This window comes from Thamnophis sirtalis, unplaced genomic scaffold, assembly GCF_051295495.1.
Source record: "Thamnophis sirtalis isolate CommonGarterSnake01/CBP01778 unplaced genomic scaffold, rThaSir2_p1.2 scaffold_9, whole genome shotgun sequence".
NCBI classification, from domain to species: Eukaryota; Metazoa; Chordata; class Lepidosauria; order Squamata; family Natricidae; genus Thamnophis; species Thamnophis sirtalis.
In genome coordinates this window covers 16,550,261-16,662,760 of record NW_028261389.1, presented here as the reverse complement: position 1 = coordinate 16,662,760, position 112,500 = coordinate 16,550,261, and the positions used below count along the sequence as shown (strand labels likewise).

At 42.1% G+C, this 112,500-nt stretch overlaps 2 protein-coding genes across 2 annotated transcripts in view; one reads left to right on the top strand and one right to left on the bottom strand.

Annotated features, from left to right (window-relative positions):
- The window catches only part of B4GALNT3 (beta-1,4-N-acetyl-galactosaminyltransferase 3), an 89,988-nt gene extending 87,148 nt beyond the window's left edge, over nt 1–2,840 (top strand). The window contains exons 20-21 of the mRNA XM_087722537.1: nt 343–469; nt 1,569–2,840. Of these exons, the coding sequence (XP_087578663.1) occupies nt 343–469; nt 1,569–1,674 (233 nt within the window). The 3' untranslated portion in view covers nt 1,675–2,840. The remainder of the gene's footprint in view (nt 1–342; nt 470–1,568) is intronic.
- Nucleotides 2,841–19,386: 16,546 nt separating this feature from the next.
- NINJ2 (ninjurin 2) lies at nt 19,387–104,841 on the bottom strand. Its single transcript, XM_087722466.1, has 4 exons — nt 104,659–104,841; nt 25,703–25,934; nt 22,843–23,020; nt 19,387–20,346 (listed from the first exon to the last, which is right to left on the bottom strand). Exons 1-3 carry the CDS (start codon nt 104,689–104,691, stop codon nt 22,854–22,856), a joined length of 432 nt encoding a protein of 143 aa, XP_087578592.1. The 5' UTR covers nt 104,692–104,841; the 3' UTR covers nt 19,387–20,346; nt 22,843–22,853.
- Nucleotides 104,842–112,500: the final 7,659 nt, after the last annotated feature.

The window sequence follows — 112,500 nt, the reverse complement described above, 5'->3', positions numbered from 1 at the left end:
CAAAGACCAGCTGGCTGGCGTGTGCATGCCTGGTTTTTTGGCCATTTTTGGTGGTTTTGGGGGCTGTTTTCTGGGCCGTTTTCAGGCCGAAACCAGCCCATAAACCAGTCTGAAAATGGCTCCAAAATGGCCTGTTTTTTGGGTGGTTTGGGGGCGGTTTTCTGGTGCCCCTGTGCCTGTGAAGACCAGTTGGCTGCTGCGCATGTGCGCGCCGGAAACCAGAAGGACAACTGGCGATGGGGTGTGTGCCCACATGTGTGCCATAGGTTTGCCATCACAGGTTTGGGGACTTTATTTTTCAAAAAAAATATGGCTAACAATTAGGGGTTTTTTCTTTTATAGGCTACTGGGAAGTTAATGGTTTTGGTCTCCTGGGCATATATAAATCTGATTTGGTTCGTATCGGCGGAATGAACACGGAAGAGTTCCGTGACAAATGGGGAGGAGAAGACTGGGAGCTCTTGGACAGGTCAGTAAGAATTTGGTAGCTATCTTTGAAAATAGTTCAGCCAATGGCCATTCCCAAGAGAGGAATTGTATATATGTAGCTAGTCCTCGACCTATGGCCAGAATTGAGATGAGTATTTCTGATGTTATACCAGGCACTTGTTAAGTGAGTCACACCAAATTTTATGAACTTTGTGCCGTGGTTGTAAAGCAGATACCATATTTTTCGGAGTATAAGACATATCGGAGTATAAGACGCACCAAGATTTTGAAGAGGTAAACTTTTTTAAAAAGTTTTTGCACTTTGCAGACCTCCCAAACCCTCTGCACACCTCATTTTTTGTGCAAATCGGGGCATGCAGAAAGCTTGAGGGGTCTGCAAAGAGCACCTGGGGGCGGGAGGGGGAACAAGCAAAAACAGCCTGTTGTTTTCTCAATTTTGCCCTCCCCAGCCCCCAGGAACACTTTGCAGACCTCCCAAACCCTTTGCATGTCCATTTTTTTTTTGAACATTTTGTTTCATCCTAGATATTTTCTTTGTGTTCCATTGGACAACAATGGCATGCGGCTCTGGCCCATCTCTGCCTCCAATGCAGAGCCCTCATCAGAGCCTTCCCCAGGACTGGCCCATGTTCCTCCCCAACCCCCTCACTGTCCGAATCTGCTGCCAGCTCTGCTGGCCACTAGCAGGCCACAACACATCCCCATGGTCATGTGATCAGAATTGAGGCACTTGCCAAGAGGCATGTATTTATAAATAATATCATAAATAATTTATAAGTATCCCTGGGTCATGTAATCACCATTTATGACCCTTTGACAAGTAAAATTAATGGGAGAAGCTGGATTGACTTAACGACTACATGTTTCCCTCAACCACAATGGCAAAAAAATGTTGACCAATCAAACACAGTTCATTTAACAACCACCTTGCTTAGAAATTCAAATTCTGGTCTCAACTGTGGTCCTAAGTTGAGGACTAACTGTAAACAGTAGATCAGAAATGATGCCGATTATATTCTTTACGTTATTGCACATCACCCAAAATCACTTGTCGTGAGATGGGATGCTTTAAAAATTTGATAAATTAATATTGAAATCTCCTCCACTTTCCCTTACAGGATATTTCAGGCAGGCCTGGAGGTAGAGCGTCTTTATGTCAGGAATTTCTTCCATCACTACCATTCCAGGAGGGGAATGTGGAATCGACGTGTGCTACAGATCTGATACATTTTTCCCACTTCTGAATCCCATTTTGGGTTTTCTCTGGAGACATCACTAAGAAGATGCTCATTCTCTTTTCCACAGTGATCACAGCATGAATTTTGAGGCTTAAATGAAAAAGACAAAAAGACCAAATGGAGAGTTTTCATTTAACCACTGGAAAAAAAACTGACAAGAGAATGGCCACATGAACACACGACAATTGTGTTTTCCACAGTTGTCTGTCCAAATAGTTGATTTTCGGAGTGTGAAAAACTTTTTCACCAGCATATCACAATCTTCACTCACAGAAGAGTCTTTTTATGGTGCCTTGTTCGTATGGATTTTTTTAAAAAAACAAAACAAAACAAAACAAAAACAAAGAGTGCTTTCAATTCATTCATAGCAGAACTTTTAAAAAGCAGTGGATTATTAAATGGATTAATACAGACTTCCATGATGTCTAAAATCCTGAAGGATCTCCAATATTTGAAGGACAAATTGTCTATCACCAAAAAAAATATTTTTTTTGTGAATGACTGCAAACAGAAAGATGCTGGAACTGAAACGAAATGCCTTAAATACTGTGTTACAAGAGGATTATACACCCCCCCTCTTTTTAAAGACCCTCTTTTCTTTGAGGTAATTTAAGAACCCAAAAAACTTAAAATCCATGCCTTTGGACTAAAGTCAATCAATTGTTTGATCTTTGCATGACACTGTTCAACCTATGCAAGATATATTAAGGAATTTCTCTTCCTACTTTCTTTTTTTGTATTCTTATATTCTACTCAGGTAATGGGAAAGAAACATCTGCTTAAGAAAAATGGATATATTTTTTCTTCTCTGACCACCCACTGCTTCTTTGTCTCAATCAACAGGATATTTGGTGGAGTGATAGTCAAACTGCATCTGAAATCTTGCTGGGATCTGAATTATAATTGGCAGAAGACACTTGAGTCAATTTGATAATCATAGGAGTGATACTTCCAATAGGAATATGACTGGTCTTCCTCGGTTGACACTGGGGAAATTGATCGACACTTCAGTCCCAGACATCAGTACTCAGAGCAAGATCCATAGACTTCAACAGCTTTAATATACTTTTTTTTTAATTTATTGTGCGTTCTTACTATTTTTAGTTGGTTTCACTTTTTTATTTTAATGTATTATAAAGCATTCTAAGAGAATTCTTTTTTTGAAGGGCAAGATATGATTGTTTATAAAATTATTTAATAAGTTATACTTTTGGACTGAGCTCTCTGATAGAAAAGTGATTTGCATCCATGTCAGAAAAGGAAGCCAGTTAGTCAATTTCCTGATGGCAAATTTTATAGGAGGCCCGATGTGGAGCCCCTATTTGGAAAGTTTATGATTCCCTTAGATCCGTGTTTTTCAACCTTAGCAACTTTAAGGGTTCCACCACAAATCCGCGGTAGACTAAAGCGTGCTCGACGAAAGCGCGTACGTGACGTCATCACAGCGCGACGAAAACGGCACGCTGTGAGCGGTAAATTTAAAATTAACACGAAAACCTTACCCTAACCCCCCAAACCTAACCCTAAACCTAACCCTAAGACTAACCCTTAACCTAACCCTAAACCTAACCCTAAACCTAACCCTTAACCTAACGCTAAACCTAACGCTAACCCTTAACCTAACCCTAACGCTTAACGTAACCCTAAACCTAACCCTAACCCTTAACCTAACCCTAAACCTAAACCTAAACCTAACCCTTACCTTTATGTGAATCGGCTTGCTTTAATTTTATTTTAATTTTAATTTAATTTATTTTTAATTTTATTTGTCGCACTGCTGATGACGTCACGTACGCGCTTTGATCGGGCGCGCTTTAGTGGACCACGGTTTTGACGGGTCACGACTTTAAGAGGTGTGGACTTCAATTCCCAGAATTCACCAACCAGCATAATGGATGGGGAATTTGGGGAGTTGAAGTCCACACATCTTAAGGTTTTCAAGAGTGAGAAACAGTGCCTTGGATTAAGTGCACAAAGTCTTAACTGAGAAGTATATACATGCATGTTTATATGTATATTAATGTGTATATGCCCGCCAGGGGTAGGTTGCTGCCGGTTTTACCTGCATGCACAGAACAATTTACAGTGAACTGTGCACGCGCAGTCACTAAAATCCAAAATGGCGGAGGCCCACAATGGAGAAGGAACCAGTTCGGGGGCATGGCAGGGCTGGATTGCTCCCAGTTCTGTGACCCAGACCTGACTTCCACTACTGGTTCGGTCGAATCGGGCTAAACCGGCAGTAACCCACCTCTGATTGCACACACATAAATCAAGCAATGAGACTAATTTCATAACTTCCCACAAATGGCCTTCTTAACCTGGCAGCAATGATCACAGTAACAGAGAGAAGCCACCTAATTCAACAGAACCTTTTACAAAGGAAACAAGAGTCTATCCTGTTTAAAGCAAGTGTGAATGTGAATAGAATCTACGTCACTGTTTTTCAACCTCGGCAGCTTGAGGATATGTGGACTTTAACTCCCAGAATTCCTCAGCCAGCAAAGCAAAGCTGGCTGGGGGAATTCTGGGAGTTGAAGTCCACGCATCGTCAGGTTGCTACGGTTGAGAAACATTGATGTGTGAACCTAAAGCAAAAAAAAAAAAAAAAGCTGCCTTTTTAAGAAACCGAGCTCTTAACAGTCTTCAAGCTAAAGTCAACCCACATAGTCAATTACATCAATCATCAGGAAATTGTAGATTCTGCTTCTTTCCACCTCAGTGGGTAAGCCTTTGCAAACCTTATGTCCTCCGTCTTGTCTAAGAAGATGGCCATGTGCTGCTCCCTGTTAGCCTGCGGTAAGAGCCCTTGCTTCAAAAAGTAGAGAATTAAAGGAGAAAATGAATCAGCTAGTATTATTTTTCCAGGAGAAATTCCACGTCTCCTTCCCCAAAATCTTTCTTATGGAGGATTTTGTTCCGGCATCTTCTGAGTCCTTTTGTGTGGCCGTAGTAGGCAGGGATTCTCTTTATTGCAAAATATTGATAGTCTCAATTTTTCTACCCAGCGATGCTTATTAAGTTGTTCGCGTCAGTTTTTGTTGTTACCGTGTGCTGGGTTTTTTTTCCCCATTCGGGCATGAAGTTGAGAGGTTGTCTTCACTGTCAGTTTGTTTTGGAAAGGAGGAAAGGCAACTGCTACCTTGAAGAAACAAATAATCACCGGATAATTTGTTCATGTATTGAATTGAATTGAATTTATTGCACTTATATGCCGCCCTTTTCCCTGGAGGGGACTCAGGGCGGCTCACAATCCAAGTCAGGGAAGGGGATACAGATAAGGGATAAAAAGACAAACAAAACAATACACAATTTAAAAGCACACAACAACCATACCATTCGAGGGAGGGGGCAAAAGCTCTTTAGCCCCAGGCCTGTCGGAACAGCCAGGTTTTAAGGGCTTTGCGGAAGGCCTGGAGGGTGGTGAGGGTTCGAATCTCCACGGGGAGCTCGTTCCAGAGGGTCGGAGCAGCCACAGAGAAGGCTCTCCTCCGGGTAGTCGCCAGCTGGCATTGGCCGGCGGATGGAATTCGGAGGAGGCCTAATCTGTGGGATCTAATTGGTCTATTGGAGGTAATTGGCAGCAGGCGGTCTCTCAAGTACCCAGGTCCAATACCATGAAGGGCTTTATAAGTGACGACTAGCGCCTTGAAGCGTATCCGAAGACCAATAGGCAGCCAGTGCAGCTCGTGGAGGATAGGTGTTACGTGGGTGAACCGAGGTGCACCTACGATCGCTCGCGCGGCTGCATTCTGGACAAGCTGAAGTCTCCGAATGCTCTTCAAGGGCTGCCCCATGTAGAGCACGTTGCAGTAGTCCAGTCTAGAAGTCACAAGGGCAATGTACAAACAGATATGTTGTCCGATGATGTAGTGATGTCATCCTGGGAAAAAAAATTCCTCCAGAATTCTTGATTGAATGATGTGAATGAACATCTGGTTATAAAATATGAAATGCTTGAGTCCAGTTTAGCTTCTGGTGACTTCAGAGATACGGTAAGTCCACCTAGGAACGTATGGGCAAAGAAATGAAAATTATTTTCCCTTGCCTTCCTCCGTGGTACTTTTCCCCCCCAATTTCCTAGTCCAGGGCCCTGATACTTCCTGGAGGTAACTCATCCAAGTACCCCAGATCGTCTGGAGGGCAGCAAATAATGTCAGAATGGCCGTGCAACAGGGCAGTTGAAGATCTGCCTTTTGTAAATGTCATACGATGTATTCAATGCATGCTAATAAGGGTAGACTTTATCAAACTTGCATCATCACAGCGTCATCACGTGATGTATCGGGACTTTTTTCCCTTTTCGCTAAACCGGGTGAGGGCGTGGCCAGCTTGTGACACATCCAGCCTATGGGCCGTGGGTTTGACAGCCCTGAGCTCGACGCAGTCAACAAGGGTCTCCTAGCAATTATTAAACATCTTAAGGTGCCGAGGTGGCACAGTGGTTAAATGCAGCACTACAGGCTACTTCAGCTGACTGCAGTTCTGCAGTTCGGCTGTTCAAATCTCACCGGCTCAGGGTTGACTCAGCCTTCCATCCTTCCGAGGTGGGTAAAATGAGGACCCGGATTGTTGTTGGGGGCAATATGCTGACTCTGTAAACTGCTTAGAGAGGGCTGAAAGCCCTATGAAGCGGTATATAAGTCTAACTGCTATTAAGGTGGTGGTTGTTGTTGTTTTTTAAAAAAACTGTGTTTTGAACCAAGATCCAAACTTTTTTCAATCACTGGAATTGATAAGTAGAAAACAACCATCCCAACTGAAAGACAGATTCATACAGATTTGCTGCTTCATCTATACCTGGGGGGAAAAAGTCCCAGCTGCTGTTCTGGGACTAGCAAATGTACTGCTTAAATCAAACCTGACTACATGTCTCCATGGAATGCAAAAGTGCTTGTTCTCAGGAAATGCCCCATAAGTACAAGGAAAGAGTTATTTGGGAATCTGTATCCTGGCTGTACGAGGCGGGAAAAGATGTATGATTATTGTTTAGCTGTACTGCACTCTGGAAAAGATTTATGTCCTGATTAAGGAAATCAAAGACAGATTAACTTTTGCTGCAAGGAAATAAGCTCCATACTTCCAAGAGATATAAAATAACTTCATTTTTGCTTTTAGCTTTTTATCAAGGAGTCTTGATAGTTATTTATAAAGAACAAGACATTTTTGATACCAGTGAATTATGTAGCATTCTTTCCTAATTGACTCAAAGAAGTATTGTGCAGAGGAATGAAAAAGCATTGACTCTCAAGAAGTTTGCCAGTTACGTCCCTTGGTTTTTAGAACTTTACGAGTATCTCCTAGGAAGGACCACAATTAGGATATTTAATTTTTCTGGGCATTAAGGCAAGTAGCAAATACTGTATCACAACAGCAGCATTTAGGAATTAGATGTTTAAACACACCAAGATATAATCTGGATTTTTTTTCCAAAAAAAATAATGCAATCGAAAAGAATTCAGTCATTCTGTCTAACGAAGTATACTGCAGAAGAATCCCACAGTGGCTTGTTCTGCTGTGAGTAAGCTGCTGTGAATAATTTGATTGTGGTGGGATAGAAATGATTGATAAATAAATGTAATAACCATATCACTATTTCAAGCCTGAGCATTATTGCTGGGTAAAAATAGTGTGTGAAAGAAAGATCATAAAGGCATAAAGTTAACGCTTCCTCATGTTGCTTGGATAGATACAGGATTTAAGCCATTGAGGTTTTCCTCCCAGAGAAGAGAGACTTAGTTTATGGCAATATGTGTAGCAAAATAACTATGTAAAAACCTAACAAATTCAAGGGCAGGGGAGTCAAACTCGCAGCATCATGTTGTCGTCACTTGACATATCGTGACTTTTCCCCCCTTTGTTAAAACGGGGGTGGGCCTGGCCAGCGTGTGACGCATCCGGTCCATGGCCACAAGTTTGACACCCTTGCTCGAGGGTGCCCACTAGGGTTGGGTTCTGGCAGCTTTGCTGTTAGGCATGCTGTACGCACATGCACAGAACAATAAAAATTGTTCTGTGCATGTGCAGAAGCAAAAAACAAGATGGCAGCACCTACCGCGGCATCCAGAGAACCAGTTCTGGGGTGTGGCAGGCCTGGGTCGCTGCCAGTTCCAGCAACCCAGGTCGCCAACCACTATCGGTTTGGCCAAAGCGGTCTGAACCGGTAGGAACCCACCACTAGTGTCCACCAAGTATGACCCATAATTCAACTTGAACTTTAAATAAAGGAATTATTGTTTAACAATATATCAACAAAGATTTCTCCAATAAAGGCTTCCTCTGTCTGCTGCCCACCAGCTCTATTAGATGCCCTTTGTGATAATCCCGAACAGCACAGCAGAGGAAGGAATGAAGATTGAATTTTGCTATCAAATCAGTAAAGAGAGACAAGAATGTGGCTCTTTTAATCTATATCTGAATCGACTTATTGTTCTGCTGGGATTTCTTTTCCGAGTCTACCTTATCCTTTTTCATGAATATCTGAGGTGTGGTTTGGGTTTTTAAATTCTGCATCTCTGAAACGTGTGCCTTAAATGTGACCTAATTTTTTTTTCTTTCAAGAAAAGAATGAATCCTGATTAATTTATAATTACAGGTTCCTCCATGAAAGTTTTTAGGTTGTCTGTGTTTGTTCAGTTTGTCCTTTTGAAACAAAGAATTCTGTTCGGTTTATAAATACAGATTTCTCAATGAAAAATATATGGTTGTGTTTAATTGTCCTTAGTTTGTCCTTCTGAAATAACTCGCCTTGTTCATCGTTCAGTGATAACACATATAATGAAGTTATACTTTAATATATACTTTATTAAATAAACGTAAAATGAATAATTATGGAATGTAAAACAATATCTCAGGTCTACGTCCTATAACAGTGATGGCTAACCTTTTTGTCCTTGCGTGTCAACAACCATAATGCAATGCGTGTGCACCCCCCCATGCACCACACCCCCCGTGCATGCACACATGACCCCTCATGCTCCCCCACTCCCCACTCATGCACGCACAACCCTACAACCTGTTTTGGGGCTAGCAGTCCTCCACCCTGTCCCCACATATGTGCCCCCGCCCCCGTCATGTATGCATGTCTCCCACATGCGTGTCAAGAGGCCCAAACATCAGCTGGCTGGCAGGAGGCATGTGCATGTGCACGGTGGAGCTGAGCTGGGTGATGGCTCAGGTACCCGCAGAGAGGGTTCCCATGTGTTACTTCTGGCACATGCGCCATAGGTTTGCTTTCACAGTTCTACAACAGCTTTATCTTTTTAAAATGAGTGGGATATCAATATTGTCAAGTGCAGAAAATACATTCATAGAAATTTGAAGAGACATCGTTCTGGGTTCAACTTCAGGTGCTGAAGGGATGGACAACTCTAAACCATCTCCTGTTGTTATTGAGTGCAACTTCCAGATATTGAATCATCTCAACTGGTGGTGGCAGGAATAATTTCAATGGTGACTTTAATACAATAGCAGAGTTGGAAGGGACCTTGGAGGTCTTCTAGTCCAACCCCCTGCCTAGGCAGGAAACCTTATACTGTTTCAGACAAATGGCTATCCAACATCTTCTTAAAGACTTCCAGTGTTAGGGCATTTACAACTTCCGGAAGCAAGCTGTTCCACTGATTAATTGTTCTAACTGTCATGTACTTCTGTATGTTGTGACTATGTTCACACAATAGGCTGTGCTATGGTTTGTTTAATTGTGTATTATTAACTTGACAATTGGCTAGATTCAGAAAGCACAGAGCAAAGTTATAAAATCTGGCTGATAAGCCATATCGGCCTCACAAAACATTGCTCAAGAAATGTTTCATGCACCATCTAATTGGGGTACCCAATGAGGCCATCCTTTCTTGATTTTTCCTGAGTTGAAAGCACCTTCGTTCATTTGGAAAATGGAGTCTAACCATCCAAACAGCGGTGGGCTGCTACGGGTTTGCCGGGTTCCGGAGAACCCGTAGGTAACATATGGCTGGTTCAGAGAACCTCCAAATCCCGCCCCTCATTGGCCCCTCCCACCTCACACCATCCCTCCCCTCCCAGGAGTCTCCACGTGACCCATTTTGGATGTGAGGTAAGTGCATGGCCTGCATGGAGGTTCAGGGTAGGGGGAAAATGGGCCTCCCGGAAGTTCCGGAAGGCTGGAAACAGGCCCATTTCTGGCTTCCGGAGCCCGGGGGAGGAGGTTTTCACCCTCCCAGAGGCTCGAAGAAAGCCTCTGGAGCCTGGGGAAGGCGAAAATGCCCCCCACCGTGGTGTAGGAGGTGGACTAGGCCACGCCCACCATTGTCACGCCCACCCAGCAACCGGGCAGAGAACCCCTTGCTGAAATTTTTGAAGCCCATCCCTGCATCCAGCTACTGTCTTTCTTGAGGAAAAGGCCAAATATATGGAAATTAGGGCTGCCCAGAGACTCCTTTTATTTTTTTTAAATAGTTTTTATTGAACATTTTAATCTTTAAAAACAGAAAGAAAAACACAACAAGAAAAAACAAAACACAAAATGTACATAATAATGCAATAATGTAGTAATAATGTAAAGTGATTATACAGCCCTCTAAATATTTCATATTTAGCCTTTTTAGTTCTCCATTCTGCATTGCCTTCCTATTGCTTTTATAACAACAGTAGTAGTAACATAATAATATTAATTATTTATATTACCATTATATTTACATTCTCTATTTTCTGTTTTGGCTTCTGTTTTCTAGCCAGTTATAAATTCTATTCCGTATTTTATAGAAATCCGATTCTTCTTTTTCTTTTAGTTCTATTGTCATTTTGTCCATCTCTGCACATTCGAGTAGATGTAGCCACAAGTCTGGAACATTCTACCCTATGTGGTGGACGTGCCCCATCACCAGGAAATACTGGTGCAAAATTCAGAAATGGTTGGAAGAAATTACGGAGCAAAAAATAGAACTGAAACCAGAAGCATTCTTATTAGGACTATTAGATTAAAAAAAACGGATAAACAACTTCAATACATAATAATACACATACTCACTGCAGCTAGGATCGCTTTCGCACAAAACTGGGGGGAAAAATCAATACACACGCAGACGAAACAATAATGAGAAAAGTACTCGAATGTGCAGAGACTCCTTTTAAGCAACAGGATCCAACTTTCCAACTTTAATTTTTTACAATACCCAGTGCAATCCTACATCAGAGACACTGTGTGAAGCTAAATGGAAACAAGCGGTGGGGAGCAGTTTATAGTGTCAAGAGCCCTTGATAAAGGAACCAGCTGAAGCAGCAGAATAAATACAGAACGCCAATACAATCGTAGATTTCAAGAGGTTGTTTTCCCTTAAATGTATCTGATGATGCTACTTGGAGCACTTCTGCAGGCATGTGGCTCCTTCTTTAAATCCCCTGCAGGGCCGTAGTAAATACGTTAGCATATAAATGTATTTTCACAAGGGGCTCCCACATTGAACTAAGCAATAAAGAGCTTGTTTGTTTAGCCTGCTGCATGAATAGTGGCTTAAGTAAGTGTTGCAAATGTGATATGCCAACAAGGAGACATATGGACTCCTGGCATTTTTCTGGTTTGTTTTTGGACTTTAAACAGGCATTTAAGTGCAATAAGTGCAAAAGAAAACAAGACAAGCTAGAAATTGGTCAAACAAGTCACAGTTTAAATATAGCTTAGCGTAATATGTACATGCAGCCTGCATACAGGCTCTCATGCAAGGGAACATCTTCAGATTCTTACAAAAGGGATTTGTTTAATTCGTCATATGTTGGCTTTTTTAAAAAAGTCAGTCACATAGACTGTGGTTACTGTTCTATTGTTGGAGATAGCCCAGTAGTGGGATTCAGCCAGTTCGCACTTATTTGGGATAACTGGTTGTTAACTTTCTAAGTAGTTCAGAGAACCGGTTGTTGGAAGGAATCTCATTTTGTTTTTTTCCCCACTTTACAGGGCTAATCCTATAAGGAAGGCAGGAAGGAAACATTCTGGTGTTGTTTCTAGCCTAATCTTTATTGCCTTGCTTACAGAAACTGCCTCTCCGGTTAACCCTTATGACATTGTAACAGCTAAGGCGAAGCGCCCATTGACCTGAGTGACATTGAGTTGGCCATGCCCACACGGTCACATGACCACTGAGCCCCGCCGACCCAGCTGGATATTAGGGCAGAGAACCGGTTGTTAAATTACTTGAATTCCACCACTGAGATAGCCATAAGCATTTTTAGCAGATGCTTCATTGGCTGCAGAGAAATAGAAAATTGATGGTTTGGTGAACAGAAAGGGAAGGAGAAAGAGGCAATGGGAAGGCTGCTGTCAGGGATCCTGAAATAGAAATAGCAACAGCAATAGCTCTTAGACTTATATACCGCTTTACAGTGCTTTACAGGCCTTTCTAAGCAGTTTTGCAGAGTCAGACTCTTGCCCCCAACAATCTGGGTCCTCATTTTACCCACCTCAGAAGGATGGAAGGCTGAGTCAACCTTGAGCTGGTCAGGATCAAACTCCTGGAGTGAGCGGTGAGTTAATCTGCTACACTCCTTATAACCTACGTAATCAGGAAACCATCAAGAAAGAAGCATTACCATAATCAATGCTGGTAGGTCAAACTACAATACAATCAACCAGCAAACTTCATTTCCATGCCCTGATAATGTTACCTATCCTGGTAATAAAAAAAGCTACAGAGAAATAAGCTCAGCAAATACAAAAAAAGCCAAATAATTTCTCCCCTTATAAGTTAACTTGTGTGCCACTCTAAACCAGAGATTTTTCATTAAAGGATCGGTCAAGCAAAACTTCTGGGAAATTTGCAAAAATTGGAAATTTTGAATCTTTATGAGACACCATTGGTTCTGAACCATGCAAGTAAGTATGGTTTTAAATGAATCTGCTGGTTTATGAAATTTGGTAGTCTTTTTTTTTTTGTAGTCTTTGATAGTCTTTTTGATCTGATCTGGTTAATTTGTTTTCAGATGCCAGTGGGTAGAATTGCACCCTTCCTTCCTGAACTATACTATGTGAAATTTTGGGAGTTCTAGTCCTCACACATCTGGATGACACCAGGTGGGCGACAACTGATTTAAACTGTTTCCTGCGCGAATCAGGTTAAAATAAATCTTAATCAAAATAAATATGACACTAAATCAGAGGTCATATTCATCAGGTCTTGACCAGTTCTGGAGAAACAGTAGTGGAAATTTTGAGTCATTCAGAGAGCCGATAAATACCATCTCTAACTGGCCTTGACCCCATACACTCTCTGCCTCCCAAGTTCCAGCTGATCAGGATGGAATGGGGATTTTGCAGTAACCTTCCCCTGGAGTGGGAAGGGAATAGAGATTTTACAGTATCCTGCCATGCCCACCAAGCTATGCCATGCCCACCAAGCCACGCCCATAGAACTGGTAGTAAAAAAATGAATCCAACCACTGCACTAAATCATGGTTGCTCAGCATGGAATGTGAAACTATTCAAATTGATTTCACATTCAGCTAAAAGGTCCTCTAGGTGTGGATGAAATGTTTAACCAAAAGAAGGTTAAAATTGTGACTAAAGAGCCATGAATCATAAGGTTACAACGAAGACACAATCATTTCTTTTAACCATCTATGAATCGTCCAATCTCTATAATTATAGGTAAATCCCAGGGTAAATGAAGCAAATAAATTTATGAGAATTTAGGCCATTAAGGATGAATTAGTTTCCCATTAAAGGCAATTACTAGTTTTATACACTGCTCTAAATCATAACGAGTTGCCTCAGTTTGGCTTAATGTATCTGTAATCAGTCAATTTATTTGGTTAATCAGCTGTGGTTAAATCAGTTATAACTCAATCAGTGATGGGTTTCAAAATTTTTTAGAACCTCTTCTGTAGGTGTGGCCTGCTTTGTGGGAGTGGCTTGCCGGCCATGTGACTGGGTGGGAGTGGCTTGTCAGCCATGTGACTGGGTGGGAGTGGCTTGCCAGCCATGTGACCGAGTGGGAGTGGCTTGGCAGTCATGTGACTGGGTGAGTGTGGCCAACTTGTAAAATGTGGTGAAACTCACTTAATAACGCTCTTGCTTAGCAACCAAAATGTTGGCTCAGAAACTCTGGCATTTGAAGCACACAAGTCTTAAAGCTGTCAAGTTACAAGACCCTTGCACCACTAACCCTTTAGAAAAAAACCCCAGGGGTGTTCAAACTTGACAGCTTTAAGACTTGTGGACTTCAACTCCCAGAATTCCTCCTCTTGCGCTTCATCTTGATGATGTGCGGACGGGCAGGGGGAGGGAGCTGGAACCGGTTCTAAAAGGCATTGTAGATTTGTGGAACCTCTTCTATAGAAGAGGTTAGAACTGGCAGGAACCTACCCCTGAGCTTAATGCTAAAAAATATAGCTAATCACTAACTCCTCATTCCCAATCATTCCTGTATCCCATTTTGGAAAATTTCTGGTGACAAATTAATGCTAGTGTTTAGAGATCTGAAATGTGTTTGACTCGTCCATTTTGTTAGCATTCAGACTTGGACCTGAGGCAGAAACAACATTGGTCATTCTGTGGATGATAATTGTTGGAACCTTGATGGAGGGGCATGTGTCTTCCTAATCCTACCATCCTCGTGGTTGTGTTCAATACCATTGGTCTTAATATTCTCCTGGATTGCCTGTATGCTTTCCTGGGGGAGACAGTGTTTTGCACTTGTTCAGCTTCTGTGTGACTATTCCTAGTTGGAAGTTAAGAGAACAATAGGTGGTCCTGTGGTGGCCAAAATTGGCTACTCCCAAATTGGCTACTGCAGCATTTAATATTCTCTCTCTGGTTATTCAATACCAATAGCACTTAGATTTATGTACCGCTTCATAATGCTTTACAGCCCTCTCTAAATAGTTTACAGAGTCAGCATATTGCACCCCCCCCCCGACAATCTGGATCCTCATTTTACTGACCTTGGAAGGATGGAAGGGTGAATCAACCTTGAGCTGGTGAGGATCGAACTCCTGGCAATAGAATTCAGAGTTTGCCTGCAATACTGCATTCTAACCATTGCGCCACCATGGCTCTTATTCAAGCGGTGCAATTGGACACTTGCGAGGACTCACAAATGATTTTAGAGTTAATCCCCCGGGCCTTGGCATTGTAACTGCTGTGGAACCTAATCCCAAGAGGAGCAAATTTCCAACAGAACTACTCCAGCTTCACCCCTCTTGTTGCTCAGTGAGATCCCAGGGAGAACTGCCAAGTTCTAGTGCCAGGTCATGACTAGCTACAATATTGCCCCATAGAGATCTGGCATTTATAGATGTACTTCAGTGGTGGGATCCTCCCGGTTTAACAACCGGTTTGGTGATCGTGCAATTTGCGCGCACGCAATTTGATGAAATCTTCACTTCCGGGTTTCTTCGGAGGAGTAACACAGCTGATTCGCGTGGCAATCTGCTTTGCCACGCAAATCAGCTAAGAAGATAAAGGTAAGAAAATAGCGCAGGCAGGAGGTTGGGCCCATCTGATCATCGGGGAGAACCGGTTCACTCCCAGCTGATCGTTGGAGCTACCGGTTTGCCCGAACTGGTCCGAACCGGTTGTACCCAACCCTGATGTATTTTATATATTGAGCAGTGTGAAAACCTGAGCTTGGAGCAGAACCTTTAAAATTAGCAGCTTCTTTGCTTTCTGTCTTGTATTTCAGCACAAGTTCAAATTCTTCGCAATTGTTTGAAAATTTGTGGAGTCTGAAGGGTACTAAAGCAAAATTAGCAACATCAACAATAAATATAATTATGGCACCTTAGAGACTGACAAACTATTTACTGCATGAACTCTTGTAAATCCATTTCTCGCTTATTTAGTATCAGATTGAAAGGGAAAGCATATCTTTTATATTTTGACATCCATGGTTTTCTTCTTGTTTTAGATTATGAGATTGATTCAAGGGCAAAAAAAAAATTATATGCATTCTCTTGAGATAAAATAGGTTCCAGGCTAACCAGATAGTTAATTTTTATTGTTCAAGATATCAATTCACATATATGGTGAATAACAAGGAGTACATGATTGAATATATATATATATATATATATATATATATATATATATATATATATATATATATATATATATATATATATATATATATATATATATATATATATATATAAGCTATACATTACCTTTTTAAATCTCTTATTGCCCTATTAGGCAAATTATTAAACAAATTTATACAGCTGCCCAAGTACATATAAGTGACTCACTCTTTAAAAATGGCAATAGTGTAATGGAATGAATTTATCATATAATGGTTTTTGTCCAGTGGTGGGGTTCAGCCAGTCCACAACTGTTTGGGAGAACCAGTTGTTAACTTTCTAAGCAGTTCGGGAGAACCAGTTGTTGGAAGAAATCTCCTTTTGTTTTTTTCCACTTTACAGGGCTAATCCTGTAAGGAAAGCAGGAAGGAAACATTCTGGTGTTGTTTCTAGCCTAATCTTTATTGACCTGCTTACAGAAACTGCCTCTCTGGTTAACCCTAATGACATTGTAACAGCTAAGGCGAAGCGCCCATCGACCACAGTGATGTTGAGTTTGCAATGGCCACACAGTCACATGACCATCGAGCCCTGCCTATGCAGCTGGTCATTAGGGCAGAGAACCAGTTGTTAAATTATTTGAATCCCACCACTGCTTTTGTCATACAACACTTAAAGAACAGGTAAGAAATTACATAAATATTAATTTTAAAATTAAAAAATCTTCTAATAAAAAAAATTACATAAATATTAAAGAGACTTATAGACAAAACAGAGGGGAATAAATTCAGTGCCTGGGAATTCTAGTAATTTTATTCTCAATATATGAGACTATCAGGTTCATAAAAAATAGATAGGAAGTATAACTTCAATAAATATTTCCTTGGAAACATGCAAGAATTTCTTAAGCGAGTCAATTCAGCCAATATTTTATTCAGAACATTACACAACCTCTCACTTTCTTGGGTGAATCAAGTAGCAATCTGATTGAATAAGTTCAAATAAAGTAGAAAATAGAATACAGCATGAGCTATTGGGTATAAAAAGCACGCTATAAGGAAGACAAAGAACTGGAAATATAAATGCTAATTTGCCTGCTCTTTCTTGAATCCAATAAGAAGCACTAGAGGGAGTTATGTACAGTACAATCCTTCTCAGAAACATTTCTAACACAAAACGTAACACATATATCATATTAAAAGACTGCTTCTTGCCTCTCCTGATAACTCAAGTTTCTCTAAGACGGGACTAAATCAAACTTCTCTGGTGAGAAAAAAAAAATTACTTTCAAACAACTAAACTGCTGTGAGATTGGAATAATACCTTTTGACCTCATAGTTTGTGAAGATTCTCAGTCATCCAGGTCATGGTTGTCCCAAAGGTGCTTTTTCTGGAGGCAACTGGACTTTCTTGTTTTTTCTTCAAAGACGTTTCTCTTCTCATCCAAGAAGCTTCTTCAGCTCTGGTAGGATAGTGGGGGATTGAAGCAGGGGTGGATTTCAACCGGTTTGCGGTGGTCCCTGCGAACCGGTTGGTCGCCGAACCCGGAAGTAAGTAACTTCCGGGAACGGCAAAGGGCCCACCCGCGCCCGCGCGCACCCGCCCGCTCCTTACCCGGTTTTGACGAATTCTGCGCTTCCATGCATGCGCAGGATGCATACAGCGCCTGCGCGATCCTCCAGGAGCAGCTGGAGCATCGCACAGACGCTAGTATGCATGCGGGCGCCGCACGCGTGCACACGCGCGCCACACGCATGCGTGAGGATGCCACACACGTGCACGAGGACGACGCCGGCCTCGTTCCAACCGAACCGGTTGGAACGGGGCGAGAAACCCACCCCTGGATTGAAGGATTTATATTCCTTGCAGACAGCTGGTCATGTGCATCCTTTTAGAGAGTGTAGGAGTAGGAATGGGTTTCCAGAGAAAAAACATGCAGTCTACAGGAACCAGGAGCACCACTCAGGTGACCCTGAGGACACAGATGCTTCCAAGACTTTCCAAGTGCTTCAAAATCCCTCAAAAAGGATGCAAATGACCAGCTGTCTGCAAGGAATATAAATCCTTCCATTCCCCACTATCCTATCAGAACTGAAGAAGCTTCTTGGATGAGAAGAGAAACATCTTCAAAGAAAAAACAAGAAAGTCCAGTTGCCTCCTGAAAAAGCATCTTTGAGACTTTTGACCTCATGCACATGGAGTTCCACCACAGTTCAGGAATATCCAATAGCCTCAGTATAGGAAGGAGTAGAAAATACAAACTCTGTCTTCACTTCCAAATTAAATTAATTTTCCCCATCCTGGCTGGGGAGAATTCTGGGAAGTCCACATACGTTAAAGCGGCTAAGGTTGAGAAATATTGGTTTATACTATCCCACACTCACTGAAATCTAAACTCACACACAGCTCTAAAAGCTCTTCATTTTTTTATCAGCTATAGTGCACAGAAACCAAAGAACACCCTTGAATAAGGTATATTTTAATATATAAAGAGAAAACAAATAATATTTGGACTATCAAAGAATGTCCCAGGTGCAAGTGTGACAACCCAACTGCCTTTTCAAATAATGTAAAAGTAGAATACAAACAAGTTTTGCACTCTTTGCAAAAGAAGATTAATCTATAGAGCCTTAAAATAACATGCATGACTATATACCTTATTACCGGTATTAAAGTTAGCTGAAGTTTATACTGTGGCTTATTTCCTAGATACTGAAAGGCGTGTACAGTATCACGCATAGAGGCAATGCCTGCACTGGTCTGTATTTTAACAAAATGATAATGTTACTAAAAATACAAGTTTAAAATTAAGATTTATACGCTTTGTAAAGCAAGGCTGCCTTTCCCCCCTGTTGCAAATGACATGGGATTTTGACATCCCAATTGGAATGGAGTCATGTTTGCTTGGAGGCCTCTATGACGCTAAAACAAGGGTGGGTAGCTATGGCAACTTTATAGCCTGTGGATTTCAACTCCCAGAATTCCAGAGACAGCTTGCTTGGTTCAGAAAAATCTAGGAGTTGAAGTCCACTGATAAGTTTCCATAGTCACCCAGCCCTAGGATAATGTCTCATTTCCCAAAGTTCTGATTGATATAGTAAGTTTTCCTGAAAAAAAAACTAATTGTATGACACCCTAAAACTGTGATGGCGAACCTATGGCCCTTGTGCCACAGGTGGCACGCGGAGCCATTTGTCAGGACACGTGAGGCATTGCCTGTCATCTGGCCAATGCGCATGCGCGCACTGGCCAGCTGACTTCGGCCTTCTTTTGAAGCCATTTTTCGCCTCAAACAAACTTCCGCTTTGCTCAAAGGGTGGGTTTTCGCCCTCCGGAGCCTTCAAGGAAGCCTCCTGACGGCCCCTGAAAGCTCTGGAGGGCGAAAAACGGACCTATGGGGGCAAAAAACGGACCTACGGGGAACCCGGAAGTTTGGGAACTTCTGGTTTTTCCGTAGGTCCGTTTTTCACCCTCCAGAGCCTTCAGGGAAGTCTCCTGAAGGCCCTGGAGGTCAAAAATCAGCCCTGGGGCCTTCAGAGGGCACCCTGGGGGGTGGGGCGGGGAAGGCTGTTTTCTAGAAAGCCTCTGGAACCTGGGGAGGTTGAAAAAAAGCGGCAAAAGGATGTGTGTGTGTTGCTGCACATGCGCTCACGGGGGGGCAGGTCATGTGCATAGCATTATGGGTGTGGCACGCCGGTGCACAACTCCCCCTGTGCTCCCCCCTCGCTTTTGGCACGGCAGCCAAAAAAGGCTCGCCATCACTGCCCTAAAATATTCATTGTAGTTGCTGAAAATGTCCCTAAAATCTGTGATCCTGGAACTGCTGTATCTTTGCACTTGGAACAACTGGTGTAATAACAAGCACTTGTCCCAGAAGATGCAATAATTCAGGAATGGGGAACTCATTATCCTCCAGCTACTGTATAACTCCTATCATCAACTATTGTCCATGCTGCCCGAGACTGGATTCTAACAAGAATTAGAATTAGAATTAGAATAAGTTTATTTATAGGCCGCCCTTTTCCCTGAGGGGACTCAGGGCGGCTAACAACTTATATGGGAGGGGATACATACAATGACATATAACATAACATGTAATTAAAAAAATAAGCAACATTCATTCAGCATTCGGGTGGGGGCGCATTATAATCTTTACCCCCAGGCCTGACGGGATAGCCAGATCTTGAGGGCTGTGCGGAAGGTCTGGAGGGTGGTGAGGGTACGAATCTCCACGGGGAGATCGTTCCAAAGGGTCGGAGCTGCTACTGAAAAGGCTCTCCTCCGCGTAGTGGCCAGCCGGCACTGGCTGGCAGATGGCACTCGGAGGAGGCCTAATCTATGAGATCTAATGGGTCTCGAGGAGGTAATTGGCAGGAGGCGGTCTCTCAAGTACCCAGACAATTGTAAATGGCAATAGGTTTCCCATGTCTACATAGATAGTGGAGCCTTTGGGGATTTGGACTGTTTATGCTTAGGATTGTGCCTTTTCTGATCAGGCTGCTTTAGTTGTACGCAATCTTTTCCAAGAATGATGTGTAGAGCTGGTTACGGAAGGATAGATTAGAAAAAGGTTGAGAAAAAAGGGAGCTTATAAACGGAACAAAATCAAAAGGTGCCCTTCAGGATTGAGGTCTGAAGAAAGATCTCCCGGTCAACTGCTGTGGGCACCATCCTGCAAGAAAAACCAAAAGGTTAAGGACTCTCACGCACATTACCCATCCCAACACTGCTGATCATGAAAGGTAAAGGAGGTGAATTGAATGAACTCATGAAATATTCCTTTTTTTTAAAAAAAATGTTATAAAATATGTTTCTTCACCTCTTCGCCCAAAATGGGTCCCAGAGCTATTTGTATAAAAGTTGATTTAAAAAGAAGTGTTTGCACTGCATTTTTTTCCCCAGTACTAAATGAAATGATTGATACACATGCGAAACATCACGATATGATGTTTTAGAATTGGCAACTTTATCCAAGATTCTCCTCGGAAAAATCTATCTACTTCAGGGATGGGCAACTAATAACAACTTTATGATCTGTGGACTTCAACTCCCAGAATTCCTGAGCCATGGGATTCTTGGGAGTGGAAGTCAACAGGTTGTAAAGTTGCCATAGTTACACACCCTTGATCTACATCAGGGGTGTCAAACTGGTGACCCTTGGGCCGGATGCATCACACATAGGCCATGCCATCCCGGCTCCATAAAGGGGAAAATGTTACAATACGTCACGTGACAGCAACATGATGCGGCCAGTTTGACACCCATGATCTACATGGTTCCTAAGACTTGAGACTGACTTGTTAGCGTGTGATCAATCAATGAAAATCATGCAAAGTATTAGAAATACTGCACAAAGTATATTAGACATGAGGTAAGAAAAAAGAAAAGAAAACATGGCTAAATCTATTTTACACTAACATTGTTCACTGTATCTCTGTCAGTGGTGGGTTTCAAATTTTTTTAGAACCTATTCTGTAGGTGTGGCCTGTTTTGTGGGAGTGGCTCGATGGGTTATGTGACTGAGTGGGCATGGCTTGGTAGTTATGTGACCAGGTGGGCGTGGCCAAATTGGAAAATGTGGTGAAATTTACTTAACAATGTTCTTGCTTAGCAACCAAAATTTTGGGCTCAATTGTGATCATAAATTCTTTCTTTCTTTCTTTCTTTCTTTCTTTCTTTCTTTCTTTCTTTCTTTCTTTCTTTCTTTCTTTCTTTCTTGTGTCTCTCTCTCTCCCACTTTCTTTCTTTCCTCCCTTCCTTCATTTCTCTTTCTTTCTTTCTTCCTTTCTTCCTTCCTTCATTCTTCCTTCCCTTCTTTCTTTCTTGTGTCTCTTTCTCTCCCACTTTCTTTCTTTCTCTGTCCTTCTTTCTCTTTCTCTTTCTTTCTCTCTCCCCCTTCCCTCTCTCTCTCTCACACACATGTTCCTTCCAGTTGGTGAAAATTTCTGTTTTGCCAACTGGGAGGCTGGCAAATAAGCCTCACTATCCATTTAAAACTAACCCTATCACCCTACACACTGTGGGGTAGGGGTAATTTTCATGGTGGCAGAAGGGGGACTCGGCACTTGGCACCGAAGGCTTCACTCCCGAGATGCCCCCGTTTTCCTACCTATAGCCATAGGCATTGAAAGCCTTAAAACGCCACCTCCATGTCTTCATAAGGGCAAGCAGCTTCACAAATTGCATCAGGAATAGGGACAATGGGCAGTGATGACTGGAAAGGAGAGACCTTTCGTTTTTGGGGCTCCTGCTCCGCTCAGCTCCTGGGAGGGCTTAGGCGGTAGCGGCAGCGGTGGCTCCTGGGGAGTGAAGTCATTTTGGCCCCCTGAGCTGCCCGCCAAGTCTCTGAGGCACCTGTCGCGTGTAGGAGGAGGAGGAGGGGTGGCGTAAAGCAGTGCCACCTTAAACCAAAGCCTCTGAGTAACTGGGAAAGTAAGCCGCGCTTGGAACCTGCCGAAAACTACTGCTCGAAAAGCTTTTATATTCAGTCTCGATTCATAAAGTTATTTATTTTTGAGCCCTTATGTTCTTTTAGGATACACTTCGCTTTTATGTAACCCCCTGATCTTAAATACACAGCTCTTTTTTCTTTGGCTCCCTTCAAAAGACTATACTCTTTTCACTCAGAGCACTAGACACTACACTGTTCCCCTCACGACACTACACCCTTTCCCCTCTGAACACTACACCCTTTCCCTTCAGAACACTAAACACTACACTATTCCCCTTAGAACTCTACACACTTTCCTCTCAGAACACTACATACTTTCCCCTCAGACCACTAGACATTACACTGTTCCCCTCAGAACACTACACATTTTCCTCTCAGAACACTACACACTTTCCCCTCAGAACACTACATACTTTCGCCTCAGAACATTACATACTTTCCCCTCAGACCACTAGACATTACACTGTTCCCCTCAGAACACTACACACTTCCCCTTAGTACACTACACACTACACACCACCTTCTACTTTTCTATCCATCTTAAAATGTCTCTATCCATTCTCCCAATGGATGTTTGTAACCCTTTACCAAGTTAATTTTCCTCAAGTAGCTAACCAGACAGCTGAAAGCTGAAAGAATGGGAAGAAAAATGGGTCCACTAAGAAATGTCAACCTAGTCAAACGAAGAGCTAGGTAGGAATTCCATCCCCTTCTTACCCTTCCAAGAGTCAGTAGAACCTTCGTCCATAAGAGTTTGGATACAGCCCTGTCTTCTGCACCCCAAAGGCTGTAATGAAGATGTTGATAATGACTATGATGAAGACGAGGATCGTGGTAATATTGTTGAGCAAGTCCAGGCGCTGCTGTTTTGCCACATCATTCAGATTCAGTCGAGCTAAAAGCATTAAATCTAATATGGTCAAAATTTCAGACAGAGGTACTTTGTTTTCTTCCCCCCTCCCTCCCTCCCTTTAATTACAGGTGCTTTTGCCCGAGACTCAGAAAACACTAAAAAGAAATATACAAAACTGCATTGAATTATTTTATGATTTCTTGAGTATTAAGTAAAGGTAGAGGTTCCCCTCGCACATATGTGATAGTCATTCCCGAACTTAGAGGCGGTGCTCATCTCCGTTTTAAAGCCGAAGAGCCAGTGCTGTCTGAAGACATCTCTGTGGTCATGTGGCCGGCATGATTCAACACTGAAGGCACACAGAATGCTGTTACTTTTCTACCAAAGATGGTCCCTATTTTTTTACTTGCATTTTTACATGCTTTTTAACTGCTAGGTTGGCAGAAGCTAGGCCAAATAACGGGAGCTCACTCCATTACATGGTGCTAGGGATTCGAACCGCCAAACTGCCGACCTTTCTGATTGACAATTTCAGCGTCTTAGCCACTGAGCCACCGCATCCCTCTTGAGTATTAAGATGGTCTTATTTGATTTTTCTCCCAAAAAAGTCAGGGTAATAAACCATGATGTCCTTCCCAATCCTATATGTGATTATTCCCCCCCCACACACACACACAGTCTACACAGCAGTGAGAAGTAAAAGCTTAGAAACAGGGCTTCGATCCGTTACGGTTGCTTGTCTTTCCTTGCATATTTATAGCTAAATCAAATATTTCAGGAGCAAATTGCATCCTGGGTTCTCTCCCCTCCTTGAATTTCTCACTGCTTAGCAAAGAGGAGAATGCAAAAACAATACATTTCCTTGATGTAATATAAGTTTACACCACTCTTAAAATAAAACGTGCATATGGAGAACAGGTGACAGGAAACATGTGGCCCTTCCTGATTACTTTCCTCCCCCCCCCCCCCGCCAAGGAGCAGGATTTGCTGTCATGCAAATGACATGTGGAACCAATAGCAAAAGGCGCCTTGGTGCTTGGTGAGCTGCCCTCCCTAGCAATTTTCCACAAAGTTTGTTTAACCGAAAACCCAACGCAACTCTCCATCCAACAGGGCCTGATTGCTTTTGAAGAACGGATTCGATGACACTGAGCCATTGAAATAAGTGTGTGTGTGTGTGTGTGTGTGTGTGTGTGTGTGTGTCACAGTTTGGACCCCCTGTTGGTCAGACATTTTTAAGAAGCTGAAAGCCAAGGGTGCAGGATCCATGCATGTTGAGAATGCTAACAATCAGCCTCTATATATAGAAGAGAGTTTCTATTGATACAGGAGGACTGCAGCTGTATGGAGCTCAAGTTCATGACCCTGTCATTCCTTTCAATGCCAAACACATAAGGAGAGAAAGACAGGCTGCTTTTATCATGCAAGGGCATGAGGGGGGGACAGGGAGGAGGGGGGGAGCAAGGGGAAGGAGCACGGAGGACCAACCCAGACAGTTGCGGAGACGGTTTCCTCTATATATAACCACAAGAGATTCAGAGAAATATACTAGGGCTATTACAAAGGGAAGGAAAAATACCACCAGGGTGGTTGTATTTATTTAAGAAACGGGGTCAATGCAGGAAGGTGCGTGTAGGCCGCTTCTTCAGCCGCAGCGTGCAACAAACACATCCGTGTTTTCATGGCTGCGGACAGCAAGTATCAAAGTCTTCCCATCAAGAGCACTGTGATGGAAATTTGATTGCTCGCTGTGACCTGGTTAATTGGAGGCTTCCAAGCTCTCTGCTTCAATGGGAAAGCTTAGTATTGTTTAAGGCTTCGCTTCTCATCAACTCCAGCTAGTATAGACAAGGACGGAGAGTAACTGTAGTCAAACAGTCCTGGGGGGAGGCAGCGAATGCGCTATTGATAAATCCGCTGGATCTTAAATTGCGCGGGTTTTAAAGATGGGATAGGACAAAGTATTGGAGATCCCCGTTTCTTTTAAGCAGCAGGAAACTGTCTTAATGTCAGTGTCAAAAATGTCAGTAGTTCTTAGATTACAGCTTATTTAACCAACTGGCTCAGTGGCTAAGACGCTGAGTTTGTCGATCAGAAAGATTGGCAGTTCGGCAGTTCGAATCCCTAGCGCCGCGTAACGGAGTGAGCTCCCGTTACTTGTCCCAGCTTCTGCCAACCTAGCAGTTTGAAAGCATGTAAAAATGCAAGTAGAAAAATAGGAACCACCTTTGGTGGGAAGGTAACAGTGTTCCGTGCGCCTTCGGCGTTTAGTCACGACGGCACAGCGCTGACTCTTTGGCTTTGAAACGGAGATGAGCACCGCCCCCTAGAGTCCGGAACGACTAGCACATAGGTGCAAGGGGAACTTTTACCTTTACCTATTTGTATTAATATACTAACACTACACTAAGTTTCATTAAAACATATACAGTAGTTCTTGACTTACAACATTTAGTGACTGTTCAAAGTTGCAACGGCACAGAAAAACGTGACGTGACCATTTTTCACAGTTACGTCCTTTGCAGCGTCCCCATGATCACTTCCAGTATGTATGCCATATGTTTGCCATCACGGTTCTAGGGCACAGTTTAGGCATTTGGATTTTGGGACTGTTCACATACAGTAGCTTCTCTTGTAAATGACTCAAACAATTCAATTACAGTTTGAAGCAAAGAACAGGAAAGCTCTCCTTATAACCCCCCCCCCAAAAAATCCCCATCTTACTCATCACAATAAGGAGAATCCCAATGGTCATCTGGAAGAAGAGGGACACGCTGATGAGAACTATCAGAGCCACATAATAGTGGAATGAAGGTCCCTGTTCCAGGACTCCCTTCAGCTGTGCAGCATTAGCCATAAAGAGGGCCACATCCAACATGCTCTCTGCCACACTTTTCTTGGTAGCATAATGGTTTATGTTGATTACACTTTCCCCACGGAAACCAAGGTTAGATCCCTGAAAGAGAAAAAAAACAACATTAAGAACCAGGAAGGGAAATTACCTTGCCCTCCTGTTATAGATGGATGCAATAAATGTGTCACGCCTGCAAGCCATCTTTTCTTTTGGACCTCAGGCCTGCCACACTTTCTATTATTCTACTATGCAATTTTTTCTATTGTGGGAAAATGAGAGAAGGGATTATACGGAGTTGTGTGATATGTAGCCATAACAAAATTCCTTTCTAGAAAGCCAAGGTCATCCTTTGTCTCTGCACCTCTGCACCTGACCGGAACTGGATGGGTGGAACTGCCAGCATGGCAGTGGGGGATTGGACCATGTGATGGACTTGTGGGTGTGGGGGCAGGATCTTGAACTTTCAACTAGGTGTGGAAGCTTTCAGATTTGGGTTTTCCCAGATGTGCCCACATGGCTCTCTTAATAAATTGGAACTTTGCCTCGGACTCTGATTTACTTTTGGATGCTATTTGGAGCCCTGACAAAATGTTCTTTAGATGTTAGGCAGTTCCACCAAAATGGCAAATTTTGGCAAAATGGCAAACAAAAATAGATTGTAGTAACAATCAGAATTCTAAAAACAGATAACAATGCTATAGAAAGTTAGTACCCACCCATCTCCTCGAAGAATGGAATATTTTGGGAAATATTAAAAAAGCCAGAATATTATATTTCCCTGGATGATAAAAGAAGAAACATGTTTTAAAGACAGAAAGAAGGTCCCTGCCTACAGCAGATGTTTGGTGCCCATTAAGAAAGACAAAAGACCTCCAGCTTCGGGGTAATGGGATTAAGACATGACTAAGATTAACCCATCTAGCAGCAGAGCTCCCCACATGGCACAAACTCCAAAGGACATTGCATCACCCAGCAAACTTCAACCAAGCCTGGGAGCTCAGACAAACATGACCCCATAGAAATGTGACAACAGCCAATAGAATACATGTTCTTGCACAGGAACAGGAAGCTCAGGTGCAAAGCCCAAGAGAAGGTATAAAAACCCCTCTCTCTCAACTCCATGTGGTCAGCTGCACCAGAACCATGTGCTTGGTGATTCTGTTCACCATTAAACTCTCTTTCCAATCAGCCTCCTTTTTTCCAGTGTCTATCTCCCGGCTTGGAACCAAACCAGATAGCTATTTCTTCCAACAGTGCATATATTAAAATCAAGCTCTATTACCATTTTCCAGCCTGATACCCTCTAGGTATATTGGATTAAAAATGCAAAATGCATTTACATATATGCCAAATGCATTTGCAAATTAGAAATACAAAATACATTCATTGTTTTTTTCTCTTGTTATTTGTTTGCACCGGATAAATGAGAGTGAAAGATTCTTGTAACTGCTGAGGGTAACGTTGCTTATAGCAATCCATAATCTTTGCCCCAGTGTATCTCAGTTCATTGTATAATCTTTGCTGCAGGTGCTATCTGCCAAATTTTTGAGAGACCTGGATGGAGCAATAGCAATAGCACTTAAACTTAGATATCGCTTCATTGTGCTTTACAGCCCCCTCTGAGCGGTTTACAGAGTCAGCACATTGTCGCCAACAATCTGGGTCCTCATTTTATCCACCTCGGAAGGATGGAAGGCTGAGTGAACCACGAGCTGGTCAGGATCGAGCTCCTAGCAGTGAGCAGAGTTTGCCTGCAATACTCCATTCTATTTATTTTACACATCTATCTTCCCTTGGTATGCCATAATAATAATAACAGATTTATACATCGCTCCATAGCAATAGCGCTTAAAACTTATATACCACTTCATAGTGCTTTTACAGCTCCCTCTAAGTGGTTTACAGAGTCAGCGTCTTGCCCCCAACAATCTGGGTCCTCATTTTACCCACCTCGGAAGGATGGGAGGCTGAGTCAACCTTGAGCCTGGTGTGTCAACCTTGAGCCTGGTGAGATTTGAACTGCTGAACTGTAGCTAGCAGTCAGCTGAAGTAGCCTGCCGTACTACACTCCACTGCACCACCTCGGCTCTTATATATTTTTCTCCATTGTTTTTCTCCACTGAAATCAATGACCCAATAAACAAGGGCATGTATAGAAGCCCTTCAAAATGCTGAAATAACTTGTGTCTTTGTTTTACTGCCTCAAGAAACAACATTCATGCATTAGTAATTGTCAAATCTCCTTGGGACTTGTTGTTGTTGTTGTTGTTGTTTTGCTTGTCACAGATTTGCCACTGTCACCTTCCAGAATGATTTTTTTTTAGCTTCCCAATCTATCCTAAGCATACCTAAATATCCGATTATTCTACTGAGGAGGATTTCACAATGAAACAGAAGCTTCCATAAGAATGAAGTCTGGAGGAATAGAACCATTCAGAATAAGAAGGGTTAACTATGCACATTGACCTCCTATCTGTTTAACTTGCACAGGAAATATACATCACAAGCTGCAGTTTCAGAAGACATAGCAGCTGACATTAAAACTGGACACTAAAAGTTACAAATCTCAATACGGAGATGGCTATTCTTTGACAGATGAAAATGTATCAGGCTGAAAAGAGCTCATTAGAAAAGCCAAAAATGGAAAACGAAAAGAGTTAAATATTTTTAAAAGGCAAAGGTAATGGCCAAAGGTGATATTCAGCCAGTTCTGACCGGTTATGGTGAACCGGTAGCGGAAATTTTGAGTAGTTTGGAGAACCGGCAAATACCATCTCTGACTGGCCCTGCCCCCATCTATTTGCTGCCTCAGTCCCAGCTGATCAGAGTCCCAGCTGATTGGCTGGGTCATCTTCTGTTGCCCTGCAAAGGAGAACGGAGCTGGAAAGCAGGTTAGTGGAATGGGGTGGAAATGGGGATTTTACAGTATCCTTCCCCCAGGAATGGGGTGGAAATGGGGATTTTACAGTATCCTTCCCCCAGGAGTGGGGAGGGAATGGGGATTTTGCAGTATCCTTCCACTGCCATGTCCACAAGCCAAGCCACGCCCACCAAGCCACACACACACACACACACACACACACAACCGGTAGTAAAAAAAAATTGAATCCCACCACTGGTAATGCCAATCTGTGTACTTCATAAATACAAAACTGATGACTTTATTGAGCTCAAGAATGGATAAAAATGGACAGCATGCTAGATACCGCATTTTTCAGAGTATAAGACGCACTGGAGTATAAGACACACTAAGATTTTGAAGAGGCAAATTAAAAAAAGTTTTTGCACTCTGCAGACCTGCCAAAAACGGCCTGTTTTCGTGAAAACGGGCCAATTTTTTTGTCAAAAAAAAGGGCATGCATAGCCTTTAGGAGACTTATAGAATGCTTCTGGGGGCTGGAGGGGGGCACAAACAAGCAAAAAAAGTCTGTTTTTCACTCATTTTTGTCCTCCCCAGCCTTCAGCAGCACTCCGGAAGCCTCCTAAAGGCTATGCATGGCCATTTTTGCAAAGGGGTTCAGGTTTCGGGAGGCCAGAAATGCTGTATTCAACATTTTTGCACCCAGCTTTTCACCTTCTTTTTTGAGGGAAAAAAGATGCGTCTTATACTCCGAAAAATATGGCAAGTCACATCTTGAGGAGGCAGGAAACTTAGATAAGAATCTAAACCTTAGAGTCTCTTTTTGAGTGAGATGGAAATTTTAGTTATAAAGTATACAAAGAAAGAAGACTATCAAGGATCAGACTACCAACAAAGATAGGAATAGTTAAAGCAAGACTTTCTTAGTGGAAATGTACGGCTGTGAAAGCAAGACACGGAGCAAGAACAAAAGAAAGAAAATAAATAGTGGTGAATTATGGATTTGGAAATGGTTTCTAAGAATATCGTGAACTGCTGATCAGTCGTTGAACAAATAAAGACTGAGGCACTGATCAGCAAACATACATTCATTTTGGCATGTGGTGCAAACAGGTGATGAACTTAAAAAAAGGACTCTGCTTGTAACAGTGAAGGAAACACAATTAGATGAAGATAATAGACAAGGGGAGGTGGGGGTTGAATGAGACCAAGAATATCGCTAGAACATTCCTGGAAGAACTGTAAAATATAAGTACAGTCTTGTTGAATTGGAAAGCATTTGCCCATATAGGATAGTCACAGAATCAGAGCCACCTCTGAGAGGCTAAGCTTGCTCTCTGTGTGACCTGCCACCAATTGGAGGCAGCCAAGGTACCATGCAAGGGTGAAATGCTACCGGTTCACCCGAACCAGTAGTAAAAAAAATGCTACCGGTTCGGGCAAACTGGTAACTCTGACGATCAGCTCTGACAATTAGAAATCACGCGACACAGCTGATTGTCACACAGCTGATCGTCAGAACTACCAGTTCACCTGAACCGGTAGCGTTTTTTTACGTTCCAACGATCAGCTGTGCACAATCAGCTGTGCCGTGCGATTTATATTTGCTAGAAAGCAGGAAATCCTGCTTCCTAGTAAAGCTAAATTGTGCGGCACAGCTGTTCCCCCCCCCCCGTTCTACTTACCTTTGCAGACTCGGAAAAGGCTTCTTAATCCTCCTTTTACAGCACCTTTGGAACAACCATAACCTTGATGACTGAGAATCTCCATAGATTCTCCTTGATTAGTTTCCATCTATTGCTTCCAGTCCTGCCATTAGATGCTTTGAAGAATAAGTTGACTCCCTCTTCTTTATGGCAACCCCCTATGGCATCTCTAACCGTGTGTACATATTTGTTAGAGCCTATACTTGTGCTGATGGTGTATATGTGGGAATAAAATAGATGACTGGATTTGTTGCAGGGAGCCAAAGCAATTGTACTGCTTCTGGAGAAAAATTTAGCATTCTGGGTACAATCCAAAAGATTTCCTTCTGATGTATTTTAATCATGAATATGGATCCCCATCACTTTAGCAATAGCAATAGCAGTTAGACTTATATACCGCTTCATAGGGCTTTCAGCCCTCTCTAAGCGGTTTACAGAGTCAGCATATTGCCCCCAACAACAATCCGGGTCCTCATTTTACCCACCTCGGAAGGATGGAAGGCTGAGTCAACTCTGAGCCGGTGAGATTTGAACAGCCGAACTGCAGAACTGCAGTCAGCTGAAGTAGCCTGCAGTGCTGCATTTAACCACTGCGTCACCTCAAGGTTTTGAAGAGACAAATTTTTTAAAAAAAGTTTTTGCACTCTGCAAACTTCCCCAAAACAGCCCGTTTTTCATGAAAACGAGCCCCCTCTTTTTTTAAAGGGCATGAATAGCCTTTAGGAGACTTATAGAGTGCTCCTGAGGGAGTGGGGGGGGGGACAAAAGGAGGCAAAAAAGAGCATGGATAGCCTTTAGGAGAGCAAAACTGAGCAAAAAACAGCCTGTTTTCTGCCTTCCCCAGCCCCCAGGAGCACTCTGGAAGCCTCCTAAAAATTATGAATGGCCATTTTGGTGAAGGGAGCAGGGTTTGGGGAGGCAAAAAATGCTGTATTCAGTGTATAAGATGCACCCTGATTTTCAGCCTCTTTTTTTCAGGGAAAAAGGTGTCTTATACTTCAAAAAATATGGTAATACTTTCGGGTTTTTTAAAAAAACATACTTGTTGTTGCTCATTTCTGTCCATCAAAGCCCCTTTTATTCTCTACAGATTAGGGAAAAAAACACAATTGAAAACGCTAAAGGCAGGGCAGATTGAAAGTGATGGCGTCATGCCATTCTGCTCCTTTGAGCATCCTATTGTTTTTATATTTCATGACTGGTTGAGCCTCTGTGGTCACCTGGCCACCAACATCTCATTGGGGAGAAGGACTTTCCAGGGCCAAGAACAGATGTGTAGAAAGCTAGCACCCACCGCTCTCCTAGAAGAACGAAATACTTTGAGAAATATTTAAAAAGGCGGAATATTATATTTTCCCTAAAAGAGAAAAAGAAATCTTAAAGGAAACAGAGACTCAGAACCACAGTTCCCTGCCCCCCAAGCAGATTCTACCCTGTTTCCCTGAAAATAAGACCTCTCCAGATGATAAGCCTCATTAGAGCACATGCGCTAAAATAAGCCCTCCCCCGAAAATAAGCCCCCCCTTAAAATATTGCAACACAGCAACAGCCATGAGGTGACAATGCTCTCCACCTCCTGCACCTCAAAAATAATGAGACCTCCCCGAAAATAAGGCTAAGTGCTTTTTGGGAGGGTCAAAAGAAAATAAGACCCTGACTTATTTTCAGGGAAGCACAGTAAGCAAAGGCCAGCTTTTAGAAATCCATTCAAAACAGGATATTTTGAACAAAGACAGAATTAGGTAGAAGGGTAGGATCAGTCCTCACTCAAGATCCAAACCAGGAAAGCCAGTAAGACACAATAGGAATGGCCCAATACCATTTCAGGACACAAACTTCTTCATTACATTATCTCAATGAGTCCAGGCTTCAATCAATCTGAATTCAGACAACCTAAAAAGTTAGCTGTGATCCCTGCATAACCCTCCGGGAGTCGGACAACCAATAGAATACATGTTCTTGCACAGGAACAGGAAGCTCAAGGGCCAGGATACCCAAGAGTGGGTATAAAAAACCCTCACTCTCCACTCCATGTGTTCAGCTGCCCAGGACCTCAAACCCATTAGATCCTGTCCTCCAATAAGCCATCTTTCCAATCAGGCTCCATGTTTCCAGTGTCTTTCTCCCCACTTGGAACTGAACCAGATGGATATTTCTTCCAACAGATGGATTAAGATGCACTGCCTGAAACTGCCTTTAAGAACATAAGAAGGTAGGATGCATATATGCATATATAAATCTGTTTATACTAAAAACTACTTTGCAAATTGAAAATTCACTACGTATGACCAGCATCTTTAAGACCATCAAACAACACATATAAGGACAGAAACTTCCTTATATCAATAATCAAATAGGCTAGTTCTGCTTCTGGAAGCTGTTACCAGATGCCAGGAGAAACCACTCCTCTTATTATTATTATTTTTAGTTATTCCAAGATTTAAAACTGATATTACTTCATTTTTTGCAAGTGACTTAAAAGGAAGCAAGAAGGGGGAGAGGGAAGAACAGCAGGATAGGAGTGTGTGTGTGAGTGAGTGTGAGAGAGAGGGAGGGAGGAGAGAGAGAGAGAGAGAGAGAGAAAGGGAGAGAGAGAGGAATCATATGAATAATAAATAATCTTCTCCCCTTTGACAGTATTTGCTGGCAACTCTCAAGGCACTTGGTTAAGAGGCCGTTAATTCCAAGTGAGCCGCTGCGGAATGCCAAATCAAACAGAGAGAGACACCCTGGCAATTCACACAAAGGAAACAAAAGAGGCAGCATGTACAACCGGGCGTAGGAGTCGGGGATCTTTAAGGCTGCACAATCAGACAAGGATGTCTGAAAAAGATGATACAGACACTATTCAGGGCTGAGGCCTCTTCTTGAATGTGAGCCAGGAGCCAAGGAAGGGTCAGAGGAAAAATGTAAAAGGCCCCTGGTTGCAAAAAACTTGCTTTGACTTCCCAGAGAAACAGTTCGACACAAGAGCATACAGGTAATCTTCCCCTTCCCGCCATTTGTTTAGTGACTATTCGAATAGCAATAGCACTTAGACCAGTGTTTCTCAACCTTGGCAACTTGAAGATGTCCGGACTTCAACTCCCAGAATTCCCCAGCCAGCGAATGCTGGCTGGGGAATTCTGGGAGTTGAAGTCCGGACATCTTCAAGTTGCCAAGGTTGAGAAACACTGACTTAGACTTATATACGGCTTCATAGTGCTTTGCAGCCCTCTATAAGGGGTTTACAGAGTCAGCATATTGCCCCCAACAATCCGGATCCTCGTTTTACCCACCTTGGAAGGATGGAAGGCTGAGTCAACCTTGAGCCTGGTGAGATTCGATCGGCCAAACTGCTGGCTGCTGGTGATCAGCAGAAGTAGCCTGCAGTACTGCACTCTAACCACTGCGCCACCCCGGCTCTATAACAGCACTGGAGAGATGTGACTTATAACTGGTTTTTACACTTAGGCATCCCCATGATCACATGATCAAAATTTGGCCGCTTGTAACCTTCTCAGCTGGCTTCCAACAAACAAAGTCAAACACACACAGTATATATAGGAACAGTATATATATATGCTGGTCTTGTTGTATTCGGGTCTTTTCCCGTGTAAGATTGAGATTGTCTTGGCAACATTTTGTTTTCGGCTTAAAGCGTGGTCGGAGCTGCCGTCTTTCTATAAATCTTGGTGGGGGTGTGTGGAGTGCTGGCTTTCTTTCAGTAAGTGGAATGATTGGTTGTGTGGTTGTATCATGATTGGTAGATTGGTGCTGATTGGTGCTGGCTGTGTGTCCGTTGTTGTTTTGTGTTGTAACGGCCTGGGTGGCGGGTGGGGCTCGTTTGTTGACTAGGGCTGGTTTCCAGATGTCTGGTAGGTGGGAGGTATCGTCACATTTATTCATGTTGTGGGGGTGTTTCTCTATTTATATAAAGAGCATAATTATGGAAGCTATCGAAATAGAGAAAGACCCCCACAACAGGGGCCAACTGATTGCCAGAACTACTGGTTTGCACGAATCAGTCCGAACCGACTAAATCCCACTCCTGGTTGTAAGGTAGAATTCCCCACCATATCATGGTGGCAAAGTGGTTAGAATGCAGGATTGCAGGATAATTCTGCCAACTCCCAGCAGTTCGATCCTGACCGACTCAAGGTTGACTCAGCCTTCCATCCTTCCAAAGTCAGTAAACTGAAGACCCAGATTGTTGGGGACAATATGCTGACTCTGTAACCTGCTTAGAGAGGGCTGTAAAGCACTATGAAGCGATATGTCTAAGTGCTATTGCTATTGCTACCCAATGACCTGAGAAGGTTTGATGGACACTCCAACATTAGGACAGGGAAGCTGCAGTGTTTGGGATAATGCTTTCGGCTGTTTATTAGTTCTAGCTCAAAAGAGGCTCTCAAAAAGTAGAAACCTTCCATAGTTATACACTGTTTCCCCCAAAATAAGACCTCCCCAGATAATAAGCCCAATCAGGGTTTTGTGCACGTGTGCTAAAATAAGCCCTCCCCCCAAAATAAGTGCCACACAAACAACACAAGGTGAGGACGGATGGGGCAAAAGGGAGGGGGTAACATGCCCCATGCACCCCACACACCCTTGCCTAACAGTTGCTCCCGCAGTCATAGCCCTTCTGCACACCTTCTGTCACTCTAATGGCCACTGCAAAGAGTGGTAGGCCCAAAGGCGCCCAACACCTCCCCCAAAATAAGGCCAAGCACTTATTTTTTGGGGGGGGGGGGTCAGAAGAAAATTAGACCCTGTTTTATTTTCGGGAAAACACGGTAGTACTGAGAAACTTTCTGAGATAGAAAGAGGATTGGCATCTCTCCCTGCTCAAAGCTGTAGAAATTATAGCTGTTTACATTTAGACAACAACCAGGAAGAATTGCTTCAGACCTCGCATGAGTGCAAGAGACCCACCTGCTATTCATTAAAACAACCAAACTTCTTTGTTTTGCTATACAAGCCTGGAAAAAGGAGCTACTGCTTTAAGAGTTGCATTAAATTGAATGATTCCTTAAGAAGCAGCAACTTTTTTCCCCCAGTCTTGCAGAGAAGTTTATTGCAGGATCTAACATACGGCTTCGGGATCAGTTTCCTGCAGCCTAAGAAAAAGCAAACCTTGGAAATTTACCGTATTTTTCAGAGTATAAGATGCACCATTTTCCCCTCAAAAAAGAGGGTGAAAATCTGGGTGCATCTTATACCCAGAATGCAGCATTTTTGGCCTCCCAAAGCCCTGCCCGCGTTGCAAAAATGACCGTGCATAGCCTTTAGGAGGCTTGTAAAGTACTCCTGGGGGCTTGGAAGAGCAAAAATGAGGGGGAAATGGGCTGGTTTTTTGCTCATCCCCCCCCAGAGAACTCTATAATCCTCCTAAAGGCTATGCATGCCCTTTTTTGACAAAAAATGGGCCCTTTTTTGCAAAAAACGGGTCATTTTTGGGAGATCTGCAGAATGCAAAAACTTTTTTTTTTAATTTGCCTCTTCAAAATCTTGGTGTGTCTTATACTCCGGTGCGTCTTATACTCTGAAAAATATAGTAAGTCTTATTTTAGTTAAAAAGCTTTCTTATAGACACTCACTCCCCCCCGAAATGTTGACTTTGGTGAGATCGTTCCAGAGGAGAGAGAAAAGTTGCCAATGGTGATCAAGAGAGAGTCGAGGGGGGACTCCTAATGTCAGCTTAAGCAAACACTGCTTGATGAATTATAGTTCTCGTCATCTCATTGACACGTTCGGCAGAGCAACTGGAAATACATGACAAGAACAAGGCTTGGCTGCGATTTTAAAGCGTGCAACTTTTCAAGAACAGGTAAATCAAGGTGAAAGGATGTTGGCGGACAGTTTTATGACCTGTACTTGGCAGACAGCAAGAGCCGGCAGTTGTTCCCTAAGAATTAAGTGGAAATTAATTCTCGATCTTTACTTTCACCTCTCCATCAGTTTTCTAGGATGCTGGAACAGAATTGCGAGCAAGATACAAATGGTTTTTCAGGAAGAGTCTAGTTGTACTACATCCAGGCTTTTTTAGCCTTCAGGAAACCCTGAAAGACAGTTAATTCCTATGAAGGCAGAAATAGTCATAGCCAGTGGTGTATTAACCATTAAGCAGACTAAGCACATGCTTAGGGCACCAGGCCCAAGGGGGCACCACAAAGTTGAGAAAGAAAAAAAACAATGAAGATTTGTACAGTATGTACAAAGGAGGAGGGCACCAAGATTTGTCAGTGCTTAGGACACCAGTGAGCCTTAATCCGCCAAAGGCGATAGCAATAGCACTTAGACTTATATACTACTTCATAGTGCTTTTGCAGCCCTCTCTAAGCGGTTTACAGAGTCAGCTTATTGCCCCCAACAATCTGAGTCCTCATTTTACCCACCTTGGAAGGATGGAAGATTGAGTCAATGTTGAGCCGGTGAGGATTGAACTGCTGACAGCGGGCAGAATTAGCCTGCAATACTGCATTCTAACTACTGCACCACCACCATTCAGAACAATTTGATAAATCAATGAAAAGAGCTGAAAATGTCAGAATGACATTTCTCAAATTAAAAAGAAAAATTCTGGTGAAGAAATGGAAAGGTATAGGATGGGAAACATCTGACTAGCAACAGCACTTAGACTTATATGCCACTTTACAGTGCTTTACAGCCCTCTCTAAGTGGTTTGCAGAGTCAGCCTATTGCCCCCAACAATTTTGGGTCCTCATTTTACCCACCTCGGAAGGATGGAAGGCTGAGTCAACCTTGAGCCTGGTGAGATTTGAACTGCCAAATTGCAGGCAGACGGCAGTCAGCATAAATAGCCTGCAGTACTGCACTCTAACCACTGTGACATGGTTAATAGATTAATAGTATCACTAAAAAGTGGAGTAATGGATGAGCTGGCAGTGTGAAATAGTCGCAAAACAGGACAATTCAATTTCAGACTGCATTGATTTCTAAATCACAGGATGTAATGTTTTTACTTTATGCTGTGTTGCTTGGAATCCACCTCCCCTATTATCTCCAATTCAGGACATCTCATTCTAAGAAGCATTGTTCGAATTTGCAAAATGGCAAAGGTTTGGTCCAAGAAAAAAACAACTAAAGCATTTTTTAAAAGACTGGAAACCTTATATGGACTTTTTGCTGGAAGATGAAGAGAACGTCATGATGATTTATAGATTTGAAGATTAAGAAAGATATGGATTAAATGAGGGACTGAAGGAGTCTGTATAATATCTCACAGGGAAGCAAGTCAGTAAAATTGTAATTATGTGTTTTTAAAAAGGTTGGGGATCCAGTATGCATTCTTTTAACTTTAATTTCTTTCTTTTTCATTTTTTGTACTTCTTCTCTTCTTTCAATCTCTTTTATTCTCTGGGGGAAAAAATCTCAATAAATACAAATCCATTGATACAAATAGCCTGTTATTTTGTATGGTGGCTTGTGCAGAGAAGAAGGTAAAATCCCCGTGGAACACCTTGGTGGCCGGCATAACTAAACGCCGTATAAACAGTCTCTAACAAGACTGAGCAAAGATGTCAAAATACCCTGAATCAAGATGTTACACATATGAGAACAGAATTTCCAGTTGTATCCATAGGTAAAGGTAAAGGCTCCCCTCACACATATGTGCTAGTCATTCCCGACTCTAGGGGGTGGTGCTCATTTCAGTTTCAAAACCGAAGATCCAGCGCTGTCCGAAGACGTCTCTGTGGTCATGTGGCCGGTATAACTGAATGCTGAAGGTGCACGAAATGCTGTTACCTTCCCACCATAGGTGGTCCCTATTTTTCTACTTGCATTTTTATATGCTTTCAAACTGCTAGGTTGGCAGAAGCTGGGACAAGTAACAGGAGCTCCCTCCATTACACGGCGCTAGGGATTCAAACCGCCCAATTGCTGAGCCAAGGTGGCGCAGTGGTTAAATGCAGCACTGCAGGCTACTGCTAGATCAGCAGGTCAGCGGTTCAAATCTCACCGGCTCAGGGTTCACTCAGCCTTCCATCCTTCCGAGGTGGGTAAAATGAGGACCCAGATTGTTGGGGGCAATATGCTGACTCTCTGTAAACCGCTTAGAGAGGGCTGAAAGCCCTATGAAGCGGTATATAAGTCTACTGCTATTGCTATTGCTATTGCTATTGATCTTTCTGATGGACAAGCTCAGCTTCTTAGCCACTGAGCCACCGCATCCTTTAGCTGTATCCATACAATGGCAATAACATCCAGGTTTAACTCTCTAAGATCTTTTATATTGGGACCCTGTGTGCACGCGCACACACAGCACAGGTGTGTGTGTGTCTGTGTGTATGTCTGTGTGTGATAATTAAATGGAATATATCCAAGGCATTAACAGAATAACAGAATTGGAATGTACCTTGGAGATCTTCTAGTCCAACCTCTTACACAATATACCCTATACCAGTGTTTCTCAACCTTGACGACTTTAAGTCCTGTGGACTTCAACTCCCAGAATCCCACAGCCAGCTGGCTGGGGAATTCTGGGAGTTGAAGTCCATAGGACTTAAAGTCGCCAAGGTTGGGAAACACTGCCCTATACCATTTTAGACAAATTGTTTGTCCAATCTCTTCTTAAAAACCTCCAGTGTTGGAGCACTGACTACTGCTGGAGGCAAGTCATTCTACTCATTGATTGGTCTAATTTAAAGGACATTTCTCTTCAGTTCTAGGTTGCTTCTCTCTTTGATTAGTTTCCATCCATTGCTTCTTGTTTTCCCTTCGTGTGCTTTGGAGGATACAATGATACCACTTTTCTTTGTGTCAGCCCCTTAGATATTGGAAGACTGCTATTATGTCTCCCCTAGTCCTTATTTTCATTAAACTAGACATACCCAGTTCCTGCAACTGTTCTTCGTGTGTTTTAGCCTCCAGTCCCCTAATCCTCTTTATTGCTCTTCTCTGCACTCTTTCTAGAGTCTCCACATCTTTTTTATGTTGTGGTGACCAAAACTGGATGCAGTATTCCAAGTGTGGCCTTAACAAGGAATTATAAAATAGTTCCAATACTTCACATTATCTTGATTCTACCCCTCTGTTAATGCAGCCTAGAATTGTGTTGGCTTTTTGGCAGCAGCAGCAAACTTTTGGCTCATATTTAAATAATTGTCCACAAGGATTCTAAGATCCTTCTCGCAATTAGTACTGTTGACCTATTCTATATCTGCACATTTGTTTGTTTGTTTTTTCTTGCCGGAATGCAGAGTCTTACTTTTCTCACCATTGAATTTCATTTTGTTAGCTAGGGCCTAATTTTCGAGTCTGTCAAGATCCTTCTGTATCTTGAGCCTATTTCCTGGGGTGCTGGCCATTCCTGCCAGCTTGATGTCATCTGCAAATTTCCCCTTCTATCCCCTCATCTAAATCATTGATGGAAATATTGAAGAATAGAGGGCCTAAGACAGAACCTTGAATTACCCCACTGCATATTTCCTTCCATGCATGGATGTCTGCAAACCTGAAGTTGCTCTACTACAAATGCATTACTCAGTACAATAATCAACCCAGAAGATTCCGTCATTCTTAGATTGGCCACCATAAATAAAACTCTATGGAATTAATACAAATCCTTTCAAACAAGTCATGTAGGATGTGGACTGTTTCTAGAATTCTTCAAGCTCACATAACTATTCCTGGTGGTCTAAGGCCCTGACAAGCAAATTTTGGCAACTGGAAAGTTCACTAAACTTACAATACAGTAAAATAGCAGAGTTGGAAAGGACCTTGGAGATCTTCTAGTCCAACCCCCTGCCTAGGCAGGAAACCCTATACCATTTCAGACAAATGGCTATCCAACATCTTCTTAAAGACTTCCAGTGTTGGGGCATTCACAACTTCTGGAGGCAAGCTGTCCCACTGATTAATTGTTCTAACTGTCAGGAAAGTTCTCCTCAGTTCTAAGTTGCTTCTCTCCTTGATTAATTTCCACCCATTGCTTCTTGTTCTCCCTTAGGTGCTTTGGAGAATAGTTTGACTCCCTCTTCTTTGTGGCAGCCTCTGAGATATTGGAACACTGCTATCATGTCTCCCCTAGTCCTTCTTTTCATTAAACTAAACATAACCAGTTCCTGCAATTGTTCTTCATATGTTTTAGCCTCCAGCCTCCTAATCATCTTTGTTGCTCTTCTCTGCACTCTTTCTAGAGTCTCTACAACTTTTTAAATCGTGGCGAGCAAAACTGAATGCAGTATTCCAGGTGTGGCCTTACCAAGGCATTATAAAGTGGTATTAATATTTCATGTGATCTTGATTCTATCCCTCTGTTTATGCAGCCTAGAACTGTGTTGGCTTTTTTGGCAGCTGCTGCACACTGCTGGCTCATGTTTAAATGGTTGTCCACTAGGACTCCAAGATCCTGCTCACAGTTACTACTATTGAGCAAGGTACCACCTATACTGTACCTGTGCATTTCGTTTTTCTTGCCTAAATGTAGAACCTTACTTTTTTTCACCACTGAATGTCATTTTGTTAGATAGTGCCCTATGTTCAAGTTTGTCAAGATCCTTCTGTATCTTAAGACTGTCTTCTGGAGTGTTGGCTATTCCTTCTCTAAGTCTGCCTTCTTATCCCTTCCCAAATTAGGAGTAAGTCAAGGGAACAACTTAAAAACAAAACACCAAGTGAGAATATAAACCCGAGGAGGCTGGCTGACCTGAAAACGACCTAGGTCAGCCGTACTCATTCAAAACAGTCTTCTGCAAGAACCATAGAATTTGGGGTGTTAGGTTACAGCGTAATTAAGTTTGGGATGGGCATGTGCAAAAGTATGTGAAGATTAATGTCCTGGATACTGTTGCAAACAACCTTGGCTCAACATTCACACCCAATTCAATTCCTTTTAATTTGATATTTATGTGCCTGTGGATATACTATATCGTGCCTTGATCAAGCATCGCAACAGGTGCAATCTGCCCCAGATTAATCATGTGTGCATCCAACTGAGTTCAGAGGAGATTGAAGCATGGGCATAAGCTCTCCAAGCGAAATCGGTATGGAGCCCATGGAACAGCGCCCTAAAGTTAGAGATAGCCACGTGCTTTGTATGCAGAGGGCTCCAAGACCAGTTCTGGTATTTCACGTTACAACGATCCCAGGAAGGAAAACTGAGAAAGAATTCAGCTCCTGGGGTTTTGGAGCGCTACACCACCATCTGGGGTGGGTAAGGCCTGTTTCACAATCTTTATTTGGCAAGGCTTATGTTGCACATTCAGAATGTGTGTATTTATCTCTTGTTACACCTTGTCTTACTTTTCAAACCACATATCGAGTCCACAATTTCAGATAAACAGATACCAAGGAAGGTGTCCCACGCCATGTGGCTATCCACAGATGCCACTGTGGATTCATCCCGAGCAAAATGGTGAAGAAAGAAAAAACCTGCTGATGTAAACCCGCAAAGCAGTGGTGGGATTCAGCCAGTTCGCACCTATTCGGGAGAACCGGTTGTTAACTTTCTAAGCAGTTCAGAGAACTAGTTGTTGGAAGAAATCTCATTTTCTTTTCCCGCTCCCCCCCCTTTACAGGGCTAATCCTATAAGGAAGGCAGGAAGGAAACATCCTGGTGTTGTCTCTAGCCTAATCTTTATTCCCCTGCAGACAGAAACTGCCTCTCCGGTTAACCCTTATTGCATTGCAACAGCTAAGGCGAAGCACCCATCGACCACAGTGATGTTGAGTTGGCCACGCCCACAGTCACATGACACACACACCCCCCCCCGACATGACCACACCTACCCAGCTGGTCATTAGGGCAGAGAACCAGTTGTTAAATTATTTGAATCTCACCACTGCCCCAAAGCCTGTATAAATTTAATCATGATTTTAAGAAATGAGAAGGAAGCGTACCAGACTCTGTTTCAGTCTGAAACTACCCCTTGAAATTTTTGAGATGAGGAACCATCTCTCTTGCCATGCAATATAGTTATTTCCCATTTCTTGTTTCCCAGAGACATTCCTTAATAAAATGTATGTATTATTTTACTTTATTTACAATACAGACAGCCCTCAACTTACAAACACAATGGAGCCCCAAATCTATGTTGCTAAGTGAGACATTTATGAGTCAGTGAGTGAGTGAGTTTCGCTGCCATTTTATGATCTTTATTGCCACACTTGTTAAGTGAATCACTGCAGTGGTTAAGTTAGTAACAGCGTGGTTAAGTGAATTTTGTTTCCCCATTGACTTTGCTTGTTAGAAGTTCGCAAAAGGTGATCACATGACCCTGGGACATTGCAACCGTCATAAATATGAACCAGTTGCAAAGTGTTAATACCACTTTATAATGCCTTGGTAGGGTCACACTTGGAATACTGCATTCAGTTTTGGTTGCCACGATGTAAAAAAGATGTGGAGACTCTAGAAAGAGTGCAGAGAAGAGCAACAAAGATGATTAGGGGACTGGAGGCTAAAACATATGAAGAACAATTGCAGGAACTGGGTATGTCTAGTTTAATGAAAAGAAGGACCAGGGGTGACATGATAGCAGTGTTCCGATATCTTAGGGGCTGCCACAAAGAAGAGGGAGAACAAACTGTTCTCCAAAGCACCTGAGGGAGGACAAGAAGCAATGGGTGGAAAATAATCAAGGAGAGAAGCAACTTAGAACTGAGGAGAAATTTCCTGACAGTTAGAACAATGAATCAGTGGAACAACTTGCCTCCAGAAGTTGTGAATTCTCGAACCCTGGAAGTTTTAAAGAAGATGTTGGATAACCATTTGTCTGGAACGATATAGGGTTTCCTGCCTAGGCAGGGGGTTGGACTAGAAGACCTCCAAGGTCCCTTCCAACTCTGTTATTCTATTCTACTTTATTCATTCGAATTTTCATCACATGACCATGTGGATGCTGCAAAGGTTGTAACTAAAAATGGCCATAAGTCACCTTTTTTCAGTGCCATTGCAACTTTGAACTATCACTGAATGAATGTAAATCAAGAACTACCTGTACATATTTGGCTTAATATTTCACAGAAGAGCTTCAGGGCAATTCTACCCCACAGGTTGATTCAGTTCGGCAATAATTTAGTTTTGAGGGTTTCCTAAACATTACACCGTCCTTCTGTAATTTGAGGTTATTGAGATACATCAACATATCATTGGCACAATTCAGGAGTGGGCTGCTGGGGGTTCACAAGGGTTCAGGCAATCCTCTAGCTAGGATTCTGCCCAGTTCGGGGAACACCCAAATGTCACCCCTGGCTGGCCCCGCCCACCCTGCCCCTCCCAGGAGTCTCTACGCAGCCCATTCATCGTGCCAGGGAAGTGCAGGGCCCACACAGAGGCTTGGGGAGGGTGAAAAACAGGCCTACCAGAGGTTCCAGAAGTCCGTAAATGGGCCTGCTTCCGGTCTCCGGAGGACCTCCAGAGCCCAGGGGAAGCAGTTTTGTTATGGCCGGTTTGGAGAACCTCCAAATCCCACCCGTGGCTGGCCCTGCCCCGCCAGCAACCCTTCCCCTCCCCTCCCAGGAGTCTCCATGCAGCCCATTTTGCATGTGAGGTAAGTCCAGGGCCCATGCGGAGGCTCGGGGAGGGGAAAAAACAGGCCTCCTGGAAGTTCCAGAACCCAGGGGAGGCAGTTTTCGCCCTCCCAAAGGCTTGAGGAAAGCTTCCGGAGCCTGAGGAGGGTGAAAAATATACTACCACCTCCGCTGCCGCCGCCATGGTGCAGGAGGCAGACTGGGCCACGCCCACCATGGCCACGCCCACGCAGCAACAGGGCAGCGAACCCATTGGTGCAATTTTCGAAGCCCACCCCTGGCACAATTCCCATCCAATAAGACCAAAGACACGTCCCAGTTAATTTCTTTGGGGAAGAAGTTAAAACTCTCAGCGCATACAAAGACTGAAGATGCATGCATTTTACTGCTGATATTTGAGACTCACCCATCCCCCTGCTGATAGGAAGCAGCCCAGATATCCCTTGAGTAAGAAAGCAAACTTCACCTACAGAAGATGCAGGCCCTCTCCTTCCCTTCTTTCCTCCTTGCCCTTTGGCTGACATTGAAACTGGAGTCAATTTCTCAGCTGTCTGGACTGGATTCATGGAGCCATCAGAAAGTTTGCTTGTCAGATCAAGTGCATTTTCAGCACCAGCTTCTCTGGCTTGGCTCCCCCACCCCCATTTATTTAAGTTTATCTAGACATTGTTCAGAGCCTCCCCACCCCCACCCCCACCCCATGTTTTGCTTCCCTCCCTCTTCTCCCACTCAGGTCCTCTTTGCCAGTGGAATTGCTTTGCAGCCATTTTCCTTTATCCCAAAGAACTTCTAAGGAGTCGGCGGTTACATAACGGCTTAGCTCCCAAGAGTTTTTTTTATCAACACCATGTCTGATAAAGCTTAATTAATTCCAAATATATTAATTATTTTATGCGTTGCTAAGGGATTATTTCATGATAAAGCCGTTTGTGAAGTGTTGAAAATAAACCACACATCAGTTAAATGACCCAAGGAGCTGCTGATACAGTGCTACAGAGGAATGATTGAGTCTGTCATCTGCACCTCTATAACTGTCTGGTTTGGTTCTGCAACCCATCAAGGCAGACACAGACTTCAGAGGATAATTAGAACTACAGGGGGAAAATACAATTACTGCCAACCTGCCTTCCACTGAGGACCTGTACACTGCATGAGTCAAAAAGAGGGCTGTGAAATGACCCATCACCTCCTGGACATAAATTGTTTCAACTCCTACCCTCAAAAGGACACTATAAAGCACTGCAGACCAGAATAACTAGACACAAGGACAGTTTTTTCCCCCGAATGCCATCATTCTGCTAAACAAATAATTCCCTCACCACTGTCAAACTATTCACTAAGGCTGCATTACTATTACTATTGATCTTCTCATCGTTCCTATCACCCATCTCCTCCCACTTATGACTGCAGGACTGTAACTTTTTTGCTTGTGTCTTTACGATTGATATTGATATTGATTGTTTCCTGATTCCTTATTTGTACCCTACGACTATCATTAATTGCTGTACCTTATGATTCTTGATGAATGGATCTTTTCATGTCTTATTTGTACACTGAGAGCATCTGCACCAAAGACAAATTTCCTGTGTGTCCAATCACACTTGGGCAATAAAGAATTCTATTCTATTCTATTCTATTCTATTCTATTCTATTCTATTCTATTCTATTCTATCCTATCCTATCCTAATCTAATCTAATCTAATCTAATCTAATCTAATCTATTCTAATCTAATCTAATCTAATCTAATCTATTCTAATAGGCAAGTTGTCCTTTATTTATTTATTTTAACTGACAATTCCACCCCTTAAATATCAGGTAGCTTAGCTCATAGTCACAGACAGAGAAATCTATGCTCCTTCTCTGGCCAAGTTAGCTAAGGCTGTTGTGAGTAGCAATTGAGCAGCTTCCTAAAGGACACCGCTTTCCACTAAAGATATTATATTTGATGGCCTATTTTTACTTAGAAAGCTATGCTGCCCCCCCTTTCCAATCCAAAGATAAATGATGGAGATGGAGGAAGGGGAGGGAGACTGATGGTGATCATGATGGTGAGAGTCAGTGAATGTTGGCTAGGAAAAGACTGAACCAGGAACCCCTGGGAGGTGGTGTGTCCTAGAGCTCCACACTCTCACAGCTCCTATTTAACATCGCAGTCAATGACCTGGGATTGCTCTCAAAGAATGCTTGGAAGCTTCACCTGGTCCAGAATGCAGAGGAGTGGGCAATGAGAGGCATGCCTCAGTAGGCCTGTATAACACCTCTTCTTCCTGAGCTACACTGGCTGCCAGTTTGCATCTGCATGCAATTCAATATAAAAATGGCTGTGTGTGTCCGGGTATGTTCCAACATAACTCTGGAATGCCTCGAGCAATTTCAACCAAACTTGGTACACAGATTATTTACCCTCTAGAAACAAATACTGTGGGGGGTGAGACACCCCTAACATGCCTCAGGGTGTGTGTTCTGTTAAGAGCCTGTTGTGCCTTAAAACGGTTTCTACCATACTGCCTTAAAATGGCTTCTACTGTACAGTGCTGTGGAGTTGCCATGGTAATGGCTTCACAGTATTCCACCAAGGGAGGGGCTCCCTTCGGTATTGGGGAAAATCCAACATTAGTAATTGCAGCGATGTTCATGGAAGGAAGGTTGGGATAAATAAATACCCAGGCAGTGCCAGGTTATCAGCTACTGACTTATAAAACGCTACATGGAATAGGGCCTGGTTCAGTGGTGGGTTACGACCGGTACGCCCCGGTACAAGGGCATACCGGTGCCTGCTGGGAGCACCAGGTACCATTCCAGTACGGTGCTCCAGAGGTTCCACCCGCCCGCCCACGCTCCTTACCGGTATTTGAGGTTTTGGGGGCTTCCACGCACGTGCACGGAGAATACGGTGCCTGCACAAAGCTCCATCAAGCAGCTGAAGCATTGTGGAGGCATCGTAGGTGTTAAGTACTCATGCGCTCACTGCACATGTGCATGCGTATGCTTTGCGCATTCATGTGGTGGACACCTGGCCCCGTTGCACCGTACCGGTTGCAACAGGAATCAGAACCCACCACTGGCCTGGTTGCCTGTTTCCTGTGGTTTCTTCCTGCCAATTCAACCCTACAAGATTGGTGTGTTCCAAGCTCCTTCAATTAAGCATTGACAAATATCAGGACCGAGGACGCAGGCCTTCTCTTTTATGGTTCTCTGCACTCTAGAATGACTCTCCCCCCCCCCCGCTGAGATGTAGGCGGTTCCTACTCTGGTGGCATTCCAGAAGGCCTTAAAACTTTGGCTTGCCTCCCAGGTGTTGGATAGGGCGTTTCACACGTTTGCATTGTTAACTGGATTTGCAATCTTGTTACTGTTTATATGCTTTAGAAAATTGTACATAGTTGCTTTGTTATTTGTTGTGACCTGCCCAGAATCAACTAGACACATGGATCTAGCTTTCGTGCAGGAAGCACAGAAGATCCATTGAATTTTTATCGGACACTATCCTGCAATGCATTCTTTGCTATTATAATTCGCTTACATTTTAGATTTCATTATTTGACTGATATTGATAGCTTTAGATACTTTGTTGTAATTTTAGATGTTATCATGGGTAATATAATTTTAGTGCATATGCTATAATTTAATATAGGCTGTATCCTGGATCTCACTTATAGAGGCCAAGAAAGCTGTTTAATAAATTGTATTTTAACTTTATCCTGATTTCGTTGTGTTTGTTTATTGTACTGGTGTTTTACTAATGAGCAATGTGAATTTCAGGAACTGTAGTAACAATGATTAATTATTGAACTTCTTCATTAATTTACTTGAATTGCCATTGTGCGAGATAATGCATTGGGAACATACCATCATGTGTAAATAACGCAAAATATGGCAAAATAACTTGGCTGGTTCTAAATTCTTTGCTGGGAAAGGAGCACAATTCGTTTCTCTCCAATGGTCATCGCTCAACCCCACCCCCACCCCACCGCTTATCTCAAAGTTCCTATTTTCAAAGATATTTTGGCAGACAAGGCAGAAAAATCCCACAAATACCACCACTTCCTCAGACATAAAAATGCAACGGAAATGCAACAATGCAAAAAATTTAACTGCTAGAGCTTGGCACCATTTAGGGCAGGCCAGTCTTTATCATGACAAATGAAAGAAATGGACTCTTATGTTCTCAAGCCAAAATGATATTGGCACTGCCTTATGTCCTCAACTTATGACCACAATGGAATCCAACATTTCTGTTGCTAAGTGAGAAAGTTATTAAGTGAGGTTTTGCCCCATTTTATGACCTTTCTTGCCACAGAGGTTAAGTGAATCACTGCAGTTAGTAACACAGCTGTAGAGTGAATCTGGCTTTCCCGTTGACTTGGGGGAAGTTGCAAAAGGTGATCACACATTAGTGCTGAGTTCCGGATCCCGTTGCAACCAGTACGATGCAACCGGACTGGGCGCTCACCACATGAATGCGCGTGCGTGCGTCCTTACCGCCTGCAATGCCTCCGCAACACTCCAGCTGCTCGGCGGAGCATTGCGCAGGCGCTGTTCGCTCCGTGCACCTGCACGGAAGCCCCAAAAACTTCAAATACTGGTAAGGAGCGAGAGCGGATGGGTGGGCCCTCCAGAGCACCATACTGGAATGGTATCTGGTGCTCCCGGCAGGCACCGGTACGTCCATACCTGGGTGTAGCGGTTGTAACCCACCACTGTCACACAGGGGTGGGATTCAGCTGGTTCGGACCAGCTCAGGTGAACCAGTAGTTCCGATGATCAGCTGGGGAGCAAACTGGTTCATTTGGATGATCAGGTGAGCTCGCCCGCCCATCCCTGCTCTTTACTTACATATATCCTCTCGGGTTGATTCACACAGCAGAGTAGATTGCCGCACCTCAGCTGTGTTACTCCCAGAAGTAACATGGAAGGTAAGCTTTGTTAAAACTGTGCACCCGCGTGGAGTATGTGTCAGGTGCCGATGCACGAAGCACACGATCATCGAACCAGTTGTTAAACCAGCAGGATCAGGGGTGGGTTCCTACCAGTTCGGACCAGTTTGTCCGAATAGGTAGTAACTCGGGCGGACACATGACTGGACTGGTTCTATCCTGGGCACCGCCATCTTTATTTTCTGTTCTGCTCATGCGCAGAGCAATCTTCATTGAAAAAAAAATGTAATTTCTTTCCCTTATATAATGGTGAGCGCATGTGCAGAACTTTTTAAGTGCAAATACACACAGTGCAAATATTTTTGGGCACCCAACCAGTAGTAATGCCGGCAGGAACCCACCCCTGGACAGGATCCCACCACTGTGATCACACAACCCCAGGGGACTGCAACTGTCATAAAGTGGAACTGTCAGCCTCTGCTTTGCTGCTGCTTCGGCAGGGGAGGGGGGGCATGGTATTTGGGAGGGGACTACTAATTGTGCTGGAGGAAGATTCTGGAGTTTCTGCTGCCTGTCTTACTGCGCATGCGGAGGAGGTTTCCCACCAAGGCCAACGGCACCGACATTCCATCTTGGTGATGCCTTTCGAAGTTATCTCGCACCTGACACTTGGGAGAATTATGATTGGACTGTAACTGGGATGCCAAGAGGTGGGGAATGGGTTGTTCTATATATCATTTGCTTTCGCGCCTAAATAATCAGTCTTCGCTTTGCTACGCTTCTATTCATCTATAATTAGTAAAAGTACACTTGATTTCTATCAATGGAGTCTTGTGGTTTTCTTTCCTGATTATCCAATGAAGGAGTGCTGACAGGAACAAATTGCCAAGCATCCAATTTTTGGTCATGTGATCATGGGGATACTGCAATGGAGATGTAGGTATGAAAAATGGTCATAAGTCCCTTTTTTCAGTGCTGTTGTAAGTTCAAACAGTCGCTAAACAAGTAACTATAAGTTGAGAACTACCTGTGCCGCTTAGCCAAATTGGAAAAATCATTTGAAGATTTCTTTTTTCCCTCCTTCTTTTTAAACTAGGAGGCTCAGGAGAAGTCCATTTTGTTGATCTAAAATAAGTTCAAATTCACATGAGGCTAAAAAATGGCTTGGCAGAAGCTCTCACCACTCCCTAATGTTATTTCATTTGTTGTAGCTCCTGGGGAAAATCCTTTCTAATGTGAGACCTGTCATAGTACTGACAAGTAGGATTATCTAGAATAATTATTTTTTTAAAAAAAGGATGTGTAAACTGATCTCTAAAGCATATTCGCATCCGGCCTATTTAGCAGTCATGGTAATTGTGTCGTCACATAATATGTGAGGAAGCAGAAGAGACTAAATTAGAAACATGCAGAGAAACAATAAAATAAAATAAAAATAGGTTAGCAGGAGTGTGGGAAAACATTGATATAAAAATTGTAGACAAATTCGAGTTCTTCTTACACATAGGAAGGTATAATGAAAACTAAGCTTTCCATGAGTGGACAGTTTTTAATTACAAAATTCTAAGCAGAAAACATAGAAATGATATTTAGTTTGAATCTTTTGATCAACAGTTTTGATCCTTTGTCATATAACATGTCAATATCATTTAGTTCCAAAATTTGCATTTTCTCCAGGTCTGAATACTCCTGGAATAACAGAGTGATAGAATAACAGAGTTGGAAGGGACCTTGGAGATCTTCTAGTCCAACCCCCTACTAAGGCAGGAAACCCTATACTATTTCAGACAAATGGTTGTCCAGTCTCTTCTTAAAAACCTCCAGTGATGGAGCATTCACAACTTCTGGAGGCAAGCTATTCCACTGATTGCACTCACTGTCAGGAAATATCTCCTTAATTCCAGGTTGCTTCTCTCCTTGATTAGTTTCCATCCATTGTTTCTTGTCCTGCCTTCAGGTGCTTTGGAGAATTGGTTGACCCCTTCTTCTTTGTGGCAGCCTCTGAGATATTGGAACACTGTGATCATGTCACCCCTTGAAAGAATCCTATCAGCATTTCCACATCATCTGAATTTCCATCCTACCAATCAGTTAGAAACAATTTAGAATTGCAACTCATGAGTTTTCACTTTGATGAACCTTGGGGGTGGGGGGAGGTCCATGCAAACTACTGTCCATCAGACACAGGAGACCAGATCAAGAAAGAGTAAATTCCATAGAACACCAAAACTGTTTTTTTTAAAAAAAAAAACCTCTGCATTCGTGCTTTTATATTAAGAATATAAAATCAGTACTACCCCACATTCACACTGTTGCCAAACAACTGACCTGGAGTTACATAAGAACTTGTTGTCTTTATTTGGTGCTTTGAATAAAATTCCTGAAAGAATCCATAAAATGCATGCTTCTGAGTTTATTATACAAAACAAGCAGTTGGCCCAATGAAATCTATCATTTTTTTTTCTCGCATGGGCAGAGATGAAAATAAAGACCTTTTCCAATGAAAAGCTGGGGCTTGCCCTAGAATGTCTCTTTGTCAAATGGAAATTAAATCTTCTTGATACAACTAGAAAATCAAGATATACTCTTTATATAAACCCTTGAATCACTTGGAAGGAGGAAATGGAACTTATAGCATAAGAACTGTAATATAATTGAACCCAGGTCATATAACTGACCAAGGGACATGGTGGCTCAGTGGCTAGGACATTGAGCTTGTCAATCAGAAAGGTCGGCAGTTCGGCGGTTCGAATCCCTAGCGTTGTCTAAGGGAGTGAGCTCCCGTTACTTGTCCCAGCTTCTGCCAACCTAGCAGTTCGAAAACATGTAAAAATGCAAGAAAAATGGGAACCACCTTTGGTGGGAAGGTAACAGCATTCTGTGTGCCTTCAGTGTTTAGTCATGCTGGCCACATGACCACGGAGACATCTTCCGACAGCGCTGGCTCTTCAGCTTTGAAACAGAAATGAGCACCGCCCCCTAGAGTCTGGAATGACTAACACATATGTGCGAGGGGAACTTTTACCTTCAATATAACTGAATTCCGGCAATATAATTGAACTCAGTCTCAAGTTGCTGCCACCAAAATAAAGTACAAATAAATACAAGAAAGAGATAATTATCATTTTTATTTATCTATCCTTTCACTAGAATGATAGCCCCATCTACATTTCAAAGAGTTCAACATCATATACATATTTTTCTTTCTGATTTTGTGCTCAGGCTAAAAATTGTTGCAGTCTTGATCCTTGATTTGCAAATTTGCCTGCCTTGACTGAGAAAAACAAAATCTATTTTTCCCTGAGAAAATTTGAAAGCTATGGATTTCCAGATATTGTTTCCAGCTATCTAGAGAGCCAGCAACAGAGAGGCAGTTTGATCTAGTGGTTAATGCACTGGGCTACACATTGGTAGGCAGTGGTTCAAGTCCTGCCTTAGCCATGGTATCCTTGGGCCAGTCCCACTTTCTCCATCCCAACTCATCTCATAGAGTTGTTATGATGGGGAAAACAGAAAGATGAAGGAGTATTGTGTGTGTTCTGCACCTTGAGTTAGGAAGGGAGGGAAGGAGGGAGGGAGAGAGAGAGAAAAGAAAAGAATAGAAAGAAAGAGAAACAAAGACTGTTTCAAGTGCTCCAATGTGACAGATATTTCTGAAGTATCATGGCAGCAGTCTTATTAGTGCAGCTGCCTTAGCCAGACCTGGAATATCACAAAATGGCAGGAAAGTATTGTATCTGTCATGATGATCGCCGTTATCCTATGGAGGAATGCGTATGCAGGGAAAGGTTGGCTAGAGAATATTATGGAAGTAAAAATACATACAGCATTGCCAAGAAAACAGGAAGGGCATAGAAGGCATATGAAACTTTCTGCTCCAAGTGCACATGTGACTTGTCTGTCCTTTGGCGTTACACCACTATGACAATGACATCCGTTGCTCTGCCTCAGACAAACCAGCCCTTGGGATACATTACAAGCCCTAAAAAGTCAACGCTAGCCAGAGCGTCATGGATTTTCCCAACCTGCTGCCCTCCAGAAATATCAGATTTCAATGTTTACGTTTGTTTTTCTTTATAAACCGGCCTAAGCGTGCCCGTTAAACATGAACTTTGCAATATTTACAATAGCTACAATAGATGCAATGTTTATTGGCTTTATCGAGTTGCCTCCTTGCTCTGCACTTGAGTACTAGGTGAGACTCAGTGACACTTTCTATGAAAGGTGTTGTTTCCATTCGGGCCTATGCGCTCAACAGGGTCAGAATTCACTCCAACGGCTCTCTAACAACCACCATATTCACAGGAATTATGGAAGCTGGAATCCAAGTCACTCGGAGAACACCATGTCAGGGCAGAAGATAATCATCAGTGATCTGACTTACAGTAAGCCTCATTTGCTATTAAAGGTAAAGGCTCCCCTCGCACATATGTGCTAGGCGTTCCCGACTCTAGGGGGTGGTGCTCATCTCCGTTTCAAAGCTGAAGAGCCAGCGCTGTCCAAAGACGTCTCCGTGGTCATGTGGCCGGCATGACTAAACGCCGAAGGCACAGGAAACGCTGTTACCTTCCCACCAAAAGTGGTTCCTATTTTTCTATTTGCATTTTTACATGCTTTCGAACTGCTAGGTTGGCAGAAGCTGAGACAAGTCACGGGAGCTCACTTCATTACGTGGCCCTAGGGATTTGAACTGCCGAACTGCTGATTTCTGATCAACAAGCTCAGTGCCTGAGCCACTGAGCCACCACATCCCTATTTGCTATTACAGTAACTTAAAAACAGAAATGAAACAGAAATGGTGGACTTGAATCAGGGTAGCCCCATGTTGTCCATGTAATTCTTATCCCCATCAGCAACATGGCGCTTTCTATAACATTGTTATTACTATATCCATCCATTCATCTTTATTTCCTTTCTCTCACTTCTTTGATCTCTTCTATTTCACTTTCCCTTATCTGATTTCAAATGACACACAGCTCTAGAGTCTAACCAGTAGGTGGTGCTGGGAGGTAAACCTAACACGCTTTACTCTTTTTTCTCTTCTTTTTCTTGAGTAATCTTTCCAAGGGAATTCATTAGTCACCTCCCCCACTCCCTCCCTTTGGACAGATTTTCAGTGCATTATGGATTAAATGTGATAAGACCTAAAAGGGGCCACGTGTTATCAAGATAATACATTCTCCTTCTTGAAGAAACCGCAGGAGTCCATTTGTGTAATTCAGCAGCTTCTTGTGTTATTATCGTTATTATTATAACTTGAAAGTATAGGGGTTAAAAGTTTAAAAGCAGCCAAAAAGAATCCCGGGGATTAATGAAGCTTATTTAGAATGAAGAAATAATGCTTATTAAGACCTACCCTGTAAGGACTGAGGAGTGGTCTTTTGATGTGATTGTTTGTGTTCACCAAAACCAGAATACCTAACCACTACAAACGTGCTAACTGAACCTCAAAGATTCAGTTAAAGGTGATGACTCCCCAAATCATCAGTAGATTCACACATATTGTTGTTTTGGTTGTTGGTAGCACTTAGCGCATCGTGTGAATCCAGCAAATAGTGGGCGTACCACCCATGTATTATAATTTAGTACAATGTGCAAACCTTGCAAGCAGTGAGGTAAGCCAGTTTTGTTTTGTCAGGGGTTAAGACACCAGGCTAGAAAGTGGGAGACCATGAGTTCGAGTCCTGCCTTAGCCACGAAATCCGGCTATTCCTTCTCTCTCTGTTCGACTCACATCATGGGGTTGCTGTGGTGAGGAACCTAGGAGAAGAAAGTTGTATTGGATACGTCTGCTGTCTTGAGATATTTATAAAAATAATAAAGGAGGATATAAATCTATCTTATCTTATATATTTATTTTTATTTTATAAAAGGCTGTATATATGTTTGTATGTATGTTCCAGCATAACTCTCGAACGCCTTGAGCTACTTCAACCAAACTTGGTACACAGATGACTTACTCTCTGGAGACAAATACTGTGTGGGGTAAGACACCCCTAAAATCCCTTGGGATGTGTGTTTTCTTAAGATGCAGCCTGTTGTGCTTTTCAATGGCTTCCACTGTACTGCTATAAAATGGCTTCTACTGTACAACACAGTGGAGTTGCCATGGTAACGGCTTCACAATACTCCACAAGGGGGCTCCCTCTGTTAAGGGGGAATATCCAACATTAGAAATTACGTTTGATCTGGACCTTCCCCCCCCCCCCCAATAAATAAATACCTGGGCAACACTGGGCTATTGGCTAGTAATAATAAAAATAATAATATGTCCTCTACAACCTTATTCAAATCCTTTCTGCACAAATGAAATCTAGTCTAGGATAGCGATTTGCAGCACTCTATTATGATTAACAAAAAATAAGATTTGATTCAGTCGTTCAAGTAGCTGTGATCTTTCTGTCCATAGACAGCCTATAGTTTGGCATACATCTTACAGCTTGTTGTGTAAGCCATCCCAGGAAACTTAATGTTTTGTTAAATAACCTATTCATGGCAATTCTATCTTCCAAGCTAACAAATCATGTTGGCTAATGATAATAAATGCTTCTTCTTCCAGAAGTTTATTCACTGAGTACTTCATCATGAATTCTAAAATGCTTCTCTGAAATTGACTTGGATTACTTTACAGTACATCAGGGGTGGGTTCCTGCCAGTTCTAACCTCTTCTAAACAGTGCCATTTAGAACCAGTTCCAGTCCCTCCCCCTGCCCGTCCACACATCATCAAAATGAAGAGTGAGAGGAGGAATTCTGGGAGTTGAAGTCCACAAGTCTTAAAGCTGTCAAGTTTGAACTCCCCGGTTTTTTTTTCTAAAGGGTTAGCGGTGCAAGGGTCTTGTAACTTGACAGCTTTAAGACTTGCACACTTCAATGCCAGAGTTCCTGAGCTAACATGACTGGAGGAGGATTTCTGGGTGTTGAAGTCCACAAGTCTTAAAGCTGTCAAGTTTGAATACCCCAGGGTTTTTTTTTTTCTAAAGGGTTAAGGGTGCAAGGGTCTTGTAACTTGACAGCTTTAAGACTTGCGGGCTTCAAATGCCAGAGTTTCTGAGCCAACATTTTGGTTGCTAAGCAAGAGCGTTGTTAAGTGAGTTTCACTACATTTTACAAGTTGGCCACTCCCACCAGGTCACATGGCAGGCAAGCCACTCCCACCAGGTCACATGGCAGGCAAGCCACTCCCACAAAGCAGGCCACGCCTACAGAAGAGGTTCTTAAAAATGTTGAAACCCACCACTGCAGTACATCCAAAACTGCCTTTTCCAATATGGTACCCTCCAGAATTATTGTGTTAAAACTCAGAGGTTTCTTGAACAATATAGCTGGCCATATTGGTTGGACTTTTGTTGTGGTTGTCCAACAGATCAAGCTGATGTTGGGAGAAATGTCCATCTGGGTTCAGTTCCAAGTGGGGGAAAAGACACTGGAAACATGGAGGCTGTTTGGAAAGATGGTTTAATGGTGGACAGGATCACATGCCTTGAAGATGTTGTGTGAAAAAGGGAAGAGATGCTGAGAGTCCCTGGCTTTTATGCCCCCTCTGGACTTTGAACTTCCTGGGGCACAGGAAGAGTATCCTGATTGGTGTCAGAGGTCATAGCTAGCTTTGTAGGTTGTTTGTGTGCTAAGTTTGGTTGAAACTTAGTGGGTGGTGCAATGAAGGACAATGAAATGACCCTGAAGGGGTAGATCTTTATTATGTAGAATAGACTAGCTCAGGTTTTAATGACCCATTTACAAAGGGTGTGTGTGTGAGTTTCTGCCTCTCTGAGTTTCTACTTCTATTTTTAGGGAAAATATTCTAAAGATCTCCTAAAATATTTCATTTTTCTAGGAGGGGGTGGCTGCTAACTTTCTACACTGGGAAAGTTTCAGCTATAGCATAGATGAAAAAATTCAGTTTCTATGAGTCCACCATATTTCCAGGACTCCAGAAAAGGACTGCTATTCTCTTCTTGCTTCTTTCTTTGTCTCAAAATGACTTCTTTGATATTTTTTTTTCAGATTATCCCCCTTCTTTTAATATGGATGTACAATATCTGTCACTGCCAGCTTCTCATAACTCACTTTTGGAAATGTTCAAGAGATGTCTCTTTTTATTTCCTAACTACCTAACTGGACAAAATTTCCTAACACATTATTCTGCGTATGAAAAATGAATGGCCAAATAACAGGCACAACAATATCAAATATTATATTCTGTACAGAAGCAATATAATAATTTTAGATAAATCAATGACAGAAAAACCTTTAACGATCAAATCGAATGCTATTAATGCATAAGAACATGTAAAACATTTTTCCAAGCAGCAAAAACCATTAGAATGTTTTTTCATTAGATCCTGACAATAAAGTGATTATCCGGGAATCAAGGCAGCAAATGACAAAACGAATCATGATATAAATTCAACGTTTCCATCATAATGTCACGTGTGAATGCACAAGAGTTAGAACTTCACAATGTCATAATGTAGCAAATACATGCGTCAACTTGCATTGTGACATCAAGCCAACATTTTGTCAAAATGACAAAACTTGCATTGTAACACCACAATGCAAGTTTTGTCATTTTGACAAAATGTTGGCTTGCAGCACATATCCCTGAGTTCAACCAGTCTAAAGTTGGGCTGAGGGAGAATAACTGCCCCAAATTACAAAGTGACTTGTAATTGCTAAGCACATTTGGAACTAAATCTGTCCAATTTAATCTAATACCTTGACTACATCACACCAAATGTGCATTTTTCAATATCACATAGTGCGAGAAGGATGATGCAGAAATTTAATAAGTAAATAAACAAACTCATAGTATATAAAATGTTGTGCAAATCCATGCCATTTTATAACTTCTATTTTGGTGAAATGTAAATAATTATTCAACACAAACATCTCTGCTTTATAGTGGTCAGTCTTTCCAAATTTAAGGCTATGAAATATACTTCTTTGTGTCTACTGAGAAAAAATGTGCTTACACTCCCCATGAATCTGATTTTAAGTATTCAGAAATTGAACAGATACCCCCCCCCTGCCAAAAAAAAAATCTGGTCTTCTGATTCAAGAAGCTGATGCACCTAAAAAGACACGCAAAACTTCAATCACACCATTGTGGTTGCCATCTTGATTTTTCTGACCTCACTGTGCAAACACCCCTGGTCGTACCCCTACCTTGTCTGCATCCCCCCCTTGATACTAAAACTCTGGCTGAAGTCCATTCCCTGCTCCTACTATTCCTTTCAGATGTGAGTGAGGTAATACAATACAATACAATGCAATGCAATACAATACAATACAATACAATACAATACAATACAATACAATACAATACAATACAATACAATACAATACAATACAATACAATACAATACAATACAATACAATACAATACAATACAATACAATACAATACAATACAATACCAGAGTTGGAAGGAACCTTGGAGGTCTTCTAGTCCAACCCCCTGTCTAGGAAGGAAACCCTATACCGTTTCAGACAAATGGCTATCCAACATCTTCTTAAAGACTTCCAGTGTTAGGGCATTCACAGCTTCTGGAGGCAAGTGGTTCCATTGATTAATTGTTCTAACTGTCAGGAAATTTCTCCTCAGTTCTAAGTTGCTTCTCTCCTTGGTTAGTTTCCACACAGGTAACCTTCCAGGTAGCCTTAGTTTTCATCAAAATGGACTTGCCACCATCTCACCTTGTTTGAGATAATAAAGCCAACATCAGCCTGATGAGTCACCTTGAGTTTCACCCTCAAATATAATGACATTCTTGACTAATCTATCTATCAAAGAAAAAATAGAAGGTAGAATAACAGAGTTGGAAGGGACCTTGGAGGCCTTCTAGTCCAGGGATGTGAATCTCATGGGCCGCGGGCCAGATGCGTCATGTGCTGGCCACATCCACGCCCAGTTTAGAGAAGGGGGGATAAGTCATGCTAAGACATGTGACAATGCCGTGACAACGCGAGTTTGACACCCCTATTCTAGTCCAACCCCCTGCTCCAGCAGGAGGCCCTATACCATTTCAGGGAAATGGTTGCCAGTCTCTTTTTGAGACCCTCTAGTGATGGAAAACCCACAACCTCTGAAGGCAAGCTCTTCCATTGGCTGATTGTTCTCACCATTAGAAAGTTTCTCCTTAGTTCTTGCTCGCTTCTCTTGAACTAAGTGACTGTCTATGCAGCTGGTAACTAAGAAGGCACGAAGCCTGGGAAGTGTGTGTGTGTGTGTGTGTGTGTGTGTGTGTGTGAGAGAGAGAGAGTGTGTCTCTGTTTTCTCCCTCCCAACTTCTTTTGGTTTTCTTTCACCTCCTCTGACTGAATTTAGCTTCAGAATAGGTTCAAGAAGAATTCAGTTTTCTCTATTCAAAAGCTGACTGGTTTATGTGAGTGTGGCAGTTTCACTCCTCAGTTTGGCTGGTACAATTAAGGGAAGAGCAGGAGGAAAAGATAACTTTGGGATGGAAAATGCAAGCTTGGCTGGGAAGGTTTTGTAAACAGAAAATCAAAAGTTGCTTCAGTGGACCATCTGCAAGTCATTGGCACCTTCAATTCCCCCTTGCAAACTTCCCCATTAATAAATTCCACAATTCAGCTTTAAAAGCTCTGTGTGTGTGTGTGTGTGTGTGTGTGTGTCTGTGTATGTGTATGTGTATGTGTGTATGTGTGTGTGTAATTGACTGCACTGTGAAATTATTCTCATTTACAGAGTAAGCCAAAACTGTGTCATGCTTCTAGGATGGAAAGCAATTCTTTGCCAACAAGACTGGAAAACTGATTTAAAAACTTTAAAGGGGCATTACCCCAGACTAAGTTGAAGTCGGCATCTGTTATGCTTTTACATTTCTACAACTTTTTTTCCCCATCAGACTGAAAAAATCTGGAGCAAATTTTAGTTTTCACATGTGATCACCTTGACAATGGAAAATACTTCAGTTTCTTTTCCTTCATATGGAGAGAAAGTGGGCTAAGTAGTAATAAAGTTATGTAGGACAGGGATTTTAAAACAATGATGTGGGTTATCTCTTCTAAAATGTAAAATTACACGCAGAATAATATTTTGGTAAAGTTGGAGCCAAAACATATATACACTTACATACATACATACATACATACATACATACATACATACATGTGTGTGTGTGTGTGTGTGTGTGTTTATTTGTGCTGATAAATAAATAAAGGGAGACTAGTATAGATCTATTTCAAGCTATTTAGCTCTCATCAGCTAGCCATACCCTTACTGGGATTTGAACCTGTGCTGTATTGCATCTTAGGCAAACGTCTTAGCCATCAAGCCACAGGTCTCCTCCTTATCAGCTGAAGCCAGGGAAGAAGGTATATATTAGTGTCACAACCCCTGGTAAGCCCCAATTATGGGAGGAAGCTAACTGCTTCCAACATCTGTCAATCGGCTCGTCACAAGAGTCCATCACGACAGAAACCCAATATTATTACTGTTGCCTTTGTTATTTATTTATTTATTTATTTATTTATTTATTTATTTATCAGCACAAATTATATATATATATTTAAAGTCACAACCCCTGGTATGCCCCAATTATGGGAGGAAGCTAACTGCTTCCACTCTCTGTCAATCGGCTCGTCACAAGAGTCCATCACGACAGAAACCCAATATTATTACTGTTGCCTTTGTTATTTATTTATTTATTTATTTATTTATTTATCAGCACAAATTATATATATATATATATATATATATATATATATATATATATATATATATATATATATATATATATATATATATATATATATATATATATATATATATATATATATATATATATATATGTTTTCTGAGGTTTTCGCGGGTTTTAGTATGTAGGTCTCTAGTTGTTCGGGTTTTCTCCCACGTAGAATTGGAGATGTCTTGGCGACGTTTCGACGAAGTCACATTCGTCATCTTCAGGCTGCTGCTGACTACTTCAGGTTTGGTGTTTCCAGGAGTAGTGTATATATATATATATAATCAGCACAAATATAACATTTTTTTTATATTTATATATAAAAAACTATTTATATATATATATATATATATATATATATATATATATATATATATATATATATATATATATATATATATATATATATATATATATATATATATATAGTCTCCCTTTATTTATTTATCAGCACAAATACAACACACACACACAAACACACACACACACACACACACACATATATATATAATGTTATTTATATATACACATACACACACACACATACTTACATAAATACACAACCACATTTTTCTAGTGACAAAACTAGCTCCATCAGATCATTAACTCTTTTATCATATATTTAAAAGAATTACTCTGTTCTGTCAACCCATATTAAGTTTTATCTGCTTAGATGTTAGTATCTTGGTATCATCACCTGTTACATGCATATAACACTGAATTATGCTGTTTGCACTACCATAACTGTAGAGCATAAAGCATGGTTTGTGAGTAAGTATGATGTGTGAGCAACAGTCATATGGCTTTAATAAACCATGGGTTTTTTATGAGATGTGACAAAAGCGAAAAATCCAATTTATCTCAGAATGCCTCAATTGTCCCCAAGCTTGCTTAAGGCTATGCTACTAATCAAAATGGCATCTTCTGGTGGGACCAGCCAAGCAAATGATGAAACAGAGATCATGACATTGCAATTCAAACTGGAGCCTTTTTGTATTTGTATAACAACACACCCAAGTACATAAGGAGCAGTGCTTATGGCAAGACATCATAACACTGTTCATAATTTTGACAAAATTTGTTTGCTACAATACCCCTGTAGAAAATGAATTCCAGATTCTTTGGGCCTGGGGATATATTTGGAATTCTAAGAGTAGATGATGGGCATTGTGACAAAGTAGCATTCATTATGGATTTGGCCATTTAGTAGAAGGCAAACAGTTGATGTTCCTTCTGAAGACTTTCCAAGTTATTCCTTCCTTCTGTAGGAAGTTAGCACCCACACCTCTCCTAGAAAAATGAAATATTCTAGGAAATATTAAAAAGGCAGAAAATTATGTTTCTCGGTACGAGAAAAGGAGAAAAATGTTTTAAAGAGAAAGCAGCTTCCTGCCACCACCACCACCACCCTTCAGCTCCAGGCATGGCTCTCAAGACATGATAGGATTAACCCTATACCTGTCTCGCCACATGGTACCTGGGAAGATTATATCATCCAGAAAGGCTCAACCAAGCCTGGGACACAGATATCCTACAAAGGTAGCCAACCCCCCCCCCCCTGGAAGTCTTACAGCCAATGGAATACATTTCTTACACAGGAAGAGGAAGCTCTACGATGGGGCCCACCAGAGGGTATAAATTTCTCTCTTTCTTTCACCCATGTGCTTTTTGCCCAGGATCTCAAGCCATGTGGTCTTGTCCACCATTAAAACCATATTTCCAAACAGCCACCATTATCTCCAGTGTCTTTTTCCCACTTGGAACTGAACCCAGATGTACCTACCTTCCTTCCTTCCTTCCTTCCTTCCTTCCTTCCTTCCTTCCTTCCTTCCCTCCCTCCCTCCCTCCCTCCCTCCCTCCCTCCCTCCCTCTCTCCCTTCCTCCCTTTTAGCACATTTTCAAATGAATGTTGAACTGCAGTTCTCTATCATTTTATTTTATAAGAATTCTTCCAGGCCAGTGTTTCTCAACTTTGGCAACTTGAAGAACCTTAACCTCTAGAACTGGGGTGTCAAACTCACGTCATCACGTGATGTACCGGGACTTTGCTAAACTAGATGGAGGTATGGCTAGTACGTGATGTATTTGGGCCATGGGCCATGAATTTGACAGTCCTGCCCAGTGGTGCGTTCCGGATTCCGTTCCAACCAGTACGGTTGGAACGGCCCTGGTGTCACCCACATGCATGGCACATTCATGCATTGTAGCATCAAATGACGCTTCCGCAGGGCCTCCGCGATGCTCCAGCTGCTCAGTGGAGCGTCGTGCAGGTGCTGTACGTGCCATGCGCATGCGCAGAAGCGCAGACAGCTTTAAAACATGGTAAGGAATGTGGGCAGGCGGGTGGGTCCTCCGGAGCACCGTACCAGAATGGTACCCGGTGCTCCGGCTAGGATCTGGTATGCCGGTACCGGGGCGTACCGCCTGCAACCCACCACTGGTCCTGCCCTAGAACATTCTAGCTATCTTCAAGCTACCAAGGTTGAGAAACATAGTTCCAAGCTATAAACAGGTCCCAGATGTATTCCTGAAAATAGAAATTGGGAATCCATACTAGCTTTCCTTTTCAAAATTAATTTAAAAAAAAATAAAATTATAAAAATAAAATTAGGGTCAGTGTAGAGCCTAGTGGGAACTATGAAATTGCCCATAGGTGTATTACCACTTTCGCGTACATTGGATACTCCTAGTGTAGGTTTTGTAAGCATTGACCACAGATTAAACACCCTCTAGTCCAATTCTCCAGGTGCTGAGACTTGCAGTGATGGAAATGCTAACCAGGATATTTTATTTCCTTGGAACAAGGTCACTGGGAGCATATATTGTTTCTGTGGTGTGGTTTATTTATACTTATAGTGACGCTGAATGTAACCAGAAGCTTACAAAATTAACATTCCAACCCTTCTTAAATTTCAAGAGAAATGACAAGCACTACAATGTTCTAACAGAAAACAGCTTTCTCTGTAACTCATAGCTTCACTCCATAAATTGTTGGGTTTGGTTCTGTTTCATGCACAATGCATGATCTGCAGTGAAGATAGAAGAATAACGAAGAGTCACGTTCATATTATCCACTATGCTGTTGGAGCTGGATTTTTCTTTTTTATTTAAGATACTTCTCTGTTTGAAGGATCAGACTGGGAGAAAAACCATAGCTCCCATCTGTGAACTCCAGCAACTTACCATATCTGAAATTAAAGTGAATATATATATAGTGCTCATCTTCTAATACCCTTAGACATTCTTCATGAATCTCATTTCAAAGAGGTTTAAAGGTAAAGGTTCCGCTCGCACATATGTGCTAGTCATTCCCAAATCTGGGGGTGGGGGGGAGTGCTCATCTCCGTTTCAAAGCCGAAGAGCCAGCGCTTGCTGAAGACATCTCTGTGGTCATGTGGCTGGCATGACTAAACGCCAAAGGCGCACAGAACCCTGTTTCCCACCAAAGGTGGTCCCTATTTTTCTACTTGCATTTTTACACACTTTGAACTGCTAGGTTGGCAGAAGCTAGGAAAGTAACGGGAGCTCACTCCGTTACGCGGCGCTAGGGATTCAAACCGCTGAACTGCCAACCTTCTGATAGACAAGCTCAGCATCTTAGCCACTGAGCCAAGATGTTTAGATAGATGTTAATCATTGCATGCTATAGATATACACCTCAAAGTACCAAGCCATGGCCACCAAGCCATGCCCACAGAACCGGTAGTAAAAAAAATTGAATTTCACCACTGCTCCAGTCCCCTAATCATCTTTGTTGTTCTTCGCTTATTATTTCTAGAGTCTAAACATCTTTTTAATTTCATAGCAATCAAAACTGGATGCAATATTCCAAGTATAGTCTAACCAAGGCTTTATAAAGTGCTATTACTATCTCACATGATCTTGATTCTCTCTGTTAATGCAGCCTAAGACCATGTTGGCTTTTTTGGCAGCTGCAGCACCCTGCTGGCTCATATTTAAGTTATCTTTTTTTAATTCCCCCTTTTATCCTGTTTGAACAACTCACTTTGCTCTGTTTTGAGCTTTTTGTTTTATAATTCCTATTTTTCTGTTTCTTTATATTTTTTCTGAAATTTAATAAAGCTTAATAAAAACAAGCAAGCAAGCAAATAGCAAAATACTAACAAGGAAAATTAATCATTTAATACAAATTAGAAAAGAAACAATAATTAAAGATTCATTGAGCAATCAAGTATGAGTGTATGCCGCCTTGGGAAAAAACCTCAGGGAGATATTACAACCAATTCAGTGCAATTTTGGTCCAAAAGTATATGAAGATCGTGCATCACCATTTCTTTAACCTTAACTTTTTAATGTCTTGGTCCCAAATGTCATAATCCTTGTCTGAACATAAGCACAGAGTTTATTTCAACATAATTTTCATCATATCCTTAAATTATGCCTGTCCTGTTAAAGAGGACCCATCACTACTGACCAGTTTTTTATTTTCTTTGGTAGGCCATCCATTTTGTCTGTTCCGTTTCCTTTTTTGTTTTCTAAGTGTAAAAGTATTCTGGTTTCATGATGTAACCATTCTGTTTTCAGCTGCTTAGCTACAGCAACTTATTTGGCTATTTGGAAACTATTTGATCTGGCTAATTATGGTATTTATTTTTACACCATTCTTCAACATGATTTAAAAAGCCAAATTAAGATCGCAATAAAAACAACACTCAATACCAGGAAGTAATCAATGAGCTTATTTCTGAGAAGGGATGCATGAGATTAAACTATGTGTGTGGGTTTTTTTTAAGGAACTATAAATCAGTCAGTATGCTTAAAGTGACATCGAAACTTCTGGAAATAAAATGTGTTTTGCTTGATTGCAAAGGAGAGAAAAGCAACACAAGTGTTTCTCGTAAGAAAACTTGTTTTAGAATGGGGGTGTGCGCTTCTCTGCAATACCCCAACTCAGATAGCTCACCTCTGACTCCAGATTTGTTTCTCAGTCTCCAAGTGAACTTCTCTAAGGAAGAAGTTCTACAACTCCTTGAAGTTGTTGAGTCATAAGGTAATAGCAAGTCTGCAATTCAAGGCTACTCATTACTTGAACAACGTCTGTCTGCTGACTTCTGTTTCATGACCCTGATATTCCAGCAAGCTATTCCTCCCTTGGACTCATATCCTTGACCTTGGATTCTAATGATCAGGAACAGCTTCATCCCACATAGAGCATTTATTCATACTCAACCATTACTTCTCTCAATGTATGTGACTCTTGTACTTCAAAGAACCTAAGAGTGGGAAGGCGATATGTAATATAGAGGCAAGTCTTATTATTATTGTTTTAATAACCTTTGCTCCAACATCACCGCAGATGGGGACTGCAGCCAAGAAATTAAAAGATGCTTGCTCCTGGGGAGAAAAGCTGTGGCAAATCTAGGCAGCATACTAAAAAGAAATAAAATTGTGTATAGTCAGGTCTATGGTTTTCCCAGTTGCAATGTATGGCTGTGAAAGTTGGACCATAAGAAAGGCTAAGAGCCAAAGAATTGAAGCCTTTGAACTATGGTGCTGGAGAAGACTCCTGCGAGTCCCTTGGATTGCAAGGCGATCCAACCGGTCAGTCCTAGAGGAGATTAACCCTGACTGCTCTTCAGAAGGCCAGATCCTAAAGATGCTGCCAATTACCTCCCAAAGACCTATTAGATCCCACAGACAGAATCAGTAGTAAAAAAAAAATGAATCCCACCAACTGAGTCATACATCATTTTTTTTCAATGTCGTCATAACTTCAAACAGTCACTAAATGAACTGTTGTAAGCTGAGGACTACCTGTAAGGGTTTCTATTTCAACGACATTTTGCTGGCCAAAGAGAATTGTTGTTTTTTTTCTAAGATTTTTCTGGCAATCTTCTAAAACAAATAATGGCAGCCTACAACATCATTGCGTTGTTGTTAGTTGCGAAGTCATGTCCGACCCATTGCGACCCTATTGACAACGTTCCTCCAAGCCATGGGTCCTAAAACTATGGCCCAGGGGCTGGATATGGCCTGTTTTTGGGCAGCAGAATGGTTCTGAATGACGAAGAGGGCAAAAATGGCCTTCCCTGCCTCCAGAGGGAGGGAGGGAGGGAGGGAGAGAGAGAGAGAGAGAGAGAGAGGGAGAGAGAGAGAGAGATGCACTCCCCAAAGCAGCCATATCCCTTCACTAACCTGCTTTCCACCCCCAGGAGCATAACAAATTAAAGTTTAATTTGTGTGTATTGTTTAATGGACCGTTAAATTAATGGACCGTTAAACCAGTCCGAGGGACCTTGAATGGCCCCCCTGTTTAAAAAGCTTGAGGGCCCTTGCTCCAGGCCTTCCTGTCCTCTACCGTCCCCCGGAGTCCATTTAAGCTCACGCCGACTGCTTCGGTGACTCCATCCAGGCACCTCATTCTCTTGTCGTCCCCTTCTCTTTTTTTGCCCTCAATCGTTCCCAGCATCCTTGCATTACCCATGGCTTAACCTTCCCACAAAAAGTTAGGTCTCAGCTGCTCGAAGCTTTCCCACATAGCGCTCTGGTAGCAAGGCAACATAGGAGCACTGTGGAGAATTCACACAGCCTTTTTCAGAGGGAATCTCCAGAGTAAACTTCAGCTATGGGCCTATTCAGGTGCTTAGCGCTTGATACCCGTCACACGATTCAATGCAAACATTGAGCTTTTCAACTGAAGCCTCTCCGTTGGTGCCAAGGCAGCTTGCTACAAGCGTATTTGCCAGACTAGACTGTTGAATGTTCTCTAAAGTAATGAAAAACTTGAAGGAAAAAAAAACACCCCACTGTAAGCCATTCCCAAGGCAATGGGGAGGGGGAGGGGGAGGAGAGTGGGGTGGGGTATGTCAAAGCATCTCCAGGCACGCTTCTTTTTCTATGAACTATGAAAGATTCCTTCTTTTCCTACTTCATGGCTGCCAAGATACACAAAGCGATATCGTTTTAATAGCAGTTTTTAACCATTGTGACTTTCTCCAAAGAGCTCTGAGAATTGCAGTTTGTCAAACGAGGGTAGCATTGGGGAAATATAAGATGGAATGGGTAACCTGCACACTCAGTTTTGCAAGTGTATAAAAAAAATCCATTCTCAACTATTTTTATTTTCCCATCCCCTGCTCCCCAATTTTTGGGGAGCAAGGGATGGGAAATTTTCAAGGTTACTATATACTCACGGGTGGGACTCAGCCGGTTTGGACCGGTTTGGGCGAACCGGATGCTAATTTTACATCTGGTTCGCCGAACCGGCAGTTGTAAGGACTGGCTGGCCCCGCCCACCCTGCCTCTCCCAGGAGTCCCCACGCGGCCCATGGAGGCTCTGAGAGGGTGAGCAACGGGCCTCCCGGAAGATCTGGAAGTCTGGAAATGGAGCCCAGGGGAGGCCGTCTTCGCCCTCCCGGAGGCTTGTAGAACACCTCTGGAGCCTGGGGAGGGCAAAAACTCCCCCCCCTTGCAGTGGTGTAGGAGGCTGAGTAGGCCATGCCCATCATGCCACGCCCACCCAGCAACTGGGCAGAGACCCGGCTGTTAAAATTTTGAGTCACACCCTAATGCTCTTAGAACCCTTAAAAAAGTAACATTTTAGTGAGCTAGCAACTGACCTTCCGGGTGCTATCAAGCAGATGACTGCAGAGGATATAAATCCAGTCAAAACTGAAGAAGCTTCTTGGATGAGAAGCGAAGTGTTTTCCAGAAACTAAGAAAAGTCTAGTTATCTTTTGAACAAGCACCTTAGCCACAGCTATGACCTGGATGATTGAGAATCTCTATAAACTTTCAACATGTTACAGTTTGCCCCGTATCTTGTTATCTTTACAGGTCTCTCCTTTAATGGGGTTTTTTTATGGTTTTTATTTAGATGTCAAAAGATTATCCAGTTCTAACTGAAGCATTGACCTCCCCTAATTGCAGGGCAACAGGAAGTCCAAAGATACCAGGTTAGTAATGGTTGTAACAAGATAATTCCCCACCTCTTTTGGGGAGAGGAAGTCGAGGCTTAGCTGCCAAATAATTTTTGCTAGATAGAGACCTTCGGGGCGAACCTTGGCATGAAATGTAAGCAGATATTGTTTATGGCAAATCACTCATTCTGCCTTAGTGGGGAACTACACCCAACTTCATCATCAAATACAAGAGTTGTAAAAACATCCAACTTTCCATGAAACTAGCTGGGGCGTGTCTCCCATCATGACTGCCCAGTACATCAACAAAAAGATACTACCCTCAAAACGAGGGGAAAATTCATTCCCCTTCACATAAAAGCTGTTTTCGGTAAAAACAAACCTTTGACATTCCACATTCCTACAAAAAGGAGAAGCCAAGTGAGACAAGATAATAGGTGTTGCATTAGCTGAACTTTCCCCATCCTTTGTCTCCGCCGTTGAATTTGGCAACCTGCAAGCTTGTTTTTATGGAACCGCTTTAAGAAGGTTAAACCTATTAAGATGTATCTTCCGAGCGCCTCCCTTTGGATCACTCCAGCTGCTTCAAAACTATGAACTATCATAACAATATGCACTTCATACCTCACAGGGCACTGGCCTCCTCATGTATTCCAAAATTAACAAATACATCCTGTGATCCGGCCTTTCCCAGCCATGACTGCTTTCAAGTTGCACGGACTTCAATTCCCAGAATTCCTCAGTCAGCAGTCCAGACATCTTAAAATTGCCATGATGGAAATACACTGCTATAATTTATACTTCCTATATCCATATCCTGAAGAATGCTATTTTCCAAAGGGTGAGATCGTACAACATAGGTCTACGTCAGAAGTGGTATTCAGCCAGTTCTGACAGGTTCTGGGGAACCGGTAGTGGACATTTTGACTAGTTTGGAGAATTGGCAAATAGGCTGGCCCCGCCCTTGCTGCCTCCCAGCTGATCTTCTTTTGTTGCCCTGAACAGCAGAACGGAGCTGGAAAGCAGGTTAGTGGGGTGGGTAGGGAATGGGATTTTGCAGTATCCTTCCCCTGCCATGCCACAAAACCATACCCACAAAGCCACACCCACAGAACCAGTAGTAAAAAAATTTGAATCCCACCAATGGTCTATGCTTAAAATATAGCTGAATAATTAGTTGTACAGCAAGTTGCGGGAAAAATTAGCTTTGTATGTCATGTTAATGAAATCATGATAGTTTACGTACATAACCACAAAGCTACTAAATCTGGACCATAAATTTACGACAGGCATAAGTTATTTTCTGTATCTTGATGTTGCCTCTGAAATGTGTGCAGCCCAGAGTTGATAAACAGCATGCTGTGTGGATGTAGCAATTATAGTTTGTTAATCTGGAGACTTAGTGTTCTGAATGCAAAGAAGTCTCTCCTCCTTTGCGATGCACTATTTAAATCTATATTGTATGTATGTATGTATGTATGTATGTATGTATGTATGTATGTATTATGTATGTATGTATGTATATAAAGTAAGTACCACTCACTCATCACGAAATGAACAGAATCGTAAAGCCTACAAACTTGAAATTTGGCACGTATGTTCCTCTTGCTTCTAGGTGCTCGCTAAGAAATAATTTTTCAAAATGACCATTAGATCATTAGTATTTCTTATACAGTACTTAACACGCTCTGATGTTAAGGAATTCTACTCCCCCTCCTCACCTGAAAAGAATTCTGTTCCAACTGTCAGTTATCTTATTTTAACACTCTCTGATGCTAAGGAATTAGACATTCTACTCCCCCTCCCCACCTGAAAAGAATTCTGTTCCAACTGTCAGTTGTCTTACATTAACACACTCTGATGCTAAGGAATTAGACATTCTACTCCCCCTCCCCACCTGAAAAGAACTCTGTTCCAACTGCATAGTTTCGTCGTGAAGCACGGGTATCCAGCTACTAGTTACTCATAAACCGGGCATTTCAAGGCTTAAAGACCAACAACAGATACCCACTGCCTTTTAGACTGGGCCTTGGTATAAATTAGTGGTGGTGAACTTCTAGCTTTAAATATCATAGCTCCAGGAGTAGCTATCAGAAATGAGACATGAGGAGGAAAGGACTATGGTAGGACTGCCGTCTGGAGTCTCAATGCCATTCCTTCCTCACATCACTACCAATGACTGCTAGGGAAAAATGCACATATAACAAATATGTGTGAATGAGTGGAATATCCCAATAAGACTAGTGTCAGCTGCTTGAGATAGGCCAGACTAGGAAATCAAAAGGTTACTACTTTTATTGTAAGGTTATCATAATATAAACTTGCAAGTCTGAATGCTTTTTCCTCCCTTCCCTGCCTTATTTTCTTGAGAACTAGGAGGTCTTGTTTGAGACATTTTCTTGGGTTACATTTTTTGTCAGGATTCAGATTTTTTTTTTTAAAAAAAATCTGACTGTTGTCTTCTTAGTGGCCCTTCCTCGTGTTTGTTTATTTACATACACAGTATATCCTGCATTTATTTATTTTAACTCAAGGCAAGGAGCACACACTATACTCCTTCCTCCTCCTCCTTTCCCCACAACAAAAACAGCCCTATTAGGTGAGGTAAGCTGACTGGTTCAAAGTCATCCAGCTGGCTAAAGCAGGAGTTGAACTCATGGTTTCTTGCTTTCTAGCCTGGTGCCTTAGCCAGTAGACCTTCCTTCTTCCCATTACGCCTAGGTCAGGAGTCACCAACCTTTTGGACCTCAGGACCGCTAAATTTGTAATTTTAAATCCCGTGGACCACTAATATGATCTGCCTAATGACTGGCTGGGTGGGCGTGGCTAGGTGATCATGTGACTGAATGGGCAACTTGATGTCACTTACATTGAGGGGTGCCTCGCCAGCCCCTACTCACCCCTCCCCTCCTTGGGGCCCCAACAGGAAGCAGTTGTTGGAGCTAAGTAGCCACCATGAGAAAGAGTTGGTAAAACAGCTCAGTTCAAATTGGATCTGACCGAGAAGGAGGCTTGGCAGAAGCACCTCACTGAGGACTAACAGCATAGGCTTTCCAAGCAGAGGGAAGACTTGCGGGAATGAAAGGCCAGGTACTGGTGTCTGGAGGCTCACTGGGCTGAGATGGTCAGTCAGTTCCAGCCATGAAGCAGTGCAGTCCCACTGGAACAAGGCCCTTCGGCTCTTTGCCATCAGCAGCGCTTCCCTCCAACCTTCGCCCGAAGCCCCGCACCAGAAGGCTGAAGCGGACGCCAAGTTGGAATTTCTGCCCCACCCCAACCCACACAAAAAGACCCCGAAGGGGGAGACTCTCTGCAGCAACACAAACATTCCTTGCACGTATCCATCCCAGGGGGCATACTTTGAGGACCCCTGATTTAGTGCAATATGAAAAATGCAAATAATTTTTCTGCGGACCACCAGTTGGTGACCGCTTCCCTAGGTATCCTGGACCTGGATTGGATAAATGGGCCTCTTTACAGGTGTCAAGAGAGAGGTGAATCCCGGGCCCTTTCTCCGCAGACAGCCTGCTGGCTGCCATGCAAATGGGTGCTAATCTACAAGACTCCTGGATCAGTAAGGAAAATAAGCACGTTGCTCCTCTCTGACTCCATTAGCACACACCCATGTTTATTTCCTCTCTCGCACTCCTCCGCCTCTCCTTTTGTGTTTGTTTTAATATCGACAACCATCGCTGAGACACCTTTCCCTACAGTTAATCAGCCCGCTTCCCCGGAAGCCCAAGTGCGCTCCTGTTTGTGCACCGTGAGACAGAGCCAGCAGGAAGGGCTTTAGAGTGACCCATTGAAATGGAAGCCCTCCCCACCCAAAATACCTGAGCTCACCGCCAAGCTGGCTGTGTTCCCTGAGTTTCAGACATTCATACCGATCAGTGAAATCATAACATTGCTTCACCATCGGCATTGGGAAACCGAGGACAGTGAGGCAGCCTTCCCAACTTGGTGCTTCCATAAATGTTAGAGATGCAACGTCCAGACTTTCACACCCGAATGACCAATAGATTGAGAAATCTGGCAATTGCAGAGTAACGTATCTGAGGGCACCGGGTTGGAGAAGGAACAGCACAGCCTTGTAGATCTGATTAGGGAGGATTATTTTCCCCAAGGATTTCATTTGGATCACTGCTCTCTTAAATCTGCTAGAGCTCCACTCTGGAATGGGATCAAAGGCATGCCTTCCAATAGGCCCAGGTAGCTACTTCCAAACACAGATTATAGTAATGCGTTTAATCAAAATTGAAGGTTTAGTGCTGAGAAAGTATGTTGATTAAAATCATTTTAGCCAGATTTGTGTAAAAAGAAAAAAATAAAGAAGATTAGCCATTGTTTTTAAATAATACCACTGGAAATTAAAAATAGCCCTTTCCAACTGGGTGGCCTCCAGAATGTGTGGGACTACAACTCCCATCTCTTTAGCAGCACGGCATGGTGAACGTTTTAGCCTCACGCGTCTGGAAGCTGGGTGGTTCAAGAAGACTGAAACCATCTTATATGTGTTTTCTGGGTGTTTTTACTTGGCTTCAGGAAGATTAGTTTGAGAATGTCTTAAATAATCCCCATTAGCTCTTCAAGAGAGCTGAATAAGGTTATTCTGGTTAAAAATGTTTATTTTAAAGCTTTCAGATAACAATGATATGTGTTACAATTAAAGCAAGCTTTAAGCCCAGTGCATTTTATCTTAAGAGAAATATGCTTTGTTCCAGCGATGTCTGCTCCTCCGGCTTACAGTATTTGGATGGAGCCCACATCTGTATAAAGACACAAGTGCGTGAAACAACTCCCTGGGGCAAAAGGGAAGGCCTATTCGCATGACTTAATGAGAATACAGCAGATATTCTAGAAAAAGACAACACACTGGATGCAATCTAGAACAGGGATGTCAGACTTGATTTCATTGAGGGCTGTATCAGGTTTGTGTTTGACCTCGGGGGGTCGGGGGGGGCATGGCCAGCCTGACATCATTCGTGTTGGGGATGCCTGTGGTGGCCCGAGCACTCTGCCAGCAAAAATGGGCTCCCTAGCTCCGTTTTCAGCTGGGATAGCCCCCTGCAACCCTCTGGCAGCGAAAACAGAGATCGGGAGGGCCGCACTCTCATAAGCTCCATTTTCAACTGCAACCCTCTGCCAGCAATAATGGTGCTGAGTTCCATTTTTGCTGGCAAAGGCCCCGAGGGTTGGTCCTTTGCTGTTTTCAGGGCGGCCCCGGAGGCCAATGGTCGGATTCAAAATTTTTTTGGCTTGATGGGAGTGGCAGGGGAAGGATACTGCAAAACCCCCATTCCCTCCCCACTCCTGGGGAAGGATACTGCAAAATCCCCTACCCATTCCTGAGAGAAGATTACTGCAAAATTCCCATTTCCTCTCCACCCCACTAAGCTGCTTTCTGGCTCTGTTCTCCTGTGCAGGACAACAAAAGAAGACCCAGCTGATCAATTGGGACTCGGGAGGCAGTGGATCAAATCATGGGAGGGGCCAGCTAGAGGTGGTATTTGCCGGGTCTTCGAACTACTCAAAGTTTCTACGACCAGTTCGTCAGAACCGTCTGAATACCACCTCTGCCGCAGACCAGATCTAAGCACCCCACAGGCCAGATCCGGCCTGCGGACCTTGAGTTTGATACCTCAGATCTAGAAGGAACTAATTCCCCTGGGAGATACAGGAATTACAGATACTCCTCAATTTACAAAAGATATTCACATGACCCCGGGACACTGCTGCCATCATAAATATGAACCAGTTGTCAAGCATCTGAACGTAAATCACGTGACCACAGGGATGCTGCCACAGTCATAAGTGTGAAAATGGTCACTTTTTTCAGTGCCGTCGTATTTTCACACTTATGACTGTTGCAACCTCCTCAGAGTCATTGTGATTTACATTCTGATGCTCGACAACAGGTTCATATTTATGATGGTTTTGGTGTCCCGGGATCAGGAGACCGTCTTTTGCGAACTTCTGACACGCAAAGTCAACGGGGGAAGCCAGATTAACCTAACAAACATGTTACTAATTTAACAACTGCAATGATTCGCTTAACAACTGTGGCAAGAAAGGTTGCAAAATAGGACAAAACTCAGTTAACAAATTTCTCACTTAACACAGGGGTGGGATTCAGCCCGTTCAGATCGGTTCAAGTGAACTGGATGCCAACTTTACATCTGGATCGCCTGACCGGTAGTTTCAAGGACTGGCTGGCCCCATCCATCCTGCACCGCCCCTCCTAGGAGTCTCCACGTGGCCCATTTTGGACGCCAGGTAAGTGTAGGGCCTGCATGGACGTTCTGGAAGGGTAAAAAATGAGCCTCCGGAAGTCCTGGAAGTCTGGAAAAGGGCCTGTTTCTGGGCTCCAGAGAGCCTCCAGAGCCTGGAGAGGCTGTTTTTGCCCTCCCAGATGCTTGAGGAAAGCCTCCAGAGCCTGGGGAGGGTAAAAACAGGCCTCCTGGAAATCCGCAAATGGGTACGTTTCTCGCCTCCGGAGGGTCTCCGGAGGGCCTCTGGAGCTCGGGGGAGGCCGTTTTCGAAGGAAAACCTTCGGAGCCTTGGGAGGGGGAAAAGCCCTCCCCTGCCGTGGTGCAGGAGGCCAAGTAGGCCACGCCCACAATGGCCACACCCACCCAGCAACTGGGCAGAAAACCGGTTGCTAAAATTTTTGAAGCGAGGAGTAAGTCGAGGCCTACCTGTAAAAAGTTTAAAGTGGCATTCAATAAAGTCCCCTTAAGGGACTTTAAAAATTTTTACAATCAAAACCAATACTATAAAAGTTATCATTGCTTAACTTCTATCATGAAAATAGCTATCTCATGAATGGGGACTATACAGGTAGTCCTTGAATTGCCACCACAGTTAGGGAATCAATATTTCTGTTGGTAAGCAAGGTGACAGTTAAGGGAGCTGCACCCATTTTATGATTTTTGCCACGATTCATTGATAAATGAATCCCCGCAGCTGTTAAATGAATCACACAGTCATTAAGTGAATAGTGATCGATTTTGCTTATCAGAAGCCGGATGGGAAGGATGTAAATGACGACCGCATTGAGCCTAAGAGGGTGAAACCGTAGTAAATACATGCCGATTGGCAAGCACCCACATTTTGATCACATGACATGCAACGGTTGTAAGTGCAAGGACCAGTCGTAAGTCACTTTTTTCAGTGCTGTTGTAACTTCAAATGGTCACTCAACAAATGGTTGTAAGTCAAGGACTATCTGCAGATGGAACTGGACGTGTTCTTGGAGACCCATTTGTATCACTGTAATGTGTAAGATGTTATCACCCAGCCCTCTCCCAGAAAAATGAAATATCCTAGGAAATATTGAAAAGGCAGAATTTTTCTCTGGATGTAAAAAGGAAGAAACATGTTTTAAAAGACAGAACAGCTCCCTTCAGCTTCCTGCCCATCCCAGCTTTGTCAATGGGCCATTAAGAATGCCAAGTTAGTCCACTTCACATAATAAAGAGTTCTCCCCTTCAGCTCCAGGGGGATGGGATTAAGGCATGATAATATTGGCCCTTTACCCAACTCGCCACATGGCATCTGAGAACTCAACCAAACCTGGATTCAAAACGCAGCCTAGAGAGTTGCCCCTGCATGGCCCCATGGGAGTCTGACAACCAATCAGAATACAAGCTCAAGATCAAAGGCCAGAGAGGGCATAAAACTAGGGACTTTCAGCATCTCAGCCTCCCTTCTCTTTTTCTCCACCAACATTAAAGCATGTGATCACCTTTTCTGTTCAGGACTCAAGCCACGTGGTCCTGTCCACCATTAAAACCATCTTTCCAAGCAGCCTCTATGTCTCCAGTGTCTTTTTCCCCACTTGGAGCCGAACCCAGAAGGACATTTCTTTCATCAAATGGAAGGATGTGGTATCTTCCAGCAATATCTATAATAAGTAGAAGTCCATGCGCTTATAGAGAAGTAGCATGGATCCCTCTATTTATTTATTAAATTTATACGCTGTTCATCTTCCTGATAAGGCTCTTCTTCTTAGCGCTAATAGAGTTTAGCACTCCTCTGAGTGCTAATAATATACTCGAGCGGACATAGAACAATAAATTCCATTTATAAGGGTATAAACAGAAAGCCACACATAGAAAAGGGACAGGAAGCAATACGGATAAGAGTACGTATATGTAAAGCCAGATTACATATTTGGCAAAGTGAGATCATTACTTCAGGGAACAAACATTGAAAGATGGTGTAGGAAGTTAGCACCCACCCCACTCCTAGAAGAATGAAATATTCTAGGAAATATTAAAAAGGCAGAATATGATATTTCCCTGGATGAGAAGTGGAGAAACATGTTTTTTTTAAAAGCAGGAACCAGACTCACTCTTAATAGCCCCCACCCTCTTCAATAACCCACAGAAGATATCAGTACTTAAGAGATAAAGAGATAGCTAAATCTATTCATAAGCAAATGCCCTCACCCAAGATCCAACAAAGGTGGGATTAGCCCTCTACCCATCTAGCAACAGAACTCACCGCATGGCACCTGGGGAGATGACATCACCCAGTAAGATTCAACCAAGCTTGGGACTCAAGACACTACAAAGTTACCCCTGCATGGCCCTATGGGAGTCTGACAACTAATCAGAATACATTTCTTACACAGGAACAGGAAGCTCCAAGACGGGGCCCAAGAGAGGGTATATAGTGATATACTTTTTTTTTGCCCGGGCCTCAAACCATGTGGTACTGTCCACCATTAAACCATCTTTCCAAGCAGCTTCTATGTTTCCAGTGTCTTTCTCCCCACTTGGAATTGAACCCAGATGGACATTTCTTCCAACTGTGGATAAAGTGATAAGACCACAGACTTCTGTTGTCATGTCCCAGTGTAGCTTAGGTCTCAGCTAGTTAAGATGGATCTTCAACACATTAATTGAGGCAATCTGTTGAGATTTGCCTACATATCCTGGTAACATCTCAAGAACGAGCTATTCTCTGTAATCCTTTGGGGAGAGAGAGAGGGAGGGAGGGAGGGAGGGAGGGAGGGAGGGAGGGAGGGAGGGAGAGAGAGAGAGAGAGAGAGAGAGAGAGAGAGAGAGAGAGAGAGAGGTGCTTCCCGTGGAGCTAATGACTTAATCTCTATTTTGGCTTTCCAAAAGACCTTGTGAAGATAATCTTTTTGAAGAGGCTTTTAATTAAAGTTTTAATACCTTGAATAAGCCTCCATATGAAACCATTTCTATAGTGAGCACAGAAGGCAAAAGTAAAGAACGCACACAGTGCTTCCAAAAATCTGAGAGTGAAGATGCAATCCGGTGCATGTGTAAATCAAAATACTTTTTTTTGGGGGGGGGGAGAAAAAAGCTCCGTGGGATTAAGCTGTAAACTGCCCCATCTCCCTTGAGGTTGTGGGACTGCAAATAGAGAAGCTGGAAATGGAGAAGTTGTTTTTCCTGCTCTGCAAGAATGTATTCATGACAGAGCCTGTTGTCACAAGATTTTTCAGCCTGATTGTTGCCCTCAAGACTAAATTAATCCCTTTAATTCTATTAGCTTTGGTGGGAGTTACGTAATGGGACTTTTTATATCTCCCCTCTTCACCCTTAATAATACACAGTGTGAAGCCGCTTTGTTAAAATGATTGGGTATTTTGAGATTCGCTCATCCTTTGGGGTCCCCCCCCCCATGTTTGCAGAGAAAATGTCGCTTTGAAGTTATTTGAAGAGTTTGAAAAGTCAAGAACTCAACCAAGAGCTCTGGTGACACCCCTTACCCTTCAAAGTGGACAAATTAGGTGCTGGGTAAAAATAGGAATGGGTGAAATTCATTTAGTTTCCATTTTGTATGCAAAACAGAACATGAACTGAAACTCACCTACTCTTCTAAATTTGCAGTTCTCTGAATTTAGCTGAGTGATTCCCCAGTAGAAGCAGCAACTGTGTGTGTTAAAGAACAGTTTGTACAAAATTGCATGGAGTCATGAGCAAGGGTACAACTTATATTCGCTGTTTTGTTGCCCCAAATGAATGTGCAGTAGGCAGAATTGCAGACATGAATATGTATGTTTGGAGAAACTTGTCCAAACCCACAAACCCATTTTACTGTAAACCTTTTCTTGTTAAAGGAATCGAGCTGAGCAAGAATGAGACCATCAAAATTAATGTGATACTTAGCATTCATTGTAAAATTTAGGCAACCTTACGTTAACACTTTTGAAATTATATTTAAACTTCCCTTGGGTTTCAAGGTGCTAATGTATTTAAACTTCATAGTATTAACAATTTCTAGTTCCTGTTTCATAAATACCACTACCTTTATTTATCAGTTATTTTATAACACTTTATTTGCAGTTATGATGTAATGAAACAATCTTAGCTTAGAAAAATATAAGACAGTAAAGGAAATTAACAATGACCCAACAGAATGATTATTTCAATAAGCGATAGTGCTTGAATGGAGTTGTTTAGATTCAGAAGTTATGCCAGGTAATGCCGGATAAGTGCCTAGATAGGGAACTAATAAAAAAAATACCATATTGTAAATTAGCCTGGAAAGTATTTTTAAAAATTCAGAAATTGGCAATGGCAAGCCTGTTTTGTAACATTGCCTAGAAACCACACAGATGGATCCATGTAATTGCTAGATGTCATGTTTGACTGATAATTGTCTTTAAACTTTTGTGCAAGAGTTAATTAGCTAATAATAATCCTTCCAATTTTCATTTATTCATGGTAACCTTCATAATGCGATTTCTAGCTTATGCCAAATTTTTTAAAAATAAATTCTTGGCTTTATATTTCCAATACCTAATTAGAAATGCTCAGCATAGTATGAACAGTAAAATTATTTGTTATTATTTCTTGATTCTGGAAGCTCCATAAAATTTTGATAGAGAGGATAACAGCATTCTCTGGTGTAAAAGTATGAATAAACGCAATCTGCATGGCTTAAGGTTCAAAACCTTTTCATCGCGCACTTCCTAATTATGTATATTTATAAATTATATTATTGTTGTTAGTTGCGAAGTCATGTCCGACCCATTGCAACCCCATGGACAACATTCCTCCAGGCCTTCCTGCCCTCTACCATCCCCCGGAGTACATTAAAGCTCACGCCTTCTGCTTTGGTGACTCCATCCAGCCACCTCATTCTCTGTCGTCCTCTTCTTTTTTTGCCCTCAATCTTTCCCTGCATTAGGCTCTTCTCCAGTGAGTCCTTCCTTCTCATTAGGTGGCCAAAGTATTTGAGTTTCATCTCCAGGATCTGGCCTTCTAAAGTCCTCTAGGACTGACTGGTTTGATCGCCTTGGAGTCCAAGGGACTCTCAGTCCAAGAGATTACATATATGAACTATTATACATTCTGAAACATAACCCAAGAATACATTTTTATTTTCTATATTCTATACATTTAGTATAGCTCTGTTCCTTAGTTTTTTAGATAAAAGAATGTAAACAGGGGTTTTAATATTTTGTTTTCTGCACCCCAGTGATTAGTCTTGCACACCCTACTTCGGAGACTTCTCCTTCAAGTAATTCTGAAGAACCTTCGGCAAAGCCCATGATGATGATTGATGAAATTTGCATCTATCAATTATTGTAGGTAAGTTTGGCAGAGAAGTTGTCCTGGCTAACTCACAAGCATCAGCCACAATCTTAAACTGAGTTCCAATTAGAGAGCTCTTTCCTTCATTCCCTTAGCAAAATGACTTCCCTAGATGGAAGCTTGTGTAGACAGAGCTTGTGTGACACCGTTGCTACAGTGGTAGAAGATAACTCCACTTAATGATCAAACAACAGCAGCAGCTTCATTAAAATATCTCCCTCTTAGAATGCCTATCCACAGTGTTGGCAACCTACCAAGAACATCCAGATTGAGGGGTCAAATATTTGTTAGTCCAGTCCATTGGTCTAACTAATCAAGTACTTTCATAGCTCATCAGTTGGCAGTTAGCTATAATTAACAAGTGTTCAAGCAGGAGCTTGTTACTATGCTAAGCCCGGAGAGATAGAAAGGTTTTCTCCAGACCACCTTCCTGTCACTGGCCCAGTTGATGGAAAATGCACGCTGACAAATGCAAATAAGAACCAGATGCAGATGGCAGCAATACCAGCTGAATGAAAGATAAGGCACTTCACAGGGCCACCCTTTTTCAATTCCCGGTTCCTACAGAGCAGCGTGGAAGTGATTGAAAGTCACTCTTGAAACACTTTTCAAGTGGCAGCCAAAAAAGCCAATGCAATCTTAAATTGCATTAACAGAGGGATACCATCAAGATCAAGTGAGGTACTAATACCACACCTAGAGTACTGCATCCAGTTTTGGTCACCACATATATAAAAGAGATGTTGAGACTCTAGAAAAAGTGCAGAGGAGAGCAACCAGGACGATTACGGGACTGGAGACTAAAACATATGAAGAATGGTTACAGGAACTGGGCATGGCTAGTCTAGTGAGGAGAAGGACCAGGGGAAACGTGATAGCAGTGTTCCAATATTTGAGGGGCTGCCATAGAGAGGAGGGGGTCAAGATATTTTCCAAAGCACCTGAAGACCAGACAAGGAATAATGGATGGAAACTGACCAAGGAGAGATTCAACCTAGAAATAAGGAGGAACTTTCTGGCAGTGAGAACAATCAACCAATGGAACAGCTTGCCCTCGGAAGTTGTGGGAACTTCATCACTTGAGACTTTCAAGAAGAGATTGGACTGCCATATATCAAAAATGGTGTAGGGTCTCCTGCTTGACCTATAAGGTCCCTTCCAACTCTGTTAACCTGTGGTCTTTGTCGGCTGGGCGTTTGGTTCTAGAGATGAGGGTCTTGGCTACAGAGTTGATCTGTGCAGATCTACCAATCAGGATGCAACTACACAGCCAATCAACCCACTTACAGCAACAAAGCCAGCACTGTTACACATACACACACACACACACACACACACACACACACACACACACACATATACATATACATATACATATACATATACATATACATATACATATACATATACATATACATATACATATACATATACATATACATATACATATACATATACATATATATATATATATATATATATATATATATATGTTGTATTTGTGCTGATAAATAAATAAAGGGAGACTAGTATAGATCTATTTCAAGCTATTTAACTCTCATCAGCTAGCCATACCCTTACTGGGATTCGAACCTGGGCTGTATATATATAAATAATCACAGAATATGCTAGTCTCCTATCTCATCCTATCCATGTTGCTATGAAAGAAACCATTTTGCCACAATTTTCTGCAGCACTCCAAAGACAACGATGCTTTTGTAGGATGGTGGCAGGTAGTCCTCATACCTGGAAGACTAGAAGAGTCATGTCAATTGGAAATTGGATTACATGTTAGTGAAGCTGGGGTTGTAGTTAGTTGTAGTGTAGGAAGTTAGCACCCAGCCCTCTCCTAGAAAAATGAAATATTTCGGGATATACTGAAAAGGCAGAATATTATATTTCCCTGGATGAGAAAACGAGAAACAGGTTTTAAAGACAAAGCACCTTCCAGCAGCTTCCTTCCCCCCACCCCCCAGCTTTGACAATGGGCCATTAAGGCCTGAGCCAGTTATTCTACATAACAAAGATCTACCTCTTTCAGGCAGAGCCATAATAGGAATCCCAAAGCCTTTCATTACATCATCACCCAGCCACAGCCAGGGCACTCACACCATCTCTTTCTTTTTCCCCCCAGCATCTCAAACCATGTGGTCCTGTCCACCATTTAAACCATCTTTCCAAGTAGTCCATTAAACCACCGTTAAACCATCCATGTTTCCAGTGTCTTTTTCCCCACTTGGAACTGAAGCCAGATGGACATTTCTTCCAACAGTTCTTTTAAATAAACCTCAGCCAAAAACAACCAATCTCAAAAACAGCAGATACCATGTGATCATACAGATCTTCACGTGACTTAGAATCATCAGAAGGTCTCCCACCATTTGTTCCAACCATGATTGGATCATTTTCCAATAATTTTTTGCCTCGTTGCATGTCCACCAATTATGCATATTCTTCTTGTCTGTGAGCCAGTAGAAAAGACATTCAAAATAAACTCTGATGCTTCAGTAATGTGGACAGCAATTGATGCTGTTTTTGCTATTATAATACAGGAAGTATTATTTACTTAATACTTACAGTTTATTTACTGTTAAGTGCTGTTAATACTGTTATTTATTATTAAGGAAAGAGACCCAGTTTGTTGAAGTGGTTAATGTTAGGGGTATCCAGTGGGGTCTGTACTACGTCCCATAGCCCTTTACTACGCAATGACAAACTACATTTTGCGGACCAAGATAGGTAGTTTGTGCCATCCAGCCGGGTGACCAAAGATAAATTCGGAGTTTGGCCTTGTGCCATCTTCCCAGGTAGATCTGACTAACCAGATGTTTGCAAAACTATAACGTATGTAGCAACTCCACTATCTTAATGCTGCAGCTGGCACTCTGGATACACTGGGTCAGAGGTGGGTTCCTGGCAGTTCGCACCTATTCGGTAGAACCGGTTCATCAAATCTACCGAACCGGTTAGAAGAGGTTGCACCAGTGGACCCGGAAAGTAGGCCACACCTACAGAAGAGGTTCCAGATTTTTTTGAAACCCACCACTCACACTCACACACACACACACACACACACACACACACACACACACACACATGGAGACTCACACAGAGAGACTCACACAGAGAGAGAAAGAGAAAGAGAAAGAAAGGAAGAAAGAAAAAAAGAAAAAAGAAAGAAAAAGTGAGAGAGAGATGAAAGAAAAAAAGGAAAAAGGGACAGAGAGACAAAAGGAAGGAGAGAGAGAGAGAGAGAGAGAGAAAACACATGGCCGTTAAGCCACTCCCACCAGGTCACATGGCCAGCAAGCCACTCCCACAAAAGAGGCCACACCCACAGAGTAGGTTCAAAAAAAATTTGAAACCCACCACTGCACTGGGTACACTGGGCCCATAACCAAACACAGGACAAGCAGAGAGAGAGAGTGAGCTCTCTTGACTCCTTCTTATAGTAAAGTTAATTATATCTGTTAAATACATCCACTCATTTAAAGCAAACACGAACATTTGTTGTTGAAATATATATATATACACACATATACATATACATACACACACACACACACATTAGGACAGAGAACCAGTTGTTAAATTATTTGAATCCCACCACTGAAGTCCACTCAGAACAATTGCTGCAAATGAATGATGTTGTTGGCAGCATGTCACTTAATACATACAGTAGGCAAAATGGTACTTCTCCTAGCAAAGTAGGTAATAGCAGAAGCAGTAGAAAAAGTGGCAAAGGGGTATAAATGAAAAAGAAGTCAGTAGGAGATCTGACAATCACTTCAGAAAACACAGATCAGCCATTTCTTGGCTAGATGACTCTACAGAAACCAGATGGCTCGTCTGTCTTATGGCCTCAGCCAAAATGGCCGTCAAGGGGAAGAGATGTGCCAGCAGCCACTTAAAGCAGCTATGGCAGTGTTTCTCAACCTTGGTGACTTTAAGTCCTGTGGACTTCAACTCCCAGAATTCCCCAGCCAGCATAGCTGGCTGGGGGATTCTGGAAGTTGAAGTCCACAGGACTTAAAGTCGCCAAAGTTGAGAAACACTGAGCTATGGCTAGATCTCAACCATTGATCACATTATCAATCACATAATATGCATACTAGGCTGCAGTAAAAATGATATCTGAAGATAACAGGAACACTAGTTAAAAACTGAGATAACTGAAGACAGCTACCTCAGTTGTGGGCTTGAAATGAAGCCCATGCCATGAGGCCATAGTTACCAAGGTATATTCATTCTGGGATTAGGAGGCCATGAAAATGATCTTAAGATAATGATTGGCCTAAAATCCATGGCTAGGGCTAGAACACAAAGATATATTAATTGAATATACTATTTTTAAAGGTGTTTATTAAAGACCATCTACCTCATTCAGATGTTCTGTCTTAATTTATCTCTTATTATTATTATTATTATTATTATTATTGTACAATTGTATCACAGCGGCCAGTTGTTTCGCTGGATTTGGCATTGGTTACTAGTCGGGCCCCACCCAGGGGCCTAGGACGTCGTAACGTATTTTCGTAATATACGTGCAGATCCAAGCAGTGCAGCTTTTTGCATTTGACTGATGGTGATTTTGTCAATTTTTAACTGTTTTAAATGTAATTCCAGTGCTTTTGGAATAGCACCCAGTGTGCCAATTACCACTGGAATTACCACTGCTGGTTTGTGCCATAGTCGTTGAATTTCGATTTTTAAGTCCTGGTATCTTGCGATTTTTTCATGTTCCTTCTTGGCGACCCTGCTATCACCTGGTATTGCGATGTCTATGATTGTGACCTTATTTTTCTCAACCAGTGTGCTGTCTGGTGTATTATGCGCCAGTATTTTGTCGGTTTGTATACGGAAACCGATCTTGACCATCTGATTTTCTGTGACTTTTTCAGGCTGATGTTCCCACCAGTTTGTTGCTGTTTTAATATTATAATTTTTGCACAAATTCCAATGGATCATTTGTGCTACTGAATTGTGCCGCAATTTATAATCAGTCTGCGCGATTTTTTTACAGCAGCTGAGTATGTGATCAACAGTTTCGTCAGCTTCTTTGCAAAGTCTGCATTTGGCATCATCAGAGGATTTTTCGATTTTGGCCTTAATGGCATTTGTGCGGATAGCTTGTTCTTGCGCAGCCAGGATTAGTGACTCTGTTTCTTTCTTTAATGTACCTGTTTTTAACCATAACCAAGTTTGTTCCCTGTCCACTTTATCTTTTATTTTTTCCAGAAATTGACCATGCAGTGCTTTGTTCTGCCAACTCTCCATTCTTGATTTTATCACATCTTTTCTGTATTCTTGTTTCGTCTGTTGGGCCTTCAGTAGATTTTTGTTCTTTACTTCGATTAATAGATGTTCTTGACTTTCTTTTAAATAATCATTATTATTATTATTATTATTATTATTATTATTATTATTATTATTATTATGTTTAGCTCTCTATTGGCTAGGTTGAAGTATAGTGCCATGAACAACAATTGTAGGTGTAAAAAGGCTAAGAATTAAAAGTATGGACATATTGTAGTGAAGAGAGTGGAAAATTAAAAGGTGTTGAAAAAACAAGTGCTATTTTCTAAATTGCATTGGCTGGCAATTATGCTGTTATAATAAAATACATATTTTAAAATATATATGAAGAAGTGTTTCCTATCTATTACACAGTTTTGTATGGTAGCCAATATCAATATTGCGATACAATACAATGGAAAACAGATGCTCATACAGAAGAGTGGCAACCTGGCGAATCACAATGAAAGATGGAACTCAGTGTCTCTTTCCTTCCTCTTCTTTATGTGGCCAAAAGCCATATTGGCTTGAAACTTGGGGAAACCTGCTCTAATACTTTAACATAACAAATTATCCTGTTTGGCGTAAGCTCAAAGAGGAAGAGGAAACCGAGACCCTCCTAAAGAGATTAAGCCAGACAAAGTCTAGTCTTTGTTAGAGGCAGAAGGCCCCTGAATGAGCCTGGCGCTGAGAATCTCTTAAGCTTAATGCAGGTTGGCGAAATGGTTTACTATTCCTCTTTGTAGATATTCTATTTTTAAGGAACATTCTCAGATTTTCCCCTCTTCCTCTTTCCTTTTACATTTGGGTCATGACACATTAGATGCTAAATCTGAAGGCACCATTTTTTTATTGGTCTGATTAGTATTTGGATGGGACGCTAACAGGAAAAGTCAAAGTTGTTGGAGGTTTTGAATTTTTTTTCCCCTGAAAAAGAAATCCCAGAATAAAAAAATGTAGGAGAGCTATGTGGATGTGTCTGTATAAATCAAGAGGTATCCATTTTGACTGGAGGCAGATCTTAAGTTTTAAGCTACTTCGAAGCCATTCAGAATGAAGGTCATAAAGGCTTTAAAATTAAAATAATTATTGTATGGACCAGATATTCCCTAATAATCAGCAAGTTGGTAGGGAAAAAAGTGTATGGAAGAGAAATATAAGAGAAAATTTGTTTCTAAGATTTGTGTCTCATCTTTTGTTAGGAGCTCAAAAGGATGCACATAGCGTTTCCTTCTATTTTTCCCAACCTAAATATAATATCACCCTTTATTGAATTTCTATGCTGCCCATCTCACTGATACAGTGACTCTGGGTGCCTTATGATAAAAAGTAAAAAAAAAAAGTGCTAGAAAATAATTAAAAATAGAAAAACTCAATAGAAAAGCTAAAAATCAAGATGAGCCTGGGGTTGAGAATCTTCTCTATCCAATCAACCACCCTCATGGGTAGATATACCCCAATTCTGTATTGGGAAGTATGCTCACCAACCTAGGGGAGAAAAAGACTTAGATCATGTGTCTTCCCTGGTAGCTAAGTATGATATTTAACATTGATATAAACCTTTTTTTCTCATCTTTAAAGATTAAATGTATTCGAATCATCAGTGTTAACAGTTTCCAATTTCCATTAAAACACCATTAAAATTAAAATTTCCATTAAAACACCACCATACTCGATTATCACCCATTCTTATTACCCATATTCTATAATATGTTGTTAGCATTTGATGTATTAAAACAATTCACTTGGGGGGAAAAAAGTTAGCTGAAGAGAAAAAGAATACCTTGCAGTAGAGGTCCCCAACCCTTGGGCCACGGCCAAAATCTGGGTCTTGAGCAATTCAGAACCAGGGTGCCGAAGTGGTGCGTGAGGTCACATGCATCCCTCTTTGCACAATCAGTGGGTGAGTGCATGTGCATGTGCTCCATTTGCACGAGAGGTGGCTGCGCAAATAAAGCAGCATGCTCACACGCTTGGCTCCTGCTCAAGTGGAACCATACCCTTCCCCCCCACCCCCACCCCCGACTGGTCCACAAAGCTACAAAGGTTGGGGAATTCTGCCTTGGTCGATGGGTAGATCCCAGGTAGATCTGACTAACCAGATGTTTGCAAAACTATAACGTATGTAGCAACTCCACTATCTTAATGCTGCAGCTGGCACTCTGGATACACTGGGTCAGAGGTGGGTTCCTGGCAGTTCGCACCTATTCGGTAGAACCGGTTCATCAAATCTACCGAACCGGTTAGAAGAGGTTGCACCAGTGGACCCGGAAAGTAGGCCACACCTACAGAAGAGGTTCCAGATTTTTTTGAAACCCACCACTCACACTCACACACACACACACACACACACACACACACACACACACACACATGGAGACTCACACAGAGAGACTCACACAGAGAGAGAAAGAGAAAGAGAAAGAAAGGAAGAAAGAAAAAAAGAAAAAAGAAAGAAAAAGTGAGAGAGAGATGAAAGAAAAAAAGGAAAAAGGGACAGAGAGACAAAAGGAAGGAGAGAGAGAGAGAGAGAGAGAGAAAACACATGGCCGTTAAGCCACTCCCACCAGGTCACATGGCCAGCAAGCCACTCCCACAAAAGAGGCCACACCCACAGAGTAGGTTCAAAAAAAATTTGAAACCCACCACTGCACTGGGTACACTGGGCCCATAACCAAACACAGGACAAGCAGAGAGAGAGAGTGAGCTCTCTTGACTCCTTCTTATAGTAAAGTTAATTATATCTGTTAAATACATCCACTCATTTAAAGCAAACACGAACATTTGTTGTTGAAATATATATATATACACACATATACATATACATACACACACACACACACATTAGGACAGAGAACCAGTTGTTAAATTATTTGAATCCCACCACTGAAGTCCACTCAGAACAATTGCTGCAAATGAATGATGTTGTTGGCAGCATGTCACTTAATACATACAGTAGGCAAAATGGTACTTCTCCTAGCAAAGTAGGTAATAGCAGAAGCAGTAGAAAAAGTGGCAAAGGGGTATAAATGAAAAAGAAGTCAGTAGGAGATCTGACAATCACTTCAGAAAACACAGATCAGCCATTTCTTGGCTAGATGACTCTACAGAAACCAGATGGCTCGTCTGTCTTATGGCCTCAGCCAAAATGGCCGTCAAGGGGAAGAGATGTGCCAGCAGCCACTTAAAGCAGCTATGGCAGTGTTTCTCAACCTTGGTGACTTTAAGTCCTGTGGACTTCAACTCCCAGAATTCCCCAGCCAGCATAGCTGGCTGGGGGATTCTGGAAGTTGAAGTCCACAGGACTTAAAGTCGCCAAAGTTGAGAAACACTGAGCTATGGCTAGATCTCAACCATTGATCACATTATCAATCACATAATATGCATACTAGGCTGCAGTAAAAATGATATCTGAAGATAACAGGAACACTAGTTAAAAACTGAGATAACTGAAGACAGCTACCTCAGTTGTGGGCTTGAAATGAAGCCCATGCCATGAGGCCATAGTTACCAAGGTATATTCATTCTGGGATTAGGAGGCCATGAAAATGATCTTAAGATAATGATTGGCCTAAAATCCATGGCTAGGGCTAGAACACAAAGATATATTAATTGAATATACTATTTTTAAAGGTGTTTATTAAAGACCATCTACCTCATTCAGATGTTCTGTCTTAATTTATCTCTTATTATTATTATTATTATTATTATTATTGTACAATTGTATCACAGCGGCCAGTTGTTTCGCTGGATTTGGCATTGGTTACTAGTCGGGCCCCACCCAGGGGCCTAGGACGTCGTAACGTATTTTCGTAATATACGTGCAGATCCAAGCAGTGCAGCTTTTTGCATTTGACTGATGGTGATTTTGTCAATTTTTAACTGTTTTAAATGTAATTCCAGTGCTTTTGGAATAGCACCCAGTGTGCCAATTACCACTGGAATTACCACTGCTGGTTTGTGCCATAGTCGTTGAATTTCGATTTTTAAGTCCTGGTATCTTGCGATTTTTTCATGTTCCTTCTTGGCGACCCTGCTATCACCTGGTATTGCGATGTCTATGATTGTGACCTTATTTTTCTCAACCAGTGTGCTGTCTGGTGTATTATGCGCCAGTATTTTGTCGGTTTGTATACGGAAACCGATCTTGACCATCTGATTTTCTGTGACTTTTTCAGGCTGATGTTCCCACCAGTTTGTTGCTGTTTTAATATTATAATTTTTGCACAAATTCCAATGGATCATTTGTGCTACTGAATTGTGCCGCAATTTATAATCAGTCTGCGCGATTTTTTTACAGCAGCTGAGTATGTGATCAACAGTTTCGTCAGCTTCTTTGCAAAGTCTGCATTTGGCATCATCAGAGGATTTTTCGATTTTGGCCTTAATGGCATTTGTGCGGATAGCTTGTTCTTGCGCAGCCAGGATTAGTGACTCTGTTTCTTTCTTTAATGTACCTGTTTTTAACCATAACCAAGTTTGTTCCCTGTCCACTTTATCTTTTATTTTTTCCAGAAATTGACCATGCAGTGCTTTGTTCTGCCAACTCTCCATTCTTGATTTTATCACATCTTTTCTGTATTCTTGTTTCGTCTGTTGGGCCTTCAGTAGATTTTTGTTCTTTACTTCGATTAATAGATGTTCTTGACTTTCTTTTAAATAATCATTATTATTATTATTATTATTATTATTATTATTATTATTATTATTATTATTATGTTTAGCTCTCTATTGGCTAGGTTGAAGTATAGTGCCATGAACAACAATTGTAGGTGTAAAAAGGCTAAGAATTAAAAGTATGGACATATTGTAGTGAAGAGAGTGGAAAATTAAAAGGTGTTGAAAAAACAAGTGCTATTTTCTAAATTGCATTGGCTGGCAATTATGCTGTTATAATAAAATACATATTTTAAAATATATATGAAGAAGTGTTTCCTATCTATTACACAGTTTTGTATGGTAGCCAATATCAATATTGCGATACAATACAATGGAAAACAGATGCTCATACAGAAGAGTGGCAACCTGGCGAATCACAATGAAAGATGGAACTCAGTGTCTCTTTCCTTCCTCTTCTTTATGTGGCCAAAAGCCATATTGGCTTGAAACTTGGGGAAACCTGCTCTAATACTTTAACATAACAAATTATCCTGTTTGGCGTAAGCTCAAAGAGGAAGAGGAAACCGAGACCCTCCTAAAGAGATTAAGCCAGACAAAGTCTAGTCTTTGTTAGAGGCAGAAGGCCCCTGAATGAGCCTGGCGCTGAGAATCTCTTAAGCTTAATGCAGGTTGGCGAAATGGTTTACTATTCCTCTTTGTAGATATTCTATTTTTAAGGAACATTCTCAGATTTTCCCCTCTTCCTCTTTCCTTTTACATTTGGGTCATGACACATTAGATGCTAAATCTGAAGGCACCATTTTTTTATTGGTCTGATTAGTATTTGGATGGGACGCTAACAGGAAAAGTCAAAGTTGTTGGAGGTTTTGAATTTTTTTTCCCCTGAAAAAGAAATCCCAGAATAAAAAAATGTAGGAGAGCTATGTGGATGTGTCTGTATAAATCAAGAGGTATCCATTTTGACTGGAGGCAGATCTTAAGTTTTAAGCTACTTCGAAGCCATTCAGAATGAAGGTCATAAAGGCTTTAAAATTAAAATAATTATTGTATGGACCAGATATTCCCTAATAATCAGCAAGTTGGTAGGGAAAAAAGTGTATGGAAGAGAAATATAAGAGAAAATTTGTTTCTAAGATTTGTGTCTCATCTTTTGTTAGGAGCTCAAAAGGATGCACATAGCGTTTCCTTCTATTTTTCCCAACCTAAATATAATATCACCCTTTATTGAATTTCTATGCTGCCCATCTCACTGATACAGTGACTCTGGGTGCCTTATGATAAAAAGTAAAAAAAAAAAGTGCTAGAAAATAATTAAAAATAGAAAAACTCAATAGAAAAGCTAAAAATCAAGATGAGCCTGGGGTTGAGAATCTTCTCTATCCAATCAACCACCCTCATGGGTAGATATACCCCAATTCTGTATTGGGAAGTATGCTCACCAACCTAGGGGAGAAAAAGACTTAGATCATGTGTCTTCCCTGGTAGCTAAGTATGATATTTAACATTGATATAAACCTTTTTTTCTCATCTTTAAAGATTAAATGTATTCGAATCATCAGTGTTAACAGTTTCCAATTTCCATTAAAACACCATTAAAATTAAAATTTCCATTAAAACACCACCATACTCGATTATCACCCATTCTTATTACCCATATTCTATAATATGTTGTTAGCATTTGATGTATTAAAACAATTCACTTGGGGGGAAAAAAGTTAGCTGAAGAGAAAAAGAATACCTTGCAGTAGAGGTCCCCAACCCTTGGGCCACGGCCAAAATCTGGGTCTTGAGCAATTCAGAACCAGGGTGCCGAAGTGGTGCGTGAGGTCACATGCATCCCTCTTTGCACAATCAGTGGGTGAGTGCATGTGCATGTGCTCCATTTGCACGAGAGGTGGCTGCGCAAATAAAGCAGCATGCTCACACGCTTGGCTCCTGCTCAAGTGGAACCATACCCTTCCCCCCCACCCCCACCCCCGACTGGTCCACAAAGCTACAAAGGTTGGGGAATTCTGCCTTGGTCGATGGAGAGAAATGTGGACTACCTTTATCGTCTAATAAGTGGGTGCCTTCTAACTGGCCAACACATATCAGCCATTTTGTTTGGATACAAAATGGCTGCTATGTGTTGGCCAGTCAGAAAACATCCTCTTATTAGAAGATAAAGGTAGTCCACATTATCTCAATGTGTTCTCAGGCCTACACCTTTCATTCCTATTATTCACTCTTCTAATTTTTTGTTTTTTAAAATTTGGAATTGCAGGGAGGGAAGAAAACTCCTTGGAGAAGCCAGTGCAGACTATATTCTTTAGGGCACTTTCCCATCATTCTTTCACCACCACTGATTCACGGCTGTTTTCACTTCTACTGACATGCAATGCAGAGAACAAAGAAACAAAATTCTCTGCCCTGCCCTGATCTGGTACAGGTCCTGCAGCATCAAACTCTCTTCCTCCCTCAATTTCCTTTGCTAAAGAAAAGCCGGAACTGACAGGCGCATGTCAATTTCACCCAGGTCACCTGTCAGATCTAGACTTTGCAGAGGCCACGTTCCCAGCCAAAAAGAGTGATTCGTTTTGCAAGGCAATCAGTTCAGATGCCAAAGAGAAATGACGGGGTGTAGGGTCACGGAACTGATGTATGAGCACCATAAAAAGTTTGCACAGAAGCTCCCTAAATTATTAAACATAGAACATTGGATTGTGCTTGAAGATAAATCTCCCCCAATCCTTTAGCTATATCCAAATGGCTCAATATTTTGGCTACATCAGATATTTGGATACACAATGAGCTTATACTCAGTCTGGCTTGCTTCTACAAACCTTGTGAAGCTCCCTCTCAATCTCTTCTATGTTCCCCCAGCTTTTTCTGAATCTACTATCATCTTCTGCATCCTGGCAGAAATATGTTCCCTGGTGCAGCTTTTTGTTATGTTCTGTCATGCGTCTATGTCTTTTTTTATGCTCTCCTCCAAATATTCAGCCTCTCTTTTCAGTCTGGGGACCCCAGTTCAAGCCATATCTTCTAATATTTTGGGAAGGTTTTTTTTTTAAGCTATAAAAAGATATCTGGAATTCTGATCACAGATCCCTGGTGCTGCTTGTAGTTGAGCTGACAACTGTTCCTAACTCAACTAGCAAAAGAATACAAGTCGGTCAGCACATTTTCTAGGAATATCACTAAATAAGGGCAAAGGGCTTTTGCGGTACTAGAAAGCATGCAGAAATTAGCCATTCCTGCGGATACAAACAAATCTGCTTTCAAGGCAAAGATTTTGTAACCGCTCTGAAGCCACACATTGGAAGCCGCAGATGCCAAGAAATTCTTTCAACAGGGAAATAAGTACACAGTGTTGTATACACGGCATACCGCATACACTTTCATTCTGGAGCAAGACCAGTGAAAACAGATAGGCCCCTTAATATGTCCTACATATTATGGCACAGTGCGAACCAAAGAAAGTTGGCACCTCTTATCAAACCAACAACCAGCACTATGAATAACCAGGACCAAGAGATTCTTGAGCAAGTCCAATTGTGGTCTTAGAAAATAAAAGAACCGGAGCCAATATTGACTTCAAGCTACCAGTTGAATTCCTGTTATCTGAATATTCCTTCAGATATTTTTCTGAGGTTTGTCAAAACAACTAGCCCTAGTTGGTACTTTCACTGTATCAAAATAGCCTTTAAATAGTAATTGCTTCCTACTTCCTAGAACTGATGGACATTCTGAGAATGTCAAAGAAGCAACCTAAAACCAAACAATAAATAATTAGGTGTTGGGTAGCACTTTGGAAACATCTACACCTCCGTTTTCCTTCCTCAGACCCTTAAAGCATTCAAAAATGACTTGCAATTACCTTCACTGCCATCAACCTCATTGTTCCTAGGTAGACCAGACCAGGAAATCAATTTCAACCAGAAAGGCATTTCGTTCCTGATTTTTGGTGGATTGAACGTTTAAACAACCAAGGTTCTGATTTTGTTGTTTTTTTGTATGTGGGTATTCATAACTGAGCAGTGGCTCAGTGGCTAAGATGCTGAGCTTGTCGATCAGAAAGGTCGGCAGTTCGGCGGTTCGAATCCCTAGTGCCACGTAATGGAGTGAGCTCCTGTTACTTGTCCCAACCTCTGCCAACCTAGCAGTTTGAAAGCATGTGCAAGTAGAAAAATAGGAAACCACCTTTGGTGGGAAGATAACAGTGTTCCATGTGCCTTCGGCGTTGAGTCATACCGACCACATGACCACGGAGAAGTCTTGGGACAGCGCTGTCTCTTCAGCTTTGAAACAGAGATGAGCACCACCCCCTAGAGTCAGGAACGACTAGCACATATGTGCGAGGGGAATTTTTACCTTTACCCACAACTTATTGCAAAATGAGAATGTGAGCTTAGAATCCTACATATTTTTGTTTGTAAATTAATTCAATGAGATCTAGTCATTATGCTAAGGATTCAATTTTTAGTAAAATACTAAGATTCACTCTTAAGCCCATTCTGCATATTAGCAGATTTCCTACATTTTAGATTTCACTCATTCTTAATTTAAAGATTTTGTCCCAAAGTCACATTTTTCAGATTTGGGCTAAATGCACAAAGGTATCTCGGTCGATATGGTCCTCAGAATGAGGTGAGCTGAGATTGAGCTTGGTTGCTCAATGAATGTTGCAAGACTTGGGTTAGAAACAATTTTGATCTGTCCTTGGGCCCCTGAAAGGAAATGTGGATTCCAGGCAGTGAATACAGCTTTGAGATTGGCAAGACGTCCCTGCTTCATATTTGATCAGCTACTTTGTATTTCTACTGGAGGAAATTCTCCCCACATGTCTCAGACCCTAAGGCTGATTTTATACAGGTAGTTCTCGAATTATGGCCCCAACTGAGCCCAAATTTTCTGTTGCTAAATGAGGCATTTGTTAAGTGAGTTTTGCCCCATTTTATGACCTTTTTGGCCATAGTTGTTAAATGAATCATTGCGGTTCTTAGTAACCTGGTTGTAAAGTGAATCTGGCTTCCCCATTAACTTTGTTCGTCAGAAGGTAGCAAAAGTTGATAGCAGTAGCACTTAAACCTATATACTGCTTTACAGTGCTTTACAGCCCTCTCTAAGCAGTTTACAGAATCAGCCTATTTCCCCACAACAATCTGGGTCCTCCTCATTTTACCCACCTCAGAAGGATGGAAGGCTGAGTCAACCTTGAGCCTGGTGAGATCTGAACTACCAAATTGCAGGCAGTCAGCAGTCAGCAGAAGTAGCCTGCAGTACTGCACTCTAACCACTGAGCCACCGTCACATGGTGACATGACCCTGGGACTCTGCAAACATCATAAATACGAGTCAATTGCCAAGCATCTGAATTTTGATCACGTGATCATGGGTGTGTATGTGTGCTGCAATGGTTGTAAGAATGAAAAATGGTTATAAAAATCACTTTTTCCAGTGTCAGTTAAATTTTGAATGGCCACTAAAAAAAACTCTTGTAAATCAAGAACTATCTCTACAAAGGAGCCCAAATTTGAAACTTCCAGTACAACAGAGAAAGAAATGTTGAATGCAGTGGACGTTTGCCATTATGCTAAGCGCAGAAATATGCATGAATGCTAGCAATTTATTTTCTTTTATTTTTATGAAGAGGCGAAGTGGATATGCATTTAGGCACAGCCCTGAGGAGCCAGAGCAAGGCAGTCAGTTACTGGTTGGCAAGCAAACAACGATTGGCTAGCAGTTCTACATCTTCATTTTGGGGCCAGTAATAGCAACTGCTGGTTAGTTTGGTGCTCCTCTGCAAGCTTTAGATTTGCAAACTTTTCAATATGCTTGGGCTTAAAACATTCTGATGTACAGAAAAACTAGAAAATTATCAGAAGAGTCCGGATTAATCGTGAGTACATTTCAGTCCGGATTTATCTGGAAAATTCCAGAGTTGATGAAATATGTCTTGTGAGAATAGAATAGAATAGAATAGAATAGAATAACAGAGTTGGAAGGGACTTTGGAGGTCTTCTAGTCCAGCCCCCTGCTTAGGCAGGAAACCCTACACCACTACAGAGAAATGATTATCTAACCTCTTCATAAAAACTTCCAGTGTTGGAGAATTCACAACTTTTGGAGGCAAGTCTTTCTACTGATTAATTGTTCTATCTGTCAGGAAATTTATCTTCTAAGTTGCTTCTCTCCTTGATTCATTGTCCTACAATCAGGTACCTTGGAGAATAGCTTGGCTCCCTCTGCTTTGTAGCAGCCCCTGAGATATTGGAAGACTGCTGTCATGTCTCCCCTAGTCCTTCTTTTCATCAAACTAGCCATACCCAGTTCCTGCAACCATTCTTCATATGTTTTAGCCTCCAGTACCCTAATAATCTTTGTTGCTCTTCTCTGCACTCTTTCTAGAGTCTCCACATCTTTTTTACATCATAGCGACCAAAACTGAATGCAGGATTCCAAGTGTGGCCTTATCAAGGCATTATAAAGTGATATTAACACTTCACATGATCTTAATACTCAGTGACAGATGAACGCTGGAGAGCAAAGACATAATGTACCTCTAGTTCTGGGGAATAAAACCCTGCAGTGGAGCATTAACCTCCTTTCATCCATCCCTTGATTGTATCACAAATTTTCACACATATAAGGTGCTGTGAAATATGCCAATCCTCTGTTAAAATGCCTAAGATCCCGTTATTAATTTTAAACATTCAGATTTAGCACCTTCAGGCACCTTTAGGATATTTGTTAGATACCACACCATAAAGAAAGGTTGATAGTTCACATACAAACTGTAAAACAAACAAACCCACAACGGGTGGGTTTCCCCCCCACTCTTTCCGCTTGCTTAATAGAGGAAAATGAAATGTTTGGATAATCCAGCCAAAATCAAGGATTGTTTAATCCCATCAATTTCAATTTAGACAGAATGAGGTTCTATAATTAACTCTCTCAGTGATTTCAGTTAGAACAGCAGAGAGGGATATTCTATACTGCAAGTACCGGGACTTACTATATTAATCTTCAGTTTTTGAAGTGCTTGCTTTGATTAGACCCTGGACTGTACACTTTGTTATTACTCTTTATCTAATATTTATTACTTTACTATATCTTGTTCAATTAGGAAACTGGAACTTCCTTGAGTGGTTAATGAGTTCAGTATGGAGTTGGTTGCATTAGAGAATATGTGACTTCTGGTTAACATGGCAAATGTTAACCTGTGAATCAGTTTTCTGGTTTGCAATTCAAAAATAATTACATTTGAGCAGACGGATACTCCCAAGTGTAAAATGCTTGAGAATAAATAGTCTCAGCTCCCATTTGTGAGGCTGGTCACAATATTTATTTCCCGTATATGGACAAACTTGGCAGGCATGCAAAAGAACTATTTCTATGAATTAAGTTAACTCCCCCCCCCTGTTTTCAGGAAATGAGCAACTTTTTTTCAATTTCCTAAAGGGAAAGCAACAGATTCTATATGTAGGCCATTAGAGGAAGCAATCTATTCACTCAGGTATTTCTACAGTTTTAAATTTCTCAATCTTATTCCTTATGTAACCTTTTCTGACTAATTCTTTCCTTCCAAGGCCAATTGCAGAGGAGCTGGTGAGTCACAGTTTTAACATTCCTGGCCAAAAAGAATATTGGGCTCCACAGAAAAGATGGACTTTAAATCAGCAAAGAGGAATTAAATCAGCTTTTCAAAGCTGATAGCCTCATGAAACTCTGCAGTTCCCACAATTCCCAATTGGTGGTGTAAAAGAGAATTCTGGGAATTGTATTCTCAACGTACAGGTAGTCCTCCTTTAGCAACTGCCCCACTTGGCAGCCATTCGCAGTTACAGGGGGAATGAAAAAGTGACTTTACAATGGATCTTTGCATTTACGACCTTTGCAGGTCTGTAAAGCAAAAGAAAGCTGATGTTAGATCATAAGCACTTCTGGCTAGCCACCACTTCACTTAATGACAAAATTGCTGGTCCCATTTGAGGTTGCTAAGTGGGGGGATATCTGTACCTGGGTTTAAAATTGACTTGGATGTGTTTTATGACAACCAAGATTTTACCTGTTTCAGATAAAAGACAGAAAGGCCATTTCTTCCTCTCTTGCAGAGATAGAAATGGAATATTCATATTAGTCTTCATTACTGAGATAGATAGATAGATAGATAGATAGATAGATAGATAGATAGATAGATAGATAGATAGATAGATAGATAGATAGATAGACAGACAGATAGACAGACAGACAGACAGACAGACAATAGGTAAGTAGGTGGGTGGATGGATGGATTGATGGGTAGAGAGAGAGACAGAGTGATGATAGAGAGATAGAGGTAGAGGTAGAAGATAGAGAGATAGAAGACAGATAGACAGGTAGACAGATAGTTGGTAGGTAAGTAGGTGGATGGATGGAGAGAGAGAGGGAGAAGATAGGAGAGAAAGGGAGAGGGGGGAGGGAGAGAGAGAGACAATAGAGAATAGAAATATGATGTCTTAGTCCAATTTATCATGAAGTGCATTATAACATACTTTTAAGATAAAAAAATAACTAAATCATAAAATTACCAGTGCCACTCTCACACTTGGCGCAGTAGTCTCCCTTAGAAAGTGCAATCAGAATTCTACCAGATATGGGATAAATGGCATAGGTGGATGGAAGAAAGAAACAAAAATCAATGAAGGAATATAACAAAACTCCAAAAATAATAGTTATGAGTAAAATAAGAGGGTTAAGAATGGTGAAATCCAAATGAAATACAATAGAAGGGGAAATAATATAAGGTGAGCGGTATTGATTGATGGTTGCTATTATAAAGAACAGGAAGTTCCTGTTCGTATTGTATAAATGTGATGTACATCTAATTTGTGTGTGTGTGTGTGTGTATTTTACATGTTTGTTAATAAAAATCTTTAATAAAAAAAAGAAAGTGCAGTCAGATTGTATGATAGATACAATTCTGCTTGGTTCCCTTCCCCATCATGCACATCTGCATTGGTGGTGGCATCAGCATAAAGACAGAGGCCAGATTGAGAGCGTTAATTAGAGTGACCAACCAGATGGTTCTTAGATGCTCTCAAGGAAGGACATGTAGGCAGCAGCCCTCTGGTATAATTGTTTCTGTAGATTGGGTAAATTGCAAGCACATGGCTCGTAAAATGGTCATTCTCCTACACAGGTGCTTTAACAAGGACATCTCTGTTCTTGCCAATATTCAAGCACCTGGAGTTGGGGAAAAGAATCTCTTGGAAACATCTTTTATATTTCCTATTTACTTCATTTTGGGAGAAATTGCATTGCAAATACTCTTCAAAGGCATCCCTACAGCGTGTTACAACACTCCAAGCAAAATATTTTAGAGCAGGAGTGTTAAACTCGTGGCCCGCGGGCCGGATGTGTCATGTGCTGGCTCCTCCCCCACCCAGTTTATTGAAGGGGAAAAAAGTCCTGATACGTCACATGATGTTGCCCTGACAACGCAAGTTTGATACCCCTGCTTTAGAGTGATTGGATCCAGACTGCAAAACCCCACATAGCCACAAGGTGGCATCAGAGATTCCAGTTGTTTGTATATCTTTAATGCCATTAGTGGTCATTTGGCTTTTTGCAGCTCAAATCTGGTAGCCCAAAGTATTAGAGTTAGAATGGTAGTCAGGCTCTCCCTGTTCAGGAGGAGGTGAGGCCAGTGGTGGGATTCAGCCAGTTCGCACCTATTCGGGAGAACCGGTTGTTAACTTTCTAAGCACTTCAGAGAACCGATGGTTGGAAGAAATCTCCTTTTGTTTTTTCCCCACTTTACAGAACTAATCCTGTCAGGAAGGCAGGAAGGAAACATTCTGGTGTTGTTTCTAGCCTAATCTTTATTGTCCTGCTTGCAGAAACTGCCTCTCCGGTTAACCCTTATGACATTGTAACAGCTGAGGCAAAGCGCCCATCGACCTGAGTGACATTGAGTTGGCCACACCCGCATGGTCACATGACCATCAAGCCCCGCTTACTCAGTTGGTCATTAGGGCAGAGAGCTGGTTGTTAAATTATTTGAATCCCACCACTGGATGAGCCATAACCTGATATCCTGAATGGGGCTTCATGTCGCAAAAGCCATGTTAGCATTCAAAGCCAGATAACAGCATCTGTTCAGCCTCCCCCCCAAAAAAAATCAGTTCCTTGGGAATACAGCTCAAGTGCACCCACATTCAGGCCTGCCACAGAAGGAGACAGACAAGTAGCTTCTTCCAACTGCTTAGCTAGGTTGACATGCCACAATCATTTCATAAATAAATCAATGACTTTCTGAACTGCAGACTAGCCCAACATATTGTTGTGTGAATTTGATGGAATGGTTAGTTTGCAGTTCAGTGCTTTGCAGGAACCTAAGCAATGAATTATATCAAGGGTGAGATCCTACTGGTTGAACAACCGGTTTGCTGAATGCGTGCTTTGTGTGCTGTGTGCGTATGCCAGTGGTGGGTTCCGGATCCCGTTCCAACTGGTACATGGATGCGCGCACCACGCACAGGCATGCTAGCCCCTCTGCGAGCCTCCGCAATGCCCCAGCTGTTCCATGGAGCATCACGCAGGCACTGTATGCACCATGCATGGAAGCACGGAAGCACAGAAGCCTTAAAAGACAGGTAAGGAGCTCAGGTGGGTGGGCGGGCCCTCTGGAGCACCGTACCGGAATGGTATCCGGTGCTCCGGGCAGGCTCCGGTATGCCCGTACCGGGGCGTACCGTCTGCACTGTTCCCTCTAAGGTGCGCGCGTGCGCGGCCGCGCACGTCGCTAGAAACCTCCGCGCAGAGCTTTCTAACTGCCGCGCAGAGCTTTCTACCAAAGCAAACGTGGGGAAGTCCTTTGCAGGCAGCTAGAACTGGCCGCTTGCAAAGGACCTCCCCAGACTTGTTTTAATGAGCCGCAAGTCCTCTTGCTTCTTCTCCTTCACCAGCAAAGCTCCCGCAGTGGTGCCTCTCTCTCCACACGGAGCACCTGAGCTGCCCCCCGCGTTATCCCTCCCCCTTCCTCCTCTGCTGTGCTTTTGAGGCCGCGGGAGCTAGTAGGAAAGCGGCGGAGGTGGAGGCGATGGCAGGGATAACCCAGAGCCCAGCTGAGGTGCTCCGAGCGGAGAGGGAGGCACCACCGCCGCTGCTTTGCCGGTGAAGGAGAAGGAGGAAGAGGACTGGCGGCTTTGAAATGGTCCCGCCGGCTGCAGATTTGATTCAGCGTAAGCAGGGGCCGAACACATGCTGAGCTGACTTTGCGCAGTGAGGCGGAGTAATTCAACCCCCCCCCCAAAGAACACGTGTCTCTGTGTGTGTGTGTGTGTGTGTGTGTGTGTGTGAGAGAGAGAGAGAGAGAGAGAGAGAGAGAGAGTGAGAGTTGGATCGAAATTGGTGGCCAAAGGAGTGGAGGGAGGGAAGGAAGGAAGGAAGGAAGCCCTGCCCCCTGTGAAAAAAACTGAAGATGGAGCAGTGAATGAATAAGCCATAAAAGCAACAAACAGTTAATGCGTAAGTAAGCTGAGGAGGAAGTTCTTAACTAAGGAGCAATATTAGAAAGAAATATAAAAAGCTCAATATGCCAAAACACTTATTTTAGTCTTCATTTAATTACTTGTATTGTAGTCTGATGTAACATCTTTTTAAAGTTAACGTTAGTTAGAAAAGATAGGGTACAAAACTTAAATAATAATAAAAATTCTACATTCATTTTGAAAAATAAATGCAATACTTGATTAATTTCATATCTTTATTTAAAATAGTTTTGGCATGGCATATCATTTTATTGACTCAGTTGGAAATGATGTGGGTGTTGTATCTGATTCTGAGGCATATATATTCTTAAGTAACATAACATCGTGACCCGTCAAAAGCGCGGACGGCAAAAGCGCGATCGACAAAATCGCGCCTTTGACGTCATCACAGCGCGACGAAAAAGATCGAAAAATTCAAATAAAAATTAATAAAAATTAAATTAAAGCAAGCCGATTCACATAAAGGTAAGGGTTAGGGTTAGGGTTAGGGTTAGGGTAAGGGTAAGGGTTCGGGTTAGCTTTAGAGCGTTAGCGTTAGCGTTAGGGTTAGGATAAGGGTTAGCGTTACGTTTTTCGTTACTTTAACGGTTAGGTTTAGGGTTAGGTTTAGGGTTAGGTTAAGAGTTAGGGTTAGGGTTAGGTTTAGGGTTAGGTTTGGGGGGGTTAGGGGAAGGTTTTAGCTTTAGCTTTAGCTTTATTTTTACATTTTTTCGATCTTTTTCGTCGCGCTGTGATGACGTCACAGCGCGCTTTTGTCGAGCGCGATTTTGTCCTACGCGCTTTTGTGGTGGAACCACATAACATATAGCATATTGTCCAAACTTGCTAGACTATTTAATTGATCTTATTACTTTAAAGGGGGAGAGTTTCATGATAAATTATTTTATTACATTTATGTTGTATTTATATATTATATTTATTACATTTATATTCCACATTATATATTTGTATTGTTATTTTAGTGTTTATTGTCAATTTTGATAGATATATTGATATATCAATACTGATTTTAATCATACTAAATAACAATTACTGCTATTATTTATCAGCATTAAATATTTACATTTTTAATATCGAGTTAGTCATATTTTAGAATAATAGGATTATCTTTTAATAGGATAATTGGCAAAATCTAATTCAAATGTGATGGGTTGCATTCCAAAGGAATGTGAGAGGACAGGTTGCCTGCAAAATGCCAGGACCCAGGACCTGCTGGTGCCATGTCTCTCTCTAGCCAGTCTAATGATCTAAAAGCTGAGCAGAAGTCTTTTTTTTTTTCAGGGTGAGCAGAAAAGTATAGTGTTTGAGTAGCACATTTTCATGCCTGGCATTCATCAGGCTGAAACCTCGCTCACAATTGGTGCTTGGCGCTTGGAATGTTGCGCAAATGTCCAGCAGACGAGACAGAAGTTCAAACTGTTGCTCTCTTAGGTGCTCAGGCATGAAACTGTGCCGCTCAAACACTATACTTTTCCGCTCACCCTGAAAAAAAATTAGAGGGAACATTGACCGTCTGCAGCCCACCACTGGCGTGTGCTCAGTTTACATAAAACTCACTTTTGCATTACTGCTGGTAAGGAAAAGAGCTGGGGCACAGCAAGGCACTCTGCTGCGCCGATCAGCTGGGCTTTGGAAAAGGAAATATAGGCGGGTATAGCGCAGGGCCAGGGGGCGGGCCCACTTCAAAGTCAGAGTAAACCAGTTCGCTCCCAGCTGATAGTCAGATCTACCGGTTCACCCAAACTTGTCCGACCCAGTCAAATCCCACCCCTGAATTAAGTCCATAAAGATAGCCCATTTAGAAGATCTCCTTTTTAAAATATCCTTCCTAAAAGTAGAAAGCTATTGTAGCAAATCAAAGAAACAAGACCAGAATTTCTCACCCTAATATAGTTTTCTACTTGAAGAAAGTTTAGACAAGGTAGCATTCAAATCCATCACCCATCGTGCTTTCTATCTTCTTGTATTACCTTGATGGTACTTGCTTTTGAGAGGGGAGAGGGCAAGGGGACAGATGGCTATTTGTGGTTTGCTTGCAAGTGGGTGTATTTGTTTCTTTCCCATTCCACAGGAGACAAGGTTAGCTCTGCCAAAGCCAGGTAACCCTAATTGCAACCTCAGTATATCCTCAAGTCATGTTATGGTCTACCGTTCTTCTCTTAAGCTGAATGCTCCCTTTCTTTGCTTTGCTGGGTACTTCTCTAGGTAGAATTTTTTCCCCCACTTCAAATTCAGCCCATCGACCAAAACTTGTCCCTTTCAAGGGATGCCAAGTGGAGGAAGCACACGTCCCTTGTCAAACAAACACTAAGGAGCCATCAAATGGCTGGATGAAGAGGTTGTATATCCTCAGGAATTCTAGATGGGAATCCTAGATCTCACTCTCTCTTTTTCTTGCTTAGCTAATTCTGTGTTTGTTTCTTTTCCTGCAAACATTTCAGGAGCATTTTCTTAATCAAGCACAGAAGAGCTTTTTGAGAAAGAGCAGAGATGGAATCAGAGTTTTCCAGCTGATTGGAGGAGGGAGAGAACAAGGTTGTCTTCATTTACTTGTCCTTTTCAAAAAGCTCTTGACAGCTCTCCTTTCATCTCCCTGCCTCTCAACTTTATTATCAGGGCAAGTTAATCAATCCCTGGAGGAGAAGAAGATAGGCTTCTATGCAGGGGTGGCTTCCTGCCAGTTCTATAGAAGAGGTTCCACAAATCTACAGTGCCATTTAGAACCGGTTCCAGCTCCCTCCCCCCACCTGTCCGCACATCATCAAGATGAAGAGCGAGAGGAGGAATTCTGGGAGTTGAAATCCACAAGTCTTAAAGCTGTCAAGTTTGAACACCCCTGGGGGGGGGGGTTTCTAAAGGGTTAGGGGTACAAGGGTCTTGTAACTTGACAGCTTTAAGACCTGCGTGCTTCAAATGCCAGAGTTCCTGAGCCAACATTTTGGTTGCTAATCAAGTGCGTTGTTAAGTGAGTTTCACCACATTTTATAAGTTGCCCATGCCCACCCAGTCAAATGACTGCCAAGCCACTCCCTCCCAGTCACATGGCCGGCAAGCCACTCCCACAAAGCAGGCCACACCCACAGAAGAGGTTCTAAAAAAAATTGAAACCCACCACTGATAGGCTGTGTGGATCCTATGATCAGCACCATTGAGAGAGCAAAGAAAGCAAAAGAGAAACACCCCCCCCTTCAAAAAAAGAAGCATCAAAATAAACCAGAACAAAAACTAGGAAAGGATAAATGAGGAGCAAGCAATTAGGACCTGCTCCTTACCCATCCTCTCTCTTGCTGCATGGCCAAGAAACACTCACATGAAGGTTGATCATTTCTCCTTCCGATCCCATCTTTAGTCTCCCCAAGTTTTCTCCTTAGTCGTCTTGAACCCACACAAGAGATCAAGTCCTGGTAGCTTTCTGGATTCTCCAGAGCATTTGCTGGGTGGGAGGGAAAGAGCAGTTCCTGGAACAAACCTGCTATTCATTTGCCTGAAGTCCAACTCTCGCCTTGGCTGCAGCGTTGGAATGGGGGAAGGAGGAGGAGGAGAGAGAGACTGGTGGTGGTGGTGGAGGAGGCAATGGCATGCAAAGTCTTTATTGTCTCCAAGACGCTGAATGGTCCTCCTTGTTATTCACCCATGACTGCACGTCTCGGGAGCTTCTGGATCCAGCTGAGTCCTATGAAGTCACTGGAAGTTGCAATTCAGGGACACCTACAAATGTACCACTGGGTTCATGGCACAGATCAAGCCAGCTTTTGGCAGAAGACGGGTTGCAGCTAGAGGGAGTTGGAGTGCAGATGGCACCAGGCTGGCCCTCTTGGTGTGTTTGTTATTCCAGGCAGCCACAAAAAAAGACCAAGAGAAATCAATCCCTAATAGCAAGGAGTCACTTTCTAGCCTCAAATTCATAATATTGGGACCAGTTCAGGGGTGGGTTCCTGCCAGTTCTAACCTCTTCTACAGAAGAGGTCCCACAAATCTACAATGCCATTTAGAACCGGTTCCAGCTCCCTCCCCCCGCCCGTCCGCACATCATTAAGATGAAGAGCGAAAGGAGGAATTCTGGGAGTTGAAGTCCACAAGTCTTAAAGCTGTCAAGTTTGAGCATCCCTGGGTTTTTTTTTCTAAAGGATTAGGGGTGCAAGAGCCTTGTAACTTGAGAGCTTTAAGACTTCCGTGCTTCAATGCCAGAGTTTCCAAGCCAACATTTTGGTTGCTAAGCAAGAGTGTTGTTAAGTGAGTTTCACCACATTTTACAAGTTGGCCACATCCACCCAGTCATATGGCTGGCAAGCCACTCCCACCTGGTTGCATGGCCAGCAAGCCATGCCCACCCGGTCACATGGCCAGCAAGCCACGCCCACCCAGTCACATGGCCGGCAAGCCACTCCCACAAAGCAGGCCACACCTACAGAAGAGGTTCTAAAAAAATTTGAAACCCACCACTGGACCAGTTCTTACCCACCCAGCAGCAAATGATCCCAGTGCCGGAGTTGATAGTTAGAACCATCAGAGTCCATAGGTTGTCATCACAAAAGTAAAGATGGCAGCCACCATGGTGAGATTAAAGCTCCACCTGTTAAAAAAAACAGATGGATCATTGAATCTCTATTATAGCCGCCATCTTGACTTCTTTTTATTACCACACTCTGTGGATAATCCTGGTTGGAAACTTTGAGGAGCTGCCTCCTTCCCTGATGTTTCTTAAAATTACCTTTTTCCACCCAAGAGGGACACCAAAGGATATGATCTCAATACAAGGCTTCATACAGAGATGGTTCATTAGGGCTGGTTCCAGGGATCCAGAATCCCAAGGAGAAATTTTGCATTCATCCCTGTTGCCTAAAAGTATTTCCCTGGCGGCCTGCATGGAAAACTCTTACTGGTTGGTTTATGTTTCCTTAAACCTCAGAATATTTAATAATAACTTATTGAATAAACCATTATTGGCTAGGTTTGTAGAACACACTCTCGGTCACAAACCATGACGGAGCAATCAGAAGGAGAGTACTTCACATTTGTGGTTTGGTATGTCCTCTCAATCCACTTCAGTGAATTAGGGGATTTTTCCCTCCCCCTTGGAATATCAATTGTTATTTTTTTTCTGTGTTGATCATTGGTGTCCCTTCAACATATGTACAGAATTTCCAAGAATAGCTTCCATTAAAACAAAAGTAATATAAACTGCATTGTCAAAATATCAGGTTCTAATGAGCAACACATTAAAAAAAAACAAGCTAGCAATGATCCAGAAACATAGCTGCAGAAATTCGTTTCACTATTCTTTATATTCAGGGGTGGGCTTCAAAAATTTCAGCAACGGGTTCCTTTCCCAGATGCTGGGTGGGTGTGGCCATGGTGGGTGTGGCCTAGTCAACCTCCTGCACTATGGCGGAGTCCCAGTTATTGCCTTCCCCAGGCTCCAGAGACTTTCCTTGAGCCTCTGGGAGGGCAAAAACTGCCTCCTCCTGGTACTGTAACTTCCGGGAGGCCTATTTTTCCCCTCCCCGAGCCTCCACATAGGCCCTGTACTTACCTCACAACCAAAATGGGCCCTGTGGAGACTTCTGGGATGGGAGGGGAAGGAGGGGCAGGGCGGGGTGGGAGGGACCTCCCCCTCCTTCCCCTCCCATCCCAGAAGTCTATATAAATATAAATTATATATATATAATTTATCAGCACAAATATAACAAATGTAACAAAAAGGCAACAGTAAAAAATATTAGGTTTCTGTCTGGATGGTCTCTTGTGACGAGCCGAAGGACAGAGAATGGAAGTGTGATCTTCCTCCCATATTTGGGCATACCAGGGGTTGTGACTTTAAATATATACCTTTCACCCTGGCTTTGCTGATAAGGAGTCGAGCTCTGTAGCTCAGTGGTTAACACATTTGTCTAAGAGGCAATATAGCACAGGTTCGATTCCCAGCAAGGGTATGGCTAGCTGATGAGAGCTAAATAGCTTGAAATAGATCTATACTAGTCTCCCTTTATTTATTTATCAGCACAAATATATATATATATATATATATATATATATATATATATATATATATATATATATATATATATATATATATATATATATATATATATATATATATATATATATATATATATATATATATATAAATGTCAAAGCACCTGGTATGCCCAAATATGGGAGGGAGCATACTGCTTCCCTTTTGCCTTTCAGCTCCACCCTAGGAGCTTTCCAGGCAGGAAACCATTTTTGTGTTGCATTTGTGCTGATAAATAAATAAAGACTAGGATAGATCTATTTCAAGCTTTTTAGTACTCATCAACTAGCCATACGTTTACTGGGATTTGAACCTGGGCTGTTTTTACATGTTAGGCAGTTATATTAGCCACTATGCCAACTGTGTGTGTGTGTGTGTGTGTGTGTGTGTGTGTATGTGTTGTTTTTGAAGACCCTTGTTTGGGGCTTAGGTGAGCCACTTTGAAGATAGCATGTTTTTTCCAAGGTAAAGGTGTAACCCCATTGGTGGTTTAGTTTAGGCCTGTAAGCACAAGGTCATTGTTTCAGAGAAGCTAAGGTGAAAATGCTAATGTAGATATTCTGAGAAGCTGCATAATAATCATTATAAATAAGGTCAGAATTGAAATAAGAAGTATGGCTAAATGACAAAATTATATGAAAAACCAATATATTTGCATAGTTATTTGCATAGTTATTGTAGGCTTCTGACCTCAAGCTGCAAATCCCATAAATTATCATCTCTGATCATATTATTTGCATCTTCAGGAGCCAAAGAAATATTTGTCTGGCTATAAAGTTGAAAACAAAATCTTGGAACAAAAGTATTCTTGGTTTGAATTAGTTCGGTTGATTGAGATCATGTGGGTTTAATTTTAAGTTCATTACATTTCACAGTCTTTGGGTTTAAAGGCTCCTTCCCACCCCACCCCAGAACTTTTAACTTTCACTTTTCCCAAAGGACCTACTTTTTCGGCAGAAGATTAAAAAGAAAAATTGACAAGAGCGTCTGATGGAGTTTGCTATAGCTCACAAAATCAGATTTGCCCAGTTCTGAGAAGGATTATTGTGAAAAAGAAGAAGAGATTAACCAAAGAATGTGTACTTTAAATAAAATGCAGGATGTGTATGTAGTCGGGGTTTATATCTGCAAAGATATAAATCACAAGCACTCAAAAGTGTTTCCCACCCCATAATAAAGGGTTGTCTCACACTGTCCTTCAAATATTTGAATAGTGTAATCATTCCAATTAGTCCCCACCCTCCTCTTTTCATCCTTACTTCTTTCAGATAAATCTTCTTTGTTGCTAATCATCATCAGTTTTCTTAAAGTGCAAGCCTAAAATTGAATGTAGTGTTTCCCATGCAGTATAAAATACAGTGAGAACCAGTTTGGTATTATGTTTAAGGCAACAGGCTAGAAACCAGGAGACTGTGAATTCTAGTCCTGCCATTGGCACAAAGCTAGCTGGATGACCTTCAATCTGTTACTTTCTCTCAGCCCTAAGAAGAAGGAAGTGGGAAACCACTTCCCAAAAACCCTTACCAAGAAAACTGCAGGGATTTATCCAGGCCAGTGTTTCTCAACCTTGGCAACTTGAAGATGTCTGGACTTCAACTCCCAGAATTCCCCAGCCAGCATTCGCTGGCTGGGGAATTCTGGGAGTTGAAGTCCAGACATCTTCAAGTTGCCAAGGTTGAAAAACACTGATCCAGGCAGCCTCTGAGAATTGAACAGAAGAAGAAAAAAAAAATAGAATGCAGCACCACCAAGCTGATCTTAGCTGGCCTTGAAAACGCTAAACCATATTGGGCCAAGTTAATAGTTGGATGGGACACCACCAGGAAATTTCTGGGTTTTAGATTAAAAAGTCCAGGAAACAGTCCGGATGCAGGCAACAGCAAAGTGGGCTAAAACATATAAAGAATGGTTGCTGGGATTGGGTACGTCTAGTTTGATGAAAAGAAGAACTAGGGGTGACATGATAGCAGTGTTCCAATATTTCAGGGGTTTCCACAAAGAAGAGGGAGCCAAGCTATTCTCCAAAGCACCTGAAGGCAAGAAGCAATGGGTGGAAACTAATCATGGAGAGAAGCAACCTAGAAGCAAGAAGAAATTTCCTGACAGTTAGAACAGTTAATCAGTGGAACAACTTGCCTCCAGAAGTTGTGAATTCTCCAACACTGGACGTTTTGAAGATGATGTTGGACAACAATTTGTCTGAAATGGTATAAGGTTTCCTGCCTAAGCAGGGGGTTGGACTAGAAGACCTCCAAGGTCCCTTCCAACTATGCTATTGTATTATTCTATTCTACTCTACTCTACTCTACACTGCTTATTTTTAGTGTGTTGCCAAGAAAATAACATGAATGTCTCCATGACGTTATCCACAGTTCTGCTCAAATCAAGTGAGCTTTTGATTCCTGAAAATGTATGTATGCATGTATTTAAATTTATTACAACTCCAATGGACTCCGATTTGTCCAGAATATAATAAAGTTGTTATTCCCCTGACTTTGAAACGGTACTTCTGTCCATTCATTTGGCCTATAATCATGTTAGATTTCTTTACAGCCACATTATGTTTTATGTTCAGCTTCTGTTAGCGTCCTATTCTGGGTGATCACAGGCATCCCTGACTGGTTTTGACATCATGATAATAATTTTTCCAGCTGTTGCAGTCCTAGAAACAATTGCCATTCAATCTTGGATCACCTCATCATATTTGATGTTCAAGCAAATGCTTATCCAGAATCCGACCATTGAGATATCTCAAATATCTTGTCTGCTTCTGGTTCTTTTTGAAGATGCTTTATGGTTGGTGTTTATTTTCTTTCAAAAGTTATTCATGAAAACGATGGAACAAAGATTCCTTTAAGATAGAAGTAATCACTGGAAGGAGGGGTCTGGGTATTAGTAATGCTAGAGGGGAAAAAAATTGGTTTGCAGTACAAAATAATTTAGAAAGATGGACGATGAGGAGAAAAACTTCCATAATGATCTCAGGCGCACTGAGAAGTAGGGTGTGGATTTCTGAATCAGCAAATCGTTGTTTGGAGTCTCTGGGGATTTTTTAACCACCACAATAGTCCATGGGAGGAGGAAAACATCCAGAAAGGCTGACTTCTGGAGAAATGGTTGATAGGGAGCCAAACAAAGTAGGCAAACTCTTACCAGGTCTGTTCATAATCATGGCCACCTCAAAATCTGGAGTCAATAGATACATAAAGAGATTCGTTGGATTGCAACATTACAGGCCTGGAGCAATGCCAACATTTTTGCAACTTCTGCAGAAATGCAAGGCAGAAATTCCCTAGATTTCAGAACTAAAAACAGGACAAATCTGTTGGGGCCCTATTCTTCTGGCTAGAGATGGCACCAATGACTTCTATCTCCATGTTGGCTTCTTGTAATGAGATTTCTCTATATCAACAGAGGTTTCACGGCCAAGATTCTTCCACATCCTCTGCTCTTAACAGAATAACAGAGTTGGGAGGAACTTTGCAAGACTTCTAATCCAAGCCCCTGCTCAGGCAGGAAGTTCTACACCATTTCAGACAAATGGTTATCCAATATCTTCCTAAAAGCCTTCAGTTTTGCAGCATTCACAACTTCTGGAGGCAAGCTGTTCCACTGATTAATTGTCCTCACTCTCATGAAATTTCTCCTTAGTTCTAGGTTGTTTCTCTCCTTGATTAGCTTCCACCCATTGCTTCTTGCCCTATCTTCAGATGCTTTGGAGAATAGGTTGACACACACACACACATACACACCCTTCTTCTGCCACCGCCTTAGATATGTTTCCATATTTCTTAGATATGTTTCTATGTTTCTTCCATGGAAACAGTGAGACTACATTTAATATTGGTGAGCAGGAGACGATAAACAGGGAGTTTGTAAAAGTAAATCAGATGTTTTCACTCAAGCAGCAGAAATGGAGAGCAGATAAGGAGGTATTCTCACTGCATGTGGGACCACTGCAGTGAGACTGGAACCCCAGGGAGGATTTTTCCCCCCATTATTAATATTGCTGCTGCTGCTTGTACAGTTGGGCTGAGCTTGAGGGGAAAAATAGCCCACTGGGCAAATTAATCACCATGCTTCTGTGGCAGAACTCCCGTGGCAGTTCTTGTTTGTTCATGACATTGGCGTAATAAAATAGTGTGTAAATAGGAAATCCAAGTGCTGGGAATGCTGCCAGGTCATCCTTGTATTTCTGGAATGCTGCTATTTCACACTCCAATAAACCTGGAAAGAAAGAATTTTTAAAGTTAGGAGGCTGTTGAGAAGAATACAATGAATAAGGCAAAGTCCAGGATTCAGATTCTGCAATAGTCAGCCATACCAAGAAGGAAGGAAAAAAGGAAGGAAGGAAGGAAGGAAGGAGGGAGGGAGGGAGAAGGGGAAGGGGAAGGGAAGGAAGGAGGGAGGGGAGGGAAGAAAGAAAGGGGAAGGGAAGGAAGGGATGGGTTGGGATGAGGAGGGAAGGGAGGGAGGGAGGGGAGGGAGGGAAAGAAGGAAAGGCAGGAAGGAATGAGGGAGGGGAGGGAAGGAAGGGGAAGGAAAAGGAAGGATGGGATGGGAAGGGAAGGAAGGAGGGAGGGAAAGGAAGGGAAAGGAAGGGAAGGAAAGGAAAGGAGGGAGGGGAGGGGAAGAAGGAAAGGCAGGAAGGAAGGAGGGAGGGAATGGAAGGAAGGGGAAGAGAAAGGGAGGGAGGGAGGGGAGGGGAAGAAGGAAGGAAGGGGAAGGAAAGGGAAGGAAGGGAAGGAAGGGAAGGAAGGAAGGGGATGAGAACAATTAAGGAAGGAAGGGGAAGAGAAGGAAGGAAGGAAGGAAGGAAGGAAGGAAGGAAGGAAGGAAGGAAGGAAGGAAGGAAGGAAGGAAGGAAGGAAAAGGGAACGTAAGGGAAGAAGGAAGAAAGGGAGGGAGGGAAAGGGAAGTGAGGGAAGGGGAAGGGAACAGAAGGGAAGAAGGGAGGGTGGGAGGAAAAGGGAAGTGAAAGAAGGAAGGAAGTTTGGTTAGAGAGATGGAAACAATCATTCCAAAACTGGTTTTCACCTATTTAGAAGCTACTTTCTAGAGTTCCACTGACAAGAGATGCCCCAAATTTCTTGCAGATGAACCATTTGTGGTAGTTTACCTTATTTCCTTTTTCTC

Bases quoted from the DNA above. Each gene is read 5' to 3' on its own strand.
- NINJ2 (XM_087722466.1), bottom strand. From the start codon at position 104,691: ATGGGATCGGAAGGAGAAATGATCAACCTTCAT. The intron at 25,935-104,658 runs GTGAGTGTTTCT...TTTCTCTTTCAG, and splicing joins GAGAAATGATCAACCTTCAT to GGATCTAACCTTGGTTTCCG. The intron at 23,021-25,702 runs GTAAGATGGGGA...TAATGCTTTTAG, and splicing joins GATTCTCCTTATTGTGATGA to CTCGACTGAATCTGAATGAT.